This window comes from Ursus maritimus, unplaced genomic scaffold (genome assembly GCF_017311325.1).
Source record: "Ursus maritimus isolate PB19 unplaced genomic scaffold, ASM1731132v1 scaffold_3, whole genome shotgun sequence".
In the NCBI taxonomy this organism is placed as follows: domain Eukaryota; kingdom Metazoa; phylum Chordata; class Mammalia; order Carnivora; family Ursidae; genus Ursus; species Ursus maritimus.
The window spans coordinates 5,322,622-5,466,800 of NW_024425563.1; the positions used below are offsets into that span (position 1 = coordinate 5,322,622).

General features: G+C 41.7%; 2 protein-coding genes, 2 long non-coding RNA genes and 1 other non-coding gene across 11 annotated transcripts in view; 1 reads left to right on the forward strand and 4 right to left on the reverse strand.

Annotated features, from left to right (window-relative positions):
- Positions 1-9,063: 9,063 nt before the first annotated feature.
- On the reverse strand, positions 9,064-61,454 carry GALNT11 (polypeptide N-acetylgalactosaminyltransferase 11). 5 transcript variants are annotated; one of them, XM_040643777.1, is made up of 14 exons: positions 61,268-61,454; positions 40,399-40,511; positions 39,599-39,645; positions 37,427-37,759; positions 30,927-31,050; positions 29,134-29,300; positions 26,759-26,884; positions 22,765-23,014; positions 17,777-17,894; positions 16,474-16,626; positions 13,394-13,612; positions 12,000-12,104; positions 10,042-10,179; positions 9,064-9,805 (listed from the first exon to the last, which is right to left on the reverse strand). In XM_040643777.1, the coding sequence occupies exons 4-14, from the start codon at positions 37,719-37,721 to the stop codon at positions 9,674-9,676; spliced, it is 1,827 nt and encodes a 608-aa protein (XP_040499711.1). In that variant the 5' UTR covers positions 37,722-37,759; positions 39,599-39,645; positions 40,399-40,511; positions 61,268-61,454; the 3' UTR covers positions 9,064-9,673. The 5 variants fall into 5 exon arrangements, with proteins under 5 accessions (XP_040499711.1, XP_008686814.1, XP_040499710.1 ...); XM_008688592.2 differs by lacking the exon at positions 61,268-61,454 and adding an exon at positions 60,928-61,157; XM_040643776.1 differs by lacking the exons at positions 39,599-39,645; positions 40,399-40,511.
- Positions 34,151-34,269, reverse strand: LOC121105944. The gene has a single exon (XR_005838683.1). It is a non-coding gene; the product is annotated as a small nucleolar RNA SNORA15 (small nucleolar RNA).
- Positions 61,455-64,390: 2,936 nt separating the features above from the next.
- Positions 64,391-120,463, reverse strand: GALNTL5 (polypeptide N-acetylgalactosaminyltransferase like 5). Its single transcript, XM_008688598.2, has 10 exons — positions 119,567-120,463; positions 119,346-119,415; positions 109,786-110,086; positions 103,304-103,424; positions 96,768-96,934; positions 93,835-93,957; positions 82,219-82,468; positions 79,308-79,425; positions 68,556-68,705; positions 64,391-65,265 (listed from the first exon to the last, which is right to left on the reverse strand). The coding sequence occupies exons 3-10, from the start codon at positions 110,045-110,047 to the stop codon at positions 65,110-65,112; spliced, it is 1,347 nt and encodes a 448-aa protein (XP_008686820.1). The 5' UTR covers positions 110,048-110,086; positions 119,346-119,415; positions 119,567-120,463; the 3' UTR covers positions 64,391-65,109.
- Positions 120,464-125,612: 5,149 nt separating this feature from the next.
- Positions 125,613-135,339, forward strand: LOC103660941. The gene is made up of 3 exons (XR_567949.2): positions 125,613-125,751; positions 131,678-131,843; positions 132,921-135,339. It is a non-coding gene; the product is annotated as an uncharacterized LOC103660941 (long non-coding RNA).
- LOC121105779 overlaps positions 125,747-144,179 on the reverse strand; it is a 48,250-nt gene continuing 29,817 nt past the window's right edge. For 2 of the 3 annotated variants that reach the window (XR_005838446.1, XR_005838445.1), the window contains exon 5: positions 125,747-125,906. This is a non-coding gene — a long non-coding RNA (uncharacterized LOC121105779). Of the gene's footprint in view, positions 125,907-131,857; positions 132,620-144,179 lie in introns of those variants that run through there. The other variant, XR_005838447.1, reaches the window with a different exon arrangement.

Genomic DNA, 144,179 nt, shown 5'->3' on the forward strand with positions numbered 1-144,179 from the left:
CTTATTTTCAAATTTATTCCAGTCGCTCTTAGGTGCATTTCCTGTAAATTTAAAGTTAGATTGTGAACTTCTATGAAAAGCCTACTAGGACTGTAGGCATTTTGTGGATCACACTGTGGGAGAATTAACATCCTAATGATATTTGCTAGTCTGTGACTATAGTATAGTTCTCTATTTCGGTTTTCTTTCAGCGATGTTTTGTACTTTCCATTACACGAGTCTTCTACTTTCATGTTTTCTATGCTGTTGTAAATTGCGATACCATTATTTTCCATTCTAAACTGTTCGTTGTATAGAAGTACAATTCATTTTCATATTTACCTTTTATTTTGTGGTCCTGATAAACTCCCTTACTGTGTCTAGTAGTATTTTTGAAAACTCCCTATAATTTTCTAACCTTGATTATGGTCTGCAAATACACTTCTACTTTTCCAGTGACTATACCTTTTACTTAACTGCCTACTGCACTGGCCACGGCCTTCACCACAAATATTGAAAGGAAGTCACTTAAGTATAGGCATCCTTGCCTTGTTCCAAATCGTCTTTTTTTTTTTTTTTTTTTAAATATGAGACTACCTACAGTTTTTCCCTAGATGCCCTTTATCAGGCTGAGGACTTTTCCGGCCATTCCCAGTTTGCTGAGTTCTTTTTGTAGATGGATGTTGAATCCTGTCAAATATTTTTTTTCTGCATGATCATATGCCTTTTCCCCTGTATTAACAACATCATAAACTACACTGATTGTCTAATGTTAAAGGACCCTTGTATTCCTGGGATAAAACCCACTTGTTCATAATGTATCATCCTTTTTACCTATTGGATTTGATTTGCTAATATTTTATAAGGAAATTTTGCTTCTATATTTATGAAGGATATTGGTCTGAAGTCTTCTGGCGTACTGCTTTTAAATGAATAGTTAAAGCTTGCTCATAATATCAAAAATTGACACAAGTTTTCCAGAAGAAGTTGTGTATTATTGGTATAATTTTTCTGCACTGTTTGATTGAATTCATTCGTGAAACCATCTGTGCCTGGAGTTCTCTTTGTGGGAAGGTTTATAAATTACAAATTCAATGTATTTAATAGCTACAGGACTACTCAGGTTGTCTATTTCTTCAGAGAATTTGGATAATTTGTTTCTGGTAATCTGTCCATTTTACGTAGGCTATCAGATTTACTGGCATAAACTTGGTCATAATCGTCTCCTATCTGCAAAACCGATTAGGAAGTACTGCACACACAAACCCACCACCAACCTCCCACGTCAGAGCGGTGCCGTTGTTACAATTGATGAAACTATATTGTTATCATTATCACCCAAAGTCCAGAGTTTACATGAAGGTTCACTCTTGGTTTTGTGTATTCTCTGGGTTTTGCTAACATATAATAACTTGTATCCACCATTATAGTGTCATACATAATAGTTTTATTGTCCTAAAAATCCTCTGTGGTCTATTCTTCTCTCCCTCCCCAACCCATGGTAACCATCTTTTACTGTCTCCATAGTTTTGCCTTTTCCAGAATGTCAGAGTTGGAATCATGTAGTACGTAGCTTTTTCACATTAGCTTCTTTCATTGAGTAATAGGCATTTAAGTTTCCTCCATGCCTTTTTACGGCTTGTTCTTTTCAGCACCAAAAAACATGGTTCCATGTACCACGGTTTACTACGCACTCACCTACTGAAGGACGTCTTGACTGCTTCCCTGTTTTGGCAATTAGGACTAAAGCTGCTGTGAACATCCACGTGCAGGTTTTTGTATCAACGCTTAAGTTTCAGCTCTGCTGGGCAAGTATCAAGAAATCTGATCGCTGGATCCTATGGTAACGAATACGTTTGGTTTCATGAGAAGCTGCCAAACTGTCTTCAGAGGTGGCTGCACCATTCTGCATCCGCACCAGCAAGGAGTGATAGTTCCTTTTGCTTCCTAATCTTTTTTAACATCTGCAGACTCTCTAGTGAGGTTACCAGTCTCATTCCTGATGTGGTAATTCGTGTCTTTTTTTTGTTGGTGTTTGATTAGAGGTTTACCAGTTTTATTGATACTTTTATTTTTTAAATTTAAGCATAGTTGACACACAGTGTTATGTTAGTTACAGGTTATAACACAGTGACTCGGACAGGTCTATACAGCATGCTGTGCTCAGCACATGCGCAGCTCCGATCTGTCACCATAAAATGCAATTACAGTACCCCTGGCTATACTCCCTGTGCTGTACCTTTCATCCTTGTGACCCATTCATTCCGTAACTGAAAGCCTGTACCTCCCACACCCCTTCATCCATTTTGTCCCTCCAACCCCCTCCTCTCTAGCAACCACTAGTTCTGTGTTTTTAATGGGTCTTTTTCTGCTTTGTTTTAGATTCCACATAAAAGTGAAAAACCACGTTATTTCTCTGATTTATTTAACTAAGCATAATACCCTCTAGGACCATCCATGTCACAGATGGAAAGATCTCATTCTTTCTTATGGCTAATATTCTATTGTATATACATACACATCTTCATCCATTCACCTGTTGATGGACACTTGGGCTGCTTCCGTATCTTGGTTATTGTAAATAATACCGCAGTAAACATAGGGGAGAACAGATCTTCTTGAATTGGTATTTTTGTCGTCTTTGGGTAAATACCCAGTAGTGGAATTACTAGATCACATGGTATTCTAATATTCTGAGACACCTCCATACGGTTTTCCATAGTGGCTGCACCGATCCACATTCCACCAACAGTGCACGAGGGATCCTTTTTCATTCCTACCAGCACTTAGTTCTTGTCTGATTCTTGCCATGGACAGGTGTGAGGTGGTGTTTCGATTTGTATGTCCCTCGTGATGACTTATGTTGAGCATCTTTTCATGTGTCAATCACCTGTATGTTTTCAGAAAAATGTCAGTTCAGGGCCTCTGCCCCCCACCCCCGACCTTTGGTAATCTCTACACCCAGTGTGGGGCTCAAACTCCTGATCCCGGGATCAAGAGTAGCATGCTCTTCCAGCGGAGCCAGCCAGGCGCCCCTCTCTGCCCATTTTTAATCAGATTATTTTGTGTGTGTTCAGTTGTATATATTTTCAGTTATTTTTGTTCTGTATTTGGGCATATTTTCGATATTAACTCCTTGTTGGATATATCATTTGCAAATATCTTCTACCATGCAGGTTTGTTTTGTTGGTTTCCTTTTGAAGAAGCTTTCTGATTTTGGTGTAGTCCTAATTGTTCATTTTACTTTGGCTTCCCTTTCCTCAGGAGACATCTGTAAAAATGTTGCTACAGTTGATGTCCAAGAGATAGCTGTGTGCTCTCTTCTACAAGTTTTATGGGCTTTAGGGCTCACATTTAGGTTTTTTTTTTTTTCCTTTTTTACATGCTCCTTTTTCTTTTTTTTTAATATTTTTTTATTATGTTAGTCACCATACAGTACATCCCTGGTTTCTGATGTAAAGTTCGATGATTCATTAGTTGCGTATAACACCCAGTGCACCATGCAATACGTGCCCTCCTTACTACCCATCACCAGTCTATCCCATTCCCCCACCTCCCCCCTCTGAAGCCCTCAGTTTGTTTCTCATAGTCCATAGTCTCTCATGTTTCATTCCCCCTTCTGATTACCCCCCCTTTCTTTATCCCTTTCTTCCCCTACCGATCCTAGTTCTTATGTTTCATAGATGAGAGAAATCACATGATAGTTGTCTTTCTCTGCTTGACTTATTTCACTTAGCATTATCTCCTCCAGTGCCGTCCATGTTGCAGCAAATGTTGAGAATTCGTTCTTTCTGATTGCTGAGTAATATTCCATTGTATATATGGACCACAGCTTCTTAATCCACTCATCTGTTGAAGGGCATCACATTTTAGGTCTTTTTTAGTTGATTTTTGTGTATGATGGAAGGAAGTGTTTCATTCTTTGGCATGTAGTTCTGGTTTTCCCAACAGGATTTATCTGAATAGACCATCTTCTCCCCCTTGTATATTCTTGTCTTTGTTGTAGATTAATTGGCCACATAAGCATGGGTTTATTTTTGGGCTCTTTTATTCTGTTCCATTGATCTATAGGTTTATTTTTGTGCCATAACCACACTGTTTTGATTACTACAGCTTTGTAATACATCTTGAAATCTGGGATTGTGATACCTTCAGTGTTGTTCTTTCTCAAAATTGCTTTAGCTTTTTGGGGTCTTTCTGGTTCCACATAAATTTTGGTATTCTAGTTCCATAAAAAGTGCTACTGGTATTTTGATAAGGATTGCATCAAATCTATAGATTGCTTTGGATAGTATGGATATTTTAACAATATTCTTCTAATCCCCGAGCATGGAGTATCTTTCCATTTGTTTTATTTCAGTGATGTTCTTAATCTAGCTTTAATTTTTTTCCATTATTTTTGTTATCTATTTCATTTGTGTTCTGACATTTAATATTTATTGTTTCTTTGCTCTTCTAACCTTTTCCTTTTTCTATTTTTTTTTTATAAAGATTTTATTTATTTATTAGACAGAGACAGCCAGCGAGAGAGGGAACACAAGCAGGGGGAGTGGGAGAGGAAGAAGCAGGCTCATAGCGGAGGAGCCTGATGTGGGGCTCGATCCCACAACGCCGGGATCACGCCCTGAGCCGAAGGCAGACGCTTAACCGCTGTGCCACCCAGGCGCCCCAACTCTGCCACCCAGGCGCCCCTCTTTTTCTATTTTCTTAAGGTGGAAGTTTAAGTCCTTGATTTTAAGCTGTTATCCTTTTCTAATAAAGGTGCTTAGTGCTATAAAATTCCAATGACTGCATTAGCTGCATCCTTCAGTCTTTGGTAGGTTGTACTTTCAGTCAGTTCAAAATAGCTTTATAACTCCTTTGACCCACAGGATATTGGGAAGTGTGTTACTGGTAGATTTTCAAATTATTTGAAGATCTTCCAGGTATGATATTATTGACTTGTTGTTTTCTAATATAATTTGCACAAGTTGGATTTGTATAAATTTATTGAGACTTACTATCCCAGGACATGACCTATCTTGGTAGATGTTTCATGTGTAATTGAAAAGGTGGCATATTCTGTCTGGTCTTGTCAGGTAGAATGTTCCATAACTTAATCATGTCAAATTGGTAGTATTGTCAAGTCGTCTATATCCTGATTTTTTTTTTCTGTCTGCTTATTTCCTCAATTACTGAGAGGTATGTTGAAGTTTTACCACAGTTGTAGATTATGTCTTTCCTCGCAGTTCAGTCGGCTTCTGTGGCATGTACTTTGAAGTTCTGTTATTAGGTACTATTGTAATGTTGGGATTATTTCCTCTTAATTAATGGACTCCTGTTTCCTTCCCTAGGAAACAACCCTTTCCATCCCTAGTAATGCTCTTTGCTTTGAAATCTTGTGTAATAATACAGCTGCCTCAGATGTCTTTTAGTGTCCCACGTGCGTATTTTACCATATGTGCCTTCGTATTTAAAGTGAGTTTCTTGGGACACCTGGGGGGCTCAGTCAGTGAAGTGCCTGCCTTCAGTTCGGGTCACGATCCCAGGATTCTGGGATCGAGCCTCACATCAGGCTCCCTGCTCAGCGGGGAATCTATTTCTCCCTCTGTCCCCACCCGCGTCCCCCACTTGTGCACAGTCTCTCACTCAAATAAAATCTTTAAATGCCATCTTGCTGCTTTCTGTATGTACCATCTGGTCTTTGAAATTGAATGACAAAAGACAAAATGAGAAAGGACCCTATAAAACGGTGTCTCCTCTGAGATGCAATTTTGGTGGAAAAAACCGCCCATTATATTTGGACATCTACAGTATGCAAAGATGATTCCTAAATTTGTATTTTTTATTTTTTTCATTATGGTAAATGTACTCTTTAATCCCCCTCACCTATTTCAGCCATCCCCCCACCCACCTCCTCTCTGATAACCACCTGTTTGTTCTCTGTATTAAGAGTCTGCTCCTTGGTTTGTCTTTTTTTTTTTTTTTTGGCCTTTGCTCATTTGTTTTTAAATTCCACATGAGTGAGATCATGTGATATTTGTCTTTCTGACTTATTTCACTTAGCATTATATTCTCTAGCTCTATAAGTTGTTGCAGATGGCAGGATTTCATTCTTTTTTTATGGATGAATAATAATTCAGTGTGTGTACATACACACCTGTTCATCTCTTGGTGGACAGCTGGGCTGCTTCCATAGTATGGCAACTGTAAATAATGCAGTAAACATGGGGATAACACGTATCCTTTCAATGTAATGTTTGTGTATTCTCTGGTAACCAAGAAGTGGAATTACTGCATCATACGCTAATTCTATTTTTAATTTTCTGAGGAACCTCAATACTGTTTTCCACAGTGGCTGTACCAGTTTGCATTCCCACCAACAGTGCACGAGCACATCTTCACCAACATTTGTTGTTTCCTGTGTTTTTGGTATTAGCTATTCTGTCTCACCGCAGTTTTGATTTGCATTTCATTGATGATGAGTGATGCTGGGCATCTTTTCATGTGTCTGTGGGCCATCTGCATGTCTTCTTGAGTCTTCCGCCCATTTTTAATTGCATTGTTTTTTGGATGTTGTGTTCTTTATAGATTTTGGATACTAACCCTTTATCGGATATGTCATTTCCAAATATCTTCTCCCATTCAGTACTTTTTCTTAGTTTTACTATTTCGCTGTGCAGAAGCCTTTTATTTTGATGTACTCCCAATAATTTATTTTTAATTCCCTTGCCTCAGGAGACTGCATCTGCAAAAATGGTACTATGACCAATGTCAAGGAAATTACTGCCTGTGTTCTCTTCCGAGGATTTTTATGGTTTTAGGTCTCACATTTAGGTCTTTAATCGACTTTGACTTTATTTTTGTATATTGTGAAGAAAGTTGTCCAATTTCATTCTTTTACGTAGCTAACCAGTTTGCCCAACACCATTTGTTGAAGAGACTTTTTCCCCTTTGTTACATTTATTCCTTCTTTGTTGAAGATTAATTTACCATATAACTGGTTTATTTCTACATTTTCTATTCTGTTCCATTGATCTATGTGTCTGTTTTTATGCCAGTACCATATTGTTTTAGTTACTACCACTTTGTAATACAACTCGAAATCTGGAATTGTGATACCTCCAGTTTTTTCTTTTTCATGACTGTTTTGGCTTTTTGGGGTCCTTTATAGTTCCATACAAATTTTAGGACTGTTTGTTCTAGTTTTGTGAAAAATGCTTTTGTTAGTTTGATAGGGATTGCATTAAATCTGTAGGTTGCTTTCGGTAGTGCAGACATTTTAACAATATTTGTTCTTCCAATCCACGAGCATGGGATATCCTTCCACTTCTTTGGTTAAGTTTATTACTAGGTGTTTTATTGTTTGGGGTGCAATTATAAATGGTATTTTCTTAATTTCACTTTCTGCTGCTTCATTATTAGTGTATAGGAATGCAACAGATTCTGTACATTGACTTCGTATCCTATGACTTTACTGAATTCATTTATCAGTTCTAATGGTTTTTTGGTAATCTGCTGGGTGTCCTATATATAGTATCGTGTTATCTGGAAGTAGTTTTACTTCTTCCTCACCAATTGGGATGCCTTTTATTTCTTTGTTGTCCAACTGCTGCAGCTAGGACTTCCAGTACTAATGTCGAATAATAGTGAGAGTGGACATCCTTGTCTTGTTCCTGACCGTACGGGAAAAGCTGTTTTTTACCACTGAGTATGATGTTAGCTGTGGATTTTTCATATAAGGCCTTTATGAAGCTATGTTCCCTCTAGACCTACTCTGTTGAGGGTTTTTATCATGAATGGATGTTGTACTTTGTCAAATGCTGTTTTCTGCGTCTACTGAAAGGATCCTCTGATTTTTATCCTTTCTCTTACTGATGATGTTGTTTTGTGAATACTGAACCCCCTGCATCCCGGGAATAAATCATCCCACTTGATCATGGTGTATGATTTTTCAGTGTACTGTTGGGTTGGGTTTGCTAACATTTTGTTGAGGATTTTTTGCATCTACATTCATCAGAGATATTGGCTTATAGTTAGTTCTCTTTTTGTGGTGTCTGTCTGGTTTTGGTGTCATGGTGATACTGGCCTCACAGAATGAATTTGGTAGTTCTCCTTTCCCTTCTATTTTTTTTCTGAAATAAATAAAAGAAGTTTGAGAATAGGTGTTAACTCGTCTTTCTTTAAATATTTGGTAGAATTTGCCTGTGAAGCTGTCTCATCTTGGACTTTCATTTTTTGGGAGTTTTTTTGATTACGGATTCAATTTCATGGAGGTTAATTTAAATACATGAAGGTAAATAACATGCTACTAAAGAAATGAATGGGTCAACCAAAAAATCACTGAAGAAATAAAATATTACATGGAAGCAAATGAACACGAAAACACAACAGTCCAAAATCCTTGGGATGCAGCAAAAGTGCTTCTAAGAGGGAAGTATAGCAATACAACCTAACCTTACACCGAAAGGAAATAGAGAAGAACAAAACCCAAACCCAGCAAAAGGAAGGAATAAAGGATATGGAAACAAAAAACACAACAGAAAAGCGCAATGAAACCAGGAACTGGTTCTTTGAAAAGATCAACAAAATTGATAAATCTCTAGTCACACTCATTGGAGGGGGGGGGGGAGACCCAGATTAACAAAGTCACTAATGAAAGAGGAGAAATAACAACCAATACCACAGAAATACAAACAACTCTAACAGATTACAAAAGCCTATATGCCAACAAATTAGACATCTTAGAAGAAATGGATAAATTCCTAGAAACACATACTGAAGCAGGAGTAGAAAATTTGAACAGACCGATTACCCGCAATGAAACTGAATCGGTGATCTAAATTTGTATCTCCGAGCTCTGTCTTCTGGGATCCTGACCTTGTACCAGATGCCTATTTAACAAGGCTACCTGGATGATTCATAGGCAGCTTTATGGAAACTATCCAAATTCACAGACTTTCAGCACCAAATTCACACAAACTACGGAATGGTGCTGTGACCTAGCTTACTGGCTCATCAGCTGAACCCAGGTATCCTGCTCACCACGTGATACAGCACAGATCAGAGACCCCAACACAGGAAGAGCAGACAAAAAGTCCCACGTAAATCATCAAAAGGACCCTTTATTTGAATGTCGATAGTACCATAATTCATCAAAATAATTTATAATAGTTAACTGCCTCTTAAATATATAATCTTATAACTGAGGCCTTCTGAAGTTAAAAGTAATATGGATTCAGTTTGTTTAAAATTATTTAGGACATAATAGAAGTAAAAAAAATTTGTTTCCTATGAAGTCCTTCTAAAAAAGAAAATCGTGACAAGTTCCTGATCAGACAAATGCCATTCTATTATTAAAGGTATTAAAAAGCATAAAGTTTGAACAGAAATGTCAATTTCCTGGGTTTGTCCTTCTGTGCAAACCTGACCCTCTGCAGAGTTAAAACTGTATTCTAGTTTCTCACCATAAGCAAGAAATTCCTTAGCAGCTCAGAAATGATGTTAATGTCTTGGTAAAACAGATGCCCTCACTTTCGGATGATCACTCTGTGCTCCAGTCTCTAGTGTACCTGCTCTCTCATCCTCTCAGAAATGGTTCTACTCAATCAGGAAATCAGTTCAGGGACTTTCTTGTACCAGCAACTTCCCAAGCCTCACACCTTACAGAGGCGGTGAACGCCGATGAATTACCCTGCCAGGCACAGCGTCCGCTTTAACCTTCCAGATGCCACTGCTGGGAGGAAGAGCCATCACAGATTGCCATCGCAACGTAGCCTTTGTGACTCAGCGGATCGACCACTCTCAGGCACTGTCCAGCTGACACCTGGTACAGCCGATTACTCTTCTGGAAAACAGGTACCAAGAGAAATATACCAGTTAATTGCTTTAACTTAAAAAACCTGCTGCCAGAATGTGGACGAGAGGCTACAGAAACCCAGAAGAGGCGCGGACTAGCTCAGATGTTTTACTTACTCAAGGGGTGCTGCCCGCCCCGAACCACCTGCTCCGAGGTAAACTAGGAGTGCGCCCGCCAGGCTCCACCCTTAGCTCCGCCTGCCTCCTCCCCGACAAGCTCCTCACCCCGAAGGTCCACTGCTGGGATCCTCCTGACCCATGGCACTTCATGAGTCGTGGTGGGTCTGACGAGCGCGTTTCTGACATGTCCAGGCAAAGGAGGTTATTTAAAACCAACTCATGCTCTTCATTGTAAATCCAAATCTAAGGAAGAAAATAAAAAATCAAAACTCCTTAGATTTTGAAATTCAGACTGCACCCCAGTCACGTGTCTGTGGAAGAAGAATGGGGTCCCGGTATGCGGTCTCACAAAGCAGGGAACGACCAGCGGACCTGAGTTACGTGCAGGCAGCATCAGCGCAGCTACCTGAGGATGGAATGAATGAACAGACACAGGAAAATGAAGTGTGATCCCAGGATGAAACCGAAACACTGGTTAACCTTTGTGCACTGAATTTCACCTGACTGAATAACTGAGCACACCACTGTAGACATTTTCCAGTTCTAGGATTTCACCATCACACAGTGCTCGCCATCCCCAGAAGGCACAACACTGGAGGGGCCCCCCGGGTCTGCGGGCTGGCTTCCTGCGGACAGAAACACACGGGCTGCCCTCATCAGACGTCCTCATCTGCTGGGCAGTGCTGACGTGCAGGATCCTGGGGAAAGTTCTACTCTCCTCCCAGATCACGACAGCATTTGGGCTGAGATGATGATTTCATCTGAGGGCCAAGCAGCAGGGTTTTCTTTAGATGTGATCTTTCAGGCCAGTCTTCTCTATGGTCTCTCAGATTATTTTCAGGAACAAAGGCCTAAAACTGGCTGAACTGGACAAGTGCCAGGAATAACTTACTCTCCAAACTGCACCTTCACTAAATCCACAGGAAATGTACTTTCGTCTCTGAATTATTTTACTCACTAGTATTTCTACCTCCAGGCCCAAAATATGTGTGTGCTGTCTCCATTAACGTGAAGAATTCTATGAATAGAACTTTCTGCAACGATGCTAATGTTTTACACCTGTGTTGTCCAACATGAGAGCCACGTGTGGCTAGAATGACTGAGGGAATGGTTCATTTATTTCATTGTAATTAAATTTAAAGAGCTCCATGTGGCTAGTGGTTACAGCATTAGTACAAATCTACTTGATCCCAAACAAATGGGAGTGTAACTCCATCTCCTCAAATTTCTTCCATTTTCTGGAACAAATCTCAGTGAGCTCATCCCACTGTGACCGAAACCACCAAAGTGTTCACTACAGTGTCCACGATCCTGATACCTCTCAGACACAGCACAAAACTCCTTTTAAATCCTATTTTCCAGTGCGGACATCTTCCATCCTTTGCAAGCTCCCCTAGAAATAAATGGTCTTCTGTGAAATTTCAGAGGACACACGCGACCTATCCTCTTTAGTCTTGAGTGATGCCATCCCCGGCACTCAAGCAGGAATGAAAATCACCTCCTTGTGCGGTGTGTTCACTGCACAGGCTTGAGGCTGCACAACCAGGGGATTAGACTGCCGCTATCAGATACGAATCCATTTGAAATTACAGTCCCAAACTAAGTTTTTTGCTTATTTTTAGGTCTACTTTAACACCATTGAAAAGATTATGTGAATGAAATGAACTGATACTTTGTTGTGGTTTCTTCTGATGGACTACTAAGGCTCAGAGATTTTGATTTCAGAGAAAACTCTACGAAAGCTGTTAATTCTCTCCCGCAGAGCTAATGTGCTTGCCCAGGACGGCGCACTCCCCTTGCCGCTTCTGACATTCACTGAGCGTTCAGTGCGTGGTAACTGCAGAGTACAAATAATGCTTCTAACGAACAGCAGTATAAAAGGAGACAAGAACAGTTGTATCCCATGATCTCTAGAGTCATTCCCAATTTAAACCGTATCATGTAAGGAAAGTCAGATTAAAATCTTCAGGTCTTCCCTTCCCTTCTCCTCAGGAACCGCCAGCAAGTTCCCTTCCCCGAAGGACACTTTCCAAGGACTGGCTGAGCCCAGAGGCATGACTCACCTGACCTGGGTCACTGTAGTCACACGCCTTAAGCACCACCAGGCCTCCTTTCTGACTTGGACGGCCCTGGGCCACCAGACACTTGTTGGTCTGGAGGTGATAGAGCTGTAAAAGGAGAGATTGCTCTTGTCAGAAGACACCTTAGAATGCCAGGTAATGTGAAAATATTACTCCAAAGCTATGAATTTCAAAGGTCATAAAAATATCAGCATGTTTTTATTCCTAATTCTAGCTTCAGTACATAGGGTATCGTAACACACTTCAAGGTCATAGGCAATTTGAACAATACATGCAAGCAGTGTCAAGTAGAAATTCTACCTAAAGATAGAGGTTTACTAATCTACTACCATAGGGGAGGAAGGAAATTAAAACCTCTCTGCCCTGAAGAACCTTAAAAGGAAATGGAGGAAATAAAAGGTACAAACCAGAGAGTACATAACCGAATGAAATGTACGTGCGGAACTGGGATGAACACCGATTAGGAACTGCAAAGGTGAGATGCAGAAAAGCGAGAGAGAGTATCTAGTTTGGTAAAGGATTAGTGGGAGTGTTGAAAGAGCTGAGACGTGCGAGGCAAGAATAATGGAAAGGATTTCCACTAGATGGACAAACCATGGTATGCATTTTTACTTAACAAGAAAACACCTTGACTGTTTTTCATCTCGTAAAAAGAAGGGGAAAGCTCTACGGAGGAACAGCTGGCATCCTGAAAGATCCTAAGGAGCGCCGCCTTCTTAAAAGCAGAGAAAACTGGGCAACAATCAGAATATCTACACTTTCAAAAAGCAAATTCTAAGAAATGATTCAGAAAAAAGGTATGATTTTATGACTGGAACCCTAAAATTTAAACATGATACAGAATTGTGAAGAAATTCCTTCAGAAACAAAAGGGAACACCTAGAAAAACGTGGCTGGTCATGGGTTTTCCGGGCAGCCCAGATGACCGCGCGGCCCACCGGGTGTGAGCCGTAAGGCCATGCCACCGTCACTTGCTCTCTGGAGTCAGTTCCCAGGGCGTTGGCCCAACAGCAGAGAGCGGCCCCATTTCTCCTTCTGTTTTCCTTTTGGGACTGGTCTCTGCCAAACTAGTTTTATACTCACTTATAGTGCCTTTAGTGGTCTGTTCACATTGATATCCACCCTCCTGGAAACTAGAATGTAACTTACAGAAGTCATGCGCTCTTTACTGCAGGCAGGTGAAGGATGTTATTAACAGTTATTAACAGTGAAGATACTAACATTTCTAAGGTCTTAATACTTGAGTGGAGGAAGGTCCCACCAAAACAATGGAAGCAAGCTAAAGTCTATCACTAAAATGATACTTTAAGTCTAAAATGTCATTAACTGTATCATACAACTTTTAATGAAACACTTTGATGACAGTACTTCCTTACCCTTCCACGCTGAAGGACTTTGGGGCGTTTTGGCCCTCGATTGATAAAAATGGGTTGCTGGGGTTTGGCGTTGGGCCCAGATATCTGCATCTCTGGGTAAATATTATCCAGATACCATTTAAATGATTTACAACCCAACTTCCTCCTCAATTCAACACGCTCACTGATATTTCCATAGCTTTTGGTCCTCAGATCGGGTCTTAAGGAAAAATACTGCTCCTGAATTTTAAAAAGAAAAATGAAAAATAAGAGAATAGCTTTTTTGTTTAAAATGATCATCAGCAAAAATATTTTTCATGCCAGTGTTTTCTTGATGTTGTCAAAAAATGTCAACATGAAGTTTTCACACAGGTCCATCATTCACAAGAAGGCATCTTAAACCCCCCCCCCATATCACTGTCTCTCAAATAAATAAATAAAATCTCTAAAAAGAAAAGAAGAAGAGGGGCGCCTGGGTGGGCTCAGCTGGCTAAGCGTCTGCCTTCGGCTCAGGTCAAGATCCCAGGGTCCTGGGATGGAGTCCCATGTCCGGCTCCCTGCTCAGTGGGGAGCCTGCTTCTCCCTCTCCCTTGGCCCCTTCTCGTGTGCTCTCTTTCCCTTTCTCTCTCTCGATCACTCTGTCTCTCAAATAAATAAATAAAATCTTTAAAGACATCTTAAATTCTAAGATACATCCCAATTTCGGAAATGGCAAAACACGTAAAATGTGATCTCAGAACTGATGACACATGCCACGTTTGAGGCTGGCAGTTCTCGGACTCCATCAGGACTCTGGAATCTCAAGGATTATTGAAGACTCCCAGAAGCTTCTGTTTATGTGAGTTGTATCCACTGATATTTACCATATGAAAAGTTAGAACATTTGTTAATTCGTTAAAAATATCTCATTACCTATCAGCATAAACATGCTTCAAACAACAAGAACGGTGACACTGCTTTACAGTTTCACAAATCTCTTCAATGTCTAGCTAAAAAGAAGTCAGCTGAATTCTCATTTCTGCATTCGACCTGTTACTATTATGTTGTTTGGTTAAATATATTTTTAAAAATATGAGTGTATGAAAATATATAGTTTAAAATGGACGGAACTTTTTTTGGAAGGAATATTTTAATAGCAGTTTCAGAGGATTATGGCTATTCTTTTTTGACATATTTTTTAAAGATTTTATTTTATTATTTATTTGACAAAGTGAGAGAACACAAGCACAGGAGGCAGCAGAGGGAAAGGGAGAAGATGATTCCCCGCTGAGCAGGGAGCCCAATGCAGGACTGGATCCCAGGACCCTGGGACCATGACCTGAGCTGAAGTCAGACACTTAACCACTGAGCCACCCAGGCACCCCTCTTTTTTTGATATTTTACCATAACTCTTATTTTTCATATTCCACACTGTAACTAACCTTTAAATCATATCACTGAGCTTTTTGTGCCGATGCATTACAATCTTCTGCTCTATCCTGCTCTTTGAGTGGATCTCTACCCATCCAAGATTCGTGTACCATCATGCATTAGTCATTTGGAAAATACTGCTCCCTGGGTTGTGAAGTTCCAAATACTGACAAATGTCACTACATAATATAAAAAGTTATATTCATAAATATTCCAAATCTCATCACAAAAGCAGTTAAGTACTGGAAGCCATCAAGCTCAAGGAATGGATGCAAGTTTTCCACTTGCAACAAATGCTATCAGTTGAAGTGAGAGGCTCAGTTGGTTCATTTTTAAGAATGTCTGCCAAATATCCAAATATAAATAACCATGGTTTGTGAGCCATTCTTTTATATAAAAAGTGTTCCATGGAGAAAAGTGACCAGTTCAGCTCACAACTCAAACAACGGCACACGCTCTCCCCTGAAACGAGCACTGTATTTCGGTCTACAGTGAATGGTGCTTTCTGCGCACTTAGCGCGTCTCACAGCACTCGGAGCGCATCAAGATTTAACACAATTATTCCTACTACTCAGCTGCTTTCGCAGCATCAGTGCAGAGTCAACATGGTGAAAATGGCAGATACTGTGTTATCCGGACTACGAAAAGAGCTTTGCCCTGGCAAACCTCCTGAAAGAGTGGCAAGGATTGACGTGGGTCTGTGAACCACTTTCTGAGAGCTGCTGGGAGACCGTGTGACTCAAAGCTGAGGAACACGGAGAACGAGCCCAGAGTCTACAAGAGGGAGAAGGGAGGAGACCTGCAGTGCGGCAGGAGCATGACCACAAGCCCCCACTCTGCTCCCCGAACAGTGATGTTCTCCCCACAGCACACGGCACACACCTCCACGCCCAGTACCGCACAGTGTGAAGTCGCTGCATCTCCCGAAACCTAACACAGAGCCTGGTATAGACACTCAAATGCTCGTTTAAAAAAATTAATTGTAGGCAAATATTCACACAGCATTTCCCGTAACTCATGAATGGATAAAATGTGTATTCACATAATGGAATATTATTTGGCAATAAAAAAGAATGAAGTAATGCTACATGGTACAATATGGATGAACCTGAAAGCATCATACTTACTGAGATGGTCACAAAAAGACCATGTGTTGTAGGATTCCATTTGTAGGAAATGTCCAGAATAGGCAAATCTAGAGAGTCAGGAGGTAGACTGGTAGTTGTCTAGGGCTGTGGGAGATTAGGGGGTGATGGCTGAAGGATATGGAGTTTCTTTTTTTGGGGTGATAAAATGCCTTGTGAATTATACCTCAATAAAGATGTTACAAAGGAAATATCAAATTTGGGCACAACAGAAGACAAAGTGGGAAGGAATACTACATGTGCAGAGTTGAACAGGGGAAGAAAGGAGCAAAGAGAAGGAGCCACATTCTGTGGGAGTCAGAGGAACAAAGACCCTGAAGAGAGAATTTCTTCTGATGTTGGCTGTATTTCCTTTTATAGAGTGGTCACTTGGAAATTAAAAGAAGGGTCACAACAAAAAATGAGAGGAAAAAGAAATGTAGAAAGGGATGGCCCTAAAGCATAGGTCCCACGGAAGCGTGCCAGAGTGAAAAGACAGGGAAACAGAGCCATCTGCAAAGGAGCAACAGCCCAGCAGACGTTCCCAACAGAATCACTTCATCTCACCTTATATTCATCCAGCCAAACGTGCGCAAGCCTCAAGGAGTTGTGGGTCATGGTGTCCTGGCCTTCAGGAGAACCGTATGGTCGCCTTTTTCGGAAAATGTGTCCGACTCTAGAGCAAGGGATGATGAAGAGTCTACCTCCACACATCCAAATCTGGTCAGGAGCAAAATAGGTATTAATAGTTGCCTCACACTGCTGTGAAGTCAAAGTATGCATTTTCATGAAATTAATCTTTGTTAATCAAGATTAATCCTCAGGACTTAGGGACAAAGAATGCTTACTGGCTGGTCCTCTAATCTCAGTTTAGTGGTACTTTCTTGTAACATGTATATATACAAAAATGATGAAATATACTGAATAACTATAGATTAAGATTCAGAAGATCTTAGTTCTCGTCTAAATTTTGCCCTTGGCCATCTGGGTTACTCTATATGGTTATTTTAGTTTTTGTGGGATTCCATTACCTTATGTCCAAAATAAGACTGAACCAACGATATCTATTATTCTTTCAACTTTAAAATTCTAAAGATTATGTAGGAAAAACTACCTTTTAAAAACATTGTGGTCAATACATTGCAAAAATACCAAATGACACGTGCACAACGTACTGTGGTATTGTGTGGATGGGGGTTCTGCTGTGGGGCCCAGGAGCTGGGAGGTGGGGAGTGAGGACATGTGCTAGCATGGAGAAGTCTGAGTTCTTTCCCTTGCCTCGTTCTGTCCTTTGCAAAGACTGTCTTCCACCCCCACAGTTCCCTGAGTCCCAGACCCCACCTACAGCACCATCTTTCCAACATTAGCAGCTGGAGAGAAGGACTGATTATGAAAGATTAATTCCTTCCTCAGGTTGGAGGGACTTGTACACACACACACACACACACACACACAAAGGATTCTGCTAGCTACTTCTGAAAGTGAAATGGGGAGCTATTAATAATTTTCCTGGGAGAACAGGTGTGAACCAGGATGGTCTTAACAATCAGGGAAATCTAATCACCCTAAACATGTATGTCTAGGATTAGCAAATAAGATTAATAAACTGACAACAAAACTCCAGATTAAATGCACATTTAGACATCTGAAATTATACCAAACTTTCCTTTTAAATTCTTATAAAATAAGGCTGCTTAAATACTTTCCACACTTTGAATGGATATTATCCACATCAAGGATTATGGTAAAGCAGTATTCATTAAGGACAATTTATTAACAAAGATAATCAGAGAGAATTTATAGAAAATATGAGATTGTAGATGAATATTATAGTCTACTACACAAAGTTAATTAAACATGAAAAAATTACCCGAAATGATATTTCTAAGTTTTCTCCTCCCCAGATATCCATACCACTGTCGTACTGTCCAAGTTCATTGAAATAGTGTCTGTTCATGGCAAACAATCCTCCAGCCATTGTAGGTGACCTAGAAAAGGAAATAGTTACTGTACCAATTCTATAGGGCAATTATCTACCATCTTCGTTTTAAAAAAAATTCAGTGCACCTTTGGAATATCACTAATAAAAACCAGATTAACTAGTATGAAACATTTTACCTAACATCAGGGATGAGCTGGGCCACATGACGGAATTTTCTAGGTTGCCAATGATATACTACGTATCTGGCAAATGAAGGCTACTTTTCTAAGCATCAAAAGTACTTTTTAAATTATAACACTGTTATCAGAAATGTACCTGATATCAATTAATTCCTTTTGACAGTCTTACAGAACAGTGGAATAAAAACTGGACTCCAGAGCCTACCAAGGGGAGATGAGACAAACTTTGACTTAGATCAGTGGCTCTCAAACAGGATGATTCTGTCCCCAAGCAAACATTTCATTAATGTCCGGAAACATAATTAGCTGTCACAATGGGGTAAGGGGAGGGGGGGTTCCACTGGCAACTGATGGGCTGAAGCCAAGCACGCTACTACATACTCTAAAATGCACAAGAGAGCACCCACAACAGAGAAGTATCTGGCCCATAAGGTCAACGCTGCCAAGACTGAGACTTAAATGAGAGAATCTGAAGGAGACTGGTCCTCAAAGAGAGACAAGCTCAGCTTCCAGCTTCTCACTTCCTGAAACTGAGTTAAGGCGATGGTGGAGTCTAGCATCCCAAGCTCCCTGCCAGAAGTGAAGCAAAATTCCTGTGCAGGGAGAAAACACCATCTCAGGTAGGAATGTGTTTCCATAGTTTTTCAAGACAGTGTCTGCCACCAAACAAAAGTAAATAAGTAACCAAACAAATAAATAACCAGTCAATCAGGAAGATAAATCACATGAAAGAAAAACAAGAGAAACAATCTACAACAGAAACAGATGTGCAGGGGTTTCAGACAACACAGTTATTAGGCAGGGACTTTAAAATAACTGCTCAATATATGCAAGGATAAAAGACAAGATGCAAAATCTGGCAGACAGATAGATCTGATCAAAAAGGAAACCAAATTCATGCATATCTGAAAAACCCTTCTGACAAAGACAAGAAATTCAAGCAGCCGATGAGAGAGGCTGCCTTCAAAAATAAGACTGTTGCTGGCTTCTCCCCACAAACCGAGGAAACCAGCGGTTCTTTCATGATATCAAGAATCTACTTACCAACCTAGAAATGGGTATCAAGTAAAACTGTACTTTAAAGTAATGGTATAAGAAAGATTTTTACAAAAAGCCAGAGAGAAGTAATCACCAGAAGGTCCAGCAAAAGGATATACATTTAAAATGTCTTCTTTAGTCAGAATGAAAATAATCCCAGATGGAAGTTTGTAGATTCAGAGAGAATAAAGAATAACATATAAAGGGGAAAATATGTGGGTAAACCTAGATGAATAATGGCCACATAAAAAATGTCTTGTAGGGTTAACACACACACACACACACACACACACACACACACAGACACACACTTCAACAATATAATCCGAGGGGAGATAAACTGGAGAATGAACAGTCTCAGATCCCTGCATTGTTTGAAGTACCAAATTATGTTGCAAGAATGTACGCTGTATTCTCTGCGGTAATCACTACAAGTACAGTTTTAAGAACACATAACATCTAATAATGGGGTGGCAGCTGGGAACAGAATAATAAAAAATTTAAACTCAAGACCAAAAGAAATCAAGAGAGGAAGGGGAAAAAAAGAACAGAGAACAGACAGAATACAAACAGTACCACTGTAATCATAAGCACAAAATACAAGTAATAATATAATCAACTAAATTAAAAGGAAGTTTTTCCCACTGGTTTAACAACAAATCATACTGCAGAAGTAACTACATGCTCCTTGCAGGGGACACAGAGACTGACAACAAAAGGAAAGTGACACAATGCGAATATTAAAACAAAGCTAGAATAGCCATATTAATGTCACTATAATGCAAAAGTTTTACTATTCTGAAAGTCCAGAAGAAATGGTTTCATTCATGAGATTTAATAATAATTCCAAATTTTCAGACATCTATGAAGATAGAAGACAGCCTCAAAATATATGAAGAAAATATATAAAGAACTACAAGGAGAAACATAATACACAATCGTAGTGGGAAACTTTTAATATACCATATTTAATAACTGATACAAGGTGGAAATTAAAAAACAAGTGTAACTACACCCGTCACGGTGCGCACTATGGAATGTGCAGAACTGCTGAACTGCTGTCGTGCACCTGAAACTAATGTAACACTACATGTCAACTATACTGCCATGAGTTTTTTTAAAGAATTAAAAGTATGGAATATATGAATAATAAACTTCACTGAACTGATTTAGAATCCCATTTTTAACAATCACAGAAAATACAAATTTTCCAGGCACACAAGGAACATTTACAAAAATTACTCATGTGCTTGGCTATAAAGCAAATCTCACCAATATTCAAAGAATTAAAATCATACAGACTATTTTTTGATCACAGTGTAAATTAAGCTAGGAATACATAATTATAAAATCCTCCTATGTCTGGGAAATAATGTACTGCTAAATAACCTATGGGTCAGAAAAGCCACCACAGTGAAAATATTTTAAAATAAATGACAAGAAATAGTAGTTCGTGGGATGCAGCTAAAGCCATGATTAGAAGAAAGTTTACCACCTTAAATACATATATTATGAAAAGAAAAAGGATGAAAAATTAAAAAATCTAAACATGCAACTTAAGTTGGCAACCTTGATATCCTAAAAGTGAGAGAGCTCACAGAATAATGGGCAGGAAGGTGGGGGAAAGCGGCAGGGGGAGGAAGGGGCGCTAATGTCCTTGCCGCACAAGGAGGAGGGTCAGGTGGTGCTGTCACAGCCCACGAGTGCAGCTTTCTCCAAGTACCACAGTGAACGAATACCACAACAGAAACACCCACACTACACCGCCAGGCCAGAGAGAAGACAACAGTGACATAAAGGAACAAAAACTTCACTTTTCCCACAGAAAGGACCTAAAGTCAGTTTGATATTGAAAAGAATATGTTCATCTAGAGGGAAAGAAGCAATAAACAGAAGACCCAAAGTAAAAATAGTGGTAAGAATTAGCCTCTGGGGAGGACTGAGAATAGGGAGCAAAGAGGGAGTCAGCCACTCCTCATCCAAAGTTCTGTCCTACTTTGTTACTGAATACATGTTTGTGATTAAAAGTCTTAAAAACTAAACGATGAAAACCAACGCCCATGAAGATGGTGAAACAGGCAAGAACTGGCAGGAGCACGAACAGGGACCCGGGGAGCGGCTGGGCCACCATCTTCACCTTCTCACAGAGAATACCGCGAACAGTGAAGAAGACAAAATGGAGGCACTGCTGTCTACTTCCAATCACAGGACATGCGACTGTAGGGACCAGAAACACAGACAGTCCCCGGATATAGCCCTGCTTTCCTGAGAGAGGGGAGGGTGGGTCGTGACCCACCCAGGTTCTGACATTGAACTTAGCAGGAACTGCAACAGATTCTCACACAAAGCCTGAGTGAGCAGAAGACGGCCCCACTCGGCCAGCAGACCGCATCAGACCCCAGGAACTGGCCGAGGTCTCCCCTCCAAGTCTGGGTCAGATGAAAGGAAGCTGGCAAGTCCCCGCAGGCCAGCTGCAGAGCCACCCGAGGTGTTGGGAAAACATCATCTCCTGAAGGTAGAGAGAGGCATGCCCTACAACAAGGCGGTTTCCCTCTTGTCAACTAGAGGCAGGAAGAACCGTGCTGGTGACAGCACCATGTGTGATGCTGAACACACACACCTGAACACCACCCAACCTCCCCGCCAACAGTAAGCTGGATAAATGAGCTATGATATATTAATAGAGCATGATCCTCTCTCACTGCTCTATAAAGTAGAGCCACACACTGTAACACAGATGAATTTTTTAAAGCAATGTTGAGTAAAAGCAACAAGACAAAATGAGTTCAATGGCTTCATTTTATATCAAGTCCAAGAACAGGCAAAACCGAACTATATTGTTTAGAGACGCACGCAGAGATGGTAAAACTACAGGAAGGCGAGGAAATGATCAGCAGGTCAGGGTAATGACAGCTCTAGCGGCAGGGGCCGTGACCAGGAACAGGTGTACGGAAGGCATCTGGGTGCTGTGTCTTGACCTGGGTGGTAGCTGCAAAGGTGTTCATATTATAACCATTTGTTAAATTGTGTGTGCGTGCGTAATACATATATATGCATGTGTACTTTTCACATATGCTATTTTGTCATAAGTAAAAAAAAAAAAAAAACTATAGATCCAAAAATGTTAAAAAGTAAAAACACACAAACCTCTCTGAAATCCACGAGAAATTTAAAACAAAAAATAAATAATATATAAGCAGATTTGTAATATTGAGAATATGAATGAGAACTGAAAACAATTTCTACACAGTGACTTGTAACTGTATGAGGAGGAATCCACCCTAAAAATCCTAATTCTAGAAAAGGCTTATATAGCTGTGTTCTTCACAGCACCACTCATACTAGCAAAGAACTGAAGGTAAATAAATGACAAAAGCAATAAACCACGATCATCAGCATAAAACACAGCACATGGGGTACTCCGACCATATCCTATGCAACAATTATCCCAAGATACTGCTCTTATTTGTCTGCCTTTCTAAGTGATCCATCCTTGAGGACATGAATAATTCCTAATTCACAAATCTTTTCTTAAGAGTTGGCACAGCATATAAAATTCAGTGAGCACTCAAGAATTTCTAATGGACAAATTAAGCCAACACTTCTGCTCCCTGCAAAGAAGGGATTCTCTTTAAAATATTTTTTCTTTTTTGAAGAAGTACTGATGGGAATTTTTCAAATCTAGAGGAGAAATCTCACTTTATTGGTGCAGTAGCTCCTTCTGGTCCTCCGAGCTCAGAAAGGGGAACAAGATCCCACTTGAAGTGTAGCCCCCAGTTGAAACCTCCCCGCACGACAGGGGACGAGCTGTAGGCGAGCGTGTCCGCGCTGATGATATCGATGACAGGGCACACCACGGTCCGCTGGTCCTGCTGGATGGCAGCCAGCAAGGGCTGCAGCCACATCACATTGACTTCACAGTGGCTGTCCAGGAACACCAGCACTTCTCCTGAGGAGGCAAGCACTCCATTGAGGTATGGCTGCCAGTTCCGTCAGACGATGCGCTCACATGGCATGAAATACAACCGCCGCCCTTCCAGCCCGGTAATTATTCCATTACTCTACTGCCAATCAGGAAGAGAGGACTTTTAGCCAGGAATTCTGCCTCAAGTGTACTGCTATGATTGAGAAACAAGTACAAATAAATTCAGATTCTCCTCAGTGAAAAGATTCAAAGCCTCACAGGAATAATTCTGTTCCAAATTGGACAGAAAGGTATGGAGTGCGGGGCAAAAACAGTGGCCATTTGTGTGTAGATATTTTTATTACACTTACTGCAATCAAAATATTTCTAAATTTAGGGACACCCAGGTAGCGCAGTTGGTTAGGCATCTGACTCTTGGTTTCGCCTCAGGTCATGATCTCAGGGTTGGGAATCACCTCGAGTTGGGCTCTGCATTCAGCATGGAGTCTGCTTGAGATTCTCTCTCCCTCTCCCTCCGCCCCTCCCCCTTCTCTAAAAAAAATTCTAAATTTAGGATACATTTCCCTGCCTTAATAAACAGAGGCTACAGAACATAATTGTTTTCACTGGTGACTCAGAAACATGACCATATTATCAATCATCACTACAACACAGCAGTTCTCTCCATGTACCCCTTTCGCCATGCAGGTGACACGGGCTCCCTTCTCTGAAGTCACCACTCAATGGCCACGTGCTCATTTCTTCTTCTTCCATTTTCCGCCTTTCCTTCCTAATTCCCCAACCTGGTTGGCTGTAGAGGCTCTCATGAGCCAATGGGATATCTTTCCTTCTAGCTAGTAAAATAAAAATCATTATGATTTTACCCTACATTTTTAACTTCTTTTGATAAATGTAAGACGTGCTGGTTTCTTTGATAGTTCCAAATTTCTTTGATAACTTTATGGTGATTCTTAGCAACTGAGAAACTTAGAATCTCATCATCAGGTAGCATTATTATTGTTCTAAAGGTTTATCCATGAAATGCGTCAATACAGATTTTACATGAATTCCTTAAAAGTACCTACTTTAATAAGAGGCATCCTACTTCAACTAATGATAGCAGGAATGCCTCGGGCAAGAAGAGTTCTCCACAGTGACAGGTAAGCTCAGTGCCTATACATGACCTTCAAGGGTGTAAACAGTGCATAGCTCACCAGGTGTCCTTTAATACAGAAAGGCAAAACGCCAGCCTATACACTATTCAGTGTGAAGTGAAATCAATTTAATCAAGGTTCCTTTGAGGAGAAAATGTATTCATAGCTTTTCTTAATTCTAAAAATGTTACTTTTTTTGATTTAACTAAAGGAAGTAAGATTACACCTGGTTACGCTGAACCTGAGACTGACTTCCCCAAAACCGGCTTGCTTTTTTTAATTTTTAAAAATTTACTTACATTCAATTAGCCAACATATAGTACATCAGTCTCAGATGTAGTGTTCAATGATTCATCAGTTGCATATAACACCAGTGCTCATCACATCTTGTGCCTTTCCTAATGCCCATCACCCAGTTACCCCATCCTCCCACTTGCCTCCCCTTCCCCAACCCTCAATTGCTTCTGACAAACCTAAACTATATTTGAACAAAGACCAATAGATCATAAAGGAAAAAAACTAAATAACTATGGTTATCTGAAAAATATAAACTTTCAGTAATAATGTATCTTAACAGTACATTTTGAATGGCATCATCTTGCCATTCCCCACGATTTTCTCTTTATCTCAACTCAGCCAAGTCATTATGTACTTCTTTGACTAGAATTCTAAAGAAAAAATCAGAGGCCTTGAATTCATTCTACATATGACTGTAGACCGGATGCTTATGAATTACTTCAGTTCACTGTGGCTTTAAGAGAAAAGAGGGAAGACAGACTAAAAAATGAAGTCCTGGCTACCCTCAGCAAGTAGGACAGTGGGTGTACAGGAGGGTGGTAGAGAGAGCAGTGCCAGCCCCCGTAAACCCTCGTGACTGCTTATCTTGATGCAAGGGGCAGACAGGGAAGATGGGAGATGTCACTACAAGCCCCCACACCCCAAGTTCTGTAATTCTCAAATTACCTTCATGATTGTTTTTTGCCATATCCATACACTACCTGCAATATTATATACCTAATATTTTAAAACTGATTCATTAAACTTAAATAAATTTATTTTGAAAGGGAAATTATATCAAGACCATAAATGAAAAATCAGGATCACTAACCTTACAGAGGTAACCATAAAAAGAAATACAATGGATTCAATGTCATGTAACTGAGGACTAACCAGATATATTTTCTGCAAAAGACTAAATTTGATACCTGTTTGTTTTTTTTTTTTTAAGATTTCATTTATTTATTTGAGAGACAGTGAGAAAGAGAAAGCATGAGGAGGGGTGAGGGGCAGGGGGAGAGGGAGAAGCAGGCTCCCTGCTTACACAGGACTCAATCCCAGGACCCTGGGATCATGACCTGAGCCAAAGGCAGACGCTTAACCGACTGAGCCACCCAGGCGCCACCTGTTCTTTCTTTTTCAAAGGGGAGATGAATATATGCTGGCAATGTTTTAAAGATATATTTGTAATGGAAATTTTGTCTCTGATGGAATCAGAAGGATTGAGAGAGAATTTTAAAGAAAGTACCTTTATAGTTTTATAAATCAATTTTTTTATTTTTTAAATATTTTATTTTTAAAGATTATATTTTTTAAGTAATCTCCACACCCAGCGTGGGGCTTGAACTTAACAACCCCAGAGATCACGAGTCGCACACTCTACTGACTGAGCCAGCCAGGTGGCCCTATAAGTCAATTTTCAGTATTATGTCCATTTATCCAACAAAAAATCATGATGCATTATCACCAGAGGTATGTATTTGAACTTAAGAATTATTGGCATAATTCAAATCAAACAGTTTGAGTACACGTATTTTAAACTTTGTATTAAAAAATTAGTGGGGCGGGGCGCCTGGCTGGCTCAGTTGTTAAGCGTCTGCCTTCGGCCCAGGGCGTGATCCCAGGTTCTGGGATCGAGCCCCACATCAGGCTCCTCCGCTGCGAGCCTGCTTCTTCTTCTCCCACTCCTCCTGCTTGTGTTCCCCCTCTTGCTGGCTGTGTGTGTGTGTGTGTGTGTGTGTGTGTGTGTCTCTCTCTCTCTGTCAAATAAATAAATAAATAAATAAAAATTAGAGGGGCACCTGGGTGGCTCAATCTGTTGAGGGGCCATCTGACTCCTGTTTTCAGCTCAGGTCATGATCTCATGGTCATGGGACTAAACCCTGTCGTCAGGCTCTGTGCTCAGTACGGAGTCGGCTACAGATTCTCTCTCCCTTCTCCCTCTGCGCCTTCCCCCTGCACGCTCGCTCACTCTCTTTCAAATAAATAAACCTTTAAAAAAAATTTAAAAGTTAAAGTAAAAAAATTACAGAAGTTCAGTTACATTTTGTTTTACTCTTCTCCTTATATAAGTAAACAAGATACAGACCTACATGAGGAACAGTAATTCACAGTAAGGGCCACTACGAAAACAGACCAACTTGGACTCTAGAGCTCACCTCCTTGGAATCTGAGTTTTGGGACAACAAGGGTGGAGTTATAAAGAAACCCTTCCCGAACTGAACAAGCCTCATCTCTCCTGCTGACAATGCCCATTTAAGACATCACTTTTCACAGATCCCTGCACAATCAGGAAAGGCTCCAAGGACAAAGCCCTTGTCACTCAACTCCCACTGAGAAGAGCAGCAGGAAGTTATACCTGTAGCGTGGGCTGCTCCAATCATCCTTCCTCGAATCAATCCCTCACGCTTTGTGTTTCTTATGACTTTAATTTTTCCAGGGAGATATTTTTGGACATATTCCTCTAGCTCTCCTTTCAAATCATCTGAAAAAAAGAGTCCCATAATAAACCACAGAAGACATATACAAAGACTTTTTCATAGCTACTCTAAGATTGTATCTGGTACTTGCAACAACAAATTACCAAGTAAATATTATAGACTCTTCTGCTGCTTTATTTTTAAAAAATATTATAGCTTATCCTGTAATGAAGAAAAAGTAAAGAAATTAAGGGTAAAAGCTGAAACACTAGCCAAGAATACTTACCTCACAGACTTATTCTGTATTTCTACAGCAACTAGCACAATGCTTTGCATAAAGAATGTTTGAAGTGAGTACCTTGAGTGAATGAATGTTCAGCTGACTGCATTAAATCAGATTTAAAACCCAAAAAATGAGGTAGGTCTTTTGTTTCAAAGTAATTTACTGTTATGCCATTTCAGAATAGTTGTAACAACTTCTGTTGCTCCTACCAAGAATTATATAATAACAGCAGTAAATATGTCCTTTTAATTTAGTACCTTCCAAGGGCACTAAATATTTTTTATAAGTTCTAGCTCCTTTACCTTTAAATTTCATAACTTCAAAGATCATATAAGTAATTTTTTCCATTGTTAGATAGACCATTGTAAGTTATCATGAATTTTCACTTTAAAAAAAAATAGCTACAAACCGAAAAACAAAATACAGATTAAAAAAAAATTCAACACCATAAATTCTATTATTTAGTACTCAGCCAATCTTCTATTTGATCCAGACTCACAATCTCGGGTTTTTTTTTTATAATTATTCATTTTTGAAATTAAGTTTTGTTTTGTATTAACCCTTCTAAATTTTCTCTTGTGCTTTTTCAGTATGTGCAAAGGTTTAAGCACTTTGTTCCCACTGGGCTAAGTGTACATTTCCTTGCTTTATATATTCAACTGGTAGACCACTTCTGTTGTTGATAACAGGTGCTAATAAACTCTTGAGTAATGAAAAATCTGTAACTGGCATACAATTTATCATGCATACAGTTTACTAATGTACTGCTGCAGCTTGCTGCAATGAAAAGAGCAGAAGGCTTAGAGCTATGTGGATCAGGGGTCTAATTTCAGCTCCACCACTTAACAGCTACAGGACCTCGAGCAAATTACTTAATATTTCCTCCTCTATAAAATGAGGATACAACCTATCTCTCATTTAGCTGAGAGCCAAATGAGTAGCACATATAAAGAGCCTTCCATCCTGTGTGTACATGAAACCATTCTGAGGAAGTCTATGCTACACTGAAGAAAGGTATATAAAGTGCAAATTTCCAGTTATAATGTAAGTAAGTCACAGAGATGAAAAAGTACAGCAGAGGGAATATTGTCAATATACTGCAGTAACACTGTATGGTGACAGATGGGGACTATACTTATTGTAGTGAGCACTAAGTAATGCACAGAACTGCTGAATCAATATGTTGTACAATTAAAACAAATCTAACACTGTGTCGATTGTACTTCAATAATAAATTTTTTAAATGTATAATATATATACTGAATCATAAAACACTGGCATTCAGAGATCATCTAAGAGCTATCACAATGCAATCCACTTTTGTTTGGGGAGAGTCAGTGTAACAGACTCATTAGATAAATATAAGCCCGAGGCATTACACCAAGAAAAAAGCCAAGGTCGAAAGGTCACATACTGTAGGACTCCAGTGATGTAACCATTCTTAAAGGTACAAAATCACAGAGATTAAGGCTCTCAGGGACTGGAGATGGCGTGGGTCAGGGGGCGGATGTGAATATTAAACGGTAGCACGAGGGAGATTTTTGCGGTCACGGAGTCGTCTTTATCCTGATCACAGTGGTGATTACGGGAACGTACACACAGGACAAAATGACACAGAACTGTACACACACTGTACCGACGTCAGATTCCCGGTTTTGATGTTGCACTACAATCATGTCAGATACACCAATGGGGAAACTAGGTGAAGGCTAACAGGACCTCTTTGTAACCCACTGTTACTAATCTACAGTTATTTTGAAATAATTTTTTTTTTAAAAGGTTAAGCCAAGGGAAAAACCTCAAAGGCCAAACTTAAATAGCACAGTGTGTAAAAAGATCACAAAGCTAATGCTGTTTCCTCAAAATTATCCTCTCATCAACAAGCAGATACTTGTTGCTGACTCCACTGCAACTGCGTGGACCGGAGTCCTACACCCGCCAGACGTCTGAACTATCAGCTCATGCTGCTGATGGTAATCCTACCGCGACCAACAGCCCGGATCCCACAGTATCAGCTACAACATCCCTTACCGAAGTCACTGTCATCGTCCACAAGGATGATTTCATGAAGGAGCTGGGCTGGCGTGCGGTCTAGGACGCTGTGCACAGTACGGAGCAAGGCAGACAAGGCTTCATTGTAGAAACAGATAACAACACTAGCGACTGGCAGGTCCACAGGGTAAGACTTGTCTTTACATCTGTAAAGACACACGTAAGAAAACGTGACATCTTAAAAGGCTCAAATGTCTTAGGTCATTGTTCACTAAACATTAACTGCCTCCTGCTCAGCCTCTTTCCGACATTGTAACAAAAGTTTCTTAAAAAGCATTTAAGAATACACTGTGGTGTCATACTCAAGAGTTTTACAGTTTGTTAATAACTTCTCTCTCCAATACCTGCTACTCTGCTTATTTTTAGATTAACATTTAAAAAATGATTTTTTTTCTCTCTTTGGTACAGAGGTTACATAAAAATGTGTTATTTGTATGAAATCACCAGAAGTTTTTAATGCAGTATTCATAAGCTAATGTTTAGCTTCTTCACAATGAACATTCAAAAGGAAGTAACAGAAATATAAAACTTTATATTTGAAAATTTTATTTCTTGCCCAACAGAAAAAGATTTGACTAAACTAGGACATAACAAGATCATGGAAGAGCTTCTACTGAGCAACTATGTGATAAGGGTTAGGAGGCTTCAAGCAACAATAAAAAAATATAAATTTTATATTTATACATTATTATAAATTATATATAAATTATTAAATATTTTTATATTTTTAAAATATATTTTATATTTTATATTTTATAAAATTTATATTTTATAATACATTTTATATTTATAAATATATATTATATAATATGTAATATGTAAGTATAATATATATTATATAATATATAAGTATAATATATATTTTATATTTATATTTTATATATTTTATAATATAATATATTTTATATTTTATATTTTATGTATGTTATATTTAATAATATAAATGTTATTTTATTATTATAAAATAATAAAAATCACTAACTTAAAGAATAAAATCCAGCATTTGGTGTTCTTTTGCATGGCATACAAAGTGTTCCAACATCTGGGCCCTGGCTAACTCCAGTCTCCTGGCGTTCCTCGACTATGGCTGTAGTGAATGGTTTCAGTGCCTTTCCAAGTAGAGTAATGCCTCCATCTGTTCCCCATGCATGGGAGGCCTTCCCTTATCACCCTGGTTTCGGGGTCCCCACGTGACCAGTTCCTACCACAGCCCTCATTCTTGTACTACTGCAATTACCCGTTCCCTTATCAATCTCCCCAGCTAGAGCCTAAACCCCCTGATCCTAGGGACTATGTCTCACTCTACTTATTTCCAAGACCTAATACGGTGTCTAGAAAGCAAAGCTGCTCAAAAAGTCTGTCGAATGACTGAGTGACCAATCATATGAATGAAAAGCCTTTGAAACAACAAAAATGATGAAGACAGAAAAGTGAAATGAGTAATATTCTTCCACTGATTTTTAATTCCTTTGCCACAAATCAACATTTAAAACAAATTTATGCTCAGAAGTTTACCTAGTTAAATGCAGTTAATACCGCTTGCCTTTTCCCTATGATTTTAAATTTCAAAAGAGACAGAGTAAGCTCTAGAACTTTGTTAGTGCAATCTCAAGCTTCCAGTGTCAGAGGAGTGGAATTCTGTCTTAAGTTTTCTAGTGTCCTGAATAATGAAGCCTAAACGCAACTTATTAACACCATCCTCATGACTTACTATAATGCCACTAAAAGCACTGTCATTAAAACACAGCAGCATGAACTAAGGAGAAACGTACGCAGCATTCCTTGTGTCCGGCACATCCCTGTGGTAGCCCAAGCGGTTACTGATAAGCATGTTGAAGGCATGTTTCTGATAGCCCAAGTCTCTCAATTCCTGATCACGTTCATTAAAAATCATACCTGCAAAAGATTGAAGTTACAGTCAGTATGTTGAATCTGGAAAGGATTGCTACAGTTACTGTTATATTATGATCCTAAGAAAAATCTTGACTTTAACCTCTTACAATCAAATAGCCATGTTTCTCAAATCTAGCTTGTCTCCATTTTCAAAAAAGTAAATTGAAGTTAGAGTCAAATTTTTGTCAGTCTAGCTCAAAAAGCAGGTATACCTTCACCATAAATGATACCTGCTCACTAGGCATAATCTTAAGAATATTTTCAAGAGAAAAACTTACATATGACCAAGAAAAAAAAGGACTTTAATGATGATTTTTCCATAAAAGCCATAGATTATAGAACCCATATGGACAACAGGTCCCAATGACAGGCAAGTTTTTATAGGTGCCCTTCCCCTAAAAATGAGATTATTGATAAGCCTTCCTATAAAACGTCTCTGATTTCAGACTTTAATCAGCTTTATAGTCAGGAAAGCCAAGAAATTCCATCAGAGATCCCATCAAAATCACTACAATTTAACATTCTTGCTCTAACATTCAGAAACCTTACCTTGACATAGAAGGATAAGAAGGATAATGTCTCTTTTCGCTCTCTTTCCCATATCAAACCTTTAACCTCTGCTCATAGAATGACTCCCTTGTCCCAGCATTTCCCAAAGTCTGGTCACAGAAATCTAATTCCACAGGACATTAACAGATGTTAAAAAGAAAAAAAGGATTTCATGGTCAAACAATTAGGGAAACAATGGATTTTGAAAGTTGAATAGGTTTTGTTTTATTTGGAATGGAAGGACAATCCTGATCCTTTAATAATGTTGACTGTTTTACAGATACCCAGGTGTGAGGGGATGGCATACAGAACGCATTGCTTCCACAATTTATTTGACCACAGGTGACTAGAGTCCCCAGATCCACTTTGGGAAACACTACCTCTTAATATGCTTTTTCTATGAGCTTTTAAAGCTGGAGTACATCTTTTTTTTTTTTAGACGAATATTTTTATTACAATTCTAGAAACTTCATTTTAAAGCAGTATTTAGTGTCCTTGCATATTCTCTTCTTACTGGCTGTATAATAATGAAAACAGAATTCCCTGTTCTGCTTCTATTATACAGTGTTTTCCATGTATTAAGATACCCCTGAACAGTGACTCTCAACCACCTGAGGATTACTTTCAGTCCTTGTCAATAACCGACAGAATTGTGCTGACATTTTAACTGTTACTAGTTAACTTTTCATGGTTTTAGATTGTAATACAGACTTTTAAAAGGAAATTCTAATACAGTTAACATACAGTGTTGTATTAGTTTGTGTACAATATACCTTACTCAGTGCTCATCATAATAAATGTATTCTTAATCCCCTTCACCGATTTCACCCATCCCCACCCACCTCCTGTGACAACCACCAGTTTGTTCTCATTAAGAGTCTGTTTCTTGGTTTGTCTCTTTTCTGTTTCTTAAATTTCACACAAGTGAAATCATATGATATTTGTCTTTCTCTGACTTATTTCACTTATACCCTCTAGATCCATCCATGTTGTTGCAAATGGCAAGATTTTCTTTTTTAAGGCTGAGTAATATTCCATTGTGTGTATACACAGCACATCATCTTTATCCATTTGTCTATCAATGAACACTTGGGTTGCTTCTATAATTCGGCTATTATAATAATGCTTCAATAAACATATGGGTAACATGTATCCTTTCAGTGTAGTGTTTTTGTATTCTTTGGGTATACACCAAGAAGTGGAATTACTGGATCATATGGTAATTCTACTTTTAATTTTTTGAGGAACTTCCATACTGTTTCCCACACTGGCTGAACCAGTGCATGAGGGTTCCTTTTTCTCCACATCCTCACCAACAATTGTTTCTTGTGTTTTTGATGTTAGGCTGACAGGTGTGAGGTGACAGCTCATTGTGGTTTTGATTTGCATTTGCCTGATGATGAGTGATGCTGAGCATCTATTCGTGAGTCTGTGGGCCATCTGGATGTCTTCTTTGGAGAAATGTCTGTTCATATCTTCTGTCCTTTTTAAAATTACATTATTTGGGTTTTTTGGTGTGGAGTACATCCTTTTTTAAATACAAAAGAATGATGGTCTATTAACATTTTATAAGAGGATGCAAACTCCATGAGAACAGAGACTTTGATCATGTTCAAAACCTAAAATAAAAACTGCCTGATACCCAGCACCTAGGACAGTGCCTTGCACAAACTAGATTCTCAATAAATACTCCTTGATTCAATAAATCAAAGGACTAGCTTATACTGGATACTGAAAGGATTATTTTCTAATCTATATCTCTTGATGAAAAATTATTCCATATTAAAAGATCACTTCGTGTCCACTGATAGGTGAATGGATAAAGTGTAGTACACACACAGAAATATTATTCAGCCATGAAAGAAGGGAAATCCTGCCATTGTGACAACATGGATGGACCCTGAGGGCATTATGCTATGTGAGATAGAGAAAGACAAATACTGTAACACTGTATGGTCTCACTTATATGTGGAATCTAAAAAAAGAACTCCTAGAGATAGAGAACAGACGTGGTTGCCAGAGGCGGGGTGGGGAGAGGTGCAGACTGGGTGAAGTCTGGTTACAAGGTACAGAAGTTCTGGGGATGTAAGGTACAGCATGGTGACAGTGGGTAGTCACACTGCATTGTATTATTTGAAAGTGGCTAAGAGTAATCTTAGAAGTTCTCATCACGAGAAAAAAACATTTTTAACTATGTGATGTGATCAATTTTAACTTATTGTAGTAATCATTTCACAATATATACTTATATGGAGTCATTATGTTATATACCTTAAACTAATACAATGTTATATATGTCAACTTTATCTCAATAAAACTGGGGGGAAAAAATCACTTTAGCTTACTTTTGTCCTTCCCCTGCTCATATAAAATCACAGCCAATTTACTAGCATGCCAGAGGAGCTATGTTTTTTAACTTAAAATTTTTTTTCAGTTATGACCACAGCAACTTTACTACTACATTTGAAAGCAATATACGCAAGGTATCAAATAGCACAATGATTCAGTTAAACTAGTACTGGGAAGCTCCTGCAAGCTTAGTATTAGTTCATTTATTTGTATCCACTTTAGAAAACGATAAGCTATGGAAGAACTCCCCACACCATCATAGGCATTCACATGGTGTCTGGCTGTGTAAACTATGGATAAAAAGAACACGGTATTCAGCCACGCCTCAGAGGAGCTAGTTCAAGTTCTTTTATAATTGACTGCAGATTAAATTAGAAAATCTATTTTTAATTTTAAATGTATTGTTGATAATCCTTCTAAAATGTACAAGTTCTTCCCCCTGTTTAATGATAATGTCCTATTCGACAATCACCATACTTTTAACTATCACTATATTGATTTATATTAATTCCTTCTAAATCACGTATTCTTTACAGAAGTTGAGTAGGTTTTTCATTTTTTCATTGTGGTAAAGGTACATAACATACAGTTTACCTTCAGTGACACTGAGCACATTTATAACGTGGCACAGCCAGCATATCCAGTTGCAGCTACTCACACCCCCCAAATGAAACTCCATACCCATTAAAACAACCCCGCTACCCCCTCCCCAGCCCCCTTAGTCACTAATCTGCTTCTAGTCTCCACGCATCTGCCTACTCCAGACACTGAAATGTCTAGAAATGAATGAAATCACACAGTATTTGACCTTTTGTCCTGCTTCTTTCACATATCATAACATTTTCAAGGTTCCTCCTTGTTACAGCATGTGCTGGAACTTCATTCCTTTCTTTGCCTGAATAAATCCCTGTATGGAAAGACATTTTGCTCATCCTTTCATCAACTGATGGACCTTTGGGTTCTCTCCACCTTGTTCACTGAGAATAGTGCTGCTATGAACACTTGTATACAAATTTTTGTTTGAACATCTGTCTGCAATTCTTTTGGGTATATACCCAGGAGTGGAATTGCTGGATCATATGGTAACTCTAACTTACTGAGGAACCAGCAATGAATGAAGGTTCCAGTTTCTCTGTATCCTGGCCAACACCTGTTCTTTTCCTTTTTAAAAAATTGTAATCATCCTAGCAAGTGTAAAATGGTATCTCACCGTGGTTCTGATTTGCAATTCCGTAGTAACTATGCTGTACATCTTATGTGCTTGTTCGTCTCTGGAGAAATGTCTATCAGATTCTTCGCCCATTTTTAAATTGGGCTATTTGTCTTTTTATTGTTGAACTGTAGTTCTTTATATATTCTGGATAACAGACCCCTGTTAGAAACAGGATGTGCAAACATTTTCTCCCATTCTGTGGGTTGTCTTTTTTCACTTTCCTGTCTTCTTTGATGTACAGAAGTTTTTAATTTTAATGAAGTCCAATTTATTTTTGTTCTGTTACTTGTACTTTTGGTGTCATGTAAGAAATCACTACCAAACCCGAGGTCAAGAAGATTTATCTCTAGGATTTTTAAGGGTTTTATGGTTTTAGCTCTTATATTTAGGTCCTCAATTCATTTTGAGTTAATTTTTACATGTAAGGGTTCAACTTCACTCCTCTGTATGTGGATATCTGTTTGTCCCAACAGCATTTGTTGAAGAGACTATTTTTCCCCCATTAAATAGTCTTGCCATATTTTTGAAAAATTAAGTGGCCAGAAATGTCACAGGTTTGTTTCTACCCACCGATCTATATGTCTGTCCTTAGGCCAATATATCACACTCTTTTGATTACTGCAGCTTTGTAGAGAGTTTTGAAATTGGGAAGCGTGAGCCTTTCACCTCCGTACTTTTCCTAGATTGTTTTGGTTATGCAGAGCCCCTTGCAATTCCACATTAATTTTAGAATCAGCCCTTCCATCTTTTCAACAAAGGCCATTGGTATTTTGATAAGGTTTGCCCTGAATTTATGGATCGCTTTGGGTAGTACTAGTACCCTAACAGTATTTAGTATTCCAATCCATGAACCTAACATGTCTTTCCATTTACTTAGGTCTACTTTTCTTTCTTTCAGCAGTTTTGTAGTTTCCAGTGTACAAATCTCATACCTCCTTGGTTAAATTTATTAAGTATTTTATTCCATTTGATACTATTGTAAATGGAACTGTTCCCTTAGCTTTATTTTGAGACTGTTTGTTGCTAACGTACAGAAATACAATTGGTTTTTGTGTGTTGATCTTGTGCCCTGCAACTTAGCTGAATTCATTAGCTACAACAGGTTTTTTGTGTGTCTGTTAAAAAGCATTTAGTTTTTCAGCGAGTTTGCACACTTAGAATATCTACAATTATCTCTTTACTTTCAAAGGCAAATACAAGGTCCATTAAAAACAGTAAGCCCAACGTTACTTCTTTATACAAGTTTTTTTACCAAAGTAAGATTAAATAAAGCTAGAAATCCTCCTATTAATGTTTTTAAAGCATCTAAATAGCAGTCTAAGATTATTATGAAAATTGAGGTATTAGTTTCCATTTCCTCATATAATTTTCAACTCCGTGTATTAGAAAATCATTAACTCCTAGAAACTGATTTTATTTCTTTGAAACTATTAACATTTCCTTTATATTTTATGGATCTTTCAATCTCTAAAAATCTCTTACTTTTACTAAATTACTTATAATTTGAGATTTCTAGGACAAGATTAAAGATATTTCTTTTTTAAGTTTTAAGGATAACCAAAATGGCTCATTTATCCCTTAAAATAACATTTGGTAAAACCAGGATTCTAAAATTACAGTACACAAAAAATATATAGATTCTTGCTTCCAAATTGAGAATGTAATTTTTTGAAGAAAAGTTTCCCTTTTATACTAAAATTTTATGAACTCCTATATTTAATATACGCTAGCATCTTAACAATTCTTATAAGTAGAAATATTAGATATAATTTCAGCTTATCTCTAAACTTAATAGTGTATGTTCTGTTTTAATTAACTCTGCCTTTCAGAATATGTTATATATAGTCAAGTTAGCTTTTGACCACTTCTTTCCCTTATTAAATAATGCTAACAATTAAAATCTTCCCCCATAAGTTCCATTTTCTTTCTTTCTTTTTTCTTTTCTTTTCTTTCCTTTTCCTTCCTTCTTTCCTTCCTTGCTTCCTTCCTTCCTTTCTCTCTCTCTTTCTTTTTCTATTCTGGACCTTATTACTTTCTCCCAAGTCCTCATAAAATATTGAAGTCAGAAATGGATAAACTAGAATATAACAACTCCCCACTGAATCTGCAAAATCCTAGAATCTCAGCTAGTTCATTAACAAAATAAACTGGAGGGGGAAAATGACCCACTTCTAATCCCCTGAGCAACACGTGATTTAAAGAATAAATGAACTTAAACTTCCAATGATTAAATACTCTGAAATGCTACCAGAAGTCCAATACACTTACCCAATTCAGAGGAGAATTTCATGTTGCCTTTTTCTGGATCTTCAACGTGATTACCTATCGTATCATCAATTCTGTTTACTTTGAACTGTGACTCTAACACTCGACTTGGCCCTCGAGTGAAACGGGGATAAAATTTTTTGGGAAATGGTCCATGGGGCCCAGACCCCTTGATGGGCACATTCTTAAGCGGCTGAGTCACTTCACTGAAGTTGAAATAAATAAAAAGCAAAACCGTCCAGGTCGCAGATGTGAAAAGGCATCCATAACAGAAATATCGAACTGTGACACTTCCCATTATAGACCTAGCATAGCTGAAGGGCCATCTTCAATCTCCTGAAAGAGAAGCACAGCTGTGTTAGACCCTTCGGGACACTTGTAAATCATCCACCAAGTTCACCGTCACTGTTTTCCACACAACCAAGCAGAACTTCTCAGCTATTTATTTAGGACCCCTAGGCATACCCTTAACAAAGACTCACATAAAATAAGATATATGGATAGTGCTGAATTTAAAAAAAAAAAAAAGGATTCAACAATTAAAACCACAGGCCAATTTGTTAGTGCTTGGAAAACCGATGACAGCAAATGCCTTCTTCATTTGTCCGTGTTAATGGTTATTTTACCTTTGCTCTGGATTGCTTTCGGTGTGGTAATTTTTTTTCAGATTCTGGCTTTTCATTAAGAAAATACAAGTACCCCATGTATCATGACAGTCTATCTAAAGTCTGGATTTCCACTGTAAAATTAGAGGACTCTTTCAACCCAAGGATCTTAAATTAAAATCTGTTATTAAAAATAAGCAACCTGAAGAAAACAGTTCTACTTTCCAATCAAAGATTAAACCTGCCCTAATGCCTAATTCAACAGTTACAGTTTAAATTTATAACTGAGAGTAGAGATAAGGTTAAGGAATCTATAGCTTTGATAATAAGCTTCTTAGGGAACTCAGATGCACAGCCAGATGTGGGAACCAATGGTATAATGAAAAGACAAGATTAAGTTCTAATCCCATTCTATCACATAATGGCTATGCAACTTTAGACAAATTACCAAATTTTCTTAGCCTCACTTTCATCAACTGTATTCCAAGTTAATAATACTGTCTATCTTGCTGGATACTTAGAATTAAGTGAAATACTCAGAATTATATAAGCTATGTAAAGTATCAAGTACAATGATTAACACACAAAACACGGTGATTTGCACTGGATCAAGAGAACCCCCACAAACACTGTGGCTAGCTTTTGTTTCATTTGTTCACTGTATTCCCTCACTTAGCACAATGAATGGTACATAAAAGCTGTTGAACGGTATCTATATAATGAAAGGATACAACACAAATTCAACGTTAATTTTCCTCCTTCTCATTAGGTCTAAATTTAATATATAATAGGAATATTATACATGACCACCTGTTTCTTACAATGACTCACAAGTCCCTACCTAATCTGGAATTACCTCTCTGATCATATTTTCCGTTACTTCCCTCCTCATTCATTTCATTCTAGACATGGGTCTCTTTATGGGTCACCAAATGTGTCAATCATACTCCCACTGAGGGATTATGCATCAGTTCTTCCCTGTGCCTAGAATACTTTTCATCCCAGCTAACTTCACCTCTGTTGAATCTTTGCTCAAATAGCACCATCTCAGTAAGTTTCTACACTACCATATTACCATATTTAAAACTACAACTCAACCACCAAACACTAGCACTTCTGATCTTCCCTGCTCTGTGCAACTTCCACCTTCCTACATACTACATAATTACGTATTATTTCTTGTCCATCCCCCCTACTTGAATGTAAGCTTCATTAGAGCAAGAGCTTTTGTTCATTTCCTGTAGTATCCTGAGTTTACAACAATGCCTGGAATGTAGCAAACATTTAATAAATATTCATGGCAGTTAATGAATCAATTACTGTAATACAGTTATCAATACGTTCGAAAAATGTTGGGTATTTATAAGCGAATGTATTCCTGTCACACTGGAGCCAAGCAGTACCTTATTCTATACAAAAAGATCATGACTACCTTATTTCAATAATATGAAACTAAACAGAACAACAGTCATAGTAAATATTAGAAAAGGTACAAAAAACAATAGGCTCTCATTGACCAATACCACAAATTAAATAAAGGTCTTTTTGATAAAAACAGGAGACTACTTTCCATTTTGTCCACTGCATGCTCTTAGGTTCCCTCTTGGCTGCCAGGACCTATGGGCGAAATGAAAAAGTTTTCTCAAGACCTCACCCATAGGATCTGACCAACTCTGCCCAGATTTTTCCCGGAATACCCCTCCCAATCCTAACCACAAAAGCCCAAACATCAAGAGTCCTTGCTTCCTGAACTGTAAAATGATTTAACTCTCAACAATTCTATCAGGCAGATATTATTTTCCTCAAGCTATATTATAATTCTTTAGAGAACATTTTTTACATAGTCAATCCTTATACTAAATTACGGAATCTATAAAAATGAGAGGAATTTATAAAATCAGATCATTTATTTTATATTATTAGCCATAATAGTCTTCAGAAACAAAGACACTATCAGTTTTTAGACAGGTCAAGAAATTATTAACAAATATGAATAAAGAACACAGCAATTAGATACCTGTTATTTAAAAAATAACAGGCTCTTAACTACTTAAGAAGTTAAAACATGCAAACAAAAACCAAATGATGATATTTTAATCTAATCTATGCTAACAAAGAACAATAAAGTTTTTCTGCTTTGTGCTGTTTGCTATTCCTTCTATAGGCAATTACCCATGGCTTCAGTATCCAAGGCTGAAAGCCTTTAAAAGGAGGGTCGAAGCAAACATTTAATTTAAGGTTAGTTAATACAAAACAACTAGTGAACAAATTCTTTCAATCATAAACTTCAGCAGTTGATAAAGCCAAAACTTCAGCAGTTAGATGTCAACGTAATACATTTTTCAAAAGTTAAATGAATAAAAGGCTAACCAGCTGTGTACAGGAATTTCCAGTGAGACCAGGCAGTCACGGTCTGGTAGCTGCTGAGGGACAGGTGCCTTGTAAGCAGAGGGTCAGGGTTTCACCAAGGGAGAAGCAGCAGTCTGGGGAGAAGTACATGCAATGAGCTGATTAGAATGACAGGCCACAGATGTAAGCCAGGCAAGGAGAAATGTGAGGATGTGGAAGAATGAGAGGCAGGATGAAAATCGGTGCGGGGCCAATGGACTTGAGGTGGCTGGAGTGGCTCACTGTGGCTGAGTAATTCCTGGCAGAAAGAGTAACAAGGAAAGAATGAATGTGGCGGTTGGAAAATGAGATGCCAACACTCACATCTTGGAGGTACAGTTAATGATAGAGGAATCCTTTCCATATGCATAAACTGGAGCTATCCCAATAAACAATGTGCCTATTGTGTAAGCATTACTATACATACCATAAGCAACCCCCCCCCCAAGAAGACAAGGGTGATGTCTGTCTTTTCAAACCTATTACGTTTACCAAGCACAGTGTCCGGCATTAAAAATTAACAAGTACTTGTTTGTGTAATTAAAAATGACGCAAAGTGTACTTCTGTTCCAGAAGAGGTTTCAGGACCTTGATTCTGTGCAATGTAAAAATCTTGGGAGTACAATATGTGAGATGAGCACAGCCTGGGAATAAATGTCCTTTGTTAAAGGAGGAGGTGAAGGAGCAGAAGACTGCTAGCCAGTTTAAATAATTTCATTAGACACTGTCATTATTAAGCAAAATATTCAGTATGCCAGCAAAAGTCCCAATTCTTCCATTCTCAGTCTAAGATTTCTTAATGATAAATTTGCAATCACTGCATATTTTATAAATCAAGAGACAGCTTCATATAATTCCATGCACATCAATTTGAAAACCTGGAATAACTTTTAAGGAAAATACAACTTACTCAAATTAACCCCAGTCCCAACAGACATGTAAACAGAAGAAATAACATCGTTAAGAGTTCCTCAAAGCAACAACAAAAGCAAACCACCACGCAGAGAGTGAGTTTTTCACAAGGGAATTCTACTAGTCCTTCAAAGATCTAATAATCCTAATGCTACTTAAGCCACTAAAGAGCATAAATAATAATAAATCTTCCGAATCTGTTTTATAAAATGAGTAGACACTGATCTCAAAATCTAACAAAAACTGAACCTCCCCAAAACACCCATCTTGTTTATGAATATCAATCTTATGAATTTAAAAAAATCTTAAGAATAAATACTAAGCACAAACTTAACAAGCAATGTCTTAAACATGTATGAGGAAAACCGTAAGACACTCCTGAAAGCCCCAAAAGAAGACTTAATCACATGGAAAGATGTACCTTACTCTTGAATAGAGAAACCCCAAATCATAAGTCAGCTCTCCTTAAGATAACTTATATGTTACATAATCATATCAAAAATACTAACAGATTTTTTTTTCTGGAGCTAAACAAGTTGATTATATAGTTCTTTTGGGAAAGAATGAACAAGCAGGGAATAGGCAGGCAAAACCTGAAAAACAAGTACAAGCAGGGCTGAGCCCTACTGGATAATAAACTCCAGGGTTTTTCTACCTAACCAGCACAGCGAGACACATGCACAGACTAAAAACCAATGAGGCAGGATGAGAAACTGAGAAACGGACCCAATTACATTTAGAAATTTAGTATAAATGATTATAGATAATATCACATGCCAGTGAAGAAATGAATGACTTTTTGCTAACTGGTTTTGGGACAACTGTTTAGCACCACACGTTGAAGGATACAGTAGGGTCCACTCCTCACACCATTCACCTAGACATATCTGATATGAATTTGATATTTAAATACAGATGAAAAAATAAACTATTGGGACCACATCAAAATAAAAAGCTTGTGCACAGTGAAGGAAACAGTCAACAAAACTAAAAAATGACCTTCAGAATGGGAAAGGCTATTTGCAAATGACATATCCAATAAAGGGTTAGAATCTAAAATATATAAAGAATTGATACAACTCAACACCCAAAAAAACCCAAATAATCCAATTAAAAAATGGGCAGAAGATATGAACAGACACTTCTCCAGAGACATCCAGGCCATCCAGAGACAACCAGGTGTTACATATAACACCCAGCACTCATCACTTCAAGAGCCCTCCATGATGCCCATCACCCAATTACTACATCCCCCTAACCCCTCCAGCAACCCTGTTTGTTTCCTATAGTTAAGAGTCTTATGGTTTGTCTCCCTCTCTGATTTCGTCTTGTTTTTCTCTCCCTTCCCCTATGTTCATCTGTTTTGTTTCTTAAATTCCCCATGAGTGAAATCATATGGTATCTTTCTCTGGCTTCTTTTGCTTAGCACAATACCCTCTAGTTCCATTCACATCACTGCAAATGGCAAGATTTCATTTTTTTGATGGCTGAGTAATATTCCACGGTCTGTATGTAACACTCTTCTTTATCCATTCACCTGCCTATGAACATCTGGGCTCTTTCCATATTTTGGCTATTGTGGACATTGCTGCTATAAACAGTGGGGTGCATGTGCCCCCTTTGAATCACTATGTTTGCATCCTTTGGATAAACACCTAGTAGTGCACTTGCTGGGTCATAGGATAGTTCTATTTTTAACTTTTTGAGGAACCACCATACTGTTTTGAGTGGCTCCATCAGTCTGCATTCCCACCAACAGTGTAAGAAGGTTCCCCTTTCTCCACATGTTCACCACCATCTGTTGTTTCCTGAGTTGTTAATTTTAGCCATTCTGACTGGTGTGAGATGGTTTCTCATTATGGTTCTGATTTGTATTTCCTTGAGGCCAAGTGATGCTGAACACTTTTTCAAGTTTCTGTTGGCCATCTGTATGTCCTCTTTGGAGAAATGTCTGTTCATGTTTTCTACCCATTTCTTGACTACATTTTTTGCTTTTTTGGGCGTTCAGTTTGATAAGTTCTTTATAGATTTTGGATACTAGCCCTTTATCTGGTAAGACATTTGCAAATATATTCTCCCATTTCTAGGTTGCTTTTAGTTTTTTGACCATTTCTTTTGCTGTGCAGAAGCTTTTTATCTTGATGAAGTCCCAGTAGCTCATTCTTGCTTTTATTTCCCTTGCCTTTGGAGACGTGTCTAGCAAGAAGTTGCTGCAGCCAAGGTGGGAGAGGTTGCTGCCTGTGTTCTCCTCTAGGATTCTGATGGATTCCTGTCTCACATTTAAGTCTTTCATCCATTTTGAGTCTATTTTTGTTTGTGGTGTAAGATAGTGGTCCAGTATCATTCTTCTGCATGTGGCTGTCCAATTTTCCCAACACCACTTGTTGAAGAGACTGTCTTTTTTCCACTGGATATTCTTTCCTGCTTTGTCAAAGATTAGTTGACCGTAGAGTTGAGGGTCCGTTTCTGAGTTCTCTAGTCTGTTCCATTGATCTATGTGTCTGTTTTTGTGTCAATACTGTCTTAATGATCACAGCTTCAAGTCTGGAATTGTGATGCCACCAGCTTTGGTTTTCTTTTTCAACATTCCTTTGGCTATTCGGGGTCTTTTCTGGTTCCATACAAATTTTAGATTGTTTGTTCCAGCTCTGTGAAAAATGCTGATGGTATTTTGATAGGGATTCCATTGGATGTGTAGATTGCTTTGGGTAGCATATTTGTTCTTGTCCCAATATTTGTTCTTCCAGTCCATGAGCATGGAGTGTTTTTCCATTTCTTTATGTCTTCCTCAATTTCTTTCCTAAATGTTCTATAGTTTTCAGAGTATAGATCCTTTACCTCTTTGGCTAGGTTTATTCCTAGTTATCTTACGGTTTTTGGTGCAATTGTAAATGGGATCAATTCCTTGAAGAAACAGACTTTATTAATATTTTTTATTATATTATGTTAGTCACCATACAGTACACCCCTAGTTTTTGATGTAAAGTTCCATGATTCATTACTTGCGTGTAACACCTAGTGCACCTGCAATATGTGCCCTCCTTAATACCCATCACCAGCCTATTCCATTCCCCCACCCCCCTCCCCTCTGACGCCCTCAGTTTGTTTCCCAGAGTCCATAGTCTCTCATGGTTCATTCCCCCTTCTGTTTACTCCCCCCTTTCTTCTTCCCTTGAAGAAAGACTCTTAACAATAGAGAACACACTGATGGTTGCCAGAGGGGCGGTGGGTGGGGGATGGGTGAAATAGGTGATGGGTATTAGGAAGTGCACTTATGATGAGCAGTGAATAATGTACAGAATTGCTGAATTACTATACTGTACACTGAAAACTAATATAACACTATATGTTAACTATACTGGAATTAAAATAAAAAACTTTAAAAAATATGGAAGATGACACCATACAAGTAACAGAAGAAAACAAAAGTAAATTCCTCTATTATCTGGAAGTAGGCAAAACTTTTCTAGCTATAACTGAAAATCCAGAAACAATCCTGGAAAAGATAGATAAGCTAGGTTATACAAGAACAAAAAAAACTGAGGGTAGCAAAAGACACTAGAAGAAAAATAAAATGGCAAATGAGAAAAAAGAAAAAAATACATGCACCTTTAAAAAAAAAAGGTATTATCTCAGTATTAGATATCTAGTGCTATATAACAAATTACCACAAAAACAGCACATATTTATTATCTCACAATTTTTTTTAAAGATTTTATTTATTTATTTGACAGAGAGCCAGCGAAAGAGGGAACACAAGCAGGGGTAGTGGCAGAAGAAGAAGCAGGCTCCCAGTGGAGCAGGGAGCCCGATGCAGGGCTTGATCCCAGGACCCTGGGACCACACCCTAAGCCGAAGACAGATGCTTAACGACTGAGCCACCCAGGCGCCCCTATTTCACAATTTCTAAACAGCAAGCATCGGAGCACAGCTTAACCGGATCCTCTACTTAGGGTCCGGCAAATCTTCAAGTTAATTGTCAGCCAAACTCCATTCTCACCTGGAGGCTTGATTTCCGAAAAACTGCTCCCAAACTCATCAAGTTGTTGGTAGAATTCCTTTCCTTGTGGATCTATGACAAAGGGGCCTTGTCAGTTGGAGGCCACCCTCAGACCCAAGCAGTTACTGCCAGTTCCTTGCCAGGTGGGCATCACCACAGTCCCTAACTTCACCAAACTGACAATGAGGAGTCTCCTCCAGTCTGCTGAAGATGGAGTCTTTTTTCCTTTTTTTCCCCAAGTTATTTATTTATTTATTTATTTATTTATTTATTTATTTATTTATTTAATGAGAACATGTGTGCATGCGCACACACGACCTTGGGAAGGCAAAGGAAGAGGGAGAGCAAGAACCTCAAGCAGACTGCACTAAGCACGAAGCCCAATGCAGGGCTCAATCCCACAACCTTGAGATCATGACCTGAGCTGAAATCGAGTCAGATGCTCAACCAACTGAGCCACCCAGGTGCCCCAAGACGGGGTCTTATATAATATAGTCATAAGAGTGACATCCCATATCTTTGCTATATAAACTAAGCTAATCAAGAAACTGACATTCTATCATCTTTGCCATATGCTGTTGGTTAAAAGCAAGGCCTAGGTCCCACTCTCACTCACGGAGAATTAATTACACAAAGTGAGGGCAGAAGATGGCAGGAAATCACTGCAGATCACCTTCAGTCTGGTCAGCCACAATGAAAAAGGACCAACACCCGTTCAGGCCATTCACAGAAACAGAAATACAATTGGTTCTTAACCCTGTGAAAAAAATGCTGAACCTTGCTATGACAAGGGAAAATAAACAAAATAAGCTGTCACCGACATACAATTTCCCACCTGTCGGATTTATAAAAATCCAAAAGCTTGTCTACATAGTCTGACAGTAAGGCTGTGGAGAAAGTCTCACATGTGGTATTGGGCAATCTGGCAACTTCTACTAAAATTACATACGCCTTTACCCTTTGACCTAGCAATATGACTCCTAGGAATCTATACCACAGAGGGAAAAAGTAGGAAACAATGTGTGCACAAGGCTATTCACTACAAGACTATTTGTAATAAGAAAGAGGATGGAATCAATCCAATTGCCTACTGATGAAGGACTGGTTGAACAAATGAAGAAACATCCATATAAATATGCAGCTGTAAAAAGCAAAGAGAAATGTCTCTACATATTACTATGGTTTTATCGCTACATATGTTGCCAGGTAAAAAAAAAGTAAGATGGAGAAGAGTGTATATAGAATGCTACATACAAATATATCTATATTCATACACATAACTGCTTATATTATAAAACGAAGGATGTTTAAGCAAAGGCAGGACAAAGCGTAATACTGAGTTGGTTTCTAGAATTCTCCCATAAACCATTAAAAAAAAAGTTGAAGCCAATTAGGAGAGGGAGGAAACAGAATGGAGGGGCAGGACTAAAAGGCCGACTTCATATTCATAGGTGGAAAGCAGCCCTGTACTGCTATGCAATTCAGGAAACTAGAAAGATACGCATACAAAATATGCAAGTAACAATTTAAGCACATGTATGCTTTTTAGTCCACTCAAAAACTGACTGATATTGCTACTGTTAGCATCTACTGTTGTTATATCAACAATGCTATCTGGAGAACTACATAGGACAAAGGTCCAAAATCTCATGAGATCTCACTCAGTTTAAACTCCATCAGGGTGCCCGGGTGGCTCAGTTGGTTCAGTGTCCTACTCTTGGTTTCGGTCAGGTCATGATCTCAGAGTCATGAGATCAGCCCTGCATCAGGCTCTGTGTTTGCTGCAGGCTGCCTGAGATTCTCTTCTTCTCCCTGCCCCTCCTTCCTCTTGCGCGTGCATGCTCTCAAATCAAATCAAAACAAAATAAAAACAAAACTCCAGCATCATTATCAATTACAGTGAAGGGTATTTCTCAACAGCACAATTATCTGAGCTAAGAAAACCCATTTTGAGAGGCTATCTATAGTCATTATTACTTCTATTAAGAAAGTACACAGTACACACAGCTACTAAATTATGTTCCATAGTAGTTAAATTATGTAAAGTCCACTAAGACAATGCCTGTTACACAATGTCACTCTACAGATGATAATTTAAACCATTCCATTTATCTTCCAGTCATAGCCTATTAAATGTACTAAATAATACATTTTTCTTCTGAAAATCATTAAAAACAATCCTCAAGAAAAGGCTAACAATGGGAACACAGTAGAGTTCTATATGTTAGACACCATCAACGTAGTGGAGACTAATATTTTAAGCTCTGCTATTATGCTAAAAAAAATCAGAAAATACAGATAAGCAAAAAGTTAAAAAACAAAAAACAACCACCTGAAAGCTCACCACTGCTAATGTTTTGCTATATATTCTACTATTTTTAATCTTTCATACTATCTAAAATGTTACACTGTTATTGGCAATTATGGAAAAATAAACAATAGAATCAGCTAAGTGGCATCATAGATAATTTTCTGTTGACTTTCCTTTATTTAAAACATTGTCTATAAAGAATACGTATTTCTTTAATAATCAAGGCAAAAAAAATTTTTTTAATATTTTATTTAATTATTTATCAGAGAGAGAGCAAGTACAAGCGGGGGGGAGTGGCAGGCAGAGGGAGAAGCAGGCTCCCCACTGACCCTGGGATCATCTGAGCCAAAGGCAGACGCTTAACCGACTGAGCCACCCAAGCATCCCAATGTAAAAAATTTCTTAACCTTACTTAAAAATAGAAGAACAACTTTGGAAAGGATTAAATATTTTAAGGCTTTGAATGAAATATGGCCTTTCTTTTAACCTCAGAAGCAAAGGAGATTTTAGCACATTAAAAGAAAGGCTGTTTTAATTCCATTAATTTGTCAAAAACTTGAGAATAAAATTTGAATACTGAACAAGTATTCTAAAAGCACAATCTGAAAAACTTTTTCCTCCACAAATCACTGTCTGAATTCGTCTGCCCAATGTCCAACTTCTGGTACTACAGGAGAAATGAGACCATACCACCTAACTCACACACAGTACAGCTTTCATTTTTCTTCGACACAAAATTTTCATAATGTTTAATGAAGTTTAAAATGTCTCTTTTTTTAAAGATTTTATTTATTTGAGAGAGAGCGCCCACATGCATGAGCAGGGGGAGGGGCAGAAGCTGAGCACCTGACTTGGTGCAATCTCAGGACCCTGAGATCACGATGTAAGGCCAAAATCAGATGCTCAACCAAATGAACCATCCAGGGACCCCTAAAATGTCTATCACTGAATGATAAGGATTTACCCTTCCATAGTTTCTGGCTATTTTCTCGTTGGTCTATTCTACATTCCAAGTTGTCAAACAGCAAACATTTGTTAGCTTTTTCAATAAAAGAGACACATTCATATTTTAAGTGAGCTACAATCATGTGAGTACAAATGCTGATTTACAACAGTGCCCTTCCCACAGACCCCTGTGAAATTACCAGGTGATGACAACACAAAAAAAAATTTTCTTCTCATTCCTTACCTACCTGAAAGACTAGAAGAAAACACTGCCACCAACTTATTTCATAACTACAAGTAAGGAGATTACTGAATTAGTAAAGGTTCAGAGCAAATTCCAGACATCATATGCTTTCCCGGGAATAATCCTCTGACATCCCTCAAACATCTATGAATCTCCTCCCTATAACAAAATCAAAAGGAACATTAACAGATGCATGTAGTGTCTATATACTATACCTCAAATGCAGAGGAAAACCACATGGTAATGCTGATGGGAATTTAATGCTAATTTAATTAAATGCAAATTTAATTAAACACTGAAGAAAAGGAAACTGAAAGAACAGCTAACAGAACAAAGCACGTAAACCAATCTTGGGACACCTACTTGGTCAGTGAAAACGGACTGGCAGAGGCTGACCATTACGCTTTAATATCCTCCCTGATCTAAATGCTCAAGTAGAAAGTAGCAGCTCTCCCTGGTCAAGGCCTGGGGAAGACAAAAGGGAGAAAGTGACCACAGCCGCATGAGGGGCTTACACAACACACATATACTTCAAGGAATCATTACATTCAAGATCTTTCTAACTATATATTCTACTATACATAGTTATAGTTTATTACGATCTCTCATATTTTAATGAATTCATTTCTGACCCCATGTTTCTGATCAAGATCAACAGGCACAGTTAGGAAATGCCCTTACAGCAGCCTTTTCTCAGTCCCAACAGAAAGAGTTGACAGGATGTCAATGCAGGGGTCATAAAATCAAATGCAGTCAAAAACCAGGCAGACAAATGGGTGCATCCGCAGGGGAGGAAACCAGAGAGTGGCAAGGTGAGTCCCGCAACTAAAGAAATTCAAATTGAAAAACTACAGAAGTTCGATCAGCCTCCAGACTGCAACTCCTGTAGGGGTATATAGAACGAATACAGAGGAACCATTTACAGCCCCCGCAATTACGAAAACTGTTATTTCTTTTTCCCCTTCTGCCCATAAAAAGGAGAATTAAACCCAAAGTACGTCAGATGAAGAAGAAATAAGTGAACAGGAAAAAGGATGGTCACTAAAATAAGTGTTCTGAGATACCAAATAACTAAGGAACTAGAATGGCTTTAAACACACCCAATATAAACAAGCATCTGTATATCCACTATCCACATGGCCTTCTACAGCTGGCTTTGTCCCAGGAACAAGGGGGTATGAGCAGAGTTGACTCCCCTTAAACCATGGCTGCTGAGTGTGTTCCTCTGCTAGCGTGTCAGGAGTCTTCCAGAGCAGACGGTGCTGACGAAGTGGCTTACCTACACAGGTCAAGTATGCAAATCAAAACTAACAAAAAAGAAAATACTAGTCCTGAGTGTAAAACAGAGAGAGAGAGAAAAAAAAACAGCCTTATCTTTTTCTTCTTGGTCTTAGAGAAATTAAGGAAGGGGAGGAACTGAGATTTGAACCCCAGTCATCTGATGTCAGACCTATGTCCTTTCAGCATTTTGTTGTGCCACCTGGCAAGGAAGAGGCCAGTGATTTCCTGCTTGCCATCCTTTTAAAAATAGAAGTCATCCAGTAACTTTTTTAAACATAAATTTATGCTTCCCACAAGATTAAAGAGATGGAAAACCCCTGCCCTTGGGGTTACCTAAAATGACCGTATGTCCGGGTGCTGTGATAAGTACTAGTTTCCCCTTGTTCTCCAAAAAAAGACCTCGCTGGCACCCCAAGCACACTTCTGTTCCTGAGATGAGTATGCCCTTCACCTGTGAGAGGCTTGCTGACTAGCTGTCCAGGGCAGACAGGGTAGGAACTACCTGTGACCATGACCCAGGAGGGCTGGGGAGAGGCGCTGTCCCCTAAGTGCCCACTCTGCCTGAAATCTCTGCATTACAGAATAATTGAAGTCTGGAAAGCTTTTCTTGTCTTCCGTATTTTCTTATCTCAGTGGATTTCAATCCAAATAGCAGTCGTATCTTTTTTCTAATCAAAATATTTGGAACCCCAGCATAAATTATACAAACGTGATAAAAGACCATGTAATTCTTCATGTGAGAAAACATTTATCCTCAGCAGAATAACGAAAACTGCTAAAACTGGAAAGTGGGGGGAGGGAGGAGAGAGGGAGGCTGGAGAGCAGGCAGGCAGGCAGCTAGCAAACAGACTCACTCTAAGGAAATGAGCCCTAGACTACGACCTACAAGTGGAAAGTTTTTTTAAAAAACACCTTATCCTCCATTTAGGATCTGTTATTCCATGGATATCTTTGTCAGTTTTCGAAGTTCTCAGCCATCTTCTCTTCAAGTATTATCCTACTCCTTTCTCTCTCCTCTCCTTCTAGGATTCCAATCAAACATACATTGCACTCTGTCACTACATCCTATGTATTTCTTAGCTCTCTTCAGTGTTTTCCAGACTCTTCCTTTCTCATACTTCATTCAAGGAAGTTTCTTCTGATCTTTCACTTCACTACTTTTCTAATCTGCTATTAATCCAATGAATCCTCAATTTTGGTTACTGTATTTAGATCTAGTATTTAGCTGTGTCTTTTTCAAATCTGTTCTGTCCCTTTGCTCTGATTCCTTGCGCAGATGTTTAAGTTCAGCTTCTATCTCCATAAACATCCTAAACAGTGTTTTACAGTCTCACTGTCTAAAGTGGCTGCCTCTACCGCCTGTTGCCTGTGTGAGTTCTTGTTCAGGTTGTCTCCTGGTGCACCTGATTACACTGATCTGATTGTGTGGACACTATTTGAAAAATCATCTCAGAAACAACTTGAGACCTAAAATGTTATCTTCCTCTAGAGAGCATCTTCATTGGCTTCTGTTAGGTACCAGTCATCACCCGCAATCTGAGATAGGAGATATACTAAACTCCCTAGATGACACAGCAGAATTTCATTTCAGGCAAGCTCCTGTATACTCCCAGTCCACCTGTATTCCAGCCTACGGCCTTTCAAGATTCCAACATTACCCATGGTTGGCTCAGCAGGATTCTCACCCATGGCAAATCCTGGACTCCAACTTCTGTTCCCCTATCCTGTGAGTCTGTCAACACACTGCTCAGCCTTTCAAAATAGCAAATATCAGGGACAAGAGCAGTGCAAGCAAGGTGTTCACCTCTCTGGAATTCTATTATCTCCCAAACCTCAATCCAGTAATTCTTTACTATCTTGTGAATTCTCTGATGCTTTTCAGAACTGACTGATTTCAACTAGGTTCTCCAGTCTGCCATTACCAGAAGCGCAAGGCCAGGGTCATTTTCTAAACTACTGCTTTTGTATTTCAAAGCGAACCAGCCAGGTATCACCAAAAAGAGAACATCAGAAAATCATGTGACAGAATCTTGAGCATTTTCCAGAAACTCATTTCTGAATGCAATCTACCACCTCAAGATCAAGAGGTTTAGAAAGCTGACAAACCTGCTAATCGATTGAACAGATGGCCAATTTCTACCCCAGCTCATCGTGTTGGATCAAGCTAAGGGAAATCAGTATAGCAGACACTGTCACTTGCACATCCTCTCAAGGCTTACCATCCTGTACAGGTCTGAATTCCAGCTGCCAGCATCTACATCTCTGGCCCCTGGACCCATCTGCCCATGTGCAGTGCAGGCCCAAAAGTATTTGGGAATATGCACCTTCCTAGCGGCAGCCTTCAACAACAGACTGGTAAAAATACTCCAGCTCCCTTACACGCTTGCCCTGGATGCTAACTCTGACACCTGTATTCTACGCTGGCTTTCAGAATTCCCCAGTATGAGTAAGCTTAAGGGGCCTACAGTGGAAAATGGCTTGAAATCTGTACCCTTTCTAGCTTTCTCTCCTATCTCTCTCACTTCTTCATTCTCTTACTGCTGTGTCCTGAGATTACCTCACAGATAAACAAGGTAAACTGAACTTTTTATCTCAGGATTCTGAAGAAACCCAAACTAATAAAATCAGGTTTCAAAAGAAAAGAAATAGGTTGACAAATTCTTATATGTACTAGTTTTTTATTTTTAAGTAGAAAATTTAATAAAGATAGGGGCTATATAGCTTTTGTTGCCTATAAAGTGCAAAATAAGGCATACAAAAAATTTTTCTGAAAAGTTGCAAGGTATTTTTATAGTTGCAAGAAAAGAACTTTGAAAGTGATAAGCTTTTCTAAGGAAAGCAAAAGCTATCGGACAGTATAGCTTGAAATCATTATTAATCAAGTGATATGAAATATCAAATTTAGCCTGCATGATCAAATCTAGATACAATACCACAGTCCTAGATCTGCATAGAGTTCACTGAAGATGGTAACAAGTCATAAACCCTAAGTCAAAAAAAAAAAAAAAATAGGAGTAACTTCTGCTTCCAGCTCCAATATGAGAAGAGCTTATAAGCCATCACTCCCATCCTTACAACAAGAAAAAACTGGACAAACTGAAAATCAATGATACTTTTAGAACATCAGAGAACTGAGATTACAGGGCAAACTGCCACGCAAAACCTAGAGACACACAGCTGGTATCCTCTTACCTGGAGCAGAAGCTGCTAGAGCCACAAACTGGTGCTGCAGCCTGTGTGACATGGCAGGAGAGTGAGAAACTCTGGCAGTCGAGGGGGGGGGGGGGGGGGGGGCTCCTACACTTCTGTGGGCTTTACCTTCAGGAACCATAACAGGTCCCCACCATGAAGGTGGAGATAAAGAAAGATCCTGTCTGACTCAGACTGGGAAGGGAAGAGTAATCACTGTGAAACACCCCAGGACCCTCTCCAAGGCAAAGGCATTTGCTCCTGGGGAAAAGACACTGCCAGAGCTTTCTCCTAGTTGGGAAAGGGCACTCCTCCCACTCCTCTACTCCAGCCCGTGCTGCCCTTCCAGGCAAACCTAAGACGAAAAGATAATCAGCAAAGGTCATGGCTTCCCAGGAAACAGACTGGGAATTCCACAGCTACAGAAGGGAGTAGGTTGCAGCGGGGGGAAAAAGCTACACCATGGCAAACACCTGTGATGGTCGTAACTGCAGAACTCTCACCCTCCCTCATACCTGACCACCACACCAACAGGCTCCATATATAATAAAGGCGGGTTACAGCTCAAAGAGCTGCAAGACACAGACTCTCTTGGGAACGGTACTCAGAAAATTCCAAAGTCAAGAGGGCAGATAAAAACAAGGGCACAGAAGAACGTGAGGACTCTGGCATCTGTAGCTACAGCAAAACATTAAAACACAGTCAAACCCCTAGCTAGATCACCATAAATCCACACACTAAAGCTCTATTTAGTTCCTGAAGTTCCTATTACCTGATACAACATGTCAGGTTTTCAACAACAACATTAAAAATACAAGGCATACCAAAAAGCAAGAGAAAATAGGGCCTGAAGAGACAAAACAATCACTGGAACCAGACTTAGATGACACAGATTTGGGGATCATCAAACAGAGAATTTAAAATATCTAGGGGTGCCTGGGTGGCTCAGTCGGACAAGCGTCTGACTCTTGATTTCAGCTCAGGTCATGATCTCAGGGGTGTGAGATCAAGCCCACACTAGGCTCCATGCTAGGCATGGAGCCTGCTTAAGATTCTCTTTCTCCCAGGGCGCCTGGGTGGCACAGCGGTTAAGCATCTGCCTTCGGCTCAGGGCATGATCCTGGAGTTATGGGATCAAGCCCCACATCAGGCTCCTCCGCTATGAGCCTGCTTCTTCCTCTCCCACTCCCCCTGCTTGTGTTCCCTCTCTCGCTGGCTGTCTCTATCTCTGTCGAATAAATAAATAAAATCTTTAAAAAAAAAAAAAAAAGATTCTCTTTCTCCCTCTCCCTGTGCTCCCCCTGCCAACAAATGAATAAATAAATAAATATCTTTAATTAATATGTTAAGAACACTAATCGAAAAAAAGACAACATGCAAGAACACATGAAAAATATAAATAGGGAGATGGAATTCTAAGAAAGAATCCAAAGACATGGCTAAAAAATCAAGAACACTGTTAACAGCAGTGAAGAACGCCTTCCATGGGCTCATCAGTGGCCTTTACACAGCTGAAGAAAAAAAACAGTGAGCCTGAATATAGGTCATTTCCCAAACTGAAATGCAAAGAGGAAAAAAAGGGAAAAACAGTACATCCAAAAACTGTGGGCAATTTCAGAAAGTATAACATTTAAGTATCAGAATATCAGAAGGAGAAGAAAGAAAAAGAAAGCAGAAGAAATATCTGAAATAACAATGGCCAAGAACTCTCCAAAATTAGTAAGAGAACCCAAAGCAGAATAAATATCCCCCCCTAAACTTTCACCTAGGTACACCATAATCAGAAAATCAAAAGACAAAAATCTTGAAAGAAGCCACAGGGAGGGAAAAACTTTACCTGCAGGGGAAGAAGGGTAAGAATTACAGTGGGATGTTCCTCAGAAATCATGCAAGCCAAGAGATGGGCTGAAACAGTTCAAGTACAAAAAAAAAAAAAAATCCGCCCACCTTAGAATTCTATACCCACTGACATTATCCTTCAAAAGTTAAGAAGAAATACCTTCTTGAACAAAACCTAAGGAATTCATCACCAGTAGACCTGCCCTGCCAGAAATGTTAAAAGAAGTTCTTCAAGCAGAAGGAAAATGACATAGGTAAGAAACCTGGATCTACATAAAGAACATCAGAGAAGAAAAAAATGAGAATTATATTTTTCTTATTCTTAATTGATCTAAAAGAAATTGTTCAAAGTAACGTAAGTCACAATATACTGAATGATCATAGCATACTGGTAAGTGAATGAATGACAACAATGTCACAGGAATGGGAGGGAAAAATTGGGATGGTCTTTATTAATAAGGTACCTGTACAAGATGTTTAGCAATATACTGTCATGTGAAGGCAGATTCAAACTAATTAGTTTAAAATGTATACTGTAAACTGTAGGGCAACCACCAAAAATCTCTTTATAAGAAGTGTAACTGACACGCTATGTGGAGGTAAAATAATGGTTCCCCAGCACAGCCACATCCCAGGAATTAAGATTGCTGATCACCTGACCTTAAAATAAAGAGATTATTTTGGATTATCTGGGTGAACCCAGTGTAATCTCCAGATCCTTAAATGTGCAAAAGGGAAATCAGAATGATGCAATGTAAGAGGAGGAACTGGACCAGCTGTTGCTGGCTTTCAAAATGGAGGAAAAAGGCCATAAACCAACAACTGTGCATGGTGTGCTGAGAAGCGGGGCTGGTATACTGAATTAAGAATGAAGGGGCATAACCAACCACACAGGGGGCGGGGCAGCAGGTCACCTCCTTAGCACCTGAGCTCCCACTTTGGGGACGTGAAACCTCCAGCATCCTTTGGATTGGCAGTGCAATTTCAATATACCCACACGAAGGAAGCAGGGTCACAAGATTTATCACTTAAAGCTCCCAGAAGCAGGGGGATAGGGAGTGCAATGACCTGGGGAAAGGGCAGTCCTACATCCCAGGTTACCAGGGAGCAGGAAATAAGAGAGCAGGGTAGCAAGCAGCTATTACTTATAAGGTAGTTGGGGCAGAGGTCACTAACTTTTCCCAGCTTCGCCTGAAGTGGTTATTTTAAAAGGTGCCCTGGGAAACACTCCCCCTGCTTGTGTTTCCTCTCTCGCTGGCTGTCTCTCTGTCAAATAAATAAATAAAATCTTAAAAAAAAAAAAAAAAGTGCCCTGGGAAAGACAAAGCAGGAACTTACAGCAGGCATCCTAAACTCAAGTCCTTACCTGAATGTCCAGACTCTGGGTCTGAGTAAGATTATCCTAAATGTAAAATGCCTAGGCAGCAACTCAGAAACACAAATTTTTCCCTAAAAGGTGCTTTTCTCAAAAGTTGTTTTTCTCATCACAATTGACCCCATGATGCCTAGGCATTAATCTTTAGCGAAAATCATAGGTATTAGCTGGACAGTGGAGATATTAAAAGCCACTGAAATGATTTTGGTCACCCAATGAGTGAAACATCTGAGCAAAGCAAGAACACCAATCAGCAATATCAACAAACAAAAGTTCAAAATCCTGTCCGTCACTGTTATCCCCAGTTGCTGGGGTCCAGCCAAGAAAATAAAAGCCCTTGGGTAAAGGTTAAATTGGTACTTGATTAAAACTCTTGGGTGAGATTATGGAATATCTGTACCTGTTTAGCCTTACTGATTTGTTGTACACCCAGGGCAGTGGTGACTAGCCTGGTCCAGCTGAGGGACAACGGCAGACCGACTCCTAATATCATGGGGATAAACACCACATGCACTTTGGACATGAGGGGGCAGGAAGAGAGGCAGACTGGAGGTCCTGTTCAGTAATTTTTTAGGGGTAGTCCCAGGGAGATTAAAGCACATTGGTATAAACAGACAGGACTGCCTGGGGGCTGGCATGTGTTAGGGGCTAAAGGAAGGAGAAGTACACAAATGCGTGACGGCTCCAAGGCACTGGACCCACAGCGGACACAACTGCTTGATCAGGGAAGCTGAAATAAGCTGGGGTTCTTCCTGGATGGCTAGGCCACGAGGCCCAAAACTGTGGGGCTTATGTTCCTTGGGAGGAGGTGTAGGTCATGTTCATCTATGTGGTGTTGTTCCCTGGGCAGATATGGAGGATTATAAAGGGCATGTGGGGGCTCTAGCCAGATGCCACATACTGCATTGCAAAGTGTCCTGCACGGGAGCAGCTGAACATCACAGAGTGGCCAGGTAAGCTGCAGGGACATGTGAGGTACCTTTTGTTGAGCAAATGGGACAGGGTCGATAAAGCACTGTCACAGGTGGAGGGAGACATCCCTGAGGGGTGGCTCTCCCAGGTAGGGGAATTGAGGGGCAGGGGATCTAACAGGGTTGCACAGATCTAGGATGCCCTGATTAAGGTTTGTTTGCACCACTGGGGGCATTTACTGGTATCACAAATTTTCAATAAATTCAAGGGGGGGTCCCCAGCGGCACACCTTGCAAATGACTGAGTGGTGCTCTCCTCTGAGGCATAGGAGGTATCCACCCGTGAAGAGTAAAGATTGGGGACACACATGAAGCCTTGTTTTAAAGAAAATTTAGTTGTATATTCCCAACAATTTAATGTCTGGCCCTGAATCACCAGAGATGAATATGAACTGCATAAGCTTATCACCCAATGAGGGTTAAAATTAGGGCAATGTAATGGCCAGTTCCCAGAGGTCAGGATGTCGGTAGCCAATTGGGCAGGGCTTGGGGGGTCTTTAAACATTTGTGCCATTGGTCCCATTTAAGACAGAGGTCTTGAATCACCCAGCTAGTACCCACACCTGGTGGTATTTTGGGCACTGTCCTCCCACTCTGGGGTGGAACTGCTATCTAATTATGAGAAAAACATCAGATAAATCCCAACTGACAAACATTTTGCAAAATACCTGACAAGTACTCTAAAAACTGTCAAGGTCATCAAAAACAGAGGAAGTCTGAGAAACTGTCAGAGCCAGGAAGAGCCCAAGGAGACAAGATGACTAAATGCAATGGTATCCTGGATGGGACCCTTAGTTTTTACCTAATGTCCTTAGAACAGGGAAAAAAGAAACAAACAAACAAACAAAGGAAATCTGAATAAATTCTGGATGTCAGTTAATAATAATGTATTGGTTCATTAATTGTGATAAATGTACCATACTAATGCCAGTTGTTAATAACAGGAGAAACTTGGCATTGTATCTGTAAGAACTCTCAGTACTACTCTGCAATTTTCAGTAAATCTAAAACTATTCTAAAATAAAATTTATTTTAAAAACAGACTAGAGGAGTGCCTGGGTGGCTCAGCTGGTTAAGTGTCTGACTCTTGGTTTCAGCTCAGGTCATGATCTCAGGGTTGTGAGACTGAGCCCTGCGTAGGGCTCCGCACTCAGTGGGGAGGCAGCTTGAGATTCTCTCTCTCCCTCTCTCTGCCCTGCCCCCCTGCCCCTGCTCATGCCCATGCACACACACATTCTCTCTACAATAAATAAAATCTTTAAAAACAAAACAAGACTAGAAATCAGAATGAGCTTATTTTATACAGCTAAAATAATCTAACCCTATACCTGAGATTTGCTTCAAATTAACCAATAGGAGGTAAAACAGGTGGGTTATAGACGAAAAAAGACTGTATGAAGAACTTGAAGAAAATTTCTTTTAGAAGCTGATATTTAAGCTTGGTTTTAAAAAGTAAGACTTTAATGGCCAAATACTGAAATATTTCGAGGAGAAAGTTCAAGTCTTGGAAAACTGCAACATGTATTTGTTTTCAGTTTTCCAAACAGAATATCAAGTGGAATGACTGGCTATAATGAACAGATTGGCTGATTAAGACTAGTGGAAGGTAATTACTTCTGAGGACAGGATGGGGCTCTGACCCTCAGGATGAGAATTAACTAGTTCTGCATGCAAAAAAAAAAAAAAAAAGGCTAACTAATGTCTTTAAGCAAATTTGTCTTAGGGAGAAAATTCTAGAAGCAGTGTATAAAATGATTTGGGACAGAGGGAAAAAAATCTAGCTTGAAATTCAAATCTAAGCCTCAGAGCAATGTTAAAAATAAACACCAAAATTTTAGTTCAAGTTCCATGGAAATAATAGAAGAGGGTTTAAGTAATGGATAGGCAGCAAGCCCTGAACCTCTAGGGACATGCACATATAAAAATCTGGTGGAAAATGAAGTACAAATAAAGGACATGAGAAGGATCACAAAATCGAGACCCTCAAGAGGGTGTACTGACCAGCGACATGAGGTGTCACAAAGATTTAGAGGTCAAGTCAGCATGAGTTGAGGTGGGGCCAACAGATTTAGCCATCGCAAGGCATGCAGGTCTTAAGAAAGCAGTTTTAAAAATGTGAAGGATTTGTCGATTCCTCATAAAGTCAAATATACCATACGACCCAGCAATTCCACTCCTACTTATACACCCCAAGGAATCAAAAACAGATACATGTAACTTCATGTTCATAGCAGCACTATGCACAGTAGCCAAAAGGTGGAACGACCCAGCACCCGTGAAGAGATGAACCAATAAACAAATTGTGATACAGCCAAAAAATGGAAATATTATTCAGCTACAAAAAGGAATGAAGTCTAATAGATGCTCAACATGTATGAAATTTGAAAACAATACATGAAATAAGCCTGACACAAAAAGACAAACATTATATGATTTCACTTGCATGAGGTATCTAGAGCAGTCAAATTCAGAGAGACAGAAAGGGTCTGGGAGAAGGCGGAAATGGAAAGCTATTGCTTAATGGTTCCAGATTTTCTGCTTGGAGTGATTAAAATGTTTTGGAAATAGTGGGATGGTGACACAATACTGTGAAAGAACTTAATGCAGGTGAGTTGTGCCTTAAAAACGGTTAAAATGATAAATTTCATGTTGTGTGTATTTTGCAATTAAAAAAAAAGTTTAAAAAAAGCAAAAAACTAAAGAGAACCCAAATTGCACAGAACAAACAGCACAGAAATTGTCAAGAGAAGCTGTGAAAACTGTGGGTTATTCTTTCACCACCTTTAACTTCAAAAGCTCAACTAATACATTCTGAGAGTGGAGAGAGATTTTTTTTCTGTTTTTCTTAAGGCAGAGTAATTTCGACATACAAATTTCTGGATAAACGGGAAGAAGTGAGTGGAGTAAAACAAACACTTTAAAGTAGGGTCTAAACCTGTGATTTGGGGGAAGACAGTGCATAGTAATACTATGAAAAGCACAAAGTTATAATTTCATTTTATATTTGGAAAACCGACCAACCAAACAACTGCTTTCATAATACAAATCAAAAAAGTACGCTGACCCAAGTCTTCTTTGATGGTAAAAATAAACTGTTCTATCATGAGCATATTAATATTCTTCAAAGGATGAAGTCTTTCAGAACTGGAGGACAGGGACTTTGTATTTTTAGATTTATCCAAACGCCATGAAATTTAAGAAGGTGGGAAATTATACACGACAAATAACCCAATTTCTCCAACAAGTATATTGCAAACAAAAAGAAAAGAGAAACCAGAGGGACATCAACCGAATGCCATGTGTAAACACAAGTTGTTGAGCCTTCCCGGGAAACGCGAGCTGCCTGGATACTGTGCGGGCGGGGGAGGGACCGGGGTGAGGGGGACCGGGGGAGGGTGCATCATTCACTCCTCTCTAGCGTTCACGTTTGACACCTTCCGTTACCATTTCTGCCGCACCACTTCCTTTTCTTGGCAAACCCAGCTGCAGGGCTCCGGCCCTCGTTCCGGAAAACAGCAGCTGGAACCCCGGGCCCACGGCTCCGCGACCTCCGCAGCCCCCGCCCACAGGGGCGCGCCGGGCCCCGCGGGCGGTTCTTCCGTCAACACCCAGTCCCAGGTGGCCGTGCTCGCGCAGTCTGACACTGCAGCCAGGCGCCGGGTGCAGCCGTCACCCCACTGTATCTCGGGGCCGCGCGCCGGAGCCGCTCGCTTGAGGCGCTGAGGGGACGACGGAGGCCGCGCGGGCTCAGACGCCGTCGCGCCAGGCCGTGCGCGCTACTCACCCGGACGCCGGCAGCGCAGGATCCCGGCCTTCTGGGACTCGGGCCGTGGCATGTTCCCTCCTGCCACAGCCCGGATCCGAGCCGCATTAGCCACAGCGGGCGGAGCTGCCCGGGAACAAACACTTCACCTGGCGCGGTGGCGGCCGCGAGCGCGCCGCAGTCTCGGAGCGAGCGCGCGTGCCCTTGGGGACACGTGACGGAAGGCCCCACCCCCGCCCCCGCGCGCGGTTGACGTCACCGTTAGCGCCTGGGGTGGGCGCTTCGCTGCGCTGGCAGGGGTCGGAGTGCTCACGAGACTCCCGGTTTGGCAGTGGCCCTGAGGGTCTGTGACGGGTGGCTTGGGTTTTTTTCTCGTATAAAAAAAGGCCTCGTTAAGGACAAGCGGGCTTGTACATATTAGAAGATGTGCAGCTTCAGCTTTGCTGAAAGAAATGTGGGTTCCAGTGTGAAGGCTTTGCGGTGTACCTCTCAGAGACGCGTGGAGAAACCTCAGGCTGGTGGTCAGGTGCAGAAGTGAGGCATCCCGAGGAACAGCGGCTACAGTCGGCCGCGTGAGCGTCACCTGGGGGGTAGAACTGCTGAATCGGAGGCCCCTTGCCACACCTGGCTAGTCATCGAAATCTGCTTTCAAGATCTGCAGGCGATTCGCACACAAACTGAAATCCCTGTGCTAGGGAACAGTCAGTGCTGAGAGCTTCCAATAATCCACCTGCTCCCGACCCTTGATAGCATCCATATTTAAGCATCCATATTTAAATGTTTGCCATTCTGATGGGTCTGGAACGAAATTTTTTTCTAGCTGTTATTTTAAACGGGTTTATATGCTATTCCATCAAATTAATGTATAATGGTATAATTGAGGTTTGGTTTAGCTCCAGTTTTAGTGTTACGAAGAATGACACTAAAATTTTAGCTCTTTGCAGCCTAACGTTGTGGTTAAGCCCAGAGTCTTTGAGATTGAGCTGATTCTGCTACTATATGGGCTGTGTTAGTTTGTCCCCAGATAAAGTTACCAGATGAAATACAGGATGGTCTGAAATGTGAATTTCAGAGAAACAACAATTTTGTGGTATATTTTCCGTGGGATATGTGAAATATACTTTCAACAAAATACTGCTTATTCAAAGTTCAAATTTCAAAGACAGAGCTATCCTGTATTTTTGTTTGCTAAAACTGTCAATCCCAACCCCGGACAAATTCTAACTTTGGTTTTCTCATCTATGAAATGGCAATAACAATAGGCCCTATCTTATGTGTGGTTGAACGGAGATAATCAAGGCAGACAGAGTACTCACCACAGCCTATGAAACATAATGAGAGCTCAATTTCATGCGGGTGTGTCTTAGGCTACAATCAGAGAAGTATGCTTTAATTAGAGAACTCCCAGGCTTACTTTAAGGCTTGTCTGAACATTTGATCGTACCAAAACTGTTTTGAGAAAAGCTTTGAGTGGGTTAGCAGATAGTTCTCAACTAGCTCCAAAACAAATCAGATTGTTAACACATGAAACAAGAAATTACCACATATAGGCTACTATGGATTTCCTTTCAGTCACACCAATACTTAGATGTTTATTCTGATTTCTATTCTAGAGCCAATATTCAAAAGAAGTTGTTTAAGCAACATACTACATCATTTCTAAGACTTACCCATATTGTTATCTGGTACCTGAACCAACATTTAGATTAAAAAACAAAGACTTAAAGGGGTGCCTGGGTGGCTCAGTCTGTTGAGTGCCTGACTCTTGGATTCAGCTCAGGTCATGATCTCAGGGTCTAGATTAAGCCCTGTGTCGGGCTCCCCACTATGCAGGAAGTCTACTTGAGATTCTCTCCCTCTGCCCCTCTCCCCCCATGCCTGCACGCATGCCCACTCCCTCTAAGGAGGAAAAAAAAAACTAAGACCTAATATTAGGCTCATGGCTCTAAGAACATTTGTCTTTTTCTTTTGGCAAAGCTAATGTTTACAACATCCTCCTTTATGCCTACCAAAGAAAAAAATCATTCTCAAATTCCAAAACTAGAAAAAAGTTATTTCAAAATGATGCTTTATTTATACTAGAATTCTTTTTTCCTTCTGCTACAGATTTGTATTTTACACTAATTTTAATAGATTCATGGGTTTATTATAATCATTTTTTATTACTTTCTAGAAGCAGGTAAGGTATAAATATGGGGGGCGCCTGGGTGGCACAGCGGTTAAGCGTCTGCCTTCGGCTCAGGGCGTGATCCTAGCATTACTGGATCAAGCCCCACATCAGGCTCTTCGGGTATGAACCTGCTTCTTCCTCTCCCACTCCCCCTGTTTGTGTTCCCTCTCTCGCTGGCTGTCTCTATCTCTGTCGAATGAATAAATAAATAAAATCTTTTTTTTAAAAAGGTATAAATATGGGCCAAGAATAAAATCATAATGTGGTGCTTATTTTGTGTTGCCAGATTGACTTTTTAAAGGCTCAATCACGTTACCCTGGCCACCTGTAACATAGGAGCCCAGGTTTTCCCCATGTCGTTCTAACGATAGATTCTAGGGAGTATTTTGCTAAATACATAAATCTAACAATAGATTCTATAGAGTAATTTGCTAAATACATATATATAAAGAGATTGTATAAACTGGTTCTTTTTTCTTTATATTATATGGATTATCTCGAAGAATACGATCTCCATGAAGGGAGGGATGTTTTCCTGTTCCCTTGTCTGCTGCATTCTAGCACCTAGAAGTATATCTGGTCCTGGAGGACCACTCAATTGTTGACTGAGTGAGCATAATAGATAAGTTGTCTCCTGCTGTAAAAACTAGTTTATATGATAGGTTTAGTGATCCTACCCCAAGTCTCCCCCATTCCTTTTATTCTTTTCAATATGTTCTTTCCATCATTTTCTCATTGTCTCTGTGAATTAAATCTTTGTCCCCCTTCTAGCCATCCTCACCAGGGTGAATACAACAGCCATCCCTCTAACCCAAAAGAAGCACTTTATTTAAAAAAAAAAAGATTTTATTTATTTGATAGAGAGGCAGTCAGCGAGAGAGGGAACACAAGCAGGGGGAGTGGGAGAGGAAGAAGCAGGCTCCCAGCAGAGGAGCCCAATGTGGGGCTGGGTCCCAGAACGCTGGGATCACGCCCTGAGCCGCAGGCAGACGCTTAACGACTGAGCCACCCAGGCGCCCCGAAAAGAAGTACTTTAGACATTTGGGAGTGTGTTCACACAGGGTAGATAGGGAACTTAGCTACATCTTCCCCAGTCCCAGCTAAACAGTTCTTAGAAGACAGATTAACAACAGAGCACACAAACCAAGAAGTGTCAGGAGAGCTGTAGGCCAGAGCCGTAGGAGGGGAGAAATATGAACAAGGCAAAATCAGAAACAGGGAAGAGGGACTGTCTCCAAGTGACAAAAGGACTGACAGGTACCAACCAAGGCTCTCTGTGAATGTCTTTCTGAGAAGGCCACCAGGCCAGGTCACCTGCCTGGAGTGGAATGGAGTTGACAAAGGTGCCAAGAGTGGAGCATTCCCTGTGGTCTAACGGGACCAAGTGAGTTTGGCAAATAACGAAGAGAATACACTTTACCTCACTCAATTGTATGATAGTCTTAATTGTGTGACCGTGTATATTTCTAATGTTCAAGGTTTTGCCACCCCAGAAATTTAGTGGCATGTGTAACAAAGTGTTAAGAACTATTGTTAAAGGAAGACAAAAAGGCACTCTTGTTCTAGAGCACTCTGCTTGTATTTCTTACTGTGTGTCACATGATTTCATGATGTTCCAAACTTGCACTCTTCTCTGTGTTGAAGACCTGGGGGATGTTTAGCCCTTCATAAATGAAAATGATTTGTTTCCTTTTCATTGGCTTCCCTCAGATGTCTCTAGTTCTGGGAAGACGTTATCCAAATACCACTGAAATGATTTGCAACCCAGTCGTTTCCTCAATTCAACACGCTCACTAATGTTTCCGTAGGCAACAGATTTCAGACCAGGTTGTCGTAAAAAAAACTGCTCCTAAATGGAAATAGAGAGTCATTTCATTAAACCAAACAAGTTATATCTAACATAGTAGTATATATTTCCATCACCTGAACTAAAACACAAAAAAAAACAGAAGACCTTCCGATTCTATCCATAGAGTGAGGGAAGAGATACACGTGGTACCTGGGATTCACTTGCCCCACACGTATTCACAGACTGTGCTGTGACAAACCATGGCACAGGGGCTGTAGAGAGATCCAGGGAGAGAACCGGGGATCCGGGTGCTGCTTCTTAGGAGCCCAAGAATCACAGCCAGCTTTTGTGATATATCCCCTTTCTCCTGCTCTCTCAATACCCAAGGACAAAACCCTCACTCCCTGGTCCCAATCAACACTTCCATGGTTTCAGAAATGGGGGGTGGGTAGTGGCTAAGCGCAAATTGACTCTGGGGGAAGACAGCCTGGGTTCACATTCTTGCTCTGCTACTTATTATGTGACCTCTGCCCCTGCCCTCATGAGGTTGTTGTGAGGACTGAACACTCTAATATGTGCAGAGCACTGGGGAAACAAAGGCTGGCGTGTGGTGTCATGTCAGTTCTGGCCATTATTATCACCACACCCAGTTTGTCTGTTAGACACTCTAATTTAAGATAGTATTAAGTATGAATGTCTAATGGATTCAATCTGCCCCACATTAAAAGAGAGATTCTAAATAGACTGAAGCTTCCTTTTAAAGAACCCTTGTATTTTCATCTGTGTTTCCCAGTGACCAGAATATAGTAATATTGTTGAACAAGAGAAGGAACTTGCTTCTCCAAGCTAGTGTATTATGGGCATGCCATGTTGGATTCTCCCTGGGACCCTGGACCGTTGTAGGTCTTTGCCATCATGTCTTGCCACTTGCAGGGGATGGGCCTGTGGGTGGAAGAGGGGTGTTGTCATTTGGGAGCAAAGGCAGAGAGGACCTTAGACAACATTTTGTGCGAAGCCCTCTCTTGTCTAATGTAACTTACTACATTTTCTGGTGTGCCGGGTCATACAATCCATTGATTTTATGCTGAACATTATATGCTTTTTAAGTTAGATGGACCTTTTTGCCACTATATCCTCTATGAAATTCAGTTAACTACTCAGTCCTAGCTGTGTTCAAGTCGGCTACTTAAGTCTGGGGCCAGAAAAAAATCAGCAAGTGTAAAAATAAGCTCAAGATCTCTCATAGATAAATGCAATATAAAATAATAATAATTTCTAACCTATAAGATTAGAATACAAAGTTTAATTAAAACCAGAGTTGGGGGGCGCCTGGGTAGCGCAGTCGTTAAGCGTCTGCCTTTGGCTCAGGGCGTGATCCCGGCGTTCTGGGATCGAGCCCCGCATCAGGCTCCTCCGCTGGGAGCCTGCTTCTTCCTCTCCCACTCCCCGTGCTTGTGTTCCCTCTCTCGCTGTCTCTCTCTCTCTCAAATAAATAAATTCTAGTTATATAAAAGGATATATATTTGTTTTTAATGTAACAAGAAACTATTAATTTTAGTGACTACTAAATTTAGTGATTTAGTGATTGCTAATTTAATGTTACTTTTGAGGGGTGGAACTATGGGCTGAGAAAGCCTGCTTTTCACTTAGTACTCTTTCAATATTGCATGACTTTTAAACGTGAGTATGTTTTACCTTTTAAAAAGTAATTTCTTTTAAAAATCAGGAAATGTACCGTATGGTGACTAACATAATATAATAAATATATTATTATAATGAAAAAAGATACAAAAAATCAGGAAATATAATAAGCATACAAAAAGTACATAAAATTAAATGTGCAACTTAATGAATTGCTGAAAATCAACCCCCGTCATACTGACTAGGTCAAGAAAGAGAACATTAATGCCATCCCCGAAGCCCCCTGCCCTTCCCGTCCTGAGCATAGCCTTTCCCTTGGTTTTAAATCCTATCTTGATTATGTATTCATGTCTTTGCTTTTCTTTTTAGCTTTGATTATCTAATTGTGCACACATAAATTACATGGCTTAATTTTACCCATTTTTAACTTAATAGGAAATGGAATAAATCAGTATATATTCTATTGTGTTTGGCTGCTTTTGTTCACCATTATGTCTTTAAGGTGTAGTGTACTGTTGTATGTATATCTACAGTTGGTGAATTTTCATGGCTGTATAGAATTATAGCAATTAAACACGTCACATTTATCCATTCTACTCTTGATCAGCAGTTGGGTTGTATTTAGTGGTTGGCTAATACCAACAATACTGTTTGTAAACATTCTTGTTTGTGTGTTCTTGTTGCACAAAAGCATGCCTTTCTGGGGTGCATACACAGAATGGAATTGCTTGATCACGGGATATTCATGATCTTTACTTGATTTTGCCGAACTGTCTTCCAAAGTGAGTGTGTAATAATGAATACTCCCACACGTGGTGTCTGAGAATTCCTGTGTTTGCCACCACTTGGTCCTATGAGACTTAAAACATTTTTGCCAATCTAAGTGGCTATGTAGAAATATCTCACTGAGGTTTTAATTCACATTGCCCTGATTACTAGAGAAAGAGTATTATTACTTTTATAATTTAAAATAATAAAGAAATATTGGATTAAGACCAGAACATAGAATATCATAGAGATTTTCTTACGTATTTCTCCCCATGTATCTGACATGAGGTCTTGTTGGGGTTATCGCCATATTTGTTCGTGCATGGATCCTGGAGGGACAACTTTCAAATGGGGTCACAGCTACGTGTTCTCTGTCTGTGCACCCTTTTAGGTCCTGGCTAGGGACTGAAGCCTTGGGGAGGTGCACAGATGAAGGGGCATGGCTTTGACAGAGAAATCTTTGATTGTTGGTTGAAGAGAGGTGGTGGAGGTCCTCGTGCGGTCTCCAGACCACAGCAGCTGCATCCCTTGAGAACTTAGTAGTAGAGGAAGAGAATGTAAAGAGTTGCCTATGGGGAGGGGAGCAGGGAGAGGTGTTTGCTTCAGAGGGGCAATCCTTAGGTGGAAAAATAGATCTGGGCCAAACAAAACAAAACAAAACAAAACAAACTTCCTGTGGTGGTTGATTTACTTCTGAGAAACTTGGGTTTCCCTAGAAATTAAAATAAAAAGTAATGCTCCAGTGTAGTAAGTCAGAATGAACTAATTGAGAATAGGGTCTAGGGAAGGTGGATGAGGGGCTGAAGGTGTACCGCTAATTTAAGGAAAATAGAGGAAAAAACCCCAAACTTGTTATCCGGAAAGGTAGTAGCAGGTTTCTTTAGAGCAAGTCCCATTCTGTACTCTTGCTCGTCTTTCCAAATCAGAGACACTTCCTTCACCTTGTATTCATCCAGCCAAACGTGCACCAGTCGGAGATTGTTATACATCACGGCTTTCGTAAGCCCAGGTTGATTTGGAAAGCGATGCTTACTGATGTGTCCCACTCGTGAGCAGGGGAGTATAAAGAGCTGGCCTCCACACATCCAGATCTAGACAAAACAGGACACATTAATGTATATTTGCCAGTACTAGGCAAGGGCCGATTTTTTAAAATAAACATAGGAATAGCTAACATTTCTTAGGTTGTTTATTTAATCCTCACAACAAACCTATAATGTAGGTACTGTGATTATCCCCGCTTTACAGATAAAGAAACTAGTATATACGTTGGTTAAGAAACTTGCTTAGTTTGTTTCCCAGAGTCCGTAGTCTCTCATGGTTCATTCCCCCTCTGTTTACCCCCCCTTTCTTTATCCCTTTCTTCTCCTACTGATCTTCCTACTTCTTATGTTCCATAAATGAGTCTGGGAAACAAACTGAGGGCTTCAGAGGGGAGGGGGGTGGGGGAATGGGATAGGCTGGTGATGGGTAGTAAGGGGGGCACGTATTGCATGGTGCACTGGGTGTTATACGCAAGTAATGAATCATGGAACTTTAAAAAAAATTAATTAATTAATTTAATTAAATTAAGAAAAGAAAGAAACTTGCCCAGTGACAGAGAATGCAGGGTTTACACTCAGGAAGTTTGGCCTCAGAGCCAGCACTCTGAATACTAAGTGATTCTGTCTCCCTCATACGTGACCAATTCTTTTTTTGTTTTTATTTTTTGTTTTTAAAGATTTTATTTATTTGTTCGCGAGAGAGAAAGCACAAGCAGGCAGAGCAGCAGGCAGGAGAGGGAGAAGCAGGCTCCCTGCTGAGCAAGGAGCCCACAGCTGCTCGATCCCAGGACCCTGGAATCGTGACCGGAGCCGAAGGTAGACGCTTAACCAACTGAGCCACCCAGGTGCCCCTGGATCTCATTTTCATCCGAAATTGAGAACTACACAGTTGTTCACTTAAGCTACTGTTTGGGGGCGCTTTGTTATATATCAAAAGCTCTCTTTTTTTAAAGTGAGAACTTAAGGAAACTTGGAAGATCATTAATATCTGTTTAATAATTAGACCGGAGAAAGCACTGTTTATTATATGTTTGAAATGTTTCTTGATTAGAAAAGAAATCTGCCATACAGAATAGAAAACAAAAGTAATCCTAGTGATGAAAGAGGTACAAGAGTAAAAATTTCATCAAAAAACTTTCTCAAAAATCATGGGCCGCCTGGGTGGCGCAGTCAGTTGACCATGTCTGACTCTTGGTTTCAGAGCAGGTCATGATCTCAGGGTCCTGGGATTGAGCCTACATTGGACTCCACCCTGACTGTGGAGTCAGCTTGGAATTCTCTCTCTCCCTCTGATCCTCCCCCTACCTCTGGAATAAATAAATAAATCTTTTTAAAAAATCAAATTGAAGGAAGCGATAGCAATTTAGCCTAACCTTCATAGGGCTTATGTTTTGTTCTTTTACTGTTGATTCATTCTCAAGAGAGACACGATCCATCTGGACATACATTTTGTCGGGCTCGCCGTCCATGTAGACGACGATCAGCTTGCTTCCGCAGATATTCTGCGGGAAGTTGTCCAGCCAGCTCCCAGTTTCTACTGCTAGTAGTAAGAGGAGGAGGAGTAATAGCACTAGTACCCCATTGAGAGTTAGGGTAACACAGTGGGTAAGAGCACAGACTCTGGGGCTTCTCAGTATGGTTTGAGTCCTCCATCAGCTGTATGAACTAAGGCAAGTTACTGCAGTTACTCAACCAATTTGTGCCTCAGTTTCCTCAATTATAAAGTGAGAATAACAGTACCCACCTCATGAGATTGTGAAGAGTATTAGATAATTTGATACTTATAAAATGCTTTGAGTTTGTGTTTGTAAATAAGCGTGTATCTCTGCTGTTGGGAAGTGTGGGAGGTTGCCAGAATGACCACAGATCCTCTTCATTCCTATATGCACACTTCTGTGCAATGTAATGTTGTACCTCATTCCATCAAGAGGTAAAGCTTATTTCTCCATCTCTTAAATCTGGCCTTGGCCTCATGATTTGCTTTGGCCAATGGGACCTTAACAAATGTGGCACAAACAGATGCTTGAAAAGTGTTTGCTGCGTGGGACTTGCCTTCTCTTGCTACTCTTGGGAACCTTGTGACCATTTCACTGGAAATGAGCCAGAGCTAGCCAGACTGATGTAAGAGACAAATGGCAAGTCATCTCCACTACCCCAGCTATCACTGGGCAAATGCCCAGACATGCAAGTGATGTCATCCAAAACTCTCTAGCACCAGCTAAGCCTCCGGATGAACACAGATGTATAGGCAACGACAGGCAACAAAAATCAGCCAACCTGTCTATGACCAGAAAAGCCACTTTAGCAACACAGTGAATTATGGGACATAACAATTATTTGCTCTTTTAAGCCACTGTGTTTTGGGATAGTTTGTTATACAGCAAAAGCTAACTAACACATGAGGGGACATTTTTCTCTTAACTGCAGTTTTACTCATTAAGTAAAAAAGACCTCCATCCACTTGGTTGCTTATTCTAGAAACCTGGTGTGATAGATGGAAATACTGTTTGGCAAATATTAGCTCACTCCCCCATCCCTCACTTTGGGGCAAAGTTTATTCCTCTGACATCCTGACTTTGGGCTTGTCCCTCTGGTGCTCTGGCCAACAGAACAGGAGCAGACATGATGCATGCTGATGCTTTAAATATGCTGTGGTTTGGCTTGACTTTTGCATCCTTGCTCATCCAAATGAGAAGAATATGCTGAGTTGCTACTAGTTACCACTCGTATACTAGTACTGCAAATACTAGTAGGATAGTAATACTAGTAGAACGCGAGCAGAATTCGAATACTCTTAGAATGATGAACAGACCTGAATCAAAGTCAAAGACTAGAGCCGAGCCCAGACCATCTAAATTCAGAGGCAGAGTCACCCTGGCCAGCCCATGAACATATGAAAGAAACAACCTAATGCTTATTGGTCTAAGCCATTCAGTGTCGAGCTGCTTTTGTAACACACCATCATCATGGCATTAGCCGACTGATAATGGGTTGTCCGGGACGCCACTTTCTCTTAACATCCATCTTACCTGCTTGGTCTCTAAGTTCCACCCACTCTACTCGTAAGATATGCCTGGAATCTGTCCAGTCCTTCCACCTCCATTACCACCACTCTAGTTCCATCCGAGATCACTCTTTGTCCAGATCATCACAAGACGCTCCTGCTCTCCCTGCTTATCCTCCACTTTGTTCATCTCCATCACCGTCCTACTTAAAACCTACCTGCAGCATTCCACCGTGCATATGATACAATCTAAATCCTTACAAGGTCCTGTGGCGTCCTGCCCTTGCCCCCTCTTGGCGTTGCCTTACCCTTCTCCCCTTGTATCATGGTCCAGCCTCACTGGCCCTTCTCCACTGACACATATGGGTTGGAAGGCTGCCTATTTTCTGAGTCTGCAGGCAGAAATCAGGGCATTACTAAGTATTTTCTTACTTCTGTAATCTGTATTTGTTTTTGTGAGGTGACGGAGGGGGACCTCATGTGACAAAACGAGGGTAGGATTTTCTCAGGCTGTTCCACTGTTATGTTCCCAGTTATGGGGCTGCCTTCCAGGTTCAGGCAGTCCATCAGATTTATTTTCTAGTGGGATCCCATCTCCTCCAGTCTCAATAAACATCTCAGCAGAAAGTTAGGAGAGGCTGCCAGCCAGATACTATTTTAAATGAGAACTCGGGGATAGCTGTCGCATAGAAAAAAGGGAACCAACGCTGGCTGAGGGCATGTTAGGTGGCAGACACTGTCTTAAATGCTAATGCACATTGCCTCAGTGGTGGCACATGATTATTCTGATCATTTATACATGAGGCTTCTTAGACTCCAAGTGGTTCAACCATTTACAAGTATTTCCCAACCACTTTTTACGTGGTCAACATACCAGGTGCCGAGGGACCCAATTGTGAACAAGTCAGATGGTGTCCCTGCCCTGACGGGGCTCACACCCTGGTGAGTACACAGCTTGATGGGGGCCCAGCACAAAATAAAACTGGAGTCTCTGATTCAAAAATTATAACAAATTTCAGGAAGGTGGGGCGCCTGGGTGGCACAGCGGTTAAGCCTCTGCCTTCGGCTCAGGGCGCGATGCCGGAGTTCTGGGATCGAGCCCCACATCAGGCTCCTCTGCTATGAGCCTGCTTCTTCCTCTCCCACTCCCCCTGCTTGTGTTCCCTCTCTCGCTGGCTGTCTCTCTCTCCGTCGAATAAATAAATAAAATCTTAAAAAAAAAAATTTCAGGAAGGCAACAGCAGAGTATTCCACTAAGTGTGGGGTCCTTCCAAGCGTGGCCCCACATGAGACCACACAGGTTGTGTCCCCACAGAGCCTGCCCTGAACACACAGACAAGTGACAACTAGTGTACAGCAGAAAAAGGGTTGTAATGGGTAAAGCAAGCGCTGTAATGCATAAGCATACACAGGAGAAAGGACCCGAGTTGTGTTTGTGTGTGGGTGTGTGTGTGCACACATGTGCGTCGGCATGCAGGGGGAGTGAGGATAAGGTCAAGAAAGCTTTCCACAGGCACCTGGGTGGCTCAGTCAGTTAAGTGTCTGCCTTTGGCTCAGGTCATAATCCCAGGGCTCTGGGATCGAGTCCCATATCGGGCTCCCTGTTCAGCAGGGAGTTTGCTTCTCCCTCTACCCTTTCCCCCGGCTTGTGAGCTCTCTCTCACTCTCTCCTGCTCTCTCAAATAAAGAAATAAAATCTAAAAAAAAAAAAAAAAAGTCAAGAAAGCCTTCCTGAAAAATTACATCAAAGCTGTAACTATGGACTGCGGTAGTGGTAAAGAGCAAAGTGGACAGAGGTGAGTGATGACTTAGACCTAGATCTAACCATACATGGTGGGGGAAAGTAGGGCATGAAAGGGAGAGTGGAGACCAAGAATGTACTCTAGGGGGATGGGGGATGGATGGTTGCAGGTAGGGGGAGGGTAGCATGTCATCCACCCAAAGAGGAAAAGAACATGGGAGGCAGAATGGGTTCAAGAGGGTAGAAAGAGCTCCATTTTTGAAATGTTGGGTTTAGGATACTCATGGGATATTCATCCTATAGGAGAGTAACCTATAGGCAATTAGACATACAAGTTATGGCACAGAAGGACCTGGGAAGGAGCTAGAACGGTGTCATTGGCATGTAGTCATTGAAGTATGGTGTAGATAAGGTTACTAAGAGCGTGGACGGAGAAGAGAAAGAGTGCCTTGGAGCAACCCATGAGAGGTGGAAATTCTGAGCACACGGAAGTAACCCAGTGACGCCCTGGCAAGCTGTGGTCAGAGCGGGAGGCTGCCGAGGAGCATGCCCAATCCCCCCTTACGGAGACTCTAAGACTTTGCTCCGCCCTTTCTCCATCGCCAGCACACGGTTTGCTTTCAAATCGCAGCATCCAATGAGGTTTGCCCACCTTGGGCTGAATCTAAGCTGGCGTCAGTATCTAAGAGGTCCCGTCCCACAGTGAGGCAGACGATCCTCAGAGCATATGGCAAGGTTCCAGGGCTGGAGCAGTGCACCTTGCCCACATCTGGGGCCACCAGGATGGAGCCCCAAGCCATCAGACTGTTGGAAACTGCTGGAGGCCAGCCTCCACTCCACCAGGAAACTGAAGTGTGGATCTGCAGCCTGGTTGGGAGAAGCATCCTGAGGCTGGGGGTGAAGCTGCAGCTTCATGGGCACCCAGCCCATCCCCACTTTCCAGAGTGACCGTAGCAGGGCAACTAAAACACAGTCAGAGCTTTGGAGGCTTCCAGAGAGAAATGGCTTAGAGACAATAGAATGGAGCTGGCGAGGTGTCCAGACCTGAAGTTGAGTAGCTAGTACAAAGCAGGAAATGATAGGTCTGGAGAATATACCCCCAGGTTCTGTGAATCGAGGCAAGTTACTCGACCACTCTGTGCCCCAGCTTCTCCACGATAAGTAGGAGATCATGCACCTAGCTCACAGGTTTATCAGGAAGAATAAGTAAGTTAGTATCTGTCAGGGTCCAGAGCAGTGCATGTCACATACGTAAGACCTTGTCAGATAAATGAAATACATCTTTATCCGTTACACCGTAACTTAAAAATGCCATTTCTGCAGGGAAGCCATCTAAGACACACCCCTCCCCCGACACAAGGCTAGACTCCCCTTTTATCTGATCTCGCAGTGCTCTGTATTTCTCCTTCATTGCATTTATCAAAAATAACTAACTAACCACTCTCTCCCCGTTAGCAGCACGGGGCTTCATGCCAGCAGGAGCCACGTTTGCACTGTGCGCCATGGTACTTAGCACTAGCCCAGCACTTTGCACATAACAGGCTCTCAGGATTGTTGAGTGAGTGAGTGAGTGAATGGATGGATGAAGGCTGTGCCTTCTTCTGAATGCCCAGCATCTGGCATAGCCCGACACAGCAGGTGCTCCTACCTGATGGCTACATTGGACCTGACTAGAACTCTTGAGACAGTCTTAACCTTAAGCAAACGTAGACTTGGGTACTGTCGCCACACAGGTGTTAGAGCCGTGGGAGTTGATGCAGGTGTGCCCTGAAAAATATTAGCAAGGTTCGACACGACCCAGGCCAATCAGAACAGAGATGCGACAACACATCCTGTGCCCCTGCCCTGCCCAGCGCTGTCCCTTTAGTTGCTGGGTCATGGAAAGCCCATGGATCCGCGGGGTCAGTGGGCTGTCCATGGGCGATATTCTGTTGACTCAGAGTCGAAGTTCTTCCCCACCAGGTTAGGAAATATTGCACTATATTAACAACCAATGTGGCTTCACAGGTACAAAACAGCTGAGGTCAGCCCTGAGCCCTGAGGAGCACATGGGATAAGAAGGGACAGTTGACAAGAACCAGTCTCGGGAACACCCATGCTTCCGGGATGCACAGAAGAAACTCCTGCAGACACTGAGAACAGAGCTGTGGAAGAGGACCAGGAGCGTTGTTCTAAACTACAAGAAAACGTCTGGAAAAAACTGGTCTATGGTGTCAAATGTTGCAGTCCTCCAGTATACAGAAGAACAAATGCCATCCATTAGCGACATCAATATTAAACTGGTGACAGTTCCCAGGATGATGTCCCAAGGTGCTGAGGCCACCAGGATGTGGATTTATTGGAATGAGGAGTGAGAAATGAAGATGTATGTACAGATGTCAATGATCTCTCCGGAAAGACACGGTTACTTATCTTGGTTACAGACTGCTGATAGTGTCAGGAGAGTACCCTAGCTATTTACTAATTTACATGTTTATGAAAAGAGAGACCCACACATACTTAAAAAATATGAAGGGGCCATTAGGAATGGAGTAGTTGAAAATTAATACATTTGAATAAGTTAGCTGTTATTTGCTATCTGGAGGGAATACAGAGCCAGGAAAAGGAATATACTCCCTCTTCAAATATGCATGTATTGTTCACAAAATTGATGTTATTCTGAGACACAAGAATGTGCTTATTAAGATATTAGGTCCTGAGAAGGGGACCTAATATACCATATACCATATTCACAGAGAGCCATGTAATAAAACAAGGAAGCATCAACAAACAATGAAAAGTACCAAAGACATGAACATTATAAAATAATGCCTGGATCAGAAGGGAACACATGATGGGGGTGGGGAGAAGTAATGAAAATAAGAAGCTTATGACATACTGCCAAATAGGGCCTTAAGAGGAAAAATATATTGCTCCAGATATTTTTATATTCAAAATAAATTATCTGAAGCATTATAAAAGGAGTTTGTGCTTAAAGGAACTTTGAGTGAACAATGTAAAAGCCAAAAGAAGGAAGAGGGAGATAAAATCCAAAACAGAAAAAAATATATCAGAAAAAGAAAACACAAAAAGCAAATATAGCAAACAATTTAATACACACTAAGATAATATGTGCAATTCAGAGTATGATCTCTGCAGATGATTGCAAAGTCTAAAGAACAGAGGGCAACAAAGAATAACTACACCTGTCACTTATGAGGCAGCTTCTAGAAAGGATCTGTCTTTACAGCGTTGTAATAGGGATCTCTGGTTTTTTTTTCATTTTACCTGCAAGGAAGCTTAAAGCTCAGCCAAGATTTGAACTTAGTCATTGATTAAGCTGCTTTCTTTGCACTGGATTGTCTCTGCTGGAAAGAGACAAACGGGCAGAGAAAAGTGAGACAAAAATTAAGGATAATAATGGTGAACTCACAGCCCAGATTTGTATGCACAGCTCAAAGTGACCGTTATTTCTTTAAGTGTTATTTAAGTCACCTCTGCACCCAATGTGGGGCTCGAACTCACGACCCTGAGATCAAAAGTCGCAGGCTCTTTTGACAGAGCCAGCCAGGCACCCCAAAGTGAACATGATAAAAGCCTGTTAGAATTTAGTCAAAAACCAAAACTTACCTATGATAAACACACAATAAACATCTGAATGGCACTCTTATATTTTCTTCAGACTCTCTCTCCAGGAATAGCTACTTCATACTTCTTTTCTCTACCCCAATTATTTCATTAAATGTTCACAAAATTGCAATTCAAGAAACAGAACAAATGAGCAAAGGAAAAAAGAGAGAAAGAGAGAGAGAGAAAGCAAGAAACAGACCCTTAACTCTAGGGAATACACTGATGTTTACCAGAGGGGAGAGGGTGGGGGAGGGGGAACCAGGTGATGGGGATTAAGGAGGGCACTTGTCCTGATGAGCGCAGCTGATGCATGGAATTGCTGAATTCCTATATTGTACATCTGAAACAAATGTAACACTGTGTTAACTATCCTGGAATTTAAATAAACATTTAAAAAGACCACAAAAACACAAAAATCGTCACAAAATTCTGAGAATGGCATTTATATTTATTCCTATTTACCAGGTGAGGACATGGGGAATTAGAAAAATTAATGGCTGACCCACGATCCTACAGCAAGTTAGTGACAAAGCTGGGACCCATTCTGATGCCTAATGTCTAGTGATCTAATATCATGGGAATATTTAGAAGTCAAATCAACTTTTAGATGTGAGATGTAATTCACATTCTACAAGAAATTCACCCTCTCACAGTATACGATTCAGTGACTCGGGATTTTCACGAGGTTGTCCAACCAGCACCACTATCTCATTCTGGAACATTCTCACCACCCCCAAAAAGAGCCCTGGGACCCATCAGCACTCACTCTCCTTCTTCAAGCTCCTGACAACCACGAATCTATCTTCTGTTTCTATGGATTTGCTTAGTCTTCACATTTCCTAGGAGTGGACTCATTCATACCAATATGTGGGCCTTTTGTATCTGGCTTCTTTCACTCACCATAATGTTTTCAAGTTCCACCCATGTTGTAGCAGGTATCCCGGGGATTCAAGAGTTGAGAGACAACCCAGACAACCCCTACCGAGTCTTCTCAATTTGCAGATGGAGAAACTGAGGCCTGAGATAGTCTGTATAGTTGGTGGCACCCAAGTCCCCCACTGCCTAATCCTATTATTTTCACCACACCACAACCACCTAGACCATCAGTATAATAAAGAAGAACTTTCAAATGTCCACAATAGCCAAACTGTGGAAAGAGCCTAGATGTCCATCAACAGATGAATGGGTAAAGAAGAAGTGGTACACACACACACACACACGCACACGCACACACACACACACACACACACACACACACACACAGGAATATCATGCAGCCATCAAAAATTGAAATCTTGCCATTTGCAATGACATGTATGGAACTAGAGGATATTATGCTAAGCGAAATAAGTCAATCAGAGAAAGAAAATTATCATATGATCTCACTCATATGTGGAATTTCAGAATCAAGGCAGAGGATCATAGGGGAAGAGAGGAAAAAATGAAACAAGATGAAACCAGAGAGGGAGACAAACTATAAGAGACTCTTAATCTCAGGAAACAAACTGAGGGCTGCTGGAGGGGAGGTGGGTGGGAGGGGTGGGATAGCTGGGTGATGGACATTGGGGAGGGTATGTGTTGTGGAGAGCGCTGTGTATTGTGTAAGACTGATGAATCACAGACCTGTACCCATGAAACAAATAATACATTCTATGTTAATTTAAAAAAAACGACTTCAACAACAACAACAAAAATTGGCATCCAAATACATGCTTAAAACTCCCTATAGATGAATCAAATGAATGTGTTGGTTAAGAACCATATCTGCCAGTGAGAACGTATGAAGATTAAAAGATGTTCAATTATATTAAATTAAATAGTCAGGTCTTAAACAGTTTGCATAACATGATCACATTTTTAGAAGCACAGCATGTATATAAACTCAGCAACTATCTAGAAATGAGATTTACAGGTATTTTCTGTTATGCCCTTTGCTTTTCTATATATTTAAAAATAAAAACCATATACTGCTTTTGTATTGAAAAAAAAATAAATGCTCTTCCCTCAAAAAAAGAATAAGAGTTTTCACAAATAAATAAAAGCATTACATTAATTCAATATACCATACATTAGAAATGACAAAACATATGATAATAAAAGCTGGTATTTTACTAACTATTGTCACATTTTGCGAGGAGTCCCATCATAGGTCATTTACTTCATGTGATGTGGGAATGGTACCAGATGCCCAGGCAGGAAAACTGGGCATAAGCACCACAGGGTGTCTCCTTACCTGAAGTCAGCTTTCGCTCTCTCTGTACAAAGGTAACTATTTAAAAGGCCAAGTCTGAATTACCCTTAGTGAAAGTTCCAAATTTTCTGCTCCCCAGAGTTCCATGTCCCTGTCGTACTTTCCAATCTCATTAAAATAATGCCTATTTATAGCAAAAATTCCTCCAGCCATTGCAGGTGACCTAAAAAGGACACATAAAATATTAAATCACAGATTCAGTCATTCTGGACTTTTTGCCAAAATTATATTGAATATTAGCAATAACGTAAAAAAAAAACTAGAAAACAGCAATACTGATACCAAAATTGTTAACTTAATATATATTTATGTATGTAAAAGTAGTAAATTGAAACCATAACTACCTAAAAGTATGCAGTAACTTTTCTTTTTTAAGATTTACTTATTTATTTTAGAGAGAGAGCATGTGCGGGGTGGGGAGGGGCCGAAGGAGAGGGAGGAAGAAACTCAAGCAGACCCCACATGGAACTCGGAGCCCCACGTGGGGCTTGACCTCAAGACCCTGAGATCACGACTTAAGCAGAAACCAAGAGTCCCACACTTAAACAACTACGCTACCCAGGTGCCCCGTAGTAACTTTTACTCAGCTCTCACTGAATTGTATAATGATATCTTCTCAATGTTGTCTTTTTCTTGAGTGGGAACATTATCTTTAGAATGTGAGTTTCCCCTGGGGACAACCACTGAATTGGGTATTAGAGTTTACAAATCTCCCTTTCTAAGCACATTAAGTGAATTATAATATCTACTTTTGGGAAAACCATAATGTTCCAAAGCATCTTTTTTTTTGTCCACCAATAGCAGGGCCCGATAACACCAAAGTAAGTAGTGTGAAAATAATTACATGTTCATCTATTCATTCAGTTTTTTAAAAGTATGTATTAAACACCTATGATGTGTTAGAGATAAATTAGAGAATCGACAGGCCAAGGTCCCAGCTCCTGCGGGGGCAAGGGTGGAAACAGGGGCACCCACTGTTGCAGTGGTCCCAGAGGAAGAGGATGGGATGGTGGTTAAGGGTCCAGCAATGAAGGTAATGAGATGTGGTCCAACTCCTCATGTATTTTGAAGATGGAATCAGCAGATCTGCTTATGAGTGGGATGTGGGTGTAGGAGGAAGAGAAGGGTGAAGGCTGACCCCAGCCTTTTGGCCTGGGTACCTGGAAGGTGGAGTTGCCATGCACTGAGATGGGGATGGTGGAGGCGGCGGGGGTAGGTTTTGGTGGAAAGATTCAACTGGGGACATGTCTGAGATGTCAAGTCAGCATTCAAGTGGAGATGCCAGTAGGCAGGTGGATGGAAGAGTCTGGCACGCTGCGAGCCACCGGGGCTGGAGACAGAACTTTGGGAGTCCTCAGCATAAGATGGACAAGAAGCACTCTGTGAGTGCAGGGAGGTGGAGAAGAGGATCAAGAACTGAGGTCGGAGAGAAGAGGAGGAATCGGCAGAAGAGATGGAAGGAGCAAAGAGGTAGGTGTGGTGGGTGGTAGGAGGAAGCCCTGGAGATTGTGCTGATTGGAGTTCAAGGGAGGATATACAGCATATACACAGGGTATACAGTGTGTAATGCATGGGGCATATAACATACTCTGAATCAACTGTTTATGTTATCAGTAAGGCTATGAGGGAGGGGAGCCTGCAGGCCAGACTGTCCTTTACAGTGTAGAGTCTAAGCCTGGGACAGAGAGGGCCTGGACCATGGGGACAGGCAGAGAGATGGACAGAGAGTCATCCCAAAGGCTGAGTCCCCTGGAGCTGGTTAATCGCTGGGTTAGAGTAGGCAGTGGAAGACTGCAGGTGTAGTCATGCTTCATGGCTACATAGTATCCCATTATGTTTCCAGCATAAAGACCTAATAATTTCCCAGTCATTCCTCCCTATTCTTAGATAGGAGTGTTCTCTCACTCTCTCTCTCTAATAAATAAATAAAATCTAAAAGAAAAAAAAAAGAGAGAGAAGAGAGAAACCATGAGGGGTAAAAACAGAAATCAAAGAATTGGAGATCCTGATGATGTCCAGGGGTAGTTGTGGGTGAAGCATAGCAGGAAAAAATCAGGAACATCTTAGGCTGTGGCCGAAGAGACAGATATCTGGTAATTGAGAAGATGAAAGGTCCAGGATATGTCTATAGGAATAATAATTGCTAACAGTGATAAACATCGATGTAGCACTTTTTACAGACAGATATTGTTCTGTAATTCTCATAACAACCCTGTGAAGTATCATTAACCTCCATACTCCACATATAAGGAAATAAGGTGCAGAGAGGTTAAGTAACTTGCACAAGGTCACAGAGTTCTACTTAAATTAAAATAGAGACAAAGATCAAGAACTTGCCAGGCTACAGTGTTAGAAAATTTACTCTGTGTGATTTGTAAAACAAAGAGCTTAGTAGTAGAGGAAGAGGAGGAGCTGGGCGTCAGTTACCAGCAAATGCGGGGAGTGACCTGGAGGAAGTCTCTTCAGAAATAGCCTCATAGATACAGTTAAAAGTCACAACATCAAATTGTTCTCACTTAGAAATACATTTTCCGAGACTAATAATCTAGGAAAATCATATTCATCTCTATAATATTATAGATGAAAGCACTTAGATAAATTTATATACGAATTTAGCAAAGACATCTACTTTTTCTGGGCTACCCACAGTGCTAGCATTTTGTTCACTGACCACATGCAATTTGCTCCTGATAACCAAGTCCACATTCTAAAGACAGACACCTGAAACCAGAGGGACACTATCCATGGCAGTGTTCTTAACTGGGGTGAGATGCTCATTTCCAACCAAAGAAACTAAAAACCTACCAAATTCTATTATTATAGACTTTTAGAAACAAGATAAATAACACAATATTTCTCTTCATTAAACCCAAGAAATTGAAAGAATCATCTCTGAAATCTTATTTTTTGCCCCAGGTTCCAATACATATTCCTATAACCTGAAGAAATCTCCTACCGGATGGGTCTAGTAGGTCCTTCTGGTCCATCCGTCTCATAAGAGAGAACATTGTCCCATTTAAATTCTAGATTCCAGGTGAAAGTGCCCCTTACAACAGGAGAGGGCCTGTATTCTAGGGTCTTATGGTCAATGGGATCTATCAGAGGACACACCACCATTTTGGGGTCCTTGGCAATGGGAGCCAGCAAGGGCTGCAGCCACACATGATTCACCTCACAGTGGCTATCCAGGAACACCAGCACATCTCCTGGGGAGGCAAGAATAGGCTAGTGTTAGTGCAAATGGATAAGACAGCTGGCAACCCAAATCAAAGTTCAGTGCAAGGAGTATTTGTTGAGCATTTACCATGTGTTTGGCTTTTACAGTGCTTACAGATTCACCGGGGGTGGGTGGGGACTAGAAACACATACTTTATTTTGTACCATATCATGTACAATGATGTGCCATAGATGTTCAGAAGAAGCTGGTGAACTGTGGGTTAGACAGTGGTTTGGGGAAGATTCTAAAGAAGCAGGTGGAATTGAGTTGGGCTTTAATTTAAAAAATGGTATTATAGCTTGGCCTTGATTGATTGACTCAACTTAGCCAATGTGTAATGCAAGGATAACTTGTGTATTTTTTGGTGCTTGGGATGCAAAAATGCATAATTATTTTTGCTCTTGAGTTCAAGCTTTAATGAGCATCTGTTTAGAAAACATGGGGGAAAATTGGCATGGCCAAAATGAAGAATACATGCTGCTAAAGTACCTTAATAGGCTCAAATTGGGAGAGACCTCAAAATTCAGGTGCAGAGTTTGTATAAAATCATAGGAAGGTATAAGAAACATTCCAAGGCTGATCAGAAGACTTAATATTGTTAAAGTGGTAATAATCTCCAAATTGATCTAGAGATTTGGTGTAATTCTTATCAAAATCACACCTGGTTCCTTTGGAGAAACTGATCCTAAAATTCATATGGAAACGCAAGGAATCCATATTAGCTAAAATGATCTTGAAAAAGAACAAAGTTGAAGGACTTCTGGATTTCAAAACTTACTACAAAGCTATAATAACAAACAATATGATGCTGGCATAGGGATAACATAGAGACCAAAGGGATAGAATTGAAAGTATAGAAATAAACCAAACGTCTGTGGTTAGTTGATTTTTGACAAGGGTGCCCAGCCAGTTCAATGGGGGATGGAACATTCTCTTCAATGAATGGTCCCAACACAGCTGGGTATCCACATGAAAAAAGAAGGGCTCCTGGGTGGCTCAGTTGGTTAAGCATCTGATTCTCGATTTCAGCTCAGGTCTTGATCTCAGGGTCATGAGTTCGAGCTCTGTACTGGGTTCCACACTGGGTGTGGAGCCTACTTAAGGGGAAAAAAAAAAAGAATGAAGTTGGATCCCCTCACGGCAAACACAAAAACTAACTCAAATGAATCACAGACCTAAAAAGGTCAAACCTAAAACTATAAAACTTGTAGAAGAAAACAGAGGCATCCATTTCTGACCTCAGGTTAGATGATTTCTTAGACATGACACCAAAAATACAAGTGACAAAAGAAAAAATAAATAAGACTTCATCAAAATTAAAAACTTTTGTGCTTAAACAAACACCATGAAGTTGAAAAAAATCCACAAAGTGGGAGAAATTATTTGAAAATCACACATCTGATAAAGGACTTGTATCTAGAATATATAAGAAACTCCTACAACTCAAAAAAGAAGAAGAAGGAGGAGGAGGAGGAGGAGGAGGAGGAGAAGGAGGAGGAGGAGGAAACTTAATTAAAAAATGGGCAAAGGAGGGGCACCTGGGTGGCTCAGTCAGTTAAGCATCCAACTCTTGATCTTGGCTCAGGTCTTGCTCTCAGAGTTGTGAGTTTAAGCTCCATGTTGGGCTCCATGCTAGGCGTGGAGCCTACTTAAAAAAAAAAAAATGGGCACAGGATTTGAACAGACATTTCTCCAAAGAAGATAGACAAATGGCCGATAAGCATATGAAAAGGTGCTCAGGATCTTTCATCATTAGGAAAATGCTGGCCAAAATCACAGTGAGATAATACTTCATGTCCGCTAGGATGGCTATAATCAGAAAGGCAAACCATCACAAGTGTTGAGGAGATTGTGGAGGAATTTGAGCCCTTGTCCATTGCTGATAGCAACGTAAAATGTTGCAGTCTCTTTAAAAAATGATGTGGTAGTTCCTCAAAATTACGCATACAGTTGCCACACAGCCCAACCATTCCACAGCTAGGTACACAAATACCCAAGAGAAAGACAACTTAGGTTTGTACAAAGTCTTGTACATGAATGCTCATAGCAACATTCTTCCTAAGAATAAAAGAGTCATAACTCAAATGCCATCGAAGGGTGAACGGATAAACAAAATGGGATATATCCACGTAATGGCAATAAAGGGAATGAAATACTGTCCATGCTCCAACATGGACAAACCTTGAAAACATCACGCTAAATGAAAGGAGCCAGTCACAAGAGACCACATATTATATAATTCCATCAGATGAAATGCGTAGAATAGCTAAAAATCTATATGTATAGAAGGTAGATTAGTGGTTGTGGAGGGTTTGGTGGAGGGGAGGGGGAATGGGATTAGAAGCGATGGCAGGTGACTGCTAACGCATATGGAGTTTCTCTTTAGTGGGAAAAAATGTTCTAAAACTAGGTTATGGTGATGGTTGCATAATCCTGTGAATATACTAAAAAACACTGCATACGTTAATGGGTGAATAGCATGTGAATGATATCTCAAAAAACCCCACTAACATCCTTAGGAAAGAAAGAGTATGTCCCCCACATCTTAACTAAAGTGCAATTATTCTTATGTGCAATTCACATGGTATTTTAAATCATTAAAAGCGATAGAAACTTGATGCCTCAGCTCACTCACTGGTTTCTTATCTACCCATCCAAAATGGCATCTTCAGGCTCATGTCTATTCTACTGGTTTCCTGAATAAGCAGGACTCTTTGGAAGAGCCACTTTATTTTGTTCCTTTCAATCCACAGGGAGGACTGGTCCTTTCCCTGCCCTTAGTTACAAACCAGAGCAGGTCCAAGACTTCCCGGGTGACTCTTTCGTTAACTGAAAGTCTCATAGTTACTTGAAGTTGGAAACACTGTCTCAGTTCAGCAATGAGGATTTCCAGTCCCATGTTAGAACCCAAACTTCCCCGACTGCCTGCAGAACGGCTCATTGTCCCTTCCCCGCCCCGGACTAGGGGGACACATGAAAAGGTGCTCAACATCACTCATCATCAGGGAAATGCAAATCAAAACCACAATAAGATATTACTTCACACCTGTCAGAATGTGTATTATTAAGAGGACAAGAAGAAGTGTTGGCGAGGATGTGGAGAAAAGGGAATCCTTGTGTACTGCTTGTGAGGATGTAAATTGGTGCAGCCGCTATAGAAAATTGTATGGAGTTATCTCAAAACATTGTAAAATAGAAATACCATATAATCCAGCAACTGCACTTCTGGGTGTACGTCAGAAGGAAATGAAATCACCACCTTGAAGAGTTCTCTGTCCTCCCACGTTCACTGCACCATTATTTACAATAGCCAAGACATAGAAACAACCCTGAGTATCCATCCACGGATGAAGGGATAAAGAAGCTGTAGTATGTACACAATGGGACATTATTATCACATCAGCTCTAAAAAAGAAGGAAATCCTGCCATTTGTGACATGGATGGACCTTGAGGGCATTATCCTAGGTGAAGTCAGTCTGAGAAAGACAAATACTGTATGATCTCACTTATATGTGGAATCTAAAAAAGACCCTGAACTCTTCAATTCAGAGAACAGATTGGTGGTTGCCAGAGGGAGGGGGTGGGTGAGACGGGGGAAGGTGGCCAACAGGTACGAATTTCCTGTTATAAGATAAATAAGTCCTGGGGTGTAATGTACAACGTGGTGACGATAACTAACAATACTGTATGGTATATTTGAAAATTGCTAAGACTGAATCTTAAAAGTTCTCACATCACAAGAAGAAAAAGCTTAACTACGTGAGGTAGTGGAAGTTAACTAGATTTACTGTGGCGATCATTCCACAATATATACGTGTATCACACATCATTATGTTGTACACCTGACATGAATACAATGTTATATGTCAACTGTGGTTCAATTAAAAAAACACATCTTTTTAAAATTATAACTAGTGAGGTTGAACTTTTTTCAGGTGATCAGTCATTTCTAAATGAAATGTTTATATCCTTTGCCCATTCAGGTGTTGGAGCCCTGGGTTTGTTTTTGTTTTTTTTTTTTTTCTTTTTTTAATGGCTTTGTAGACACATTTAACATACTGAGAATATTAATTTTTTTTCCTATGGAAGTTGTACTAATTCCCCTAGTCTACTGTTATTTAATTTTATCATTTTTTGTTCACAATAGGTTTACTATTTTGGTAGTCAGTGCTGTCCTTTCCCTCAGGTTTAAGCTTTGAAATTTCTTCTTTATTCATTGAACAGGTGAGTATTGATCTAGGTTTTCTTTTTGTAATTTTTAAATTCTTATAATAATTTAATGATTTTTTTAAAACTAAAACTAATGATAAAGCTGGAATTTATTTGGATTATGGTATGAGATGAAGATAAAATTCTTTCCCAAGTAACTTATCGTCTCCCAAATAACGGAACAACCACCACAACAGCAATAACAAAAAGCCCTTCTTCTCACACTGACTTGTGTCTTATTTACCGTAGGCAGGGTAGGTACCCTTAGCATTTAAAGATTCTAGTATTTCACCTTTTGACAACTGTAATGACCCAGAAAGACCACAAGTGTAGTATCTTTAAGTTGCAAAAGAATTTAAAATTATTCTATGTGCAATATCAAGCTTTTCCTAATTCTAATTTAAACTGTGAAGCCTATGGGCACAAGCTACCTGGCACCTCCTGGCACACGAACTGTACTGTTTTTACACTCATCCTGAAGCATTTTACGGGGGTTACTTACACACTGTGACGAGAACAATGCCGCATGGAATTCCTCTCGGCAAATTCCTACACTCACAAGGAGATTCCGTGGGAATCTCAAGTTTATTGCCAGGAAAGGGAGCATTTGTTCTGCATCTGTTGGCCTCGGTTATAGGAAGGATGATGCTCTTTCCTGTTCAAGGAGATAGCCTCTTGGACATTCATCTGAATCCCATAGAATCCCAGACTGCCATCTTCCCAGATTAAGCCAAACTCTCCCTGGGGCCTAGAGTGAGTGAGGGGCGTGAGGTCAAACTCACCTGATGAGGACCCTTCCCAGCCTTCCTCCCAGAGAGCGTGTGTGGGATGTACCAAGGACCCCTGGGCGCTCACTCCGCCTTCCCCGCAGAGACTTGCTCTGCAGCCTGCAATCAGGGGCACTTTCTCTCTGGGGGTGGGGCAAATGCCTTTGTGGCCTCGCGCAGGCTCTGCCTCCTTCCTTGCCTTTTCTTTTCTGCCTGTCTTTAGTTTCTACATTTTTTTTCCATTTAAACATAGCTCATTACATTTAGTTTAAGTAACATTAAAATATTCTTGATTTGGTTTCCGAAGCAATCATTTTTAAGGTGTTAAAATGTTTTCTTTTTTTTACTTGTGGGGGGGCAGAGGAACAGGGAGGGACAGAGGGAGGGACAGATGATGCAGGCTCCAGGCTTGCGCAGAGCCCGTTCCAGGGCTCAACCTCCCGACCCTGAGATTATGACCTGAGCTGATATCAAGAGTCTGACGCTGAACGGACTGAGCCACCCAGGCGCCCCTAAAATATTTTCATTTTTATTAACCTACGCATTATGCTACTGCTGTACTTTTTTTTTTAATGTTTAAGAATGTGGTGTGCAGGGGCGCCTGGGTAGCGCAGTCGTTAAAGCGTCTGCCTTCGGCTCAGGGCGTGATCCCGGCGTTCCGGGATCGAGTCCCACATCAGGCTCTTCCGCTAGGAGCCTGCTTCTTCCTCTCCCACTCCCCCTGCTGTGTTCCCTCTCTCGCTGGCTGTCTCTCTGTCGAATAAATAAATAAAATCTTTAAAAAAAAAAAAAAAAAAAAGAATGTGGTGTGCAAAATATATTTTGGGGGAATTTTCAGAGAATCTCTGAATTTGTGCATAAGTGAAATTGATCAACTTTGGTAAAATATCTAAGCGTGCCCACTTAATTCACACTATAAATCTGTTAAACACAGCCATTTGGCTTTTGTACAAAACAATTCAAGTGACTATACTATTTGGGGTGCCTGGGTGGCTCAGTTGGTTAAGTGTCTGCCTTCAGTTCATGTCATGATCCCAGGGTCCTGGGATAGAGCCCGGTGTTGGGCTCTCTGCTCAACGGGGAGTCTGCTTCTCCCTCTCCCTCTGCCCCTCTTCCTGCTGGTTCTCTCTTTCTCTCTCTCTAATAAATGAAAATTAAAACAAAATCTTTAAGTGACTGTGCTATTTGAATTTCTCAGTTTTGCTTGTTTGTTACATTGCCATAGCCTAGTAGTGTGATGAAGAGTCTACTGAGTGGAAATCCAATGTTGTGGGTCTGAGACCTGAGTTCTGGGACCTGGAACTAATCTCTGATCTTGAGTTCCAAAATCTCCAAAAGCCTTTCCACCATTAATATTCTACATTTTTACTATTCTTGCCCTGTATTTCTTCTAGTTTTACCTTATGTATCTTGTGATCACTCTGAACCATATAAATTCAGTATCTGTACTTTATTTGTAGTAATCACTGTACACTAAGCATTCTGTTCCACACTTCCTGCTAAAGCAGTAATGTCCCAAATGCCTCATTTAATCATTGCAACAGCCATGTCAGAGGCCCTCGTTCACACATCACGGGTTAGGAAGCCAAGGCTCAGAGAAGGGACGTGCCCACAATACTGCAGCTGGCAATGGGCACATGCCGAACTCGAAACCCAGGCTCTGGCTTGAAATCCAGTGTTCTTTGTATGGTCCTATGTTGTCTCCCTTTGCTGTCTGTGGCCGACAGTCGGCCACCGCCCTCTGTATGGCTGTCTTTGGGGAGTTCTGCTCTAGGGTCCCTACCAAAAAGCCATGCGGCCCCTCTGTGTTCGCCTGCAAAACTTCCTAGTCAGCCTGAGTGGCTGCAAGTCCAGAGGCAACAGAACCGCCAGGAAATCAGATAATGACCACACTCCAATTCCACGTCAACACCTACAGAGAGAGGTCGCCTTACCACAAACTCAGTGGCTTAAAGCAACCTAAATGCACGATCTTACAGTTCTGCAGGTCAGATGTCCAACACAGGTCTTCCTGGGCTAAAATCAAGGTGTCGGTGGGGCTAAGTTCCTTTCTGGGGGCTCTAGGGGAGTATCTGTCTTTTCCAGCGTCTAGAAGCTGCCTGCATTCCCTGGTCTCTTGGTCCACCTTCAAGGCCAACCACAGCAGATGGGGCTGTCACACACATCTCTCTGACCTTCTGCCCACCCCCTGGAAGGTCTCCCAGTCGTAAGGGCTCATGCAGAGTGAGCACACCCAGATAGCCCAGGCTAATCTCCCATCTCAAGGCCCTTAATTTTACTATTTCCTTTTTTTTTTTTTTTTTTTTGCTTTAAAGATTTTATTTATTTATTTGACAGAGAGAGAGAGAGAGAGAGAGAACAAGCACAAGCACGGGGAGTGGCAGAGGGAGAGGGAGAAGCAGGCTTCCCACCGAGCAGGGAACCTGATGTAGAGCTCGATCCCAGGACCCTGGGATCACAACCTGAGCCAAAGGTAGATGCTTAACCGACTGAGCCACTCAGGTGCCCCAATTTTAATATTTTCATATTTTTTATGTCATACTTTTATTTCACAACTTTAAGTTGTGAGAAACATGTATATAAAAAAAGAGATAAAAGGTAAACGTAGAGCTCAATGACGTATCAGAAAGTAAACACAAATATAACTACCACTTAATCAAAACTTAGAATATGGTTATCATCCTAGGATTTTGTGTTCCCCAATTCCTACCACCTCCCATTCTACACTCTGATTTAACCAAAGGTTTATGGCAATAACTTCCTTGTTGATGTTTTTTTGTTTTTTTAGTTTTTCATCTAATTTTGCATCCATAAAAATATTGTAGCTTAGTCTTGCTGATTTTCCAACTTCATTCTTTGGCATCTAGCTTCTTTTGCTCCCTCAAAATGATATGTATTCATCCGTGCAGCTGGGTATAGTGTAGGCCATTCATTGTTATTAAAGTAGTCTACTGTTTGATTATCACTAGTCTGCCATCACCTAGTAAATCAGGACAGACTCATACTCCATAACCAAGCAATTCCACTTCTAGACATATGTTCTATGGAAATGCTGCACATGTCTGCCAAGAGACAGGGACTCAAGGATTTGTACGTTTGGTAAGAGCCCTAAACAGAAATAACCTAAATGTGATTTAGCAATAGAATGGAAGAATAATTCAACATAATCAAATAGCAGAATACTTCAAGGCCTTTAATTTTAGTCACATGTGCCATATAAGGCACATTAGCAGGTTCTGGGGTTTAGGAAACCCCCTGGGGGAGGGCATTATTCTGTCTACCGTACTAGACAACGAAAGTCTCTCACTCTGTGTGAACGTCAAGCAACAGTGTGTGCTCTCAACGCCATGCTGGATTTTAACCTTCTGCTTGTAGGACATCAGTTGAAATCAACACCTCATCTCTGCCATCTTGGCTGCTTGCTGACCGTCCAAACCAATTCAGTGAAAGATCCTCTCTTGTGTTCTCACCCCCGAGGCTGCCCTGTATTTCCCCCAAAACCTTTTCTTCCTCTGTGGACCAGCCTCTTACCCTTTCCAAAGGTCCCTCATGTAAAGTAAGTTTCTCTACACTAATTTCTTCCACAAAATCCTTACAGCCTTCTTGCCTTATGTAAACCCTGACCCCCCTAGAAGATGCTGCTTGCCCCCATCAATGGTACTGATAGGAAGCTCCTCCTTCTCCTCCCAGACGGCAAAAATCCTTGGGAGCAGGGCAACACTGGCATTCCCTACTTACCTGTGGCTGCCTCCAAACCATACCGACTCTGCTCCCATGCGGGGCCGGGGTGGGGGGATCTCCATCCCGTTAGACTCACACCACCTGATGATGGCTTGCTCCTTCTCATTTGCAAAATGCCCGCCTTCGGATTCTCCCAATGGAGTGTTCTTCCCAATCTGGGTCATTTCCCTTCATTGGGGCACAACACAGAGTTCACAGCGCTCTGTCTTAGCTCCTGTGGTTCATGGGCAACTTCCGTCATCCTGTGGGCAGCACCGCCAACCCAGACAAATGGTAAGTAGCAACAAATATCAGGAAGAAAAATCACTCAGAGTAAGGATGATGGAGAGAGACAGGGGTTTGCTATTTCACACAGGCCTCTCGGATAAAGTAGCATCTGAACAGAGAACTGAGCCAAGTGATGCGGAGGTCATGAAGCCACACAAAGAAAATTCCGGGGGGGGGGGAGGGCATCATGTGCCAAGGCTCTGAGACAGGAGGATGCCTGGTGTGTCTGAGGGGCAGCAAGAAGGTCCGCGCAGCCAGGGTAGAGTGAGGGGAGACGAGTAAGTGACAAAGTCTGAGTGACAGCGGGGGACACATCTGCAGGCCTCCACTGCAGACAGAGCCGCTTCCTGATCACGCAAATACTAACTCCTCCAGAAGGTAACGGTGCTACACAGGCACCGTTAACACCATGGGAAAACCCATCTCCATGTTCAGCGGGTAGAATTATGTAAAGCATATCTCAATAGAGTTGATACAAATGAAGAAAAAAAGAATAAATGTGCATGCATAGCACATAGTAGGTGCTAGATAAATCCTTGATTGGAAGACTGAACATGTGATAAATTAGCGAGAGCTCACGAGCTGCCGCCCACGCCGCAGGACCCTACCGCTTGGAAGCTGGGAGCACGCCTGCGTCACAAGGTGGGGGCTGCCGGCAAACACCAACAGATGGGTACGTGGCAAGCACTGAGGAAACGGCAAGGAGAAACGATGGACGGATCTAGAATCACATTTGCAGACTGTAACATAACTCTAGATACTGATGGAGCGAGCCACATTAGAGGATGAGACACAGAATATTTGAAAAACAAAATAAGACATATATGGAACCTACAACCAAAAAGATAAAACGTATTCTTTTTAAAAACACATAGAATTTTTGAAAAATTGACCCAGCTTTAAGACACAAAGGAAGTCTCAACAGAACAACAGGCCACAAATTCCAACCACAATAGGAATTAAGCTAGTAATCAACAACTACTTATGTCTGAAAACTTTAAAATTCACTCCTTAAAAAACACCTGGATTAGGGGCGCCTGGGTGGCTCAATCGCTAAGCGTCTGCCTTCAGCTCAGGGCGTGATCCCGGCGTTGTGGGATCGAGCCCCACATCGGGCTCCTCTGCTATGAGCCTACTTCTTCCTCTCCCACTCCCCCTGCTTGTGTTCCCTCTCTCGCTGGCTGTCTCTCTCTCTGTCAAATAAATAAATAAAATCTTAAAAAAAAAACAAAACACCTGGATTAAAGAGGAAACCACTTTGGACATAGATGCAGTGTGTGTGTGTGTGTGTGTGTGTGTGTGTGTGTGTGTATTTGTGGAGGGAGACAGGATGGCAAGGGAGAGAGAATGTGTGTGTAGAGTGGGTACTGTAAGATATTAGCATCTAGTGAATCTAGGGGAAGGTTTATGTAAGTGTTCTGTGGGTGTGAAAATTTTCGAAATAAAAAATGAATACGACTTTCTCCTTAAAAAACAAAACAAAGACACTAAAAGTCCTAACCCCCAGTACCTGAGAAGGTGACTGTATTTGGAAATAGGGTTGTTGCAGATGGAATTCATTAGGATGAGGTCCTGCTGGGGCAGGTGGACCCTTATCTAAGGAGACTTGGACACAGACGGACACGAGGAGGAGGCCATGAGACCAGAGAGACAGGGATGGGAGTGACGCCGCTCCTCTCAGCTCAGACTCCCTTCAAGGGAACCTGCTGTGTGAACTGGTCTGACAGCTTCCCAGGCTTTGGAATCTGCTGCAGTATTCCCACCAAGCCCCCCACCTCCCCGGCCTCCTAGGGGACTCACAACCAATAGACTAATCACACTGTGTGTGTGTTGGGGGTGCAAAGCCTGAGCTGGACTTCTCTCTTGGGCGATCTGTGCTCTGGAGCTCCCCATTGGCCCACCTGACCTTTGGAGACCGCCCCCCCCCCAGGTGTCAGGCCAGAAGTTCCTGGTCCACACGCTCCCACTGTCTGTCATTCACGGAGCTGTTCCTGACACACTCTTTCATTTGTCTTCTTAGCCTCTGCTCCCCATCCTAGCTTCAGGGTTTCCCGTGGCCCCCCACTGTCCCCATAAAGTCTTGTTCTCCTGGCTGCATGTATAGTTCTATCTCAGTCTGTATCTGGGGGAACCATCCTGTACAGGGGCTGACATTCTGCAAAAAAATACCTTCCATTTGAAATAAGGAATCGACATTTTGAAGCAGAATGCGTACTTTCAGAGTCAAGACTCATCTGGCTGAAAGGCATTTCCACTCTTCTGTTTCTGCCAGTGGAGACTTGGAGGGGCCCCACGAGGACAATCTCTGCACGGGCAGGAAGGGCTGCGGGACACAGATACCGGGTCAAGTCCCAAACGAAAGGCTCATACCTGAAGCACGAGAGGCCCCAATCAGCCTTGATCGGATCAGTCCCTCTCTCTTTTTGTTTCTTATTAATTTAATCTTTCCCCGAAAAATTTCCAGGCGATGGTCTAGTTTCTCTTTCAAATCATCTGGAAAAAAAAACAAAAAACAAAACCCAAAACTTGACAATGTATAAACTAGACCTACAGAAAATAAAACAATTTATCACAATTTTGACTGATTCCTAAAAACCATGTTCTTCCACAGAAGTTCTAACTTTAAAAACTTCACCCTACGTGAGGAAGAGAAACATGATTTAGCACTCAGATCAACTGCAAATATTCTTCTATGTTTCTAGTGAAATACCTCTATTTTGATAAATCACTGTTGAAATTTTAATCGAAAAAGCCTGAGTTGTGGCACTCAGGAGCAATCTGACTTTCTTGCTGACAGCTGTGCTGCTGACTCCGCAGCAACTTGGGCAAGGTGTCCGACCTCGGAGTCCCAGCTCCGGCCCCCGTGAGGAGGACGACCCACCAATGCCTTGCAAGACGTTGGAGAGAGGGACGACACGCCACGCAGCCCCGGGCCTGGTACTCAATGGCCCCTCAGTATTTGGAGGGTGACATGATGATGGTCAAGGAGGCTGGGCTCAGGCTCCCCAGGGGTCTTAGGAATCAGCACCAAGAGGCTGAGGATCCATGGAAGCAGAGGCAGGCCGCACGACGGCACTTGCAGGGGTGGGGGGCGGGCTCACAGCCCAGAAGTCTACAAACACTGTCCCACACGCAGGACACCGAGGAACTCTGTGAGCCACACCTCAGGGGAAATAAGACACCTCTGGCAGCAGTGACTGCTGATGTCACGAGGAGGGCTTGGGTTCTTCGGGAGATGGTTGTGTTGCTGGCTTGTGCTCGAGAGGCCCCAACACTGTGAGAGGACGGATGGCGGCAGGTCAGCTCTGGACATGCCTCTTGCATAACTCAGTGGGCCCCCGGCCACTGCCGCCCAGGCCGAGGGAGTCCAGCGGCAGTGTCTACTGATATCAGCTGGGAAAGACAAGCTGAAGTTCGCGTCGTTCTCCTACAGCCCTGTGAGCCCCATCAGCCTATAGAACACCCCGTTTCCTGTGTGTGTTTGAGCTGCATGTGTCAAACGGTGGCCTCCTTGGCGGAGCAGGTGAAATCACAAACTAGGTCAACATGGATGGAAGAGGAGGGTCCGGCATCAGTGAGAACTGAAGAGAACCTATGGGCAGTCACCGGTGCGCCTCTGAACTCATGGCGTGGTTCTGAAAGGCTTGGGGAGGTCTCCCATGGCCATCCTGGACCTGTATGTCCATAGCAGGACCCTTGTCCTTCTAGATGAGCAGTTAGAATCCCACAGTCTAGCAGAAGATCCCCCTCTACCCCGTCCCCTGCCCAGCATGCGGCCAGATGTGCTGCCAGTACTACTGATAAGATTAGGAATCTGACCATCTCTACACATCCCCTCCTGTGCACAATAGTAGAAACAAACAGTAGCTCCCGGAGAAATAATGTCATAAACAGTAGTGCCTGGCCAATGTGTGAAATTCCTAAATGTAGCTGACATTAGCCTGAGCTATTTTCCACCCTCCATTTGACACACCTAGAGTCACTTCCCTACAGATGAATCTCCTGGGATGTCCTCTTTTCTACCCCTGCCTGTTCACCTTCCGTCTCTCCCCTTTTTCTTTCCCAGCCCCCAGTGGGTCAGACTCACAGTGGATTAGGTTAACTTTTAGACAGGAAACTTATCCAATACTGATATATTGCTTCCATGGGAACTGGACCCCACAGGGACCTGCAGACTCCAAGCAGCTTTTCCTTAATCTGGGTCCTCCTGGCGTGCCTCAGGTTTATAAATTGGTTGTAAAACAGACAACTCATTTCAAACGCCAAGTGCATGTCATCAGATTTTGTGCTAGTATCACAACTCTTTAAATCCAGGGAGCAGGGGGGAACACGCACTTGACCGCAGTTGGTGTGATCAGAATTCTTTCATAAGGGGCACCTGGGTGGTGCAATAAGTTGAGCTTTTTTTTTTTTTTTTCAAGATTTTATTTATTTATTTGACAGACAGCGAGAGAGGGGGAGTGGGAGAGGGAGAAGCAGGCTTCCCGCTGAGCAGGGAGCCCGACGTGGGGCTGGATCCTAGGACTCTGGGATCATTACCTGGGCCGAAGGCAGACGCTTAATGACTGAGCCACCCAGGCGCCCCAGGTAGGTTGAGCTTCTGACTCTTGGTTTCGGCTCAGGCGTGATCTTAGTGTAGCGTCATGGGATCAGGCCCTATGTTGGGCTCTGCACTCGCTGCGGAGTCTGCTTGGGTTTTTCTCTTCCTCTCCCTCGCCTCTCCCTCCCCGCTGCTCTCTCAAAGAAATCTTTTTAAAATTTTTTTTTAAAAAGAGTTCTTTCATGAGGAGGACTTGGGTCGCGTCACTCCCCTGCATTCCATCTCTCCAGAGAAAATTCCAACAGTGCCCTTCACAAGCCTGGTGGCCTTCTTATAGCTCTGGTTTTATGTCCACCCCTCCCCCAACGCTGAACTCATACATACACTACATAAAGTACAGAACTATTCCCAACTCACCATGTTACCTCTGGCCTCTGGGCCTTTAGTGCTATTGCCTCCGCCTAAAACACTTTCCCTCCTCTCCATCTGGATAACTCAGACCTCAGTTTAGATGTCGCTTCCTCCTGAACGTCATCTGTGATCTCTGAAGACCAGGTTCGTGCCCCCACCTTTAGTCACCTCGTGGAAGCGCTAAGCACCCGTGAGCCCAACACCACAGGACAGGGACCAGCGCTTACATCCCCACCGGTGTCCCAACAGTGCCTGCCTCGGCAACCACCAAATGTAAAACATGTAGCAAGTTCCGCCGGAGATCACACGGCCTTCGGAGCAGATGACACAGGTGGATGGTGCTCTGTCTTACCAAAGTCGCTCATGTCATCCACCAAAATAATTTCTTCGAGGATGTGGTGTGGAGTGAGGTTTATGACACTGGACATGGTCCGAAACAAGGCATTAAACTCCTCATTGTGGAAGCAAATAACCACACTGGCAGTAGGTAGGTCGGCTGGATAATGTTTCTGAAGACACCTGCAGGCATAAATAAAAGGAAAAGAAATGATTTGGGGTCTCGCTGAAGTACCTTTCTTTATTTGCATCTTTCCTTTTTATTCCCTTAATTGACCGTTATGATAATAAGGTGACAGTACAGTTGAAAATACCAAAATTACAATACAAAAACTTCTTTAACTTCTTGTGCTATTCTAATATTTTCTGAATTACTGCCTCCTTCTTAATGTCAGCAATAATCGCTCTTCCCTGGAAACCCTGTTTGGGCCATCTTAATTCTATGTTGAACATAGTATAAACATGAATTGTACCTATATTCTGGTTTCTATTATAAAAGCGTATTAATACACTTACACACTTTGAAAGGTTCAAATTAACTGCATTGTACTATCTTCAAAGAAAATCTTGTGCTTTAGTTTGTTGTGGCAAAGAAATGCAGTGGATATGGTGTAATTGGATTTCTTCCAGGTTTCTGACAAAAATGTGTTATTATTTTTGTGCACACAAGAGAAAAAACAGGAGCTGAATTCTAGTAATATTAGTTGTTAGCTATTAATTATTGTTTGAACTGCTACATTATTTGGTTGTATTTTGAAATATTCTGGTTGTAAATGACAGACGCACTGGAGCTAGCTGAAGCATAAGAAAGGGAAATATATTGGAAGGGGACCCAAATGTCCCACAGGACCTAGTGACAGGCATGCCGCTGGAGCCTTCAAGAATGACTGGGGCTAGAGGCTTGAAAGTCGCCTGGACGCTCGGTCCATTTCTGTTCTTGTCTTTACATCTGGGAATAATAGTAACTATAACAACATCAGCCTAGCTCCTAGGTTGGGAGGGTTCAATGAATTAAAATGTCAGATCTTCAGAACAGGGCCTGGCAGACAGTAAGTATCACATCAGGCTCATTATACAATTCTTATCCTCTGTCTGCAACCTGGCTCGTTTCCATTCTTTACTTCACAGAGCGGGAAATGTGGCCAAGGTCAGCATATCTTGGTCCAGCACCCAAGGAATAACTGGTAAGACTTCCTCTTTCTCAAAAAGTCACAGGTAAGGATTCATTGGCCCAGCCTGACTCAGGTGCCCATCCCTAGGCTAATGGACTGTGGACAGCGAGTGGGGTCAAAATCGAAAGTCACTATTCCCACTGCAACTTGAGGGAAGAGAAGTAGGGCAGGAAATGCCAGTAGAGGAGGAGCTGGGTAGGGGCAGGCCTACAGGTATCCCACACAGACCCTGAATATATTCATGGGCAGGTGTCACCACAGAAGAGGGACTTGCCTAGTGAACGTTTTTACCCAAGACTGGATGAAGATGTACCTACCAGGTAGAAGCTGCCATCATGTTCTAGGGAGTGGGACCCGGGAGAGGGCTGAGTGGCCGGCAAGAGGGGGAGGCATGTCCTGCACACGGCTTCACAGAGACAGGCAGGAGAATGACCCACAGGCTTAAATTCTGGGAAGATTATGGAGTTCTCAAAGAGGATTAGATGAGAATAGAAGGGTAACGCAGGAATGAGGGACGTGACGGTCCGGGGTGAACTCGTGCTACTTAGGTCACATCTCCAGCATTATATTCAACCCTGGGCAAATCATTTTAAGAGAACTGCAGATAAATGGAGTCCCTTCGGAGGAATGACACAATGATAGTGAAGGGGCCTGAGACTATGTCACATCAGGACTCTAGGCCCCTAGGTGTATGAGTTTCTCCAAAACTAATTGATAAATATTGCTGTGGTCTTTTCTGACCTAAACTTTTCTCACCTAAATAAGCAGTTTTTCAGGGTAAAAGAAGTTTGGACAAGGCCCGGGTTTGGTGGTCCTTGGTTAGCTGCTCTAGTCTTTGCTGATCATACAGATCAGGAAGAGTAGAGTATAAAGCAGGACTACTGTGGGTTGGATTGTGTCTCCCCCTAATTGGTGTGTTGAAGTCTGAACCCCCAGTACCTCAGGATGTGGCCTTATTTGGAAATGGGATTGTTGCAGAAGCGACGAGGGAGATGTCATTAAGGTGGCCTAGTCCAGTAAGACTGGTGTCATCGTGAAAAGGGAAAATTAGAGCACAGAGACAGACACAGAGTGTACTGAGTAGGGGGGGGGGGGTTATTGGCTTACATACCTTGTGCACTAAGACAGGAGAAAAAGCCCCCTTTTGCATTTGTAAAAATATTTTCCAGGTTTTCTGTGATTAACATTTAAAAGAAATCTGCACACTTATGAATTACAAAAGGCTAAATAGTCGTTTTACAGTGCAGCTAAACAGCTTCTGTTTTCGTCAAGCGATTGAAAAGTAATTTCACCCCCAGTCACTTCACCAGTAATGGGACAAATGGACACCAGGTGCCTCCTGACGCGATGCTCTGAGGATGACACAAAATCACTTCTATGGCATTCCTGCCAAAAAGCATGATCTGGATTTGATTGCAAGGAAACATCGAACTCAAACTGAGGAACATTCTAGAAAATAACTGGTTAGATCTCTTAAAAAGTGTTATAGTCATGAAAGATAAAGACTTAGGAATGGTTTCAGATGGAAGAAAGCCAAGGGCTTGGGAACACCACATGCAGTCTGGGGTCTTGGGTTGGGTCCTCCAGAAAAAGGACGCCAGTGGGGCAACTGTAAACATTTGAATCATGCCTGTAGATTAGCTAATGGTATTGTATTAATGTTAATTCCCTGGTTTTGTTCATTGTTCTGGTTCTGAGGGTATGGAAGATGTTAACATTTGGGGAATCTAAGAAAAGGCTATACAGGAATTCTTTGAGATATTTTGGCAACCATTTTGTAAGTCTGAAATTATTTCAAAATTGGTAAGTTGAAAGATAAAAAATTAAATCAGACGACCAAGCAACATAAAAATGTACTCTTCAAAGATCTGTATCAAATATTTCCATTGCTACTGAAAATAATCGTGTGAACCTTAAGGCACAGCTGAAATGGAAATCCCATTTAATGGAATTTGTATGAGAGATTAGTATGAGAATGGTTGAAAATTTGCTTGGACTCCAAAAGTAGAAGTTATTCCTAGTAGTTAAAATTTATTTTAAACACAAGTATACCTTGTACCTAATTGAATTTCCTATTAAATAAGTTAATATTCTGAATACGAAAACTTTCAAGTTCACTTCTCTCTTTGGACAGTCTCTCTCTGAAGTTTCTGTTTTTCTTAACTATCACATAATGGGGAAAGAAAGCAAAGACAGCTACACTATTTTAGGAGATGAGATTTAGGGAGGAAAGTTGATGATGTGGCAAGAAATTCATAGCTTACAGGCATTCGAAAATATTGGCTTTCCTTTGTGGTAGTTCACTATACGGTTAAGAAAAAAGTTGTCCCCTGGGGTGCCTGTGTGGTGCTGTCGGTGAAGCTTTTGACTCTTCATTTTGGCTCAGGTCATGATTTCAGGGTCATGAGACAGAGCCCCATTATCGGGCTCCATGCTCAGCGGGGAGTCTGCTTAGGATTCTCTCTCCCGCTCCATCTGCCCCTCCCTCCCCTCTATAATAAATAAATACATCTTTTAAAAAAAATTGTCCTCTAAATTAAATTCATATCATGTTATATGGTTTGAATAAATTTAAATTCTTTTTCTTTTATCATGATCCAGACAGTGTCATCACGTGTAAACCCTACGTCTGTCGGGTGTGCCACATCTTAAGTGATATTTAGCTACCTAGATGCTTTATTGATTCATATATTTGTGGATTGAAATGTTCGTGTTACACACAGTTTGCAACAACACACAGTAGGCCCCACTTTCTCCTGTTTCCTGGAGCCTGGATTTTGTTTCTGTGTTACTGGAAGATGCCTGTATTCTTTAAGTACTTCTCATTTAATTAAGAGAGAACATCAAAAATCTTGAGCTGGAAACCATCAGAACCATTAAGGCACACATGCTACAACATGAATGAATCTTGGGGACATTATGCTACATGGAATAAGGTAGGCAACTATTGCATGATTCCATTTTTACGAGGTACCTAGAGTAGTTAAAATTCACAGAGACAGAAAGTACAATGGTGGTTGTGGGGGGAATCAGAGGGAGGGAAGAATGGGGAGTTAGTATTTAATGAAAAAGTTCTGGAGATGGATGGTGATGATGGATATAAAACAATGTGAACGTTCTCAATGCCACTGAATTGAACAGTTAAAAATAGTGAAAATGGTACATTTTACATTATGTCCAGTTTACCAGAAGTTAAAAAAAAAGGCACCAACACAAATGAAAACAATGAAAAAAAGCAGATCTTGAATAAAAAATAGGTAGCTGACTGAAGCATTTTGTATCAGAAATATCCTTTGGCCAACTGGTAATTTAATAAAAAGATCTGTGGGCAATGCAATTCTTATAAATCCCTAGAACATGTTTGGTGCAACTAGGGAAGGTGTTCTCTACTCTATAAACTCCAGAATCATTTTGAAACAGACTATTGAATTATCTGACTCGAAGTCCTAAAAACAGGAGAACTTCTAATATGTCAAAATTAAAACCTGGTTAGTGACTGTTTATTTAAAAAATTAATATGTAGTCATTTATAGACTTGTACACTGGAAAACTGTAAGACATTAGTGAAAGAAATTAGAGAAGACACAAATAAATGGAAAGATAGTCTGTACTCATGGATTGGAAGAACTAGACATTGTTAAGATGTCCACACTACCCAAAGCAATCTACAGAGTCAATGCAATCTATATCAAAATTTCGATGGCATTTTTCATAGAAATAAAACAAAGAATCCTAAAATTTGTATGAAAGCACAAAAGATGCTGCAGAGGCAAAGCAATTTTGAGAAAACAAGAACAAAGCAGGGGGCATCATACTCTCTGATTCAAACTCTATTACAAAGCTATGGTAATTGAAACAGTTTGGTATTGGCATAAAAACAGACACACAGATCAACAGAACAGAACGGAGAGTCCAGAAATAAAATCATGCATGTATGATTAATTAATTATGACAAAGGAACCAAGAACGTACAATGGGAAAAGGACAGTCTCTTCAATAAATGGTGATGGGAAAGGTGGACAGCTGCATGCAAAAGAATGAAACTGGACCACTATCTTACACCCTACACAAAAATTAACTTGAAATAGATTAAAGACTTGACTGTAAGATCTGAAACCATAAAAATCATAGGAAAAAACAGAGGCACTAAGCTTCTTGACATCAGTCTTGGTGAAGATTTTTTTGGATCTGCCACCAAAAGCAAAGGCACAAAAGTATAAATAAATAAGTGGGACTACATCAAGCTAAAAAGCCCTCCACGGAGCAAAGGAAATCATCAACAAAATGAAAAGGCATCCTACTGAATGAGAGAAAATTATATACCTGACAAGGGGTTAATATCTAAAATATAGAAAGAATTCATAAAATTCAATAGCAAACCATTCAATTTAAAAATGGGCAGAAGATCTGAATAGTTATTTTCCCAAAGAAGGCAGACAGATGGCCAACACGTATATGAAAAGGGGCTCGACATCATTAACGATCAGGGAAATGCAAATCAAACCGCAGTGAGATGTCATCTCATACCTGTTAGGATGACATTATCAAAAAGACAAGAAATAACAAGTGTTGAAGAAGATGTGAAAAAAAGTGAACACTTGTGCACTGTTGGTGGAAATGCAAACTGGTATAGCCACTGTAGAAAACAGTGTGGAGGTTCCTCAAAAAATTAAAAACAGAGCTAAGATAAGATCCAACAATTTCACTTCCAGGTATTTATTCGAAGAAAATGAAAACACTAACTCAAAAAGATACATGCACCCCTATGTTTACTGCAGCATTATTTATAACAGCCAAGACATGGAAACAACCTAACTGTCCATCAGTGGATGAATGGATAAAGAATATGTGGTATTATATACACAATGGAATACTTTTCAGCATAAAAAAGAATGACATCTTGCCATTTACAAGAACACGAACGGACCCTGAGGGCATTACACTAAAAGAAATAAGTCAGAGAGAGATAAATACCATATGATCTCACTTACATGTGGAATCAAAAAACAACCAACCAAAACTCCAAAACCCAACCTCATAAATACAGAGAACAGACTGGTGGTTGCCAGATGAAGGGGGTGGGCAAAACAAAGCTCCGTTATGAAATAAATAAGTCATGGGGATGTAATGTCCACATGGTGACTATAGTTAATAATATTACACTACTTATTTGAAACTAGCAATGAGTAGATCTTAAAAGTTCTCATCACACACACACGAATATTTTTTGTAACTATGTATGGTAGCTAATGTTATTTAGACTTATTGTGGTGATTATTTGGCAATATATATAAATATCGAATCATTATGTTGCACAGCTGAAAATAATATAATCTTATATGTCAATTATACCTCAATAAAAAAATGAGGATTAACATACATTTTATTCCTGGTATCTGGCACACCTCTCTCACTGCCCAGGCTTTCACTGAGAATGGCATTAAATCCATATTTTAAAAATCCAGCAACATATTCTGAGTTTGAATAGTTAGAATCCTTACCTGCAAGAAAGGGCAATTACAGTTACATAAGTATAGATTTACTAGCATCACTTTGATAAAGGATAATAAGAATATCGCAAATTCACTTTTATAATGAGCCATTCATTTTCCTGGAACCTACACNATGATAAGGCTAAAATCAAAGCAGATTCCTTAGCAAAACAAGCTAGGCTTTGGTCATTCAGTCTCTTGAGGTAAGGAAGTGCTTGGCCTCCTTGGTCCCATCATGATTCACAATGCCGTGTGAACTAATTGTAACTGAGGGATTTAGGAAGGGGGGGAAGGGAGAGCTAAAACCCCTCTCCTGAAATGCCACTGCGGAGAATAAAACAACCAAACACACCAGTCCTAACAATAAATGAAGATGGAGTAAATTTCCTATTGAAAGATAAAAACTCTTAAATGTCAATGAAGAAACAAAATATAATCATGAAAGATAAACAGCATGAACTAAAATGGTTAAAAGTAAAAGAACGGTCTAAGAATACAGGAGTCAAAATATCATTTAAAAAAGTACAGAATTCATTGGAAGGCGGAACCAGGAAGTCACTTTATACTCACAGTAAGAATAAGTCACAATAAAGACTAAACAGGAATGAGCTTGCAGACATCAAATATTGCTGCAGTGAAATACTTACGTTAAGGTCATTAGAGATATCAATATCTATTGCCACAAATAACCAGTAATGGAATATTTTAAGAACAACTCTAAATCAGAAAAAGAAAGAACTTGATTAATGTAATTCATTATATTTCCTTAGTGGATTTATATTTTGCTTTGTTTTTGAAGAATAAACTTTCTTTTCCAATGCCTATGAAGTGCTTTCCAAAACAGATATAGAAGGCTATATTGTATTTAAAAGGGATTCTCTTCAAGATGTAGTGACCCCGTTTCCACTAGGCTCTCTTTCTTGCACCTGAGAAATCTTGGACATGACACAACAGATAAGGATAGGAGGTTCTCTGAAAGGTCGAAACGAGCAGGCAGATTCCTGAGGCAGATCTCAGGAATGGAGGAAGGACATGGTGAGCTCCTGATTTCCTTTGCCTCCTGTAAATCCCAGACAGAGATCTGTAGAAGCCTCCAGGTAGAACCACCAATAGGCACACACACAAAAACTCAAAGGTAAGCCTGTTCCCTCTAGCCACAGGGCCATGGAGTCCTAACCACAGAAAACCTTTGGCCGGACCTACTCTAGTCAAGTCAAGCAGCAGTGGGAGAACCACACCAACCCCTGTGGCTTCAGTGTGGTGGGCAGGGAGTGGACCTTCCATCACACCCAAGGGAGCAACAGGCAGTGATGTGGGTGGGCCTGAGCAGAACTACCCTTTTCATCCCCCTTCTTGGCAGAAGCAGGCCGAGCTCTGATTACCTGCGTGGATGGTGTGGACAGGTTGAGCAAGAGCTGGGTCCTCCATAAGCTGGCCTGGGGGAAGCAGGTGGTGCTCTGATTCTCCCCAAGATAATACCATGTCAATGGCATGCTGAGCCTCCAAGTCCACATGGCAGCAACAAGACTCATCCAGGGGGTGTAAGGTGGGACTAGTCACACTCCACACACCCCCTGCCCCTCAGATCAGCAAGGCCGAATGGAGAGCTAACCTCTACCCCACCTGGTGGCAACCAGAGAGAAGCAGGTTATGCAAGGCTGGGTAGTGACACTACTTCCTCTCTCCTAACCCTGGTGTCCATGAGGCCCACTGGGGAGCCAACTCCAAGACAACAATTTCATGCAAGTCTGTGCCCCATGTTACCAAAGGGGGAGCTGAACTTCCCCTCACCCTCAGGGGACAGTGCACCTGCTCCCTGGTTGCTGGGGTGGTGTCCACAGGCCCAGCAGGAAACAAAGAATACCCATCCATCGGACCCTTATACTGCATCTCAGCAGGGGATGGCCTGCTAATAAAGAAGCTTCATTAGGACCCAGAGTTTCATAATATTCAAAACACCCAGAATACAACAGAAGATCCTTTGTCATACCAAGAGCCAGAGACCTCAAACTGAATGAAAAGACCATCAAGAGATGCCAACACCAAGATGAACCAGAGGTCGAATGATCTGACTAGGACATTAAAGCAGCCATCATGAACATGCTCAGAAACAAATGGAAAAGGGAAGATCTCAGCAAAGAAACAGGAGTTATATAAAAAAAAAAAAAAAAAGGAAAATATAGAACTAAAAAATACAACAGTCTCATAAAAAGTTCACTGGGCAGGCTTACTAGCAGAGTGATGGCTGATCAATGGAATCCACCTAATCCGAACAACACAGAAAACAAGAAAAATACAGTCTCAGGAACTTGTGTACGGACAAGAAAAGAGCTGATCTTTGTATTATCAGAGCCCTGCAAGGAGAGGCGTCAGACCAGGACTGAAAAAGTACTCTCGGAAATAAGGCTGGAAACTCCCCAAATTCAGTGAAAGCTGGACATCTATAGACTCAGGAGGCTGAGCAAACCCCAAATAGGATAAACCAAAGAAATCCATGTCAGGACACATCATAATTCAACTTCTGAAAACTGAAGACAAAGGACAACCCTTGAAAGCAGCCAGAGAGAAAATAAAAACGCAGGACTCATAGAGGAACAATCTGAATGACTGCGGAGAAGGAAGGACAAACATGTCTGAATGCTGAAAGAAAGGAACTGTCAACAGCAAATTCTATATCCAGCGAAGATATCCTTTGGGAATTATGAGAAAGTAAAGACACTCCCAAGTGAAGAAAAACTAAGAATTTGTGGCTAGCAAACCCACCCTTGAAGAGCAGCAAAAGAAAGTTCTCTAAACAAGGAAATGATAACAGGAGGAGGCTTAGAACTTCCGAAAAGAAAAAAGAACATCAAAATGGATAAAAATAGGGATAAATATGATAGACTCATTAAGAAACTCTCATAGGTTTCTTAAATCATATTTGATTTTTTTCAAGATTTTATTTATTTATTTGTCAGAGAGACAGCACAAGCAGTGGGGAGGGACAGGCAGAGGGAGATAGAGAAGCAGGCTCCCCACTGAGCAGGGAGCCTGATGTGGGACTCGATCCCAGGACCCTGGGATCATGACCTGAGCCAAAGGGAGACGCCTAATTGACTGAGGCACCCAGGTGTCCCCATATTTGATTTTTGAAGCAACAATTACAACATCTAATGTGGTGCTCAATACTCAAGACAATCATATTTTTAAATTGAAGAGGCTAAGGAATGGTTTACACTTACTTGAAGTGGCAAAACACCAATTCAAGGAGACTGTGGTAGGTTATAGATGTGTCGCGTAACACCTCCAGCAACCACTAATGAAACCATACAAAGCAATCTTTTAAAAAACACTTTAAATAAATCAAGATGGAATTTTGAAAATGTTCAAGTAACTCACAGAAAGATAAGAGAAACGGAAGATTGAGAAAAAGAAGAAACAAACAAAAAAAATAAATAAAATGGCTGAGAAACTCTGACATCAGTAATTGTCTTAAATGCAAATGACCTAAATATACCAGTTAAAGGCACAGATTAACAGAGCGGATTTAAAAACTGTTCCAACAATATGCTACCTACAAGAAACTTATTTCAGTGAAATATAGGTAGATTGATAATAAAAGGACAGAAAAGGATATACTTGCAAATATTAATCAAAAGAGCAGCTGGGGTGCCTGGCTAGCTCAGTCCATAGAGCATGTGACTCTATCTCAGGGTTCTGAGTTCAAGCTCCACGTCGGGCACGGAGCCTACTTAAAAAAAAAAAAAGTAGGAGTGGCTATATTTTTTTTTAAAGATTTTATTTATTTATTCGACAGAGATAGAGACAGCCAGCGAGAGAGGGAACACAAGCAGGGGAGTGGGAGAAGAAGAAGCAGGCCCATAGCGGAGGAGCCTGATGTGGGGCTCAATCCCACAACGCCGGGATCACGACCTGAGCCGAAGGCAGACGCTTTTTTTTTTTTTTTTTAAAGATTTTATTTATTTATTCGACAGAGATAGAGACAGCCAGCGAGAGAGGGAACACGCAGACGCTTAACCGCTGTGCCACCCAGGCGCCCCCGAAGGCAGACGCTTAACCGCTGTGCCATCCAGGTGCCCCAGGAGTGGCTATACTAATATTAGATAAAACAGATTTCAGAGCAGAGAAAATTACTAGAGACAGAGACATTACCTTATGATAAAAGGTTCAGTGTATCAGTGAGACGTAATGATTCCAAATAGAAACACGTCAAAAAACAGCCTCAAAATACATGAAGCAAAAACTGGGATAGAGTTAAAGTAGAACCTGACAAATCCACAATTTTAGTTGGGGTCTTCAACAGCCACTCTTAGCAACTGACAGAACTCCTAGCCAAAAACTTGGCAAGGACATAGGAGAGCTGATGATACAATCAACCCACAGGATCTGGTTGATGTGTACGTAAAGAACACTGCACCCAACAACAGCAAACACACTGATTTTCCAAGCGTGCATGGAGTATTCACCAGAGATGGACCATATTCTGGGTCATAAAACAAACCTCAAAAACCTAAAAGAATTGAAATCATACAGAGTATATTTTCTGACCATGACAGAATCAAATTGGATATCAGTAGTAGACAGTAGAAAATTATTTGAAAACTCTGAAATTAAACAACCTATTTCCAAATAATCCAAAGAGAAAGTCTCCAAGGGAATATAAAAATATAGAGAACTGAATGAACATGAAAATTCAACATATCAAAATATGTGCAATACAGCTGAAGCCATATTAGTAAGATGTATTAAGATGTCAATTCTCCGCAAATCGATCTCTAAAGCCAATCTAATTAAAATTACCAGCAGGCTTTTTTGAAGAAATTCACAAACTGTTTCTAAAACCTATCTGAACAAGCTAACGACCTAGAATAACCAAAACAATTCTGGGAAGATTGAGAATAGACTTCAGAAAGAGACCCAACAAAAACGGCCAACTGATTTTTGAAAGGTGCCAGGATGGAAAAAGGAACATTTTTCAAGAAATGGTGCTGGACAAAATGGATATCCACACAGGGAGAATGACCATTGACCCTTACCTCCCATCACAGAAATTCACTTGAAATGGACCATGGCCCTAATGTAAAATGTAAAGTAAAACCTAAAATCTAAAATTTTGAAAAGAAAACATAGAAAGGAATCTTTGTGAACTTGAGGTAGGCAAAGGTTACTTCAATAAAACATAAAAAACATGAACCATACAAGAAATTGGGATCAACTGAACAACAAAATTTAAAATTTTTCTTCTTGAATGACACCATAAAAAATGTACAGTATGGTGAGTATGATATTGTATACTGAAAGTTGCCAACACAGATCTCATCACAAGAAAAGAAGTTGTAACGGTGTGATGGATATTAACTAAACTCACTGTGGTGATCATCTTGCAATACATACATGTATCAAATCATTATGCTGTACTTCTAAAATTAATAAGGTGTTACATGTCAATTATGTCTCAATTTTAAAAAGAGAATAAAAAGACAAGGCACAGACGTGTACAAAATATTTGCAACTCACATATCAAAGGACTTGAATCCAAAATACATTTTAAAAAATCTTAAAAATCAGAAGACACACATCCCAATTTAAAAATGGACAAAGGACTTGAAGAGACACTTTACAAAAGAAGATATATGGGTGGCCATTAAGCACATGAAAAGGTGCTCAAAATCATTAGTTATCAGGGAAATGCAAATTAAGGTCACAATGGTACCATTACTTGCCCATTAGAATAGCTAAAATCTAAAAAGCTGACCTCGTTAAATGTTAGTGAAGATTTGGAGCAAAGAGATTCTCATACACTGCCGGAGGAGATAGTAAATGGCACAGCGATCTTGAAAACACCATTGTCATTTTCTTTAAAGTTAAGCATAGACCTACCGTACACCCCATCTGTCCCAAACCTAAGAGAAACAAAATATGTCCATACAAAGACTTATAATCCACATTCACGGCACCATTGCAATTCATTCCGGAGTACCTACAAACACATTAAGAATATATAATATTGTATTTTGCTAGAGATCATATATAAAGGAAAGGAAGAAAGATATCCATCAACTCAGGTTAAGTACCACCTCTGAGGGTAAAGGGAGGAGAAGGAAGGGGGCGAAATCTTTAATGGTACCTATTAACATTTATTTCTGAAAAAACAGAACACTATCTGAAATAAATATAGCAAACTATATTAAAAATTGTTAAATTTAGGTGATACTTCCCTGTTTTACTACTTTCTGTATTTTTGTGAATTCTTTTATAAATTAAAAACCAAATTGCTCTAAGGAAAGACATTCTTTGCCTCTTCCAAATATTAAATTTATGGTATATTTTCCCCTTAAAATGGCCAATAAAAGAAAATCAACATACTTACGCAACTTTAAAAAGGTTTTGTATTCTGTAGTTTCATCCTCGTCAGGCGTTTCAAATCTTACACGCGGTCTTGGGATTTGCTTGGGGTCGTGGGTAATTTGCTGTTGCAATTTTTTTCCAAGGGACCAAATTAATGCAGGCCCCTGGCTTTTCTTCTCCAAGTTGCTTACGTGATTATGGTGAATATAAAAACACAACAGAGCTGTCCAGATCCCAGATATCAAGGATCCATAGAATAGACATTGAATGGTGACACCTCTCATTGTAAACCTAGCATTTTTGAAGGTCCATTTTTAAATTTCCTAAGTCAGAAGAATTTAAGAGAAACTATATTAGATATCTCAGTGATTTATAGATCATTTACTTGACTTAAATTCTATTTTCAGTGTTTTAAGAACAGGTTCATTTTGATATGTATTTATCGTACACCTGGATGAGATAAAGTATGTCTTGTTTTCTACTAGCAAAAACTCTTAAAACGGATATTCAGAAGATCACTTAACATCAAAAAGCATAACATGCTTATAAAACACACACTCATTTAAAGTAAGTGGCACACAATCCTGAGACTACAGCTAATGGAAATACAGCAAAAGCAGGTTTACTCCTGCCTTATACATGCTCAATCCATCTTGGAGTGTTAATTTAAATCTCTATTTTAAAGATCTGTTTCGACACCAATTCAAAAATATAAAAAAAACCACACAGTTCACATGCTGGGAGGGAAGTGGGCAATGATAACTGGTCCAGCACTGATGGGATGGTGAAATGGTACCACCATTTTGACAGTGATCTGGTTCAGGGGAATTTAGCAAATGGTGCCGAAGCATTTCTATCCCTAGGAATGTGCCCTGAAGAGACTCTCACATGTACCATGAGTTCTGTGCAAGAACGTTTACTGCAGTAATGTTTGTAGTAGAAACCACATGCAACTCAAGTTTCCTTCAATAGGAGAACTGATAAAGTGAACTACTTCCTCAACACAGGAAATAGATCAACTGCAGCTACATGTATCAATATTGTAAACACCACCATGTTGCACAAAAAAACAAGCAGGGTGTGATGCTACCTATATGCATATGGAAAACATGAAAAGCAACGCAACCGTTTACGTATACACCTGTATGCAGCAAATGTTGGGAAAACCATGCATGCAAATGGTCCACCAAATTTAGGATGTGATCACTCCCATGGAGGAAAGAGAGGGAAGAGCTCCTACTGTGTTCTTAACACTTTTTATTTAATCTCTTAAGTAAATGTGGCATGATTATAAGGTTTGATAAAGCTGGATGATGTGTCCACAAGAGTGTTCATATTTTTCTCTGCATTTCCCTTTTGCTGGAAATATTTCCTAATTTATCAAAAAAGAAGTCTTGAGAGGCCTCCTTTAGAGATGACAGATTGAAAATGTATGCGGGGACCCCTGGGTGGCTCAGTCATTAGGCGTCTGCCTTCAGCTCAGGTCATTATCCCAGGGTCCTGGGATCGAGCCCCACATCGGGCTCCCTGCTCAGCGGGAAGCCTGCTTCTTCCTCTCCCACTCCCCCTGCTTGTGTTCCCTCTCTCGCTGTGTCTCTCTCTGTCAAATAAATAAAATCTTTAAAAAGAAAAAAAAGAAAATGTGTGCCTGTGCCCTCTTCCTCTTGACTCAACTGTGAATAAAAACAAACCTAAAAACTCTACTGGGAAAAAAGCGTGAAAAGAGCGTTAGAGGGAAGCTCAGTGCACGTGAGATTTCAACATATGTTTGGAGGACTGGAAGCTACTGGCCCTGAGGTAACAACAGGGAAGCCAGGACCCCACGTGTGCAGCGAGAGGACTCTGAGGTGGAACCCCAGAGCAGCGGGGTGACTGGAGGTGCGGAGTGTCAGGCGCAGAGCCAGGAGGCTGCGGGAAGGCCGTGAGTTTATACACACAGCAGTCAGCTTTCTTCACCCCTCTCTGTGCCTTAAAGTCAAGATGGAGCCTGGCAATTTCTTCTCTGGAGACATGGGACTGAGGGTGCTCTGAGGGAAGGTCGGGGCTGAAGTCAAAGGGGTCCCTTGGATGCAGAAGGTTTGATCATCCCCCCCTCACTTCCCCATCTCACACACAAGCTCCAGGCAGCCAGGTCACTAGGCCTGAGGTAGGAGACAGGAGAATTGTTCTATGGTGAGAAGATAGGTCCCCCACACTGAATTGGAGTGCCCAACAAAGCTGCCAACCCCGTGTGTCACTTGAAGATAGCGCATCTGTGACCGTGGTCAGAGATTCCCATCAGTGGGTTAGTGTCCCATTTTTCAGTTGGAACGGAATGCTGTTATACACTGAGTTGTGTCCTCCCTAAGATCATGTTGAAGTCCCGGCTCCCACTGTGACCGTATTTGGAGATAGGGTCTTTAAAGAGGTAACTGAGTTTAAACGAGGCCACATGGGTGGGCCATAATCCAAATGCACTGGTGTCCTTGTAAGAAGAGGAAGAGACACGTGGGGTGCACGCACAGAGGGAAGGTCGGTCATCTTTGAGCCAAGGAGAGAAGGCCTCAGAGGAAACCAGCCCTGCAGGCACCTTGATCTTGCACTTCCAGCCTCCAGAACGGAGGGAAATAAGTGTCTCTTGTTTAAGTACCCACCCCCTCCCAGCAACAGTCTGTGGCATTTTGTTATAACAGCCATAGAAAACTGATACAAACACCAAGGATTGACTTAGGCATTTGAAGAAAGCCTCCAGAAAGAGAGAAAATACACATAGAACAAGAAAAGGGAAACAAATAAATGAGAGCTTTCAAAAAATCAAAAAACTGATGTTGATTACGCACAGAGTCAAGAAGATACTACACTCATAAAACCAGGGAAGCAGGCTATGAAAAAAAAAGAAACATTACAGAACAAAAAAAAGTTGCTGACATCTAAAACATGATTGGGAAAATTAGAAGATTGGAAAATAGTGTGAAAGGAATATTCTGGAAGGCATAACAAAATGACATAAGGGGAAAACATAAGAAAAAATGGAGAGATGTGGTATTTCATTCTAGGAGGTATAACACCTAACTAGTAAAAAGAGTTCCAAAAGATGATCAGAGAAAAATGGAGGACAGGAAATTATTAAATAAATAATATGAATATTTCCCCCAGAACTAAAGGGGCTTACAAAATGCCCAGTGCAATGAACATAAAAATATCCTAAAAGCTTCTAGGTGCAGAAGGAACAGTTGACACACAGGAGGAATTTCAGAAGGATATCAAACTTCTCAACAGCAACACTGGGTTCTTTTTTTTTTTTTTTTTAAGATTTATTTATTTATTTTAGAGAGAGAGCATGAGCAGGAGGGAAAGTCTCAAACAGACTCTGTGCTGAGTGCAGAGCCCAACGCAGGGCTCGATCTCACAACCCTGAGATCACGACCTGAGCCAAAACTCAGAGTCAGAGGCTTAACCCACTGAGCCACCCAGGTGCCCCAACACTGGGTTCTTACAGACTATAGAGAAATGGCTTCACAGTTCTAAGTTAAATGGTATTTCAGTAACAGACTATAGAAATGATCCCTGAAGGCATACCCTTAAAAAGTTAAAAATTGAGCTACCCTATGACCCAGCCATTGCACTACTGGGTATTTACCCCAAAGATACAGACATAGTGAAGAGAAGGGCCATATGCACCCCAATGTTCATAGCAGCATTGTCCACAATAGCTAAATCGTGGAAGGAGCCGAGATGTCCTTCAACAGATGACTGGATTAAGAAGATGTGGTCCATATATACAATGGAATATTACTCAGCTATCAGAAAGAACGATTTCTCAACATTTGCTGCAACATGGACGGGACTGGAGGAGATAATGCTAAGCGAAATAAGTCAAGCAGAGAAAGACCATTATCATATGGTTTCACTCATTTATGGAACATAAGAAGTAGGAAGATCGGTAGGAGAAGAAAGGGAAGAAGAAAGGGGGGGTAAACAGAAGGCGGAATGAGCCATGAGAGACTATGGACTCTGGGAAAGAAACTGAGGGCTTCAGGGGTGGGGGAATGAGATAGGCCGGTGATAGGTATTAAGGAGGGCATGTATTGCATGGGCACTGGGTGTTATACGCAAGTAATGAATCATGTAACTTTACATCAAAAACTAGGGATGTACTGTATGGTGACTAACATAATAAAAAATATTATTATTTTAAAAAATAAATGGTATTTCACCTAGAATTCTTTACCTAGTCAAATTTTACTCAAGCTTGAGAGAGGAATAAAGGTATTTTCAGATCTGTAAAGGACTCAGAAAGAATTATGTTCCATGTATTCTTTTTTGGGAGACTACATGTGGATTGGAAATGCCAACAAAACAAAGAGTAAACAAAGAAGACATGGCCCAGGGTGGCAGATCCAACCCAGGAGAGAGGCAGAGATGGCCCCGGAGGGCAGCTGCCCACATTAGAACAGAGCTCTGGCACTCCACCCCCCCCCCCAAAATGAGATGGGTCAAAAGAATATTAGATTTGATAGATGATATGCGGTGGGGAAATTCAAGTAGATGACCTTTCTGGTGGTAAAAATTTAGGAATGATGTTTGTAGAGTGATAAAGATGTAAACACTGGCTATAGATTCATAAGCAAAATAAGATTTTAAAAAATGGAAGTCGTGTAAGAAAAATGAAGTTGATGTGTGAAGTAAGCCAAGAAACAGAAGCCTAAGAATATTATTTAAAATACGAAGGCAACTGTCATATGAAATATATTAAAAGAGTTGAAAGTCATTGCTTTTGGGGAGTTGTACTGGGGATTAGGGTGTAAATTGGACAGGGGCCTATTGACTCTGTAAGATTTTGTTTTCATTTTATTTTTTAATGTATGCATTACTTTAACAAAAAATTTAAAAATGGAGATTACGCACGGTACCTATCAAAAGGCATCAATGCTTGTAAACACGTGCATAAAGCAGCCACTTCTCCCCCATCCCCACACTTTAAATCACATGACAGCCCGGCCAGGGAAGAGGGAATCAAGGATATGAGCCTCCTGAGCTGTCCAGTATCTCCCTCTTTCTAGGACCCTCTGATGTGGGTCCTCCTCACGCTCTCATTCTTCCAAGGGTCCTCCTCCCATTTTTATCCCATTTCTCTGACTCAAGGAAAGAGTCTGGCTTCCACAGTTTTGACCTTAGGCATGCACTAGCAACAAGCTTGCAAACGTGCTCTAGCTCTTACCGCTCTTGTTCACAGAAGAGAACATTCCTGCCCCCACAGAACCCAGTATTCTCAACAATTCCATGGCATCAAACCACCAGGGCAGCACCTTGCCCCCCAAAGAGACCCGAACACACCTGGATACAACGTCTTATGAAGTGGTGCCCTGTGGTGCCACCAGATCATCCCTTGGGGCTGGAGCACCCGTTCCCCCTACTGCCTGGAGTACAGGCTCCCGGCCGAGTCCCTTGCGCAGAGTTACCTTTGGTGGGGCAAGCTGCTTTGCCCAAAGTTGACCTTCCCCGAGGGAACTTGTGTTTAAAAACTGGCTGATGGGCCCAACTGGCTTGTCTCAACTTGGGATGACTCGAAGACCCATCCAGCCCAGAGCTGCCCATGGGACTGACAGAGGTCCCTCTTGCAACCACATCACAGTCTAGCCTCTTTCTCTTGTGAAAATAAAAGAAAATCTCCTTTAGAAAGGAGTCAGGAGGCCGCAGCGGTAGCTCTCAGGCCCAGCACCCCTTGACAACTGCAGACTCAACAGCAAGAGAGGTACCTTGCCGGAACGGTATTTTATTATTCCAGCAAGAGGAAGGTTCCTCCTCCCCCGGAAATAGCCCAGCCAATGAGGGACTGTGACTACAGCCCAGCCAATGAGGGACAGTCATAGCTCAGCCAATGAAAAGCCACTATACTTGGAACTCCAGTTGATGCCAATGGACATTTTGTTTATTACTGCCTTTTCCGACTTCCCCTTTATTTTGTAAAAGAAGAGTCTTCGGTTTGTTCTGCAGGCTTGATTTGGTTATACCATAGCCTTCTTGTCATGGGTTGCAATTCTCTGCTATTCCTGAAGTCCATTTTTGCTGGTAAAATAACTGGCGGTTTTATTTTTAAGGTTAACGCTCTGCTTGACCCAGTTTCCTTCACTTGCAGGCGTTGGCCCCCAAACACGTGCCAGTAAAGTGCCTGCATGCAAATTTCAGTCTCCGAGTCTGTTTCCTAAGGAGCTGGAGCTACAACAGTTGGTAGTGGGGGTGGTCCTGGGAAACACACACCGAAATGGGTTTTGGGGGCTGGATCACCCCGAGCGCCTGGCCCGAAGGACCTTTTTGCTGGTGGGAAGGCGGTGTTCTGACAGCTGCTGGCGGGCTGAAGCGGTGTGGTTGGTCCAACTTCACTGGTGGGGAAATGGGATGAATGCTGGTGGAAAGGAACGTTTGGTTGGGGCATTTGAGAGATGGGGGCAGGGAGTAGCCGGTACAAAAACCGTGGAATCAAAATGGCTGCTGTTGGATGCTACGGATGCATTTGAGAAAGGCAACGAAAGGCTGAGAGTGATGAGCCACCACTTGAAGGCAAAGTATCAATCTGGCCTCCTTAGCAACACATAAAGAGACTCTCATCTCCTACGTGGGAAGAGCAGAGAGAGCTGAGAACCGTGTGCAGGGCTTGGTGGTAAGGGCAGCTGGGCTCCAGGGAAGGTGACTTCTCAGTCCTGGTTCTTCTTCTGCCCAGGGAGCGACCGACGCACTGAGACTCGGGATCGGGGTGTGTGGGTGGAGCGCCACAGCGACACACCCTCTGGGCCTATAGAAATGGCCCCCTCGCCCGCGTTAAAGGCCCACTCTGCTCCTCTGCTTGAGGATACTTCATAGGTAACACATGTCCTCCCTCTGGACCGCCCCTGCCCCCACTCAGTCCTCTCCTGGTCATCAGATCAGTAACTAGGGTCAAATTAGAGCAAGTTATAGCATAGCCTGCCTGGGAAGGTGCTGGGCCCTGCTCAGGGAGGAAAGAGAGTGTCCCCAAGGAACTGCAGAACTCTCTAGGCATCGCGACCCAATGGAATCAGGGTTCTGTGCATGGGCTAAGTCCTGAGGATCCTAGATCAAGGGAGGGATATAAAACCGGATTGGGCATTGATTCATATTGGAGCAATCCAAGACATAGGCTTTAACACCCTGAGAAAGATCCTCATTGCACAGTGAAATCTCCTTGATCAGACGAATTTACATTTTAAAAACATCTTTGGGGCACCTAGGTGGTTCAGTCAGGTAAGTGTCTGCTTTCATCTCAGGTTGTGATACCAGGGTCCTGGGACCGAGCCCTGCCTAGGGCTCCTTGCTCATCAGGGAGCCTGCTTCTCCCTCTCCTTCTGCTTGCCACTCCCCCTGCTTCTCTCTCTTTCTCAAATAAATAAAATCTTTAAAAAAATAACGAAATGTTTGATTATGCAAAGAAAAAGTGTCAAATGTGTAAGAGGAGAAGGTAGCCTCTAACTGGAGGAACTGGGTGGACTGAAACAAGTGGGAAGAGAATGAAGCTGGTTAACTTCTATTACCACCACTACTTCTGATAAATGTCACATGCTGAGACTGTTTTAACTTCCACCAAACACCAAAAGCAATTAGAAACTAAGGAAGAAAGTAAGCGAGGGGAGGCACCAGAATTGAATAGACAACATACGCATGTGGGTTCATGATAGGCTTAGTGCTGGAGAAAGAAATAAATCCATATTTTCTAGGAGGATTCTACTATATTAAGAAAATTTGGAGGAAATTCTCTACATGTAAACACTTAAGAAAATTACCTTTGTCCAATTTTTTTAATTTTTACAAATGTCAGTTTTCTTATACTACAGTTTCTTAAAGCAGAGCTCCCCCTGGTTCTCTGGAATCTGCGCCTCATCTCTTCCCCCATCCCCACCCCCACTCCCACCAAATGCACATACTCACACACACTGAAAAACCGAAACCCTAAACTAAATCTGGATTCAGTTATTGAGTTTGTTTTAAAGTGTCTTTTCAAAGTCAGGAAAACAGGCTATGCCTTGGATGATGTCACAACTAAATTTTCTATAAATAATTAGAGTTTCCAGAACTGAAGTCATTATAAATGCCCAGCCTACCTCTAGAGTGGCATAATCCAGTCTGGTAGCCATAACCTCTTTTTTAAAACTCAGATCTTCTTAATCCTAATCCCCAGAGCCAGCATTCCATTCACGATTCAGTGATTTGATGCGCGGCTTCCACTAATTCCAGAAGGAAGGAGGCCCCCATGTTGTCCCCACTTTTCAGCCCACTGAGCTCCCCCACCTACCATTAAGACATTGGCTGCTCAGTAGTTGATAAATTGTCTAAGCTGAATCACAGGTGAAATTAGGCAGGAGTCTAGGTTGAATGATCTGAAAGATGAGATTTTTTTCTGAATGGCTGACTTTATGGTGCCTGGATTCTGACAAATACTTGATTGTGCTGGGCTGCCCTGCCTGTGTGGTGTTAGACAAGATGAAGCATCGGGTGCGCCACAGAGCCCTTGTGACGTCACACAGGGCATCGCCAGCAGCCAGGGGCCCCTGCCTTGAAGGTCTGAGCAGCAGGTGGAATTCGGAACTTCCAGAGTTCAAAGGGTCCTTCCAGAGAGTCTTAGAATCCTCATTCCTTAGCGAGGAAAGAGGAAAAGCCTCATTTTGGGCAAAATCTAGGCTAGATCTCATTTTTAGCTTTTTTGAAATCAACGTGAGAAAAAGAAGCTTTCAGAACACCTCAAGGGACTCAAAGATGAGCCAAAGGGTTGTTTGGCTGCCTTTTAATTTTTTTACTCCATATTACTCAATATTTAGATATTAGTACACGAGTTCAGCCAAATGCTTGTGAAATGTCTTCTTAACATGTCTGAGCAGATTTGAAGTTTCCCCCACTGAGGAGGCTGACTCTGTTTAGCCTGGGACCAGACATCTGCTTCAAAGTATGTAAGAGACAGGGGTGGGGGGTGGGGTGAGTTAGGTTCCTCCTGGAGGACCAGGAATGAAACAACAGAGAACATGCTAGACATCCAGTATTTTTCTGTAGGTATGAAGGACATGGAAGTCATGGTGCTACCCAGGGGTTGCTTAAGGGAGATAGAATATTCATGTGAGAAATTAGGGGAAGATACAAGATAACAAGTGTGTTGAGTTGCTACAGCCTGGTGTCCCGAAGAACCAAGAGTTAGGGGGCACAGTTGTCAGAACGAACTAATTCATAAGGGGGAGAGGATAATGCAACAAAACAAAACAAAAGGCATAGAACAAAGTCATGACACTAGGCAGGTAGCTCGTAGGAGCTGAAGAGAGGAGGTTCAGAGGAGGAAGATGAAAGTTGCAGAGGGAAAGGAATGTGGGGGGGAGAGTAAGGTGCATTAGTGACAATGGAGGTCAATTCCATGGGAGTAACCAGAAAGCCTGGAACCTCCCCTATGGATAAAAAGAAATTAGGAGGCTGAAACAGTGCATGTTTTCTCTCAAATTAGCAGGCAAATTTTATCCTAGTTGATCTTAATTAAACAATTATAAGGAGAAACAAAGCAACCCTGAGTTTTACTCTCAGTTTGAGAAAGAAAAGGGAAACATATCTTACCTCTCTTATGATAGGTTAGAACTTCAGACTGAGAGCCAGGAAAACCATCTTCTTTCTGGGCCTGTGTCTTCTGAGGGATAAAAGCAATGCTTAAAACAAAGGGCAGGGGGAAAAAAAACACAACAGAACAAAAAACAAAGGGCAGAGAAACAAATAGGGAATGCAAATCAAAGAAAACAGGCAAAAACATTCGAGTATAAAATTCGTCAATTATTGCATACCATCCCAAGCTTTTGGGGGGACTGTCAGGCCTTAGGAGAGGGTCACAGACAAGTCCATCTCTGCACTCCATGATGCTGGACCTTACGTGATAGGTGCTGGTCAACATTCACTAAATAAATCCTCAAGTAATCGTAACTCCTAAGACCAAGGAATTGGTAAGCAATGCCAAAATGTGAATATCTTTGGGGGTAAAAAGGAAATAGAAGGAGGGAGGAAGGAAAAGGGGAATTAAAAATTAATGAAGTAACCTTAGTCTCAGCCCAGCCCAGCCCTTAGGCTCCCTCCCCCAGGCCCAGTTGGGCTCATTCATCTAAAAACTCTCTTCTGACTGATTCTTTGCTCCTGTGACAAAGGCCTACAAACTTTCCCCAGACACTGCTCCTACCTTGAAACTCCCCCGTATGCTATTGGTCAAACTTGCCAACCTATGCTCTTCTTTCTCCTAAGAACCCTTTAGAAGAATCCAGTCCCCATCCACTCTGGTTCCCAACCATTCAAAGCGACCACTGCCTCCAGATCCTTTGGCTCTCTGCCCATCTCAGGGTCCAAATAGCATTTCCCTCAATAACCGGGTAGTGAGTGTTTCCCATGGAAGTGGGCAGTTATCTTAGGAAACTCCCAAGCAGGGTTGTGATTTGAGAGTTTACCTCTAGAAATTAATGACGCGCTGTCTTAGAGTGTGGGGGATTATTGTGGGCTCGGGGCTGGGGATGTGGAGTTGGGGAGAAGAGAGAATCTGGTAATAAATGCCAGACCTTCCTCTGGGTAATATCCAAGGAGGTCCATCTTGTTTGACAGACCATGTGCTGATTGCTTCTGCTGCAAACCAGTGTTTTGTTTATTTGATTCAAGCTTGTAACAGTACAAGACAAAGGACCGTGTAAGCAATGACAAGACGTGAATATTTGGGTGTGGGGGAAGGTGCTTTTTACCTTTAGGTACCTACCTCCTGGTTACTGTAGCTAAAGGCCCTGTGTCCTGAGACCTGCGGTAGGCTACACCAGAGACAAGGCATCTGGAATCCCTATCCTAGGCTCCATCTCCATAGGGAAGAAGACATTGTTCAAGACATTGGTTCAAATTCTATGAATAGATTCAGCCAAATGAGACCACTGCCCCTGGATAAATAATACCAAAATTGCTTTTGGTAGATGTTAATCAGTGGCCTCTTGAGTGAACAATGAGTTTCGTCTTCAATTAATTAAAAAACCCCCAAATAGTAATCTTTGGTTCTGGGAGGCCAAGAACATCTGCCAAAGATGCTCTAAAAAGATAAGAATTACATAAATTCTAGGGCCGTAGGTTAGTTACTCAAAATATTAATAATTTAATGAGAAACAGCCTATTTGGAGACTTTGGATGTTGGTAGCTTGGTTCACATGGCAAATAAGAATCATTTCATACAGCATTATTCAGAATAGCTGGAATGTGGAAGTACCCCAAGTGTCCATCAGTGGATGGGTGAGTAAGCAGAAGGTGCTATCCACACACGATGGAATCCTACTCAGCCTTAAAAAGGAAGGACATTCTGACACCTGCTACAACATGGCTAATCTCGAGGATGTTCTCCTAAGTGAAATAAGCCAGGCATAAAAAGACAAGTACGGTATGATTTCACCTACCTGTTGAGAATAGTCCAAATCATAAGGAAAGTAGAATGCTGGTTGCCAGGGGCTGGAGGAAGGACAGGGGTGGGATGTGGGGGATTCTTGTTCAGTTTTACGAGATGACAAGAGTTCTGGAGATGTGGTGGAGATGGAAATACATAATACATTTTATACCCCTGAACTGTATACTTACAAATGGCTAAGATGATAAATTTTTTGTCATATGTATTTTAACACACATAAAAAACTGGAGGAAAAAAGTACATGAAGTGATTTATATTCTTTGACTTATGCTAAGGAAACTACCCCCCTCACCTGCTATGCTCTTGATGTGCTTTTTGAAAAGGTTTTCACTTCCATACCCACACTTCTGGCTTCCTGTCGACTTCCTGTAACACTTGTTAACATTCACTTCTGGTTTGCTTCGACTGCTCTGTTTCGGGTGTCATTTTCTTTTTATGTAAAGCAAACACTGAAACCTCGAATATACAGTGGACATATTTTTGTAAAATATATAGGCTAAAACCAAAACAAAAGCAGATAAGCACCCTAGCATTTTTCTCCTGAAAGCAGATGTCCAACCTTTGATGAAATATCAGGCTCCACTGATTTCTGGAATACTTAAGTCCTTCTCTTAAAATAAAGCGGGGAAGTTTCTTTAGAAATGTGCAAAGCCATTTTGGAGACAAGACACGATGCGTAGCTCCTCTGAGGGCTGAGCAGAGACCATCGGCAGAGGATAGAACACGTTTCCCTTGTCTCTTTCTCTTTCACCCGACTCTCATTTCTGTTTTTCTCTTTGCTTCCAGTCAGCTACCCAGGCTGTTACCTCTGGTAATATGCTCCTCTCCACCTCTGCGGAATATACTGTGGTATTCACACGATCACCACACCGGATCGAGGTCAGCTCGCCCAAGCACAGGGGAAAGCAGGTTTCTGTCCTGAAACGATCACTGATTCCTAGTAATTGAAGGGAAAGCTAATACATAATTTGAAAAACACAGTTTTCCAATATAATTTTCTAACAGGGACGTGTTTTCCCCCATAGGTATCTAGATGCCTTTAATTTCTGTTTTTCTCCCTTCTTACCCCCAGTTCATTTTATTGCTTTTCCTTACTTATACATTCACATTGCAGATAGTCTTGTTGCAGATATGTTGACTTTCATAATTTATACAATTAAATGGCGGATCCTTTCTTCTCCCTCTCCGCTCTCAGCGACCAGACGCACAGGCTGCCTTGGGAGGGGCGTCTCCCCTCCATCCCTCTCTACCCTGCGGGGCTGAGTCTTTACAGGTGTTTGCAGCACAGCTCTGGGTCAGGTTTAGTGCTGCTTGTTATCTTTGTGGCCTCGGGCACATTCCTGGACTGCTCTGGTTTCTTGTAAACAGGCTAATGCCTGCCTCAGAGGATTGTTGTCATCACTAAAAGAGAACATTCTTGCCAAGGCGGCTAACAGGGTGCTCAGCTAATGATGGGGATTGCTCCTGCCACTTGGCTGTCCTCTGGCAGATGAGAGAGAGGAAGATAGGGGGCTGAAAATAGTGCAAACCTTTCAAGAACTAGTTGGCAATATGGAGAATAGTTGCACATATGCGCCAAATAGGACGATCCAGCAATCCACCCTTAGGATGTCCCCTAGAGAAATACACACTATGTACCAGGAGGCGAGTGTAAGAAGATGGGTATGGCATTGCTTGTTGTGAGGAAAATTCAAAACAACCTAATAAACCAGAATAAAAGAATTGGTAAATATATTGTGGTATTCATACGATCAACAGTATACAGGAGAGGGGTGCCTGGGTGGCTCAGTCCGTTAAGCATCTGCCTTTGGCTCAGGTCATGATCTCACATCCGGCTCCCTGCTCAGTGGGGAGTCTGCTTCTCCCTCTCCCTTTCCTCCTCACCCCTGCTGTTCCCCCCCCCACCCTGTACACACTCTCTCTCTCTCAATCAAATAAATAAATAAATAAAATCTTAAAAACAATGTACAGGAGGGTACCTGGGTGGCTCAGTGGGTTAAGTGTCTGCCTTTTGCTCAGGTCATGATCCTGGAGTCTCGGAATCAAGCCCCACATCAGGCTCCCTGCTCAGTGGGGAGTCTGCTTCTCCCTCTGCTCCTCACCTCACTCATGCTCTCTCTCAAATAGATAAGTAAAATCTTAATTTTTTAAAAGATTTTATTTATTTATTCGACAGAGAGAGAGAGACAGCCAGCAAGAGAGGGAACACAAACAGGGGGAGTGGGAGAGGAAGAAGCAGGCTCCCAGCGGAGGAGCCCGATGTGGGCCTCGATCCCAGGACTCTGGGATCACGCCCTGAGCCGAAGGCAGACGCTTAATGACTGAGCCACCCAGGTGCCCCGACAAGTAAAATCTTAAAAAACAAACAAACATACAAACATGAGGGAGAGGAAACCGAGAGAATCGGAGGCACAAGGATAAACCTCCTCTGTATAACGCTGAGGGAGAAGCAGATTGTAAAGCAGACACCCGGTGTGACAGCATCCCTCCTTAAATTGAGAAGGTGAAAAACAATAGTTTGTATCATCTTAACATACATACACGTAGGGAAATAGAAAAACATGTGTGGGAGTAATGAATACCAATTCAGAGTAACGGTTACCTGGCGGGGGGGAGGTGTGTGCAGAAAGGGAGGGTACACAGGGGTCCTCAACTTTTCTATTTTAGTTTTAAAAAAAGATTTACAGTACATATGCAGCAAATGTTAAGATTTCATAAAGCTGATGTGGGGGTGCATGGGTATTTTCATATTCTCTACATACTTTTTATAGGTTCACCACATTTCATAATAAAAACAATGAAAGGTCCTAATCAACTCAGGAGATTCGCAGAAATTGATTACTTATCCTCTACAAGCTTCTTCATCCCATCTCTTAGATATAATTGGTGTGTTTTATTCCATCGATGGCCCACAAGAGGGAGATCTAGAACAATTCAGCCACCAGATGTATGGCTGTATAAGCTTAGATGAGGACCCACAGCATCTCGGGCAGCTTTGCTGGAGCGCCATGGTCACTAAGGTCTCTTGTAGGCTCCTGCCTGCCATCTGGCTACAGCAGGGCACTATTAGCACGCTTGGAAATCTGCAGAGCAACCGCTCGTGGAAAAGAAGACACATCTCCGGGTGCGGCGGTAAACCGCACAGTGTTTAAAACATGCAGAGTAAAGAAATGGTCGCCGAGTACAAAGCACAGGGCAGCAAGAGGAAAACAGATCAGTGGGGTGCAGAAGCAGGGGGGAGACACGGTGTCCTCGGGAGCCTGTGGCCAGGCGCTCGGGGGCTGCTACCCTGGGACAGCACAGGAAACCAGAAACTCCTGCTGCTTATTCATGGAACACGGAGCAGTACCGACACAGCTTTCTTGTCAGTGGAGCTACAGGCAGTACAAGTAGTGATAAGCGCACCCATCTCATGGCCATGATGGAAGCTTACCGTTAGGAGCACCTGCTGCACGGCTCCATCTCAGGACCCTGAGGTCAAGACCTGAGCCGAAATCAAGAGGAGAACGCTTAACTGACTGAGCTACCCAGGTGCCCCTCTGCTACTTACTCATATTTTGAACCAGGTTTTATTAAAAATTGTGGAGGATACACAAATTAGGAATAGTCATTGGTGTCTCTGTGAGCCTGAAAGAAACTGCCGTTACTCTGGGCGGGGACCTCCTATCGCAATCTTATCTCCAGGAGCAAACACCTGATACATCACCAATAGATCACTGGCCCTCAGAAAATGTTTGTTAAATTAATGCTATAGCCATTGGCAGACGAATGGAGAAGTAAAATGTGGCCTATACATACACGGAATAGTATCCAGCCTTTGAAAGGAAGGTGCCGGAACATGGATGAAGCTCGAGGACACGCTGCTATGTGAAACAAGCCAGTCACAAATGCTATGTGATTGCACTCACATGAGGTACCTGGAGACAGAAAATTCACAGAGATGGAGAGTAGAAGGGGGGCTGCCGGGGGTGGGGGAGGGGAATGGGGAGTTAGTGTTTCATGGGGACAGAGTTATAGTTTGGGCAGATGAAAAGGTTCTGGAGAAGGATGGTGGTGATGGTGGCACGACAGAGTGAACGTACTTAACACTACTGAACTGCAGACTTAAAAGCGGTTAAAATGGTCATGTCATCTATATTTTATTACGATTTAAGAAATAAACATGGAAAGAAATGAATGCTGCAGAGAGATACAACTGGGGAGAGTCAAGTTCTGTTCAGGTAAAACACACCGTGCTCCCTCCAGGAAAGGCTCTGGGTGGCTCTGAACCGGGGAAGTGGGTCATCCTGGCTCACTGAAGGGTGGAGCTGCGAAGCAGTGTGATTTGGGACCTGTCGGCCGTCTTCTCGCTGGGCCTTCCGGAGGGCGGAGGGAACAGGCTGAAGCTTCGCTCCCCTCTCGACTCAGGAAGCTGAGTCCGGCTCCGGGTCCAATCACATCTGGTCCTGCCTCCCCCAAACACGGCCCCTTCGGGGTTATCCCCAAGAGAAGCTGTGACCAACAGAAACCAAAGAGGAAACTCGAGAAACCGCCTAGTGATTCGAAGTGTCCCAGGTAAGCGGGGTCACAGAAGCCGCCGAGCGGCCCGAGGCGCCGTGAGGAAGAACAGTGAGGTCTTTGTGCTGAGGTCACGGAGTGCGGCTTCCTTCCTTGCCACCCAAACCCGCGGGCCCAAGTTCACACGTGCACAGAAACACTGCTCGCACCACCTGAGAAACAGTGGGTAAAAGGGCAGAAAGAGCAAAGAGAAAGAAAACCGCCACAGGAAGAGTAAAAATCTAGCATTTCGTAATCTGCAAAAATAGAAGGTGGATTCCGCAGCCCGTAGGCGAGTGACTTGGGTGTTGGCCCCAAGCAACAAGCTCCCAGATCGAGGTTCTAGGACAGTAAACAAAGGGCCTCTTCAAAGGAAGATTTATCGCAGGGAGAGATCCTGCTCCTCCAGAATTTCTCAGAAAAAGACTCCCAACTGCCCCATTCATCAGCAAAGGGTTACACAATCCTATAGTAACTAGGACCTGAAAGCTGACTTTTGTCCCACAAGTCAGGCTAACGCCCCGTGAGATAACAGAACGTATGTATATTGGTCTCTGCCTCTGGTTCCTGGCACAGGGCTCCTTAAACCCTGTAATGTCCTAAGTGATAAGAGCACCAGCAGGATCTTTTGTTATAATATGCGATCTCTGGCCCTGGGTCCTGACACAGAACTCCTCAATTCCTTGGAATTCCGTGGGTGATGGCAGTGCTGCGAAGCTCGGAATATTCAGCCCCACCTCCCACTCTCCTAAGACAGATGAGGGGCTGGAAATGGACTTAATGATCTATCATGCTTATGTGATGAAGCCTCCATAAAACCCCGAAAAGTATGGGGTTCAGAGCGCTCAGAGAGCTGGGATGGTGAACACGTGCAGATTTGGGGAGAATGCTCAGAAGCTAAACTGTTTCTAAAACACACCCAGACAGGGACACCTGGATGGCTCAGTCGGTTAAACGCCTGCCTTCGGCTCAGGTCATGATGCCAGGGTCATGGGATCGAGGCCCACATGGGGCTCCCTGCTCAGTGGGGAGTAAAACACACCCAGACAGAGGAGATGGACCATGTCTGGCTGCCTTTAGAGGATGGGCTTCCTATTTGGGGTCGGGTGTCTCCACCAAGACATAAGCAACCAGAAACCATCAGTGAGCCTCAGAAAGCCATCAGCCCCACCCCCTCTGTGCGCCTAGCTGGCCCTCTCTGCATGTAGTTCACAGTACAGGAAGAAAGCCCAGACTCTCAACGAAGATAGGCCGTGCCTGTGAATTCTGGTTCCACCAATTACTAATTACATGGCTTTGAGAACGTTAATCACCCCCATTAAGCCTCCGTTCCCTTCCTTTGTGAAACTGGGATGATGTTACTTTTAACATGTGGCTGTGGCTCTAAGTAGGAAGTAGGTCCTAGGAGAAGGTTTTCATTCACTGGTGTTGAAGAACCCACAGTATATCAGGTCAGCGATTGACTTCATAGATGTTTCTTTTTCTTTTCGTCTAAGCGAGGAGAAAGGGATTTGCTTAGCACTATCCTGTAGAAGGATGATAAAAGTCTTTTGCATTGATATTGGTGCCCAGATCATTACAGTTATTTGAAAAAAGATATTTATATGTGTATGTGTGTATACGCATAAGTGCATATACCAATATGTGTGTGTGTGTGTGTGTGTGTGTGTGTGTGTGTATCTTATGGTATTATACTATAATCTGGCTTCTATAAAGGATTTGTATCAGTTTCAGAAAAAAACAACAATGGGATAGTCAAAAATGGTGCATTCGTTTAAATACCTTTATGCTCTGCTGGTGGCAATACCAGTTAGCAAAATGGTCCTGAAACGCACTTTATTATATCAGGAGTCTTAAACTCTTTAAGTATTTTGGCCACTTCTAGAAATCGACCTTAAGGAAATATTAACATTTTTAAAAAGATTATGTTTTAAAAATAATTTATTTTTTTAATTTTAAAAAAAGATTTTATTTATTTACTTGAGAGAGAGGGAGAGCAAGCAAGAGAGAGAGAGAGAGAGAGAAAGAAAGTGCACGAGTAGGGGGGAAGGGCAGAGGGAGAAGGAGAAGCAGACTCCACACTGAGCAGGGAGCCCGACCTGGAGCTGGATCCCAGGACTCTGGGATCATGACCTGAGCTGAAGGCAGACGTTTAAACAACGGAGCCACCCAGGTGCCCCTTAAAAAGAGTTTATTAAAGCCATTATTTATAATGGCAAAATCTGGAAAATGCCCGCATTTTTAACCATGAAGAGAGAAGATAAGTAAATAATTGGAAATATTAAGAGAGAACACATGACACAAATTGTGTCTATAGTATGCTCGCAAGTATGTAATGATATATAGCTGTTCATGTGTAGGAAAAAAATGACTGGAAATACATGCATCAAAATGTTACCGGTCATGGTGAAATTATAGGTGACTATTATCTTCAAATTCTGCAAGTTTACTTTGATCAAAGAAAATATCAGCATAACTCTAAAACAACAGAAAACAGTTTCTTTAAGAAAGGTAAGAAACTTCCAATGCCTTCCTGCATGTCAACCCCCCAGCCTTTTTTGGTCTACATCCTGTTTGATCTTTTGACTCTGAGCATTTGGCTCTGTTGACCAGCCTATCTTCTAGAAATCCTTTTCCTTTGACTTCTGCAGCACTGGGCTCTGCAAGAGAGGGTGTTGTGATCGACTAGCAATGCCTGCTACAGGCACAGGAAGGGAGGTGGGGACGCCCATGCTACACACTTGCCATCTTTGCTTCAGCTACTTTTCCCTTAAACTCCCATCCTCTCATCACTCACCACCTCTGTGCTAATGAATGAAGCCCCAAATCAAAGTATCTTTCATTCCCTCACCTTCCATGCCCATCTATTCAACTTTCTACATTCTTGACACCAGGCATCTTGAACTTAACAAACTGAATTGATTTTCTTCTCCTATAAACAAAGTAAATAATGTTACTCACCAGCTTCCGAGCTTGTTGCCTCCCTCAGACTGCAGGAAGACCTCTGCAGCCTGCTCTGACCTCACATGCCATCCCAGCTCCTGGCCTACATGCTCCCCTTATTCCAGCCATTGTGGTGAATACCCCACAGCCGACACCCCGCTTCTGCCCAACTCTGGCCTCTCTGTTTGCAGTGCCCCTTATCTTCCTAATCCAGCAAGTCCGACTCCTCCTGGAAGGTTTGGGTCCAAGCTGCTCCTAGATAAGTCCTCCCCAGCTGCCAGAGCTGGCTTTCTGGCCTCTGTCCTTGTCAGTGTTTTCTGCTGTTGCTGTACGAGCAGCTGCCTTCCCATTCTCCTGTATGCCTCTACTTCTCTGTCTCCCTGATGGACCACAGCCTTCCTGGGAAAACCCCAGGGCCCCTTCACCTTGTGACATGTGGGGCCGAAAGCCTGGCTTCTAAGCAAATTTTGCTGAATGAATGCATGAGAAGAGAAGCGGTTAGATACTCTTATCAGGAACCTGTGAAAATTTTGGTTTTGCATATGAGCATTACATTTATGTGATATTCCTGGTAGCCATGAAAAATTGGAAACAGGAGAGAAGACATTGTACAGGGCCCATTGTCTATCCCTAAATTCGTTCTTCAGGAGAAAGAAGTGTTTGGGGCCCTAAACTTTTGCTCATTGGAATCTCCTTGTGTAACACCTGCTCCCCCAGCTCCCAGGTCACCGAGAAAGGACATTTCAGGAAGTGTGGGTGCCTATGACAAGAATAACAACCTCGGTCTTTGCGTCCGAGCCACTCTTTTCTCGTGAGCTCGTGCAAAAGGAAACAGCCCATTCCTCCACCAGCGTGCGTCAAAGTCTCAATGTATTTAGATCTTCAAAAAAAGTGACACCTTGTGTATGAAAATGGTTTTCAACTGCAGATTATCATTGCAAAGGAAGAGTTTTAGCTTATTAATTATAAAATCATTGAATGTGACTATAGCATGACTTATCCTGACCCCTGTGTGCCAGGGGACAAGTCCAGGGTCGTCACTGCATGGAGATCAGCACCCCAATGTCCTCGTTGGAGTATGCTACACACTGAATATTTGTGTCCCTCCAAAATTCGTATGTTGAAACTGAGTCTGGCAATATTAAATTAGATGCCTCTTGAATGTAGATTTCAGTATTTCCCTGGCACTAACTTTATCCCAATGTGATGGTATAGGGACATAGAGCATTGTGGACTGATTAGGTCATGAGGGTGGAATCCTCATGAATGGGATTAGTGCTCTTCTAAAACAGACCCCACAGAGCTCCCTCTGGCTTTCTACCATGGGAGGACGCACCAGACACTGATGGGCTGGTGCCTTCATTTTGGACTTCAAGCTTCCATAACTATGGGAAAAAAATTTCTGTTGTAAGCCATGCAGTCTATAATATTCTGTTATAGCAGCTTAAGTGGACTAAGACAGGGTGAGTCTTCACCTGTCATTACTCCTTGAGTAGCCCTGGCTAAGCTGGATTAGGCACCCCAGTTCCACCCTCTCTCTTGTCCAGACCTGTAGGATATGGAACAATTAACCAATAGAAGTAGAAATGCTGGATGAGACAAAGGAACTGGCTGACCGGTGTAGACCCTCCACCCTAGTTGCCCTGCATATCAAAGCAAGCATCACTCCTGCTGCTTTCTGCTCCTAAGTGAGTCACTGAAGTGGAGTGGGAGGGAACACACGGGGCATGGGAAACGAGAAGACGGTGTTCACCCAAGAACTGAGATACAGATTGATGCAGTCACTTGAGTTCACTCAGCTCCTGCCAAGATTCAGGATTCAAACTCAGGTCAGCCTAACTTCAAACCTACCTTCTTGACTCTTGACAGACTGGTCATGAAAGAGAGGCTAAGGCAAAACCAGTGTCAAGAAAGCTAACAGCCACCAAGCACTAAGGTTCCCAGGTGATGCTGGGCCAACTTTCAAAATAGATTTTAGTTATGCTCAGAGAAACAAGAAAGAGCCCCCTGTACCTGAGACAGATGGTGAAATTTAACAGATGAAAACACAGAGCTGCTGAACTCTTGTTTGGTCTCTGTTCTATCAAGGATCATGGTCTCCAAAGCATGAAGGGCAGAACCAATGCTAGCAGAGGGAGGCTGCACTATGTATTAGACCTAGGGTTTGCCCTGACCAGCTGCCTTAATGGGAGCGAACCACACACACCCCCCGAGACTATGTCCTCGTCTCTAAGAGGGGATGACAAAAACAAGCACACGGGTTGTTCGGAAGGTAAAACATGATGTATGTATGAAGAAAACATGATGTATGAAGATTAATAGGTAGACAGATCTAGCACTGCACTTTTAAGTTTTATGGGAGGGATCACGGGTCTTTGAACATATTAAATTCCAGAGGGCTAGAAAAGTATATAGAAGACATGGGTGAATGTCTGATGTTGAAAGAATGTGGGAAACAGCAAAACTGCAAGGGGACTAAGGAGAAACAACTATAGTCCTGAGCTCCAAAGAGCAGAGCTATTTCCAAAAAATAGAGGCCAGTACATTTGATTTTGACCCTGGATAAGGTTCTAGAAGAAACTCAAAAAACATAAATCATGATAGAGCCCTACAATGGAAAACTATGCAATCGTTAAAAATTATGTTGTAAAAGCATCTTTAATGACTAGGAAGAAGAATATTCTCAATACAGCAAGTTATAAAAGTGATAGCAGAACAGTATGTATCTACAATTAGCTTAATTTGGTTGAAAAAGTTCTAAGCGCATCTCTGATGAACACCCCTGAGGAGGTATTCCTTCGATGCCCTACGAGCTCCTTCTACAGGGTCCTTTGCTGGCTCCCCTTCTTATCTCCCTAACGTGACCACTTGGCTCACTCAGTGCCCAGTTTGAGCTTCTCTCTCCTTGGGTGGCCTCATCTTTCCCATTATGATTTTAAACACCATCCAGATGCCAAGCACATCGTGTACGTGGATACCCACCCTCTCTTCTGCTTTCCAGGCTGGCGAACCCCCCTGCCTGCTCGCACACTGCATCTCCACTGGGCTGTCTTTCAACATTCCAAAACATCGGACAAAATGGAATTCTAAAGAAGTTCAAGTAACCCACAAGAAGACCCAAAAAGAGAAACGGAGGAACGAGGAACTGGATCTCTCATACACTGCGGGTGGGAATGCAAAATGGTAGCCATGGATAACCAGTACCAAATGGCCGGTCTGGAAAATACTTTAGTAGTTTCTGACAAAACCAAACGTGCACTTACCATAGACCTTAGGCATTTGTCCATGAGACATTAAAGTTTATGTTCACACCAGAACCTATACGTGAAGGTTCATAGCACCCTAATTCATAATAGCAAAATACTGGCAACAACACAATGTTCTTTTATGGGTGAATGGTTGGATAAGCTCTGGGACATTTGCATAGTAGAATATTCCTCTGTAATAAGAAGGACTGAACGACTGGTAGGCACAGTAAGTTGGATGGACCAGAAGGGCATTATGCTTAGGAAAAAGAAGTCAATCTCCAAAGGTTACATACTATGTAATTTCATTATACAACATCCTCAAAGTAAAAGTACAGACACAGAGAAGAGATCAGTGGTTTCCAGGGGTGGCATGAGGGGCGAGTGCAATACAAAAAGGCAGCTTAAGGGGGTTCTGTTTCGATGACAGGACAGTTCTCTATCTTGATTATGGTGGTGGATGTCTGAGTCTGTTCTTGGCATAAAACGGCACAGAACGGCACACACATTCATACCGGCGAGCGCAGATCTTAACATGGTGAGAACTGAGTGTCTGCAGTCCGGTTACCGACCACGCAGCAACAGCCATCTCCTGGTTTCTATGTTGTCCTAGAGCCATATAGGGTCCCCCACGGGAGCATGCAGGGTGTGGAGCACGCATGAGCCTTTAGGTACTATTCTTGCTACTTCCTGTGAGTCTGTAATTATTTCAAAGTAAAAAGTTAAAAAATATATAAATATACCTCTTATAGTTATTTTCTAATTGTGAGAGTAATTCATGATTGTATAACTAAGGAGTCATTTGGTTGTGTTAATTCAAGCTGACTTATGTTAAAAAGGGGGGGTATTAAAAGACTGTAGGGCTGAGTGTCAAAGGGTCAAAGGAGCCATGACGCCAGGTCTTAGGAAGGGGCTAGAACTGGGGTCTGTATGGGCTTTGGGGTGGAGGGCCATCTCTTGTCCTATTTTTCTATTTAACTCCTCTTTCTTTGTTCACAGGATATCTATCCTCCAAGATGAGGCAGGCTTTCTCCAGTCCTGACTGGACCTTCCAGGAAAGAGCATGGCCCAGCTGGTCTCTGGTCTCTACTCCAGACCAATGAGTTATGGGTTCACTCTTGGGATTGGGCAGATGGTTCTCAGAGGAAATGAGGAGTCATGAGTTCACCAGATGCCCCAAAAGGTGACTATTATAGAAAACTAGCAAATCACACGAGAGAACAACACAATGGCCCACAATCCCACAGACGGGTTGGCACTCACAACTTAGATCTTTTAGGAAGAGATTAAACACGGGCCTGTTTATAAGCGTGTGGGCAGGATGCAGGAAAGCCCCCAAGATGGTGCAGGGCCCTGGAGTTGATAAGAGCAAGGCCCCTCTCCTCCCTAGGCCTGAGGAGGTGCAGGGTAGCAGTTACCAGAAACTGCAGGAGCCTTGCTGGGGGCAGGAGACCAGCCAGACTAAGGCCAGAGGCAGTGAGGGGGCAGGCGGAGCAGATTCCCCGACTTCGCTCTCCTCCCTCCATCCAAAGCCTTCCTCTGGTCAAAGCCAACCAGAAGCCAGAGGCCACACAGGTCAGCCATCAGGGAGTGGAGCAGGTGGAGAAAGGTGGAGAGTAGATCTCTGGGTGGCGAACAGAAGATAGTTAACCCCCAGGAGGATTTTGGTTTATAAACAACATCATGGGTATCAGACCTTTGATTCAGTTTTGAAGCCTGCCTTTTTCACTAGGCCTCATTTGTGAACATTTTTCTCATGCCTCCAGAAACGGTACTTTAAACGGCTGATGAGAATCCTATTATCTGGCCATGGCAATGAGCCCTTATTTAGCCTTTGGGCTATTTCCAAGCTTCACCCAGATGCCTGGGGGTTTGGTTACGGGTCTGCTGCTGAGCGGCTTGCCATCACCACTCTGCGTGTGACTGCTGTCTGTCTGCCTCTCTCCTAGCCCGTGACCTCCTTGGGTGCCTCATCTCCAAAGCGCCAGCTCTGAGCACAGAGAGTATTCCTCAATAAATATCTGCTGGGCAAAAAAAAAAAAAAAAAAAAGAAAGAAAGAAAAGAAAAGAAAAGAAAAGAAAAGAAAAGAAAAGAAAAGAAAAAGTCAGCGAAGTGAAGGCTGAGTACAGGCACGATGCAGGAACCCCTCTCATCTTTGATGACCGTCAGGGGTGCTGGTGAATGCACCAGCATGTGCTGCCCCAGCGTGGGGAGGAGGCAGCGGCTACACAGGCCAGGGCTGGGCTTCGACTGTCCACATGTGGGTTTGACTCTTGGCTCCCATACGTCCTGGGTTTTAAGAGCAAGTCAAGTAATATCTCGGCATCTCTCAGTTCCCGCTGCAAGATGGGAACACTAGGGTCCTCACAGGGGTCGCCTGCGTTTCTAATCCTTGCAACCCTGTCAGTATTAACCTCCCCCCTTTCTCAGTAGCCACGATGACCTGGGATCTTGTCTGCCAATTGCATAGAGGGAGGAAAAAAGAGGGGCATGCATACAGAACATTGTCAAGCTGAGTTCTCAGTCAAGGAAAGTCTAAGATTACAATGGAAAGACACAAAAAGACGGAGTCACCAGAAGGAGACGGGAGTGGAGCTGTGACTGAAGATGCCCCTTTGCCAAGACAAACACATCTGTCACATTCACCTCGAATTTCTACAAATACTTCATTGTTCAGTGTTTAATAAATCCGTCTCTTGGAAAAGCCTGATTCACCTGAGGAAATCTTATCCAGTGAACTGTTTTTATATTGCAAGATTAATGATCAAGTAAAACAAGTGAAAATTTGCTCCCAGGGCCTCAGAAATTTTAAGCTGGGAGCAAATTCTTGTTGGTTTTATTTTGAGGGGACCCCTTTTACTGGGACCCCTTATTCTGTTCACCATTTCCCTCTGTTAACGTCTGGCTCCTTCATTCCCAACCCCATTTCCACCTCAAAGTGCATTTTAGGCTTTCATGTTAGCCTATTTTCGGTTGTTCCGTTCTCCAAGTAAGATGAGGTGCTTCCTGGGCCCTCGTCCCTGGCCGGCACAGAACTTGCTTTGTGTTCCCCAGTTGTGCGAGACCGCTAGCAAGTCTGCCTCACTTCTGTGTGGTCGCTCTCTGCTTGGTTTCTGGGCCTCTCGTCCCCATGCAGTTAGGATTTACAAATGCCCTGATGCCTGCAGGTGGGAGAGAGTGCTCGCTTCCCTAGAGACCCCTTTCCTCTGGGTTTTTGGCTCCTCAGTTCCTGGCACCGAATGTTGACTTTCTTTCCTTGGCCTTTTATTTCCCATCACGGAAGGGAAAAGAATCAAATAAGGCATATTTTTTTCTTGCATTAGCACATTCCCATTGGATTCCTACACTCGGCCCTCGCCTCCTGGTTCCTGACTCCTCAGCTCTATCCACTCATATGGCCAAACACTAGACTCCGTCACAGCCAAACACTGGACCACTTCCAAAAGTTCAATCTCAAACACAACGTTTTTTTTAAAAGATTTATTTGTTTATTTATTTATTTACTTGCGAGAGAGAGAGAGAGAGAGAGAGAGAGAGAGAGAGAGAGAATCCCAAACCGACTTCCCCCTGCGCATGGAGCCTGACGCGGGCTGGATCCCAGGACCCTGAGATCACGATCTGAGCTGAAATCAAGAGTTGGACGTTCAACTGACTGAGCCACCCAGGTGCCCCTTAAACACACCTTTATCCTCACAGCTCACCTGCTCTGTGCTCCTGCGTCCACAGCTCTCGAACCCAAACGGCTTCCAATCCACAGCCCTACATCTTTCCACCTGCCAGCATCCCCCAGGCCCCACTCCTGCCTTGCCAAGCCCACATCTCAACATAACTGCTCCTTCAGGAACACCCTAGTCTCCCTTTCTCATTTTCCACCTGGCAGAACTCTAACTATGACCAAACCCAACCATGCCCTCACCCTGCATCTGCCCGAGTTGCTGCTCTTCGCCGAAGAGACTACGGAACATACACCATCCGTGTTGATTCTGAATGGGCCCCGACGCAGCCTGACCATCTATTGGGGGTTGCTGGTACACCCACTTCCTTCTAAGTCCTGGACTTCACGACAACACTCTGCCCAAACCCAACATCCTTTCCCCAATTCCCAACTGTCGCCAACATGGATAGGTGATATACGTGCGATCCAACGAGAGCTCACCGTCTTCCCAACACCGGTCCCACCTTAGGTACTAAGAAACCTCGCCCTACCTCCTATTACTATGATTGGCCCATCTCTGCTCCCATCTGAAGCCACCCCCTCCCCAAGTCCCTCATAAGGTCAAGGACTTCACTTCAGAGGGAACCCCTTCTCTCCTGCATGGTCAGCTCCTCCCCCACTGCTAGCCTCTGCCGCACACCACCTGCATACCAGCAAGCTGCCATTCCACTCATCTTTTCAACTGTCCCTCGCCCCATGTCTGCGCTCCCTCCCACATCTCACAGAAAAAGATGTCTCTACTTACTGTTTTTATAGTTTCACTGTCTTCACTCTGTCTTCAACCCAATATAATCATGCCTTGGCCCTACGAGTTCACGGAAGAGTGTTTTGAAAGTTGCCCACTATTTCCACATCCCCAAGGCCAAATGGTCAATCTGTCCTGCATCACCAAGCTAGTTAACCAGGTGAAACTGGTTAATCTCCATAACCACTAACAGTGTGCCATGTGGTTGATACCTCCTTCACTGGAACGATGCCTCCCTAGACAGGAGACCCAGCCTGCACCCATGTTCTCTCCTCTCTTGGTCCTTCTATCGTCAGCACCCCAAAGTTCTGTCCTCAGCAGCCTTCTTGTCCATCTACACTCTTTTTCTAGGTAACTGTGCTGGGTTGAATAGTGTCCCCACAAGTCCATCTGGAACCTGGAAACATGGCCGTATTTGGAAATAGGGTCTTTGCAGATGCAATCATGTTCAGATGAGGTCATACGGAAGGAGGGTGGGTCCCAATCCAATGTCTGGGGTGCATATAAGGAGAGGGAGACTGGGACACAGCCACGAGGAAGAATGACATCTGATGGCAGTGGGAATTACCAATGGTAATGCAGCTCGCTGCAAGCCAAGGATTCCAGCGACGCAAGAAATTGGCCAGAAGCTGAAAGAGTCCAGGAAGGATTCTGCAGTAGCCCTTTCAGAGGAAGCACAGCCCTGGTGACACCTCAATTCAGACTTCTGGCCTCCAGAAGGGTAAGTGAATAAATTTCTGTTGTATGAAGCTATCCAGCTTGTGGCACTTTGTTATACCAGCCCTAGGAAACAAATACAGCAATCCCAGCCAGTCCCGTGACTTCATCGACCATCTCTGCATGGATGGTTCTGAACTATCTAACTCCAGTCCTAGCCTGAGATCCGAGTCCCCTGCAGGACTATCTGACTGTCAGCTTGGAGTCACCTCTTGGATGTCAAAAGGTGTCTCAAACGTTACATGGCCAAGAGAGAGCTACAGAATGCCCCCAGATACGCTCCCCACAAGTCTTCTCCCTACTCGGTAAGTGAAACCCATGCAATTTCTCAGCCAAAACTCACCAAGTTCTCTCGTATCTTAGCTCTACCACCTGTAATGCTAAAACCTTAATCCAGGTTTATGAATATTATCCCTCAAGTGAACCATCATTCTTCGTGTTAGCCATCATCCTTCACCTGGACTATCATTCCTGACCTGAACCATCTCCTGCACCCCAGCTACTGCCCTTACCCTGCATATGTAGGGCACCCACATATAGCTGCTGGGGCATTTAGTCTACAGAATTTTGCTGTTCCCGATACTCTTATGGTAAAAGGCAAACTCTTGATGAAGGATGTTAGGACACATACTGCTACTTCCTGCCCTCCCCAGTATCATACTGCTTCTCGGCGAGACAAAGCTGGTACCAACATTGTTCTGCTCTGAATTCTTCCCCCGGGTCATTGCTGGCTCCCTCCTCCTCAGTGGTCAAGCGTCTTCTGCAGCTGAAGCAGCCACTCTGAGCCATGTTGCTATTTTGTCTTCCTCGTAGCCCTAGGCTGTCCCTGAAATGATCTTCTTTACTTGTCTACTTCCTTCCATCACCCTCCCTCTACTGGAATGATGCTTCTTGAGAACAGAGACTGAGCTTTGTTTCTGTGGCATCTTTGCTCCCTTGACCAGGGCCTGAGCTCTGTTAGATGGAAGGTTCTTCACACTTATCTGTTCACCAAGGAACAAAGTCCATTATGAACAGATACTATGGAACTGAACTTACTCTCTGAACATACAGTTACATCTGAAGAACAAGAAGGAAAAAAAGTCTATTTATACAGGGTTTTCCCTGGACCTTGACCGTCAAAAAGAAGTATTTCCTCTGAGAGCCTCCAACACCAACAAGATAAAATCTAGGATCTGTATGCAGTCAAGGGCATCCCTGACACATCTGGTGGCCAACTCTGCCTGTAGTACATCCAGCCCACCCCTTGCCCACAGCATCAGGGACAGACGTAGAATCTCTCCACAGGGTTAATTCTGGCTCTACGATTAGACTCTCTCTCGGGTCACTACCTAGAATTTACAGGGTGCTTAGTGTTTACACAGTGCTCTGTTCTCTTTTACTGAAGGTAGAGCAAACATACATGTGTAGATAAAAATATTGCATCAGGAAACCTTGGATTTATTCCCAGGTTTGCTTCTGGCTTATGTGGCTTCTATAAAGGTCATCTGATTTTTCGATGCACATAGAGTAAAACTTGCCCTTTCTTTACTACACAGGCAGGTCATAAAATCAAACGAGACTCTGAAATGTCTCAGGTACTTACAATGACAGGATGTACTCTCAGGTCCCTGATCGTCTCACCAAAGATGTCAGTATCATGAGAGACTATTGATTCTGAGAAACAAACTGAGGGCTTCAGAGGGGAGGCGGGTGGGGGAATGGGATAGACTGGTGATGGGTAGTAAGGAGGGCACGTATTGCATGGTGCACTGGGTGTTATACGCAACTAATGAATCATCGAACTTTACATCAGAAACCAGGGATGTACTGTATGGTGACTAAAATAATATAATAAAAAAACATTAAAAAAAAAAGATGTCAGTATCACTAGAACCACTTTATAGAAAACTATGGCAACCATAATTTGATTTCAGCCTGGAGTGCTCATGGGCACGTCACTTGGTACACATGGGGCTTACTTTTATGTTGACCAGGAAGGCTTTGGGGGGTAAATAGGGCCTGAGGAGTCCCTTACTCTGACAATGCATTGTCAGCTGTCTACACTCCAATACTGAGATACAGCCCTGATGCACCCCTCTTCCTAAACAAGTCCTGCTTGTTTATTTTTCTGCTTTCCCTTTGTCCCTTCCTTTTCATTTCACACCACTATTCTCTTTGCTGCTACCTGGACCTTTGAAGTTGTCTCTTAAACAGGTCCCCTAACTGTCTTCTATATATTCTGCCCGTTACCAGATTAATAATTCCAAAACATTGCTTGGCATGCTCCTCTCTGCTCCAACACTTTCTATGGCTCCCCACTGCTTTAAGAATAAAATCCAAACTCCTTAGGGAGTAACATAATCTGGAAATAAGATTGCCTTCCCTACTATATCATTTCCCATTTTCCCATTTCTCCCTGTAATGATTGCTTATAGTGGGGAAAAAAAATAAGAGCTTTGAAATTCAGACCAGATTCAAACGCTAGTTTCCCCACTTACTAATTGTGTGACTTAAAGCAAATTAGTTAACCTCCCTGGGAATTCAGCCTTCTCAGGCCATAAAAAGGAGATAGCAGGAGAATTCTTAGGGGATGCATAGTAGGGGTCGCAGCATCATCTTTGGATCCTCCCAATTCCCAAATAAAAATGGAACAACTAGGTAGAAAAAACAAAAACTCATGCACAACATGTACAAGATAATTAGCTATGAAGGCATCTCCATTAACTCCAAAATAAAAGCAGGTGGGACAAACCACTACAGCCATGAGACCTGCACGGTACTAATATCCGTGTGGGGGAGCTCAGGAAGTCACAGGGCATCTAACTGAACAACAGGTGGAAGCTAGCAGACCAATTTGCAGACAATGACTGAAACAAGGAGAGGTTTGCCCATTTCAATAGAGAGAGAGCATATGGAGGTCCTGCAGGAAAACCTCAAAAGCTGTATCAGTCCAACCTTATAAATGCTTGAAACTGGCCCAGCAAGGTTCCCTTCCTGGTTGAGGCCCGACACTAAGGAGAAACTACTTGGAGTAAAATCAAGATTGAAGAGAATGGGGATAACAGAAGTGAAGAAAAGAGAACGTCCAGATAACTGAGAACCAAGCCAATAAATGTCATCAAGCAAGCTGCTACATGAAAACAACAGAAGGATCTTTGTTAAGCTTGAAAAAAAAAGCTATTAGAACCAAGCCTTCTTATAAAAGTTCAGGAAAACTAACTTCATATGAAAATTAATAGCACAAAATATCAAGGTCAAATCTCACACAGAGTTACTATTAAGAAGAAGATGAAGAGAAGTAGAACGACATACAATCCACACGAACAACGAAGCAAGCTGGAAGACGTGCTCACTGAATGGGGAGAAACCTAATGTACCATGTTCGTTTTCTAGTGTGGCATAATGAGTTATGAACTTAGTAGCTTAAAAGATATGTATCATCTTGCAGTTTCCATGGACTAGGAGTTCAAGCACAGGTTAGCTGGGTCCTCTGCTTAGAGTCTCATGAAGCTGAAATCAAGGTGTTAGCTGGGGCTGTGATCTTACCTGAGGGTTGAGGTCCTTTTCCAAGCTCACTGGTGTTGGCTGGGTTCAATTCCTTGTGGTTGTAGAACTTAGACCCTCAGCTGCTAGAAGCTGTCTATTGTCCCCAGTGACATGACCCTTTCCAAAACAGGGCAGCTTGCATTTTCGAGGCCAACAGGAGAGTCCCCCTGCTGCTTTGAACTTCTCTGACTTTTTTGTCTCTGACTTTAGACTCTCATTTAAACAAGTCTCCTGATTAGATCAGGCTCACTGAGGATACTCTGCCTTGATTAACTTAAAGCCAACTGATTAGGAATCTTAATTACAACCAAAAAATCCTCTTGCCTTTGCCATAAGATGTAGCCTAATCATGGGAATGATATCTCTTATAGTCATAGGTCCTGCCCACAATCAAGGGAAGGGGATTATACATGGATGTACACCAGGTGGCTGGACTCTTGGATGCTATCTTAGAAGGTACTTCAGAGGGGCGTCTGGGGGACTCAGATGGTTAAGCATCTGCCTTCGGCTCAGGTCATGATCTCCAGGTCCTGGGATCGAGCCCCACGTCAAGCTCCCAGCTCAGTGGGGAGTCTGTTTCTCCCTCTCTCTCTCCCCTTGCTTGTGCTCTCTCTGTCTCTCTCCCAAATGAATAAAAACCTTAAAAAAAAGAAGGTACATCAGAAAAAGTTAAGAGACATTAAGAAAATGACACAAGATGAAACAGAACAGCATAAATCAAAATCACAAAAATCTCAGAGTTGAATTGACAGAAATAAAAAAAGAACTGGAAACAGAAGAAACACATCTTAGAAGTGAAGACTGAACTAGAAGGAACACAAGAACAAATAAACACAACAGACAATGACAAGAAAAGTAGAAGGGAAAGGGAGAGAAAATTTCCAGAATCCAGAAAAGATAGTGTAAAAATATCGAAGATAGACAAAGAGGATCCAACACATGAGGACAGGAGTCCCTGAAGTAAAAAATTGAAATCAAGGGATCAAACCAGGTACTAACAACTCTAATTCAATTCAAGAGAACATTTCTTGAATTACAAAGATTTAAAACTACATATTGAAAGAGAACACTGTACCTTCTGGGGATATTTATCCACAAAGATCAACACCAAAGCATATTCTAGGAAAAGTACAGGACTTTAGGGAAAAGGAGTAAATACACCTTGAGAATCTCAATAAAAAAGAGAAAGTGACTTGTAAAGAATAGGGGCTCATCATCGGGCTTTTCAACAGCAATGCTTTATGCCACAAGAACAATGTACTTTGGGTGCTCAAGGAAAGATGGGAACTATGGATTTTAAAACAGTAAAATACTTTTCAGTGTAAGGAGCACACACTCTGGTGAGCAGGAAGAACTCAGGAAATAATGTTCCCATGAGCTCTTCCTAAGGAATCTAGTAGAGAATGAACTTCAGACAAGTAAATGTCTGTAAACGTTAGCACAAGGATGGCTGCTAAGCATTAAATATATAGTTACTTGTAAAACTAAGACAGCAGAGATTGTAGAACGTGATGACTATATGATCTGATGATATAAATCATAAAAATAAATAAAATAAATCATAACAAATAAAGGGGGAATGGGTATAACAGACAGACAGACTTGTTAAGTGTTTTCAATAATCATAATTAATGTGCTAGGATTAGTGTTGTTGCTCTGAGACTGTAGTATGTGTAATGTGGGATGAAGCAAATGAAAAGTTATGGGGTATTTTAATTCTATCCTTCCCCGTATCACTGAGAACTAAGAGTCTCAGTGTGAAAGAAAGAATATATAGATGGAATATAGAGGTGGTTAAGAAAAAACCTTGTTGTTCTCAACTTGAATTGAAAAGTTCTCTATGAACTCAATATAGATAGATGGTGGATAGATATCTCCATAAATAGATACACATTGATAAATATGTAAAATTTGAAATACGTACATATATAGATACATACGAACAAAAAGTACATCATTTTGATTGTACTATGTATCATTTGGATGTATTATAGATAATCATTGCATTCTGGTTGGTCATTGTTTCTATATTTTTGTGTCCTCTCTCTCTCTCCCTCTCTCTCTCTCTCTATATATATATATACACACACACACATATATATATATATATATATATATATATATATCCGTAGCCTCTAGATTGTACTCTTAAAATATCATTGTCTATTGGGACACCTGGTTGGCTCAGTCAGTTAAGCGTCTGACTCTTGATTTTGGCTCAGGTCATGATCTCAAGATTGCTAGATCAAGCCCCATGTTAGATTCTCTTTCCCTTTCTCCCTCGGCCCCACCCCACTCATGCTCTTTCTCTTAGAAAAAAAAAACATTCTGCATTAAAAGAAACCAGAGATTCTAGGAGAAATGGCTGATTCTGGATTGGAGGTAGGAACACTGGGGCCTGGAACATCTCGAGGTATCAAACAGCAAAGAACTAGCAAAGACTATTAAGGCCATGTCCAAATGACTCAGGAGTTCCAACTGCCAAAGGTGGGACAATTTGAGACTCAATAAAGATAGGAATTTCAGTGGATTGAAACATATCAAATATGTTTAAGTCCATAAATTTATAACGATATTTATTTATTTTTATATTTCTAAAAGATTTATTTATTTATTTGAGAGAGCACATGAGTGGGGGTGGGGGAGGGGGCAGAGGGAGAAGCAGACTCCACACTGAGCAGGGACCCCAATGTGGGGCTTGATCCCAGGACCCTGGGATCCCAGGGATCATGACCTGAGTTGAAGGCAGACGCTAAACTGACTGAGCCACCCAAGCACCCCTATAATGATATTTAAATAAAAACTAACTGACTACCTTTTGAGCATGACAGGCAACCAATTCATTATCCTGAAAACTGAGTAAACAAAAGCAAAGGAAAAGCATTTACTGTCTTTCCTAGATAAACAGTACCGCTAGATAACCAAATAGTAGATGAAGAGACGGGTCAGCTTGTAAAGTATTATAGCTAATAAACATTTTTAAACTGCAGAATTCAAATACCACCAGCTTGCAGCTCCAAATGAATTAATTAATGGAGCTGAGACCCGAACATCATTTGCTGCTAAACTGAAATAGAACAAAAACCACGCATCTTCTGAAAAGAAAGCAAGTCACTTACAGTGTTTGCCAAAGGAATGGGATCTGAGCCTGACCCAGCTGGTGGATTCAGCTGCCAGTTCGTGGCACGTCCAGAAGAAGGAGGAAAATGTTCACCTGAACCATTAGTACACAGTCAGCAAAGTCCTGCCTTAGGAAACTTCATGGGTCAAAAGGCCAGAGTTCAACAGATACATCGTAAGTAAAAGAAATGGATTTAGAATGTAGGTCTCCGATTGCTGCTGTAATAAATTATGATAAATATGGTGGCTTAAAACACCACAAAGTTATTATCTAACTGTTCTGGAGGTTCCAAGTCTAAAATGAGTTTTGTGGGGCTAAAATCTAGATGTTGGCAGGGCTGCAGTCCCTCTGGAAGCTCAAAGGGAGGATCTGTCTCCTTCTCTTCCCACCTTTTGGAGCATTCCCTGGCTCAAGGCCCCATGGTCTGTTAA

Coding starts and splice junctions, on each gene's coding strand:
- GALNT11 (XM_040643776.1), bottom strand. CDS start 37,721: ATGGGAAGTGTCACAGTTCGATATTTCTGTTATGGATGCCTTTTCACA. Junction 10,180..11,999: donor ACTACAGTGACCCAGGTCAG/GTGAGTCATGCC, acceptor TTTCTTCCTTAG/ATTTGGATTTACAATGAAGA. Junction 9,806..10,041: donor CCCAGCAGTGGACCTTCGGG/GTGAGGAGCTTG, acceptor CCTGTTTTCCAG/AAGAGTAATCGGCTGTACCA.
- GALNTL5 (XM_008688598.2), bottom strand. CDS start 110,047: ATGAGAGGTGTCACCATTCAATGTCTATTCTATGGATCCTTGATATCT. Junction 103,425..109,785: donor CAAAACCTTTTTAAAGTTGC/GTAAGTATGTTG, acceptor CCTTTCTTGCAG/GTAAGGATTCTAACTATTCA. Junction 82,469..93,834: donor TGGGGCCTCTCGTGCTTCAG/GTATGAGCCTTT, acceptor TTGCCTCCCCAG/GAGATGTGCTGGTGTTCCTG.